Source organism: Haliotis rufescens, unplaced genomic scaffold, assembly GCF_023055435.1.
Source record: "Haliotis rufescens isolate VD_foot unplaced genomic scaffold, xgHalRufe1.0.p SCAF_68, whole genome shotgun sequence".
Lineage (NCBI taxonomy): Eukaryota > Metazoa > Mollusca > Gastropoda > Lepetellida > Haliotidae > Haliotis > Haliotis rufescens.
The window spans coordinates 982,590-1,126,768 of record NW_025964359.1 but is presented as its reverse complement, the minus strand read 5'-3'; the positions used below and the strand labels follow the sequence as shown (position 1 = coordinate 1,126,768).

The following is a 144,179-nucleotide window of genomic DNA, read 5'->3' as shown; positions in this document are numbered from 1 at the left end:
ATATAACTGTAATACATGTACTGTTAAAAGCGGCGTCAAACCAAACTCACTCACTCTTGTTCCGTCATGTCCACAGTCCACATGTTCCTTGACGTGTTGGTTCAGGCTTTTCTAACACAGAAAGCCAACACGTTGTGTAACAACTGAAATAAGTGCCATAAACCGCACGAACCCAATGTCCCTTAGTTAGAGACCGCCTCCGTGGTCTTGTGGTAGAGCGTCCGCCCGGAGAGCGGAAGGTCCAGGGTTCGATCCCGGGCCGCGTCATACAAAAAGACGTTAAAAGATTGTACTTGTTGTTACCCTGTCTGGCGCTCGGCATTAAGGGGCTAAAACAAGGACTGGTCGGCTCGGAGTCAGTATACTGTGTCTGAGTTGGGTATTCATGTTAAACTGCGGCATGGTATCTCAGTGAGCTAGCACTATAAATCGGCATCAGTCCGGACTAGTACAACCAGCCACACACACACACACACGTGCATACACGTCGCTATATAAGTGCAATAATCTTGGACGCGACGTTAAACCCAATTTCACCTCACCTCACCTCACCCTTAGTTAGATGAACGTGATTAAATAACCTTTCTCTCACTAGAAGAAATCCACCACATGTATATGTTATAATCAATATGTAAAACGAGATAATATGTAAAAACTGAGTCACTTAGGTAATTTACAAAATAGCTAAAAAAATGACAGAATGATAAAATCATAAAGAAGTTCAAGAGGGTTTAAAACAAGAGACTATTTGTGCTGGGATTAGAAACACTTGAAATAATACAATTAAAAAAACTCTGGCCACTACAAATGACCTGTAATATAGTTTGAAGCATACATGTATTCTCTTTTCTCAAATACTGTAATATTTTGTATTTTTTTACCATAGTTACAATCCTGAAACCATGAATCGAGAACATGCGAGTATAATAATTTCTTTATAACCCATTATTTCTTAATCCATTTTGTTATTCCTTTAGAAAAAATGCACTGATCACAAATGCAATTAGAAAACCACAATTGTCGAATAGCGTCAATAATCTTCAGCTGTGAGGTCGTGTCTTGTGTGACAATAAGAATCGAATGGTATCAACAATTTTGTCCGGAAGACGTAAACAATACACTGGTGATATTTGCATCAGTGCACATTCGACTTTTGTTAACTCGGTTATTTCTAACCTTTTGGGAAATAAAGTATATAATTTCAGAATGAAGAGGTTAATGTTAGTATCAGTTTGTCTTGCTATACATGTACTTGATCAAAACAATATTTACTACCTAGATGTATTACACAAGTAAGGAGTTCGGTTGACAACTTTCAATCTTAATTTCTATGTACATGTACAATCTTGATTCCACTCAAGAAACAATAGCAAAATCGGATCCACTAGAAGCGTACGTAAAATGTCCAAAGTGGTTAAAGCATTGAAAAGACAATGGTTTAACTTCACTTGATATGTTCGACGCATGTCGAGCACCGGTTATGAATTATGTGTTAAAATATTGGCCTGGCAAAAAGCAGAAAGTATAAAAAGAATTGAGAATTTGCAGGATATGTATAAGGTATCAGCTGAATCGAGAAGTCAATGAAAATGAAATTTGAAGTATATAAACATGGGTTTATATATGTATGATTAGCCCCACGAGAAGTTAGTATTCCATGTTTCCTCAATATGTTGAAAAAGCGTTTACAAGATCATTTTTCAATGATGTCCGACAATGTCCACCAATTCCATTATATAAAATATACAAACTAAATTTTAGACGAGAACTCAAAATTTACAATTGCGTTTTCAAAATTGAGACTATCCTCGCGCGTTTTACACAAAGAAACAGGCCCCCATGGAAGTAATAGATTAGAAAGATATTATCGTTAATCCAAATATTGTGTTAGAGGTGATATTGAGGAGGAATTTCATTTTTATTTTGTTCTAATATGACCTCTGTTTGAAAACATAAGATTTACTTATTTAAAAAAACACATTATCGAAGAAAACGATCTATCTAATAGTTAATACAACTCAATTTCAATTCTTTATTCATGTACATGTGTAGACCAGCGGCCCATGGTACAATATTTGGTCCATCATCAACATTTATAGGCTTTGTGTTTGGAGTCTAACATTCATAGCATGGTATATAAAAGTTGCAACATTTCTAATAACAGTTTCATTGTTTACCGCCATAAGCATATTGAATTTAGCAAGAGTAGGATGTACAAAATACTTCTGTGGTAAATACTGAAGACGACGTTCATCATAAGCGTTAAAAATTAATAAAAAATGATATTCATTCTCCACATATCTTTGATTGCAACTATTGCACAATCTCTGCTCTCGTGGAGTATTAACGTATCTACCAGTCTCCATGTGGAGAGTGTGGGAGCTACAGCGAAACTGGGCTAGTGCAACACGAAATTTGTTTATAGTGATAGCAGACAAATACAACTCTGGACTAAATGAATTTTTGAAAAGTGTATAATGGAACATTTTAGAACTATTTGCTAAAGACCAATGCCAATCCTGTTCGTAAGCAATTTTAACCGATCTTCACATTCGGACATAAATAAACAAACAAATAAAGCATATAGTTTACCTAGCTTCTTCCCCAGATAACGCTGTATAACTGACTGTAAACAAAACATATTATCAATTGTGGAATAGCCACAACGAAATCCTGCTTGCGACTCCACAACCTTATCATAGGCATCACACCAAAACTACAACCTTCTATTTAGAACAGAAATATATAACTTACTAAAAATACTTAATACTGTAATCCCTCGGTAGTTATCGGGTGTATTAGTATCCCCTTTCTTGTGTAATGGTACAATTTGGCCAGTCGACCAGGAAATCGGAAAATATGCGGAATCAAACATGACGGTAAACAGACAGGCAATATAGGGAACTAACACATCGTATGCGTATTTGAACATTTCAGCAATAAGCTTATCACTGCCGGCAGCTTTGCCTTTTTTCAATTTGTTAATTGCCTCAATTACCTCCTGCTGTTTAATTGGCGAGTCTAAGATAGATTTAGTTAAGTCATCAAAATTGTTATCTGGTACAGTGTTATCTTCATCCCCCATTTCTGAATCCAACAACCCCTTAAAATGTAAAAACCATCGCTCAATATTTACAGTTGGCTTAGGACGGACAGTGGTAGCAGACAAACGTTTCAAATTTGCCCAAAATATTTTACTGTTATCTAAGTTAGTCAAAACTCTGTACATTGTCTTGATATAACTCTCTCTTTTTCACGGATAACATGTGTATAAGTGTTTCTTGCCTTAATATAATTAAAAAGTGATGACGAATCTTTTAGTGATCGGAAAACCTTAAGAAGCCTATATCTTTCACAGCGGTGGTATTCACACTCCTTATCGAACCATGGCTGTTTACTTCTAGAAATATAAGAAGGGCGTTTCATACATTTCGCAGGGGTACATAAAACATCTGTAAATACCTCAACTGCTTTATCAATTTTACCTGAAGCGATAAAATCTGAACACTTGTCAAGCATTGAAATAGAATTTGTAGACAGTAACTGTCTCTAAAAGTTTTGTCCTCGTTCCACACAAAGCGGTAGCTGTCCCCTGGGTCTCGTGCAACACGCTCACGGTCTCTCGGTCCAGAATTGGCACGTGCGTGAAATGAAATGTACAACTCTATTTATGCGATAGATTAAGTGTAGAAAAGTCCCTCAGCAAGTATGCTTTGTGAAGCAGTTACCATAAGAAACCGGCTTAATGTTTAACTTAGTATGTATACTTATGTAACGACTGTTACTTATATTACCTTTCGTATGTATAGAATGTATCTTAAGTGTATATTATTACATTGACAGTAGCGGGTGGCCTCGCCTAAATGAACACTATGAAGCTAACCTTTCTTCATTTCCACATGAACGTCAGTACGTCGCGTGATTGCATTGTCAATCGAGCAGAGCGATACAAAACTACTTCAAACGTCAAATAGGGACGGTGTCATCATGCGATCAGGCTATGAATGATGCAGGCTTTTAAGCCAGACAGGTCATTGTTAAGTCACCGAAATTATTCATCCATTCGAAGTTAAAACAGAGAATGCTCTACTTATCAAAAGAAATCACCGAGCTCCACACTGTCGGTAGGCCAATATACGTCGGGAATTCAAACTGCGCCGCCTAAAGCGGTAATCCCTGTCATCAGCAGCTCATCTAGCTTTAGTATGACTGCCCACACACATCAAAATTCTCAGAATGGTTATAATTATCCATTTTCAGAATCAACGGCTCTGGATTTCTTTTCCAATTCTATCTTTACTGGGTGCAACTTCTTTTCAAAATAGCCGCCATTTTATGACTTTTGTAAAACCAAGGGACATAACTCCCATTGAATGTTTGGGATGGGTTACGTTACGATGAAAAGCAGCTTTCCGCGTTAAAATAGTTCGCTTTAAATCATTAAGGTTTGGTGTTTAAAGAGATGGTCAATAAAAGGACTGAAGTTGTATTTGCTGACGTTCATCAGCCGATGAAGACAGTGCCTCACGTGAGCAAATTGCATCCTCAAGAGCACTAAATGCACATCCATGTATTATATTTATATATAATTCAAACATCGCCGTCATTGGTGCATTAATTATTACAAACATGTATGACCAGAAGCCAATTTTGGCTTTTTGTGAATAAAGATTATCTGTCTATTATTTTGGGATCGATGAGAACAAGCCAAGACTGTCTCTTATAATTGTATTAATTCATCTTTGATGATATACAAAGGGAGTGCTGCATATAGAGTAGTAATACATTACACAGTATATTCAAAGTTACAAAGTGAAATCCTTTAGATAACGATATAAAGTAACAGTATAATAATAATAAATTATTTGTCTTTCAAAAGAAATCTTAGAAAATGTAGAAGCTAAACGATTTGGGAGTTTAATATCATTCAGGAGAAATACAAACTTATCTTAATCATATCTTAGAATTTTGTACAACGGCTGCATTAAAACGATGCAAGTCAGCATAAAAGTTTCATTGGGTTAAGAAGTGACATTCACAATAGTAATGTTCAGGGCAAGGCATCTTCTAAATGGGGGTTACAAGGCCACAAATTGATCACAAACTCAGAAATACAATTTCTGCTTTTAAAACTCTACAATCGAGTCTGAAGCTGCAGTGGATTATTTGACACCATTTAATACCAGAAAATAAGTCATAATTTGTAGCTTTTTCATTATCTGTGTAAAACGATTCTGACAGTATTTACACTGCCCGCGTAATTATTGTACGGCATTGTTATCTCTAACCTCGTCTTAATCATCAACCAAATTTGTCATATGAAGTTTATAGCTTTCAAGAGTTCTCTCTATGATCGGCATATTCTTACAATTTATTTTCACAAATGATTCTTGATGTTTTTTAACGTATGATGAATTTCTTATTTCATTCTGTTTCTTCAGTTTGAAATAATAAGGATGAAATAAGCGATATCTTGTGCATTGCAAGTTTTTACTTTCCCCCGTTTCTAGGACAAATAACGGGAAGGGATTATAATAGGAGAAAATGTATTATCGCTAAATGGTAGCCACTCAGATACCATCGCAATTAGATACCATTAAATTTGTAGGACTCTTCATTTCAAGTAAGCCGAGAGCCATACAAGTGTCAGACCCATTCTCTAATTGCCTTACGTTGTCATTATGCTATTGAGGCATAGAGCACCGGAATCATCTCATAACAAGAGACACAGATAACCCTGTGATAGATGCAGCAAGATCATGGTCGCGTTTGTGTTTCAGTCAGTCAGACAATGTGCCAGACAATGTAAATTACACCTACCAGCAGTGGAGATGCTGTTCCCAATCTGTTGTACAAACACGTGGACATGACGGGTCAGCATAGAGCAACTGGTGTAAATGAGACGGTCTTCTACCCGTTAATTACGAATCATTATACACCTCTAATTACGACGGAGCATGCAGGAAGGTCCAGGTACCGTTTGTGTTTCCGTCAGCCAGACAATGTAAAATACACCGACCCGCAGTGGAGATGCTGGCCCCAATCTGTTGTACAAACACGTGGAGATGACGGGTCAGCTTAGAGCATCTGGTGCCAATTAGGCTTCATTACACACCTCTAATTACATTGGAGAATAGAATAGGATGGTTTGAGGTGATCCTTTTACCGTGGGTTGTATATATATTCACAAAAGCATTGCCGAACATCCATTCTGCATTGAAATGATCATGGGAAAGTTGTCTGAATATGCGAAGGCGATTCTTACCTTTGGTCTGAAACTGATCTTGATGATGCTGAAGAAAAGAGGCAAAAACTCCAATTTACATGGTCAAGCACACATCACAGAAAATCGAATCTTCAGCAGATAAGAGTAGAACCAGCGACCACTCATTCTTCTCTGTGACCTCGGCGTCAAAACTCTCTCTGTCATCAGGAATCGGATCTTCCATCTGTTCGACTGGCTCAAGCGGCTCTTCAAGCCAGGAAGATGGAGAGTTTGACTTCGAGTCCCCTGAAGTCTGTTCATTTGGAGCTGAGATTGAGCGACTCCGTACTGAAAACAAGGCCCTCCGGGGAAAACTGTCACAGAAGCAAGTCGGGTCACGAAACTCGCACCAGTCACAACCTACCGAACCTACAGATTTGGCAGAAAGAAGCCTTGTGTCCAAGGGAAGGAGCTCGTCATTGTGCCAGGCGATGAACAGAACCCCACCGACAACGACATCAGAAGATGACATAGGCGACGACATGGACGACGTTGTACTGGAGAAACTGAAGCTGAAACACAAACTGGAAAAAGAAGAAAACAGGCGACTGCAGAACTACATCAACGACGTCATGTACCTGGTGCTCGAAACCAGACCGAACTTACTGGAAAAGTGACAACAGTGAACAAATGACGCTCCAGAGCCCTGTACCCCTCCCAACGCTTTGTAGCTAGTGCTAATTAATGTTGTACTTGATATTTCAACTTCAACGGGCATCACCCTTGCCTGATTCAGGCCAGAGTTCTCTTCTCTCATTGATAAGCAGGTTGAGTGAAACCCCGTTCGCTGGGAATCCTCTGGAATTTGGGACTAATACTACTGGTAACTTGTACATATGTACAAGGGGCATTACTGATATCTTCTATGGTCGTATTGTCGACCATGCAGTGATACCTCACTTCGTTTAATTGGTGTTAACATCATGTTGTATTGTCGTTTACATAGTGCTCGTTTTTCACATCACGTCGTCAGATGTTTGTGAAACAATTGTATGTATTGATGTGCGATCATCGTTTATCCGGAACTCTCACATTCTGAACAATCTTAAATTTATAGAAAACATGCTTCAAGAGTTCGTAAGTTAACATGGAAAGTTTGTATCCTATCTTTGGTGGGATATTGGCCGGATAAACGAGGCTTCGTAATATATTATTTACAATATTGATATATCCCCAACATGACCGAATATGTTTCAACACAATGTTATGACATCTCCAGTGGATGCACAATATTATTGAAAGGAACGCTTTCGTGTTGACCACATACTGCAGTACAAATACGCGGTCAGTGTTGAGCATTCATTTGATAATACTTCTTGTGTGTACAGTATACGCCTCATAAAACTTTATTTGATACAAATGTGTATTGTGTTTTTGTTGAGTTGTGATCACTCTTCGAGCTTCTTGGGACAACTTGCTTACAGTACATTTAGTTTTCACAATATTATACATCTGATAGTATGTGACACACTATCCAGATCATCCAGATTACTTTCAGACTGCTCTCATAATCAAACGATTTATTTACATCACACAACACTACTTATCCATTCCCGGTTAGAAATGATCCCAAGCAAACCATGCTCGTCAGGCGGTTGATTGCCTGTCACGGCACCATGACGACGGGGACCGTCGCATATCAACAACTTGTATTATATCATCTTGTATTATTCCTGAGTACTTTGATCACCCTGCCCAGTTTTTGTAGGCCCATAAATCTGGTAATATACTTCATGTTAGTACCTTCTCTAAACAAATTAAAAAGTTGGAAAAGTTTTGGCACGCGGATCCACCTATACTTGTGGTTGGAATGGACTGTCGGTTTGTGTGGATTTTGTTGATACACGTGACATGGGGTATGCAGGCTGAATGCGGATGTGAAATAATTGTGTTTTAAACATATTTATTTCAAAATGAAATGGATTTGCAAACAAGCATTAATGCCGCTCGAAAACAAAGACATGAAAACTTATTTCATGAAAAACCAAAAGTAGATATTTAGTTTCGTATAAAATATTTGCTAATATCAGATACAAATTATCACACTATCAGTTAATCAATAATATAAACATTAGATAAGGGAACTTAGCGCTAAGGTGATCGTAACTCCCATACCTTAACACCGACTTACGACAGTCGTAGCGCTAAGATTGTTTTGTACAACTGCACCCTTGTGGATTTAATTGCTATAACTGTTGACATGTAATTGTATCCAATCATTTACTTAATGCGGGATACATGTCGCGCGCCCGTGCCTCTTACACGTTTTACACCGTGTACTTTAAATGTATTTTTTTTGTAATATTTGTGTTTTTAGCACACTATGTGCTTTTCTGTGTACTTAGGGGATATTTGGTGTCCCATCGGCCATACAGGAAGGTAGGAACGATTTTACAAATGACGATTTCTTTGCTTTAATAGGTGGAATAATTGGCTTGTGTGTGCGTGCGGTGCGGTGCGGTGCGGTGCGGTGCGGTGCGGAGCGCATATGGGTCTCATTTTGAAGTGGGTGTGTCGCTTGTGCATGATTTTGTTGATATACAAACCACGCAACATCCAGTATATCATACTTGTAGTAAATGCTTCAAAACACTTCAAAAGGCTACATCGGCTACATGATCTGGCCAGAACTGCTGTTTCTCTGAAGCCAACTATTTGTATCAGGTATTTGCAAGTATGAAATCTACATGCACCAAACCTTTCTAAATAATTCTTATTTTATATTATTTTCTTTTGAACGTCACGGAAAACCTGCGTTACAACTCTAATTACACTTGTGCATTCAAATGATAATACAACGTTGTGAAGTATTTGCTGAGATAAATCTGATCCTGTTTGTTGCACTAATTGGAAAAGGCATCTTGCTGAATATCTGGTATTGTTCTCTTTTGTCCACAACTACCCTATATTTTTTTATTCTCAGCCAAATGTGAATGAAAGTATCAATGTGATAATTAAAGCATACGTTACGCATTTTTGACGATTGTTGTCCCCCTTCGGTTCCATTCTGGCTATTCTCCTCTAAATGTATCGATAGATTATCGAACTTTGTGTGTATTATCCCTTTGTGTGTGTCATCATCTAAACTTGATCCCTTGCTCCGATTGTGGTGAAACATGCGTGCACAGGGGTGGTTGTGACGAACCAAAGGAAGTATGGGCTTCAAACCCAGGATTATCCGACCCTGCCATGGCCAAAGAATGAACGGAAGGCGTATTAGACCACTGGACAACTCATTTTTTACTACGATGCGGTTTTTATGAAGATTTACGGCATGATTCATAATGTGCAGCTGAAGAATGTGATATGCGAAGAAGAGAAATTTATTTACTTAATGAATTCAAACGTTTTACAAAAATTGCTTCACGGAACTCTTTTTAAAATGTTTAAGAGACGACAGTCGTCGCCATGATTATTAAATTACCTCTCTCTATCTATCCTTTCTCCTTCTTTCGTTGTTGCATCGAGAAGTTTGTTATTGTTTCTTCTGATTTCGTAGCTAAATTTCCCACCCTTAACATTATATATATTGTGTATATATTTTGTTTATATTGTATAGAGTGTCTTATAAGCCAATGTCTGGCTGGAAGCACTCCATACACCTTTTTATGTCTTATGTGCATCGATTTTATATTGTACATGTTGTGCGTGTGACGCTTTAATAAACATTTTAATACTACTACTACTACTACTACTACTACTACTACTACTACTACTACTACTACGACTCATGAATTTGTATCATGAAATGGTGGTCGTGTATATCGAAGACTTCACTTTAAGGTTCAATATACACAACTAATTCCCTTGGTAAAGCTATGAAATGATACAGCTTCCAGTTAAAGTTGAACTTACTACTTAAATAAGAAATTAACGTGCGCTTTCTGAGATATGCGCATTTCGCGCACGGGCCCGCCAGGCCATTTGGTGTTTGGTCCAAAAGGGTATGTCCGAAAAGGCGAGACAACCCAGGTGGGGCTCTATAGGGTTGCTTACTTAATTTGGAGAACAATTTTGGAATTTTGAAATATGCCATAAAAGGCGGAGGGGGCGTGGGGGGAGGGGGGACTAAAAGGAGTTCGTGTGTTTTTATAGGTTTAGAATTTTAGGGTTTATTGGAAGCTTGTTTGTTGTACTTTTATTTTTAAATGCGGCCAAGTAGGCCTGTTTTGTTTAGATATATGCCTAGTGCTTTAAAGGTTTTTAAGTCATTTAGTGGGTTCAGTACAGTTGCTTGTGTCATTTGATTGTTGCAATTTAGTGTGGATTGGAGTGTTGTTCTGTGTTGCTGGTAATGTGTGCAATATAGTATTACGTGTTCGGGCGTTTCTTTTAGGTTGCAGTGGGGGCATTTACCGATTGGTGTTTTTTTTTAATTTGGTGCAGGTGGGAGTTTAACTTAGTGTGGCCTGTTTGTCGTTTAGTTATTACTCTGTCAATTGTTTTGGTTTTATGATGGATTTTTGTATTTTTGAGTGGCTTTTGTAGCAGGTGTTTTAGTTTGCAAACAGATTTCTGATAGTTATTTTGCCACTTTTGGAAGATTTTTTCCTTTGTGAAACATCTAACAATAAATTACTGGGCCTCAACCAAACAAAACCAACAAATCATACAGATCCTTAAAACTAAAGTTTAATTCTCTCCATTTTAATTTATATGTCCTGGCTGATGAATCTGTTAATTAGGAAACATGTGACATCTCATGAAATCGACACCTGCCAATCTAATTTGCTAAAACATCCAATCAGTAAGAGCCATGACATTTTCACGTAGTCACCAATGTTGCCTGGTAATCCTAATCCTTCCCCACGCTTGTATTTTGATAAGAGGGTATTCCTTATACCACGACGAATTGGCTTTTTGTCTATAGATTGCTTGTCATACAGCTAAACGTTAGTTCCCGCTGGAACGGGTATCGAGTAGTGTTAGTAGACAAGCTTAATCTATGAACTATTAAGAAAATCATTACATGAAATCATGGGCTGATCAATATGACACCCATCACAATGTTGTAACGTCAATCTTTGCTTAACTTCCACCACTATATAAGTAGGGTGGGATCTGTTATCGTCACAGCTCGCATGACTATTGAATCATACTATTGAAGATTCACTTACAATGGCCGGACTTGTGACTTACTGTGTTAAGATGATACTAAAAATCATCCTATACTTTCTTCGATCGAAAAACAGAAAAGCCAGCAGAACGGCGATCACAAAACAATCAGGATCACCGGATCGACGAAGAACATCGTCCCCAGTTGAAGAACATCCAAGAAGAGATGTCAATTTCAGTAATGAAGTTTCGTCTGTTCACTCTGAGATCTCGAACGGCACCAGCCTCGAAGATTATGAATGGGGGACATTTGCCGAATACGACGTTCCCGGAGAAGAACAAGAGTTGGATTTGGAGGAACAAAAACAGCTTCTTGAAAGACTGAGGGAGGAGAATCGACGTCTACACATGGAGGTGATGAAGAAGAACAGAGATGAATTTGCCCATATGTGTGGTGTTGTTTCAAGATCTATAAATGTTCAGCCATCGACGATGACGAGAAGAAGAACGTTTCTGAGTGTTGACGATGTCTTTACTGCTAGAGACACAGACGAGAGAGAAGTTGAAAAGGTTGATTTGGGAGCCCCATTATTACAATCAGCAGATATGTTGCCACTCAAACTGACGAGGAGACGAGGTATGTTCCTGAGTGTTGAAGATGTTTCCACAGTAAGTGACACAGATGTTGACGAAGTTTCCAAAATAACAAAATGGCCGTCAGTCGATGCCTTGTCGCACATGCACACCACGAGGACAAGATGGGTATCCCCGGGCGTGTCTGGTGTGTCCGCTGCCAGATACCAGGATGAAAGAAAGGATGAAGAAACCAAACAGATCTCCGACACTGATGCTAGAGGTCACCCAGAAGACGAGAGAGTGGGAGGGAGAATCCAACAGATCTCCGATACTGATGCTAGAGGTCACCCAGAAGACGAGAGAGTGGGAGGGATAATCCAACAGATCTCCGATACTGATGCTAGAGGTCACCCAGAAGACGAGAGAGTGGGAGGGAGAATCCAACAGATCTCCGATACTGATGCTAGAGGTCACCCAGAAGACGAGAGAGTGGGAGGGATAATCCAACAGATCACTGATGCTAGAGGTCACCCAGAAGACGAGAGAGTGGGAGGGACAATCCAACAGATCTCCCACACTGATGCTAGAGGTCACACGGGAGTTGACAGAAGGAATCAGACTGAGAGCAAGAACGTCGGAGATCTGATTCGAATCCTAAAACGGCAACAATATGAAAATTCTCATCTTAAGATGTACATTAACTCATTTATGGGTAAAATCCTTACTCAACAACCTTCATTGCTTGAGAGATAATTGTAGTCTTGTTTATAAATAAAATTGTATATATTTCAAACGATTTGTCAATAATTACTTTTTCGAAATAGTTATTTTGATGACATTAACATATTGACAAACTATGAATGTGTATACAATATACCTATATAGGTTTTCAGCTGACCACGTTAGCTTCGTAAAAGCATGTGTTTGCATTTTCGTTTAGAGTAAATGCAATATATATACTTACAAACCCTATGTTGCTCATACGTATGAATATACATATTTAATGATACTTATAGGATGATAGACTCCCTTATGCACATTAAGAAGGCAACCCGACATGGCGAAGACAATAGTTAAAGATCTCATGTCAAACCATGCACTCTTCAACCTACGACACCTACACCTACGCGTAAACATTTAAAACGATTTGGGTTGATTTTTGTTCACTTCTATTTTAGACGTATCACAGATTCGGATATAAATTCCAGGATAAATTAAACTTAGTGTTACTTCAAGGGACCCTCATTATCAATTTATCATATCTGTAGTTTGTTATTCCCGTGAAATACAATAGAACTAAGTTTGTTGTAGCTCGCCGACTTGGTTGAAGCATGTCATCGATCCTCATGATATCAATCACTGGGTTGTCTGATCCAGACTCGATTATTTACAGACCACCGTCATATAGCTGGAACATTGCTGAGTGCGGCGTAAAACAACAAACCAAACCCCAAAAAGGTTTGTTGTAGCTGACCATTGGTAATATCGACGATGCGCGGGTGCTCTTGTCCAGGTGTGTCATGATTGGTAAACCTCCCTGCGTACACCTGTCAGACCAGTGTATCAGCTGCATGGATTCCCTGTTTTCGTAGCTTCATGTACAAATCAAAGAGTCGTGGATAACCCGGCCAGTGGTTAACCGGATGGTGCCCTTTAGTCGCTGGCGTTGGTGCCTTGTTCTGTCAAGTCAACAAAGTACCCTTGTCCGTGTGTTACACAGAAGTGGTTGTGAGTGTTAGATCTGCGGTGTTCAGGCTCTGCTCCCATAGAGAGCTTACACGTCGTGTGACAACTGAAGTAAGTGCTATAAACAGTACGAACTCAATATCCCTTTGTTTTAAAATTGACTTGATAAAAAAAAACTCTTCGCTGGAACAAACCCACCATATGTGTATGTGTTGCGGTCAATGTGTAAAATCGGTCAGTTTGTAAAATGTGAGTCACTTCGACAATTGACAGAATATCTAAATATTTCAGGCACTTTAGTAACAATATGTCGATGCATTTGGCAGATTGATAAATATTAAGAATTTTAAAAAGGCTTCAAAATCGTCACAATAGTGAGTGAGTGAGCGTGTGAGCGAGTGAGTTGGGTTTAACGCCGCTTTTAACAGTATTCCAGTTATATCACGGCGTGCCAGCTTAATGAGGGAGGAAAGCCCGAAGTGATGCATAATCGGGGCGAACCGGGATTCGAACCAACAATCCAAACCAACAGGTTTCTGACGTGCCCAAGGGACGCAACTCTGCACAGTGAATCGCGGCGCCTTAGACGACTGGGCCACCCGTGCACCCTCGTCACAATAGAGTTATTATGCTAATATTAGAAACACAAACTACCTGTAACATAGTTTGAAGAATACATGCTGAGTTGTTTGGAATAGCACAACTGAATGTGACCACATGACATCTCGATCTGTTTCTGACCATCAAAGCGTCAGCCGATCTTGCAGGAAAATCACTAGACACTAGAGCTCTGCAAATATAAGCGACAAAACCCTTTACATAACCATAAGTAATCTAAAAGTAGAGCCCATTACATGATTCCGACTCGAGCATAAGCATGTATTTATGAATCAACATGAAATATAGTTATGACACAAAGTGTTCGCGTAAAGGTAAGCGTATCCTGCTCCACGGGTGGCATTCGTCACAAACACACGCAAAGGTGAGCCAAGTGTGCATCTGAACAAACACGGAACATGTGGTACCAGACAAAATAGGGAATTGCACGGAACATCAGTTTAGTCATTTGTGGTTATGTAATAAGTGAAATAATCCTGAAGGCGACGTTAAACTCCATGTCAAGTCACCTATAGGAAATAGACATGATAGATGTCATTCGTAGATGCTCTATCCCACTCATTCAGCATTAAGGGTAGTCCCCTTCTTGCAATTCTATAGTTCGTTTTGGTTTCGTTTGTTGTTTTACGCCGCACTCAAGCTATATGACGTTGGTCTGTAAATAATCGAGTCTGGACCAGACAATCCAGTGATTGATATCATGAGCATCGATCCACGCAATTGGGATCGATGACATGCATCAACCAACTCAGCGAGCCTGACCACCCGATCCCGTTTGTCGCCTTTTAGACAAGCATAGTCACCTTTTACGGCAAGTATGGGTTGCTGAAGACCTATTCTTCACGGGTCGCAAATTCTATGTGTGTGTGTCTGCTTGTCCTTGTTTCATTCTTTGATACTGAGTACCAGGCAGGGTAACAACAAGTATCTTCATTTAACGTCTTTTTGGAATGACGGAACCAGGGGGTCGAACCACCGACCCTTCGCTCTCCGGGCAGATGCCCCATCCACTAGGCTACGGAGATGGTCTGTATGTGTATGAAAACATGGTCAAAATATAATATGATAGTTTCTGCAGAGTACTGCGAGGTTAACTGCATGGGATATGAATACAAATACCCCGTGAAGATCTGGGGAAGAATAGGTGTTCAGCAACCCATGCTTGCCGTAAAGGCGACTATTGGTATCGGGTGGTCAGGCTCGCGGACTTGGTTGATGCATTTCATTGTATCCCAATTGGATGGATCGATGCTCATGGTGTCAATCACAGGATTGTCTTGTCCAGACTCGGTTATTTACAGACCGCCGTCATATAACTGGAATATTGCTTAGTGCGGCGTTTAACAACAAACAAAGAATACAAAAACGCAGTTATACCCTCAGAAGTGGTTCTGAAATGTAGACAATTTAATCAACTGTGTATGTTAATTTCCTAATCACTAAGAAATTGCTTTACCTACAAGGTATGCAGATTCTTGTATACTTCGTGATCTTGCAATAGATGTTTGATTAAAAGGTGTCACCTTTCATATTATTACAAATATTGGTAAATAGAATTTCAGTATTCAATGCAATGAGTCGATGTGTAGCAACCAGAAATAAATATGTAATTTTAATAGTTTTTTTCAAGGGATTTTCACAGGCAATATACCACCGTTGCATCGTGTATTATGCTATACAGAACATTTGTTTGAAATGTGCAATATCAAAAATATTATTTGTACTACTGCTGGAGCGATAATCACTTGTGAAAGGTTTCCTTGTTCGCCAATCTAGGTAGTTTCGACACAATACAAACATAAGTGTTGAGAGTTATCAGTCATTGATATTAACATGGATTTGTCTTATCGCTCACCATTGATAGGATGGTGAGGTTGTCTAGAGGTTGATGTGATCGTTCCTTAGAGGTACGACACAATCTTAGGCTGGTTCGATTATCCACGATGATTAAATATGTGGCACTCATTCTTGGTGTCAACCACTTTTATTGGAGTATTGCTAAATTCTTTTCTTTTGTTTCCAGTTGGTTGTTTTTTTATTGTTGTTCTTCAAGATATTTGGTCGGTGGCCATAGTAAACATATAAATAGACCCTTCAATTGTATTTGGGCAGGGGGGGGGGGGGGGTACCTGAGGAATATACGGTCGATGGGATGAGAAAGGTCTTTATTTTCGTGAAATCTTCCAAGAATGTAACATATGGTATGCGGTTAATATAAAACGCCAAGGCCAGATGATAACCAGTCTCGATTATCCGCCGAAGAGGAATCCACTGGGCATAAACGGCAAAATAACGGTGATAATTATACGAATGGTTCACTGATATCAGAAACAAAGCATCACACTATTTAAGTGGGTGAGTTGGGTTTAACGCCGCTTTTAACAATATTCCAGGTATATCTCGGCGTGTCAGCTTAGTGTGGGAGGAAAGCCCGAAGTGATGCACGTCTCAGGCGTTTACCACTTCGGTGAAACCCACGAGCACGGGTATGGTGCTGACAAACCTAGAAACATAATCGGGGCGAACCGGGATTCGAACCCACAATCATAGGTTTCTGGCGTGCCCAAAGGACGCAGCTCTGCACGGCGAATCTCGGCGCCTTAGACGACTGGGCCACCACGAGTAGTTCAATTCTTATATGAGATATACCATTACGTACAGCCTCTTTAATTATGACGATAAAATGTACATGCTATACAAATATTAACCCGTATTTAAATAATGACGACTCGCTGATTACAATCCGACCTCGGCAAGTCGAACAAGTCCATTTTATCAACATGGGGTAGTACGTTTGTTATTTCCCGGATATTCTCACAATATTCACGTCGATTATATCTACGTTGTCCAGCTACATATGAGGGCCACAACTCACTAGACACTTCCCTCTGAAAAATAACGTCGCCCAATTTAGGACGTCATCAGGTTGCGAGCGCATGTTCGAATATCCAGAAATGACGTCATGATAGAACAATGTTTTATCGTGAAATTTAAATAAACCACGCTTCGTTCTTCATTGGTCTTTGTGATTTGTGACGTTGCTATCGTATATTTCTTCCTGAATGTCAAGGCCTATAAAATACACGTGTTTTGTTTGACAGGCTTTGCTTAGAAGTTGACTGATGACAAGGTAAACACAAGTTATAGATAACAAGTTCTTTATTTTACTGTAATCGCCACGTTTCAGAATAGATATTATACTTTTGTCAAGCAAGAACTCTACTTTGTAAATATGTTATTGTTATTTTATTTTTTATTAGTATTTAATAGACTCCGCACTCCCCTATACATGTGCTTGTTGACAATGCACGTCTGGTATTTCCAATACAGGGCTGACGTGTGTGAGTGAGTGAATCAGGGTTAGAGCCGCTCGGAGCACTATTTCCGCTATACCACGCGCATCAAAAAGTGGAGCAGGTTCTAACCACCTCAGAATTTGCGAGTGTTTGGTGCAGGTAAAATAAGATTGATAGAGCCGTGCCCACGTTCATAGGATCCTGTCAAGGAAAAGGGACGCAACTCTGGAACTGGTGACCCCTATTAGAGTGACTGACATGTTCTTTGTCAGAGGCAGATCGACACTGTCACGTGGTCACATGTAGCTCATCATCTCCGTGCGTAGATCAGCCTGGGGGGTTATGAAAAGGTAAGAGAACTATCTTGTTATAATTTAATAGGAAATGAATATTGTTGCAGTGATTCGTGGATCGATTTACTTTATGATTATCCTCGATGTCCAAACAATGCCGTGGGAGACAATGGGAAGCACATTTAATTTCACATCATGCCAATTTGCAATGATACAAGTACAATGGGTACCGTATTCGACGTGATAAGCGCCCTGCTCTACTAAGCGCCCACGGCGATATTTGCTAATATATTGGCTAGTGAACAAAACCAATTAGCACCCCTTCCGATTGATCAATGTACACAACACTTATTTATTCGCGTATAATACGTACTAGTGTGTTATATGCACCCTTAATTAAGGGCATTTACATTCTGGAAAAATGTATCTCTCGTATATTAACATGTCAGGCTGTCAGCATAAACCACGAAATTTATCTTTCAATTCTGTCTTTTTCACCAAAATAATATTCTAATAAGAGCCCCCTATTTCTAATTTTGAGAGCGCCCTGGGCGCTTATTAAGTCGAATACGGTAGTTAAAAACAATAGTTTCATGCTCTACCCGTTTAGGATTATTGGAGACAATTTTTTTTGTAATCATGTTTTAACCATGAATATTCACCAATATACAAAACATATAACAAATTATATTTAATACAGCATCGGTAATGTACGGTGGCCCATAAGGGACATGGATGGATATGGAGTTTGTTTTCCCATATTTTGTGTTTTCCCATAAATATTATTACCACGGTGGAAAGAGTTTTCTGTGGTTTCATTTTAGTTTTTGACATTTTCGTTTTGGTATTTGACATTTCCAATTTCGTTTTTGACATTTTCGCTTCACATTTCAGCGACTCAATAGGTACTTGAAAGTACATTTTCCATGTTTTCGGTTGTTTTTATACATGATTTATTACATATTTGTATGACAAATTGTGTTAATTTGCTAAAGGTTACGATAAAAGTATGTGAAACATCAAAATATGGAAAAACAGACTCCATGTCCCTTATGGGCAACGGTAGTAATGTAACACAGATTATGACATCCCTTGCCCTTAAATATAGCGCGACATGTAGCCCTTTTATGACCAGGAAGTGACAATTAGAAAGGACGAGAGTCTGTCGACTTTCAAAGACCTCAAAACCAACCAAGCATGTCGTTTCAATCGTGTTCATTGAATGAATGGTTGCCGGTGGCGTGTTGCGCGAGTACCCTGCTGATTGCCTACATTCACCCTATACTTACATAACAAAGGTGACACAGATGGACACGATAATTAGCGAGTTAGCGTTAAGTTGTTAGAGCCGCCATTGACCTGGATAACGACCGAACATGTCTCAATTTCATGCATGGTGTAGACAGTATGGCTCAATTCTCGGACTTCTGTAGCAGTTCTGTAGTCTTATAGAATAAGTACATTGCATTTGTGTTAATTAACATTACATTAACACAAATCTGGAACCTTGTGGCTGCTTTTCTGTGGATATATCTTATATGGAAAGGTGATACCTATGGTAAGTGTTTAAAGTTATTTATACCAGTCACGTGGACGCCAGGTATAGTCAAGCATATTTTATTTAAAACCGATTGCGTTGCTCTACATTATATTGATTGATCATCCAAAACATACAGATCCAATTCAGCAACTTTGTATCATAAATGGTGAATGTTATTGTAACTTGTTTTAAAATTTTTATCACGATTTTGACAAGTACCTTATTTCCTCATATAGACGCCTAGTCGCAAATTGACACCGTGTAACGTGTACAAAAAAAGGTGCCAATTTAGTGGCATTGTAGTGAATCAACCCACACCTCCCTCGAGTAAAAGAGTCAGGTCACTTTCAGACGCGGTGTCCTGTGAAACACATGCCACTATTGTGAAAAAATACACTCCAAGGCGTCTATTGGAGGATAAAGAGTGAATATGGTATTTAATATTTTGTATTCATACCTTCGTTTCTTATATAAAAACACAGGTGTATTGCAGTTTTCACGGTTGGCCGTCGCTGCACATGTACAGTGTCCGGCAACACCCTATCCTCTGCGCTACTACTGTGAGTGAGGTGAGGTGAAATTGGGTTTAACGTCGCGTCAAAGATTATTGCACTTAAAAAAGCGACGTGCATCCACGTGTGTGTGGCTGCTTGTACTAGTCCGGACTGATACCGATTTATAGTGCTAGCTCACTGAGATACCATGCCGCAGTTTAACATGAATGCCCCACTTAGACACAGTATACTGACTCCGAGCCGACCAGTCCTTGTTTTAGCCCCTTAAAGCCTAGCGCCAGACAGGGTAACAACAAGTACCATCTTTTAACGTCTTTTGGTATGATGCGGCCGGGGATCGAACTCCGGGCGGACGCTCTACCACTAGACCACGGATGCGGTCCTTCTGTGAGTGAAGTTATTACGACTACCTATAAATAATCCAACCCTGAACAGGCAAGCCGGTGGTGGATGCCGTGAGAATCGCTGTCACACAACCAGCCTGAACATGTACACATGTGACCATCATCCGCATCTAAGTATAGTCAGCTATAGCGACACGCATGGGGTACTAGAGACCATTGTCCCGTGTTCCCACGAGGCTAGGTCTATCGGAGACTGTGATGCGGTAACATTGTGTCATGTCAACAACGGTTTACACTCAGCCAGCTCGAAATCACTGCACCTCAGAGTCCATACCAGACTACAGATCTGTGACTGCTGACGTATAGGAGTGATAGCTAGGTATAGGTAAAGAAAGCACACATAACATTGTGTATTGATATCAGGCATGAAGTAAGATGCGGCCATCTGTGGACAGAGATAGGTGAGGTGAGGTGAAATGGGGTTTAAAGTCGCGTCCAAGATTATTGCACTTATATAGCGACGTGCATGTACGTGTGTGTGTGTGTGGCTGCTTGTACTAGTCCGGAGTGATGCCGATTTATAGTGCTAGCTCACCATGCCGCAGTTTAACATAAATACCCCACTCAGACACAGTATACTGACTCCGAGCCGACCAGTCCTTGTTTTAGCCCCTTAATGCCGAGCGCCAGACAGGGTAACAAAAAGTACCATATTTTAACGTCTTTTGGTATGACGCGGTCCGGAAGGTCGAACCCCGGACCTTCCGCTCTCCGGGCGGAGGCTCTATCACTAGATCACTAGACCACGGAGGCAGGGATAGAAACTCGACACGAACATTACCAATATCTATACTGACAATGGCTGGAAACATTTGGTACTGTCCTATATAAACATGTTAGGGGGCGGTCGGGTAGCCTAGTGGTTAAAGCGTCCGCTCGTGATGCCGAAGACCCGGGTTCGATTCCCGACATGGGTACAATGTGTTAAGCCCATTTCTGGTGTCCCCCGCCGTGATATTGCTGGAATATTGCTAAAAGCGGCGTAAAACCATACTCACTTATAGACATATTAATTATTAGTGCGACCCGTGAAGATTCCTGGGTAGAAGAGGGCTTCAGCAACCCATGCTTATCGTCAAAGGCGACTAACGGGATCGGGTGGTCAGACTCGCTGACTTGGTTGATGCATGTCATCGATCCCAATTGCGTGGATCGATGCTCGTCATATTAATCACTGGATTGTCTGGTCCAGACTCGATTATTTACAGACCGCCGTCATAAAGCTGGAATCCTGCTGAGTGCGGCGTTAAACAACAAACCAACAACAATTATTAGTGCATCATGAATATGAAGTAACATTAAAACACAATCCTAAGATAGTAACAATTCATGTGTCATACCTGTGTCTCACAAACGTGCGTGGCATGGTGAACACATTTCAGAAACAAACGATACTTCTAATCCTCTAATGCCCCTGAAATTCAGTTTATTGTTGGCTGAGAACGCCCCGTTTACAACAACTCCTTTTCCTGTTTGAAACAAAAACAAATGACTACAATGTTATGTTATATATTATTAATGTTAATGCAAAGACAGGTAATAACTTTTTATAGTCTTTTTATAAAATAAAAAAACATGTTCACTTGGTAGCATCTGTATTAAAACTTTTGGTATCCATCAATATATCTCTTTTTAAAATTCTCCATAAACTGATATTTCAACTATTTTAGTGTTCTACAGGCTTAATTCAATATTTTGAATAACAAGTTTATGTGTGTGAACTTGTTGATTTCTTGCGAGAATCGTTTCATGTAGATTCTTTCATCTTATACACATAACTATATTGAAGTTTTACGTAACAATAGAGCTATCAACAAGGGCGCGGAGGAACAAAGGGTTGAAACGCCAGTGCATTAGTGTATTCATGCAAGGTGCTGGCGACAACCCACCTGTGGACAAAACACCAGGGAACAAAGAACGCTACGAAAACATGCCCTGAGGAAAAAATAGGTTGTAGACCAAGGACGAATATAGATCTATATAGGTCTTTGTGCTGACCAAAAGTCCCAAATTTCATGTAAATCCGAATATTCTAAAACAACACCATTTATGTACTTATTTACACATGAAGTAATTCAACATATATAATTATTTCACATCTCGGTTATGTGGAGAAGAACCAGTCGAAATTAAGTCGGGGCAACACACTGAACATGATTCGATTCTGGCATCATGTAATATTACAACGATGTGACAATGTGACCCTGGTCGGGCCAATCTGACCTGCCTTACGGGTGAAGCTTGAAGGTCAAGGTCATCTAGATAGCCTCCCTGTCGTACAACTGTGTCCTTGAGAGTTACTTGCGCGTCTTCTCTCCGAAGCCATTTGTTATTAACACTGAGCTCATAGCGAGCTGGGTTGGTCTGTGAGACATGTGAGTACTGCCTCTGTACTTAGGTAATATAGAATGTGAATAGAACCTTTGCAATCCTATAATTCATTATGATGTATTGTATTGTAAGTAAACGTTTTGGTTGTCCATTCCAGAACTCCTTATCGTGTAAATACTCGACCCTTAACCCCTTCACTGGAAACATCTGTGGACTTGGTGTTAAAGTAAAGTCATTATAGTACCTCATTCCTACGTTTCTAGGTGTGCTGCGTGAAACATCGGTGAACCCGAAGTCTCCAACATCGCCATTATTATCATCACATTAGTCCAAAAGAGTAATATTAGTATTTATCGTTCTACTTGCTTTCACATGCAGTATTGTTTTGAGGTGGTGTATAAACTCCTGAACAATTTGTCCTTTACGATCACATCAAAGTGCAGCAGAAAAAGATGTTGGAGATTTAACGAGCGCTTCTGGCTGGTCCTATTTAGGACATATATTTTATATTAAAAATTATTTTATATTATATATATTTAAAACTATTATGTATTAAAAATTATTTTATATTATTTATTTAAAACTATATTATATATTATATATATTATATATTATATTAGTCACAATGATAAAGGTTACTTGTTGTAGACGGACCGCCTCCGTGGTCTAGTGGTAGAGCGTCCGCCCGGAGAGCGGAAGGTCCGGGGTTCGATCCCCGACCGCGTCATACCAAAAGACATTAAAAGATGGTACTTGTTGTTACCCTGTCTGGCGCTCGGCATTAAGGGGCTAAAACAAGGAGTGGTCGGCCCGGAGTCAGTATACTGTGTCTGAGTGGGGTATTCATGTTAAACTGCGGCATGGTATCTCAGTGAGCTAGCACTATAAATCGGCATCAGTCCGGACTAGTACAAGCAGCCACACAAACACATACACGTACATGCACGTCGCTATATAAGTGCAATAATCTTGAACGCGACGTTAAACCCCATTTCACCTCACCTGTTGTAGACGTTCCCGTTTAACCCCAGGCTGTGAGTTCTGTTAGAAACCTAGTTGCGAAGCCAACAAGAATCGGGAGATGACTTCAAGTTGTTAACTTTTGTTGAAAATTAATCCCCAAACATACGGCTCATCAAGATAACACCGACATGGTGATAGGAACCTTTTGTCTTGAACAAGTCTACGCGGCCTTTTTCATCTAATATCTAGTGAATGAAAAGCAAATATTTTTTGCCAAAATACCACTGCAGGGTAACTTGTGTGAAAGCCAGAAGATCTTCACGGAAATTTTACATAAACTTTTTATCCACATGTTTACGAAACATTTTAATCTGCTTTGATCTATGTAACGTGTGATTACTTCTTTTCTTGCCTCCCTAAATTGGTGACACCTTTGTGAGAGCAGCATGCAGCATGTTTACAAAGCACCCTAATCTGGCTTCAATATGTTTAACAAAGCACCCTAATCTGTTTTAATCTCTTAATCCCAACTGTTGGTGTCTGCCACACTTCGTTATGACGTCTATAGCTACCACTCACTACAGTTGTGACACCCATGTACTTTTTTGTCAGTTGTTTCTTCGCTAATTGTAAGAATCTATACCAAAACGTCGCTCACTATAACCGTGGACCATCTACGTCCTAGCGTCTGTTCTCACTGGTACACTGGCTGTCCTGGAGTAAGAGATAGATAATCCTGTCTAATAGGATAACGATCATGTTTATGTTTCAGTCATGTAGCCACTATGTGAGGCTTTAGTAATCACACCTACTACAGAATGAAGACAGTGGCCCCAATCTGCTCTAAAAACACGAAGAGCTGGTAGGCGACGTGAGCACAGGTCGTAGAAATGAGACGGTCTACCTGCCGTTAATTACGGCTTACTGTGCAACTAATTCCCCCGAGTAAAGGAGCTACCGGTGACATGTAGTTCAGTTGTGACAGTCCTTTCACCAATTAGGGGTATATATGAAGACTTGTGGACAGATGGTGATTCTTCTGTGCATGGTTCATTATGGCGAAGCTACTCCGATTTGCTGTCGTTGCGTTGAGGTTAATCCTGACGTATCTGTCAGAAAAAGCTGAGGATCCGATTCGGGAGGTCAAGGATGAAGAGAAGGCATGTGTGCCCAAGCACAGCTATCGGAAAAGAGCATCTACGGGAATCTACGACGACATCGACGACGAATCCACAATCGCATCTTCATCCATGGCATCGACTTCCAAGCTCTCACTGTCCTCTGGTATTGGCTCTTCTATCTGCTCTATTGACGAACACTGCGGATCTTACAGCCATGGTAACGGAGATTTTCACTTTGAGTCCCAGGAATTGTGTCGGATGGGAGCTGAGATCGAGCGACTCCGTCTCGAAAACAGGACGCTCCGGGAGAATCTGACACATGACAGTAACGACACTGTCAGCATCAGCATACAACATCCTCGACGTCGTGAAACAACGGTGGTGTGGACGGAGGATTGGGAGGAGACATGTATCGTGCACTCCAGAAAAGTCAACTTGTGTGAGCTGTCTGGCGACAAGGACACTGGTAAAAGTACGTCATCGGCGTCGACATCCGACGTCAGCGCACTAGAGGTTGTCCACCAGAAGCTGAAGAGGAAACTCCGACAGGTGCAGGAAGAGAACTGCCGACTGACAAACTACATCAACGACGTCATGTACATCGTTCTCGACAACAAGCCTCACCTCCTGGAGAAGTAACTGTGGACGTTGATGAGTTCCCCTCGCTAGTGCTAATTGCATGGTACATGTGTTGCTTGGACATAGTTTCGTTAAACTATTTTTTCATATTTCGCCAAAACAGGATTGTTACAGTCGACCATTTTACTATGAATATATATATTTTATGTAAAACTGTAAAAACAGGAGGTTATTATTTTGGGCAACAGCGACATATGTAATTGTTAATTATTGTTCACATGAACACAAAGTTGTCTGGATAAACGAGCTGTATTGTGCAGTCTCTGTGTGGAACGTGTTAATTTGAAGGTGTTTTGAAGTGATAGTTTATATATGTACTTCAAGTATGCACATTATAAAGTATAATTCCTATGATGTATATATCAATTACTTAAGTCCTTAATTACCTTAAGTCAGATTTGGGGCACTATGGTTGCTGTGGTTTAAGGTGTCGCAATTCGCTGTGCAGAGTTGCGCCCCTTAGCTGTACAAGGACACACTGAGCGTGGGTTGGCATCTCAGGTACTCCCTGATTGTGATCCATGGTTTGTCAGCACCATACCCGTGCTCGTGGGTTTCACCGAAGTGGTAAACGTCTGAGACCTGCATCAATTCGGGCTTTCCTCCCACATTAAGCTGACACGGCGTGATACAACTTAACATAGTTTTCAAACTGGTGATAAACATTGCGACCTCACTCACCAAGTCAGATTTGAACCTACAAGAAACCTAAAGATTCATACACTGTTTTACATTAAATATCCACACCAAAGAGCACCATGCTACAAATGTGTATATGCTGTATTGTCCTCAATGCTATACGATTTACTGTTATACCGTGTATGTATTTGTGTAACCATGTTACTGTTATATGTTGTATTAAGTCATATCACCCTTTTATTGACGACATAATAAATGTTCGTAGTGTTTATTCAATGTGTTCTCGTGTCTCTGTGTAATGTGGTACCAGCCGTCCAAAAATGGCGCAGCTGCAGCCATTCGCTGTGCAGAGTTGCGTCCTTTGGACACGCCAAAAACCTATGTTAGGCTTCTGGGTTTGTGGCAACAACTTATTTATTCTGGGCAGCCAGATTACAGCCAGCTGGGACAGAATGGGTTTATTCCGATTCTTTTTCCTCTTTTTTCAGTTTGTGCATTCTACCAATGGCAACATCATGCACTGACTTAACCCACTCTGAAAGACAGTCAACAGGTTCACAACAAGACATACAATCAAGAAAGGACTTTCTTTGTATTCAAAGAGTATTTGAGACAAGTGGAAATAATACCATGCAACTCAGAAAAGAACCAAGTTCAATTATAACAAATAAATTGATTTTTCAATTTTGTACACCGCTATCCCACACGATAAACCTTCCTACCTTGACACGGGGCATTTGTAACTAAGTGTGGTCACGCACAGGTAACTGGGCATTCGGGTGTAACGAATGTCCAATTACGCATCCGTTATCTGACATAACATACAACAACAAAGTAATAAGCAGATTTAAAAAATTTTCAAAATCACTAAATAATTGAAAATATACACGAAACAAACATGCTGCACGGAAATCTCATGCAGTACCTTGTAACACATAATATTTAACTATATCGGTGCTGCATGTACACTCTCCCTGGGGGACCGACCACTTGATATTAATATCCTGAGGGAGGGCCTGGGATTTTGAATTGAGATTAGATATTTTACAGTAACAGCTACAGAGCCAGATATATTTTTTTTTATCGAAATCGTTTACTTAAATACTGAGGATCTAAAAAATACCTGTCAGTTGATTTCATAATATGTTAGCTTGTCAATGGCGCTTAGGCAGCACACAAAGAATACATGTTTTGTGTCTTTTTTAAAGAATTTGATTAAAATCTTAAAATAAAAACTACGCAAAATACATAATCTAAGACATCTAATCAAGGATACATAGTGAGTTTTATTGTTTCACGTTAAATGTACACATATGTACACATTTACACGTCTTCTAAGTAGTTTTAGTATAAACAAGGGATATGATTTATTGTTTTATCCAAATTTGACGCAATAGTGAAATAAATTATGTCCGATGCAATTCCCTATTTTAACTTGTATCATGGATGGATGGATGGACGGACGGACGGATGGATGGATGGATGGATGGACAGTCTTTGTTTCCTCCAGTACTGAATATGCATTATATAAGATAGATACATGAATATAGATTAACACTAAACAATCTAGTTACATGTCATAGTGAAGGGGGTATGAACAAGTGTTGCCACGTGTTAACTTAATGAGAGACGAGTAACATAGTTTCGCCCCATATCTCAAGCTCAAGGTTTTTCATGCAATCAGGCAGTCCGCCTAAGAGGAAAGACATGATAACATCATCATCATTCGACCAGAGGTCAACAAAGCAATACGCATCTGTGATATCAAAGATATTTTCGAACATTTCATTTCTCCCATGCATATTAAAAGTACGTGACATGAAAATGTGTTTGACTATGTCATGGGCTACAGTTCCGCAATGACATTCTCGCGATTCTAGCTCAGAGCATCCTGTTTTGACCATATTAGACAGAACATAAAACTTTGAAGGAAAGCGTTGAGGAAAGTTGTAAAATCCTGTGTTGACCTGATCTGATACTAATATATCTTAACAGGTCCAGTCGGTCGCACATTTGAATCACAAGCATTACAGAATCTACATTTCTTATCTTTTCATTCACAAGACTAGTTCATTTACATTTACTGGGAACAGTACAATTAGCTATGTAATAATTCAAGACATGGAAAAGATCGTATTATGAACAAGGCACGGCGTGTTGAAACAGGGAGATTTATAACATCTTTTGTCAAAATCTGGTTGACGCGAACACCTGGTATCATCACTATTTGATAGTAATTCATTAATACATACTCATTATTTAGAACTAAGAGACTCGTATAATCCACTCTGCTTTTGGCAGACATTTCTTATGAATATGGAAAGGGTTTTGTTGCTTTTATTTGAAACATTTCATGGATATATTAAAAAAAACATTCCATAAATATATATACAGACAGCGGACAAATGTGTAACTATTAAACATTGACGTAAATAACGCGCATATAAAGGAAATAGACCAGTTAATAATTAACAAAATTTCGTAAACTATTGCTGTTATGAAATATTGTATACCAGTCATCTGGCAAGAGGTTGTAAATGATAACACAACATATGTAAAACTAATTCTCAACTGTGAGAAGGCTTCGCATCGGAAGATGTAGTGCTATTCATCACCTTATTCATAAGTCCTTTCTTCTCTTGGCATATTATTCTTACACGTCTCAACCGAACAGTAAGGGATTGCAATCCTAAACTTTTATATTAGATGCCAGATCATTGAATATGATATTTCTTTATTTCCGTACTGAGGAGGCCACATGCCTGTTGTACATTTATAATAAGTACATTCAGGGCAGTGGAGTCTATAACATAATAATTTTCCAGTGTCTCATTGCATGATAAATTTACATAGATAAATTTTGTAAAAGTAAGTACTTCGAGTTGTTTAAGAGAGATGTGAATTTAAAGAAATTGGGATTGACATAGTAATACATGTATTCAGGTATATACTTAGCCCTTAATGTTGCAAATGGTCATATACAAACGAGTGATATTCATCTTCAATGTCATTCAGGGCGCACAATTGACAAATGCTTTCTTCTCTTTTAATACCCGTGTAATGTGAACAACGTCGAAATCTTACATTTATCATGACCCTGGCCCCATTCTTATCTGGTATGTCCCATGCCGGATGGATGGGAGTTGGATATGGTCAGTCGTCGTGATCCAGTTGTAGATCGTCGTTGATGTTCATCACCAGTGTCAACGTTCCTGTGTGGGTCACGAGTGTTTCGGTTGTGCTCTGTCTGTCTATTCTCCTCCTTAGCCATCTCAACAAGTTTATTTCCTTTATAATAATACCTGGTATTTGGATTCTCGGCTCTTAGTCTAAACAATTCCTGTCTCCTTACATGTGTGTTGGTCAGATCGTTGGCTATACCAACTCCTTTCTCTCTGAGAACTTTCCCCCATTTTCACAGACTAACATTTGTCCTCCAAGTTACACATTTTAGCAATAATTGGCCTTGTCTCATTGGGACTCTTAGTAGAGATGCGTTGTGCTCTTTCAATGTCTCTTGCATTTAGCGGTTGTAGACTTTTATGTCGTCTGGCACTGTTCAGGACTTCGAGTACCTTGTCTTTGCTTTCAGTGTAATTTTCGTCTTGTTTCTCCGGGAAACCTTATAATACAATGTTGCTTCGCCTACTTCTCCTTCATATATATAATATATAAACCACATATTCTGTGTTGTTTTCAGCCAACCCAACTGACGCCAATCAGTAGACGTCATGACAGGTGCACCTAATCACCAATCAAGACGCCTGTTAAATTCTTTAATCATTGCAACTCCTCATTGAACACATGTTTTGATAACATGGCAATCAATTAACACGATTGCAAAATATCAATGGCTAGCGTGCTTATGTCTTCTGTCTGATTATGCACTCAAGCAGGTCTTTCAAGAAATATTATGGACGGTTGTAACGGCAGCTATGTACACATTGTGTCATATCCTATCAAACACCCATTACACGAGCTTGTCGAGGGATGTTTGCCAACTAGTAGGTGGTTGATAATAGGAAATAGGAAATGAACTATTCTCGAGAACAATGTTCAAGGTGACATCAATCATTCGACTCTGACATTAAGCCACGATGAGTTTCGACCCTATAAAACATGGGATGGGAAGGTTTCATGATCACATTCAGTTTCACACCTGTATACGATTCTACAGACTTTATTACACATACACGGAAGTTTATCATACGTCATGCCTGGGATTGTGTTGAACTGTTTCAAGATGATTCTGAAGATAATTATAAAAATCATCTTCTACTTTCTCCGATCAGCATTCAAGAAAGATGGTGAAGCTACGAAAATGCCACGACCAGGAACCCCAGCTCGACAAAGAACATCGTCCCCAGTGGAAGAGCATCACAGAAAGGATGAAGGTTTCATTGATGACATCTCGTCCGTTCACTCCGAGATCTCGAACGTCACGGACGTCCAAGATGGCGACAGTGGCACATTTGCCGAATACGACATTCCCGGGCAAGAACGAGATTTGTATCAAGAGCAGATCCTGGAAAATCTATGGGAGGAAAATCGTCGTTTACACCTGCAAGTGATGAAGAAAAGCAAAACTGATTTTGATGTAATGTCATCTAGTGTATTTAGGTCCACGGATGTGCTGCTGAAAACAAGAACGAGTGTTGATGATGAACTCACTGCCTCAGACCCAGATGCCGTTTCACAAGGACCATCGGTTGAACATGTCAATGCTGGGTCCACATTATTGCAATCAGCGGATGTATTGCTCCTTACACAGTCGAGAAGGGGAGTCAAGAGAATAGCTAATGTCTTCACTGCTAGAGACACAAATAGCGATGATGTCGTTTCACAAGGGCCATCGGTTGAACATGTCAATGCTGGGTCCACATTATTGCAATCAGCGGATACATTGCTCCTTACACAGACGAGAAGCCGAGGTTTGCTCAGTAGTGTTGATGATGTCTCTACAGCTAAAGACACAGATGTCAGAGTTGATGAAGACGTCGTGTCCAACTTAGTAAAATGGCGACCATTGGGTGTCTTACAGCAAATGCTCACCACGAGGACAAGGAACATGTTCGTCAGTGTGCCTGGCGTCTCCGCTGCCACAGACACGGATCAGAGAGAGGATGAAAACGTCAAACAGATATCTGTAACCGAGGCTAGATCTCTTCCAGCGGATGAAAGAAAGGACGAGGACACCCAACAGATCACTGAAACCCAGACTAGAGATCACATGGGAGTTGGCAGCAAAACACAAGCAGAGAGCAAGAACATCAGAGACTTGATGCGAACAATAAGACATCAACAGAATGAAAATGCTCACCTGAAAATGTACATTAACACCTTTATGAGTAAAGTACTACATCAAAGGGTGTCTTTGCTTAGCAAATGATTTACTCTTGTACTATATGCGTTTGTAAATAAAACTAGTGTCTATATGAAATGCTGTCTACTTTTATATTTGGTGTGCACGTGAAGCTTTTTTATTATCATTATTACATAGGTAATTGTAATTTAAGAAATGTGTTTACCTCAGGCATGTGCAAATGAAACACCCTCAATAGATTTGGGGGCACGGGTGGCCCAGTCGTCGAAGTCGCCGCGATTCACTGTGCGAGGTTGCGTCCCTTGGGCACGACAGAAACCTATGATTGTGGGTTCGAATCCCGGTTCGCCCCGATTATGTTTCTAGCTCATAATCAGCACCAATTTGTTAGCACCATACCCGTGCTCGTGGGTTTCACCGATGTGGTAAACGTCTGAGACCTGCATCACTTGGGGCTTTCCTCCCACATTAAGCTGACACGCCGTGATATAACTGGAATACTCTTAAAAGCGGCATTAAACCCAACACACTCACTCACTCAATAGATTTACACTCAATTAAGAGTCTGGACAAATATTCAATGCATTTCGGATCTAGATCTTTTTCAATTGTACCCTTTCGCCTCAGGCTTGATTGCAGTGAGTCAATGTAACCCATACATGTAGTTTCATTCCACATAACGTCTTTGCTCAGCAGTAAATCATTATCCCTTTCTTTATCTTGTTCATTTTGCTTAACATCGGATACATAGCGAATCTCCCCCGTGACTTGTCGAAGTGGTTTAACTCCTATGCTTTAACATAGACTTAAGTACGGTCGCTTTCTGAAACGGGCCCGAGTGTCTTGTGTGTAAAAGGTACAGCTAAACTAGCTGAGGGATGAGTGACGTCATTTGATTGTGACGTCATGATCTAAATAAGCATTGTGATGCAATATCATTGTAGAGATATTTCCTGGGATAGTTCACCTAATACAAGTAATATCTCCTTTGGGGGCCTCGTCACGATATGGCTTAAATATTGCCGATGTGACGAAAATCATAAACTCGCTCACTCACTCCTTTGGGGGCCAGTTTTGGATGATAAAAGTATATCATCATTACAATGTAGGGCATACACTTCCCATAATTGTTTAAAATAATGAAATTTAATTGGTTTTCTTGTATTATCAAGGGACCTCTCTATGTGTATATGAATTAGTTTAAATATAGAAAACAAACATAGTTTATATGAAAAGTCAGTTTGACGCAACATGTGAAATCAATAGAAGCGTTCTTAAAATATCCCGTACAACTACGCTGTTCGACAAGTAGTTTGTATGATGTTTAGTTATGCTGTAAACATATTTTTTCAACAGACTTCTTGCATTAAAGAAATAATATTGTATTTGAACATTTCCTATTAATCCAAGCATTCTTAAAAAAGAAGCAATAAATCAGATATTTCTAGAAAACAGATGGGGCACATCCGATTACCTGGTGTATTTATCTCAAACAAACAGGAAACCAACCAACCAAACACCCTGATGAAGATATTTATTAGCTCTCAATCGCCACCTCCCCTTTTCAGAAGGATGCTATTTGTTTGGTATTTGTTATGTAAATCAAAACTTACGAAGTTCAGAAAATGTGAAAACTAGATCCTACCAGTTCTTTAAGTTCTCTTATTACCGAGTGTCTCTGCAGAGATGAAAATATTTTAACAGAGGCAAATTATTTTACGAAAGACAAAGCTACTGATAGTCGTGATACGAAATGTTGCCGTAGACGCACAGGAAAAAGATGATCACAATACGACTTGTCAATTTCGCCATGAATTTACGAGTCAGCCTGAAATTGACAGACGTTCGTGCTGCACGTGCAATGACGACAAACACGCAAGGTGTTGTTTGTGTTACCGTGGAGACCAGTGATCAGCAGTCTCTCTTGCGAAGTCTGAAGTAAAGACACACAGATGGGTTTTTTTATTCACGTTTCGCCCCAGGATATACATAACAAAAGCCACAAGCGATAAACTGTTAAACAGATGTACAGTTATACTGTGATTAGGATATCATTTATCACTCACATTCTAAATAACTTCTCAGCTCTTGGCCTAAGACCTCCGTGGTCTAGTGGTAGAACGTCCGCCCGAAGAGCGGAAGGTCCGGGATTCGATTCCCGGCTGCGTCATACCAAAAGACGTTAACAGACGGTATTTGTTGTTACCCTGTCTGGCACTCGGCATTAAGAGACAAAAAACAAGGACTGGTGGGGTATTCATGTTAAAGTGCGGCATGGTATCTCAGTAAGCTAGCACTATAAATCGGCATCAGTCCGGACTAGTACAAGCACGCACACACATGTGCATGCACGTCGCTATAATCTTGGACGCGACGTTAAATCCAATTTCGCATCGGCTCACCTTTGTTGTTCGGCGAACACAATAAATTGGCGTCATAAGGTGCTGGGATTTATTTGGTTACACGTTAACATCAGTGCACAATTTTACATCAAGCTTACACACCTTGATATAACTGGAGTGTTGTTCAAATGCGGCGTTACACTCAATTCACTCAGCTGATGTATGTTGGACCACTTTAAGCGTATACAGTGGAAGTTGTTACACAAATCACCCAAAGGCTGTAATGTACAGAAATGTACATGCCCCTTATTATCTAACATATCGTTAAAACGGTCCTTCTCAACCGGAGTGTAATGATGTGCAGTCCTAACTTTTAATATTGAATGTACAATTGTTTTCGTATGGCTGGGACCCGTGAAGATCCGGGGTAGAATAGGCCTTCAGCAACCCATGCTTGCCGTAAAAGGCGTCTATGCTTGTCGTTAGAGGCAACTGACGGGATCGGGTGGTCAGGCTCGCTGACTTGGTTGATGCGGCATCGTATTCCAATTGCGTGGATCGATGCTCATGATATCAATCACTGGATTGTCTGGTCTAGACTCGATTATTTACAGACCGCCGTCATATAGCTGGAATATTGCTGAGTGCGGCGTTACACAACAAACAAACAAATCGTGTGGCTGGATTTCTGGTCCAGGGCCGGCCTGGGATTTTGAATTGAGATTAGATATTTAACAGTAACAGCTACAAAGCCAGATATTTTTTATCGAGATCGTTTACTTGTAAATTACATACAAAACTGAGGATCTAAAAACATTATACCTCTCAGCTGATTTTATAATATGTTTGATTGTCAATGGAAAATATCATACACAGTGACTTTTATTGTTTCACGTTAAATGTACAAATATGTACACATTTACACGTCTTCTAAGTACTTTCAGTATAAACAAGGGATATGATTAACTGATTTTCCAAATTTGACGCAATAGTGAATAAATTATGTCTGATGCAATTCCCTATTTTGACTTGTATCATATGTTCCCGTGTTGTTTTTATCAGGTGATCAATTGACTTGACTTTGTATGTGTTTGTGACGGGTGCCACCGGTGGTGCAAGATGTGCTCACGTTCTCGCGAACACCTGGTATCATCACTATTTGATAGTAATTCATCAATAAATACTCATTATATAGTACAATAAGACTCGTACAATCCACTCTGCTTTTAGCAGAGATTTCTTATGAATATGGAAAGGGATTTGTTTCTATTATTTTAAACATTTCATTGACATAAAACGCCCTTCCCATAAATACATATACAGACAGCGGACAAATGTGTACCCTTTCAAACATTGAAATAAGTAACTCGCATATACAGGAAATAGACCAGTTAATAGTTAACAGAATATAAATATTGTAGACAGTCACCTGGTAAGATGTTGTAAATGATAACACAACATATGTAAAATTAATTCTCAACTGTGAGAAGGCCTCGCATCGGAAGATGTAGTGCTATTCATCACCTTATTCATAAGACCTTTCTTCTCTGAATTGGTATATTATTCTAACATGTCTCAACCGAACAGTTACGAATTCTAATCCTAAACTTTCATATTGGATGTTAGAGCATTGAATATATAAACCATATATTCTGCGTGGTTTTCAGCCAACCCAACCGACGCCAATCAGCAGACGCCATGAGAGGTGCACCTAATCACCAATCAAGACGCCTGTTAAATTCTTTAATCATTGCAACTCCTCATTGAACACATGTTTTGATAACATGGCAATCAATTAACACGATTGCCAAATATCAATGGCTAGCGTGCTTATGTCTGCTGTCTGATTATGCACTCAAGCAGGTCTTTCAAGAAATATTATGAACGGTTGTAACGACAGCTATGTACACATTGTGTCATATCCTATCAAATACGCGTTACACGAGCTTGTCGAGGGATGTTTGCCAACTAGTAGGTGGTTGATAATATGAAAGAGGAAATGAACCACTCTCGAGAACAATGTTCAAGATGACATTAATCATTCGACTCTGACATTAAGCCACGATGAGTTTCAACCCTATAAAACATGGGATGGGAAGGTTTCATGATCACATTCAGTTTCACACCAGTATACGATTCTACAGCCTTTATTACACATACACGGAAGTTTATCATACGTCATGCCTGGGATTGTGTTGAACTGTTTCAAGATGATTCTGAAGATAATTATAAAAATCATCTTCTACTTTCTCCGATCAGCATTCAAGAAAGATGGTGAAGCTACGAAAATGCCAAGACCAGGAACCCCAGTTCGACAAAGAACATCGTCCCCAGTGGAAGAGCATCACAGAACGGATGAAGGTTTCATTGATGGCATCTCGTCCGTTCACTCCGAGATCTCGAACGTCACGGACGTCCAAGATGGCGACTGTGGCACATTTGCCGAATACGACTTTCCTGGGCAAGAACGGGATTTGGATCAAAAGCAGATCCTGGAAAATCTATGGGAGGAAAATCGTCGTTTACACCTGCAAGTATTGAAGGAAAGCAAAATTGATTTTGACGTAATGGCATCTAGTGTATTTAGGTCCACGGATGTGCTACTAAAAACAAGAACGAGTGTTGATGATGAACTCACTGCTTCAGACACAGATGCCGTTTCACAAGGACCATCGGTTGAACATGTCAGTGCTGGGGCCACATTATTGCAATCAGCGGATGTATTTCTCCTTACACAGACGAGAAGGGGGTTCAAGAGAATAGTTGATGACTGCACTGCAATAGACACAAATAGCGATGATGTCGTTTCACAAGGACCATCGAATGAACATGTCAATGCTTGGTCCACATTATTGCAATCAGGGGATGCATTGCTCCATACACAGACGAGAAGGGGGTTCAAGAGAATAGCGGATGTCTGCACTGCAAGAGACACAAATAGCGATGATGTCGTTTCACAAGGACCATCGGTTGAACATGTCAATGCTGGGTCCACATTGTTGCAATCAGGGGATGCATTGCTCCTTACACAGACGAGAAGCCGAGGTTTACCAAGTAGTGTTGATGACGTCTCTACAGCTAAAGACACAGATGTCAGAGTTGATGAAGACGTCGTGTCCAACTTAGCAAAATGGCGACCAGTTGGTGTCTTACAGCAAATGCTCACCACGAGGACAGGAAACATGTTCGTCAGTGTGCCTGGCGTCGCCGCTGCCACAGACACGGATCAGAGAGAGGGTGAAAACATCAAACAGATATCTGTAACCGAGGCTAGATCTCTTCCAGCGGATGAAAGAAAGGACGAGGACACCCAACAGATCACAGAAACCCAGACTAGAGATCACATGGGAGTTGGCAGTAAAACACAAGCAGAGAGCAAGAACATCAGAGACCTGATGCGAACAATAAGACATCAACAGAATGAAAATGCTCACCTGAAAATGTACATCAACACCTTTATGAGAAAAGCACTACATCAAAGGGTTTCTTTGCTTAGTAGATGATTTACTCTTGTACTTTATGCTTTTGTAAATAAAACTAGTGTCTATATGAAATGCTCTCTACTTATAATGTGTTGTGCACATGAAGCTTTTTTTCATTATCATTATTACATAGGTAATTGTAATTATTTAAGAAATTTGTTTACCTTATGCATGTGCAAATCAAACACCCTCAATAGATTTGGGGGCACGGGTGGCCCAGTCGTCGAAGGCGCCGCGATTCGCCGTGCAGAGTTGCGTCCCTTGGGCACGCCCGAATTATATGATTGTGGGTACGAATCCCGGTTCACCCCGATTTTGTTTCTAGCACATAATCAGCACCAATTTGTCAGCACCATACCCCTGCTCGTGGGTTTCACCGAAGTGGTAAACGTCTGAAACCTGCATCACTTCGGGCATTCCTCCCACATTAAGCTGATACGCAATGATATAACTGGAATACTGTTAAAATCGGCGTTTAACCCAACTCACTCACTCAATAGATTTAAATACTCAAGTAAGAGTCTGGACAAGTATTTAATACATTTCGGATCTAGATTTTTTTCAATTGTACACTTTCGCTTCGGGTTTTAATGCAGTGAGTCAATGTTACCAATACAAACCAAACGTCTTTGCTCAGCGGTGAATCAGTATCCCTTTTCTTAATCTTGTTCATTTCGCTTAACATCAGATATATAGAGAATCTCCCCCGAGATTTGCCGAAGTGGTTTAATCTTTTATCGACAAGAGTTCATGCTTTTTATACCAAAAGACACAGGGGTGAGATTCTATTCATCATACAACACTATTCTTCCTACCGTTTTAGTTTGCATACATTTATAACTGGTCTATCATAACTCCTATACTTTAACATAGACTTAAGTACGGTCGCTTTCTGAAACGGGCCCGAGTGCCTTGTGTGTAAAAGATACACCTAAACAAGCAGAGGGATGAGTGATGTCATTTGATTGTGACGTCATGATCTAAAAAAACATTGTGATGCAATTTCATTGTAGAGATATCTCCTGGGATAGTTGACCCAATACAGCGATATCTCCTTTGAGGGCCTCGTCACGATATGGCTTAAATATTGCCGATGTGACGAAAAGCATAAACTCGCTCACTCACTCCTTTGAAGGCCAGTTTTGGATGATAAATGCATATAATGATATCAGGATAGTTCACCTAATACAATCAATTTCTCCTTTGAGGGCCTCGTCACGATATGCGGACGGTCGGGTAGCCTAGAGGTTAAAGCATTCTCTCGTCACGCCGAAGACCCGAGTTCGATTCCTGACATGGGTACAATGTGTGAAGCCCATTTCTGGTGTTCCCCGCCATGATATTGCTGGAATATTGCTAAAAGCGGCGTAAAACCATACTCACTCGTCATGATATGGCTGAAATATTGCCGATGTGACATAAAGCATAAACTCACTCACTCACCCCTTTGATGGCCAGTTTTGGATGATAAATGTATACCATCATTACAATTTAGGGCATACACTTCCAATAATTGTTTATAATAATGAAATTGAATGGGTTTTTGGGTTGTTGTTTTTTATTATTAGGAACCCTCTCTACGTATATGAACTAGTTGAAATTATATAGAAAACAAACATAGTTTATATGAAAAGTCAGTTTGACGCAACATGTGAAATCAATAGAAGCGTTCTTAAAATATCCCGTACAACCACGCGGTTCGACAAGTAATTTGTATAGTATTTAGTTATGCTGTTAACATATTTTAAACATGAAAGAAATAATATTGTGTTTGAACATTTCCTATTAAACCAAGCATTCTTAAAAAGAAGCAATAAATCAGATATTTCTTGAAAACAGATGGGGCACATCCAATTACCCGGTGTATGTATCTCAAACAAACCTGATGAAGATAGTAAACACTGAAGCCACAAAAAATTCTTTTTAGTTCTCAGTCGCCACCTCCCCTGTTCTGAAGGATGCAATTTGTTTGCTATTTGTTATGTAAATCAAAACTTACGAAATGAAGAAAATGTGAAAACTAGATCCTACCAGTTCTTTACGTTCTCTTTTTACCGTCTCTTATTATTTCGTCTCTGCAGAGATAAAACTATTTTAACAAAGGCAAATTATTTTACGAAAGACACTTTACGAAAAGCTACTGATAGTTGTGATAAGATATTTTGCCGTGGTTGCACAGGAGAAAGATGATCACAATACGACTTGTCAGTTTCGTCATGAGTTTACGAGACAGCCTGATATTGACAGGGGTCGACGTTAGTGCTGCACGTGCAATGACGACAAACACGCCAGTTGCTGTTTGTGTTACCGTGGAGACCAGTGACCAGCAGTCTCTCTTGCGAAGTCTGAAGTAAAGACACAAAGATGTTGTTTTTTTTATTCACGTTTCATCACAGGATATATATTACAAAACCCCAAAGCAATATACTATAAACAGATGTACAGAGATATATTGAGACAAGATTAGGATATCATTTATCACTCACATTCTAAATCCCTTCTCAGTTCTTGGACGAAGACCGTCTCCGTGGGCTAGTCGTAGAGTATCAGCTCGAAAACCGATATAACTGGAGTGTTGTTCAAATGCGGCGTTAAACTCAATTCACTCAGCTGATGTATGTTGGACCACTTTAAGCGTATACAGTGGAAGTTGTTACACAAATCACCCAAAGGCTGTAATGTACAGAAATGTACATGCCCCTTATTTTCTAACATATCGTTAAAACGGTCCTTCTCAACCGGAGTGTAATGATGTTTAGTCCTAACTTTTAATATTGAATGTACAATTGTTTTCGTATGGCTGGGACTTGTGAAGATCCGGGGTAGAATAGGCCTTCAGCAACCCATGCTTACCGTGAAAGGTGACTATGCTTGTCGTTAGAGGCAACTGACGGGATCGGGTGGTCAGGCTTGCTGACTTGGTTAATGCGGCATCGTATTCCAATTGCGAGGATCGATACTCATGTTTTCAATCACTGGATTGTCGGGTCTAGACTCGATTATTTACAGACCGCCGTCATATAGCTGGAATATTGCTGAGTGCGGCGTTAAACAACAAACAAACAAATCGTGTGGCTGGATTTCTGGTCCAGGGCCGGCCTGGGATTTTGAATTGAGATTAGATATTTTACAGTAACAGCTACAAAGCCAGATATTTTTATCGAGATCGTTTACTTGTAAATTACATAAAAAACTGAGGATCTAAAAACATTATACCTCTCAGCTGATTTTATAATATGTTTGATTGTCAATGGAAAATATCATACACAGTGACTTTTATTGTTTCACGTTAAATGTACAAATATGTATACATTTTCACGTTTTCTAAGTACTTTTAGTATAAATAAGGGATATGATTAATTGATTTTCCAAATTTGACGCAATAGTGAAATAAATTATGTCCGATGCAATTCCCTATTTTCACTTGTATCATATGTTCCCGTGTTGTTTTTATCAGGTGATCAATTGACTTGACTTTGTATGTGTTTGTGACGGGTGCCACCGGTGGGGCAAGATGTGCTCACGTTCTCGCGAACACCTGGTATCATCACTATTTGATAGTAATTCATCAATAAATACTCATTATATAGTACAATGAGACTCGTACAATCCACTCTGATTTTGGCAGACATTTCTTATGAATATGGAAAGGGTTTTGATGCTTTTATTATAAATATTTCATTGACATAAAACGCCCTTCCCATAAGTACATATACAGACAGCGGACAAATGTGTACCCTTTTAAACATTGAAATAAGTAACTCGCATATAAAGGAAATAGAACAGTTAATAATTAACAAAATTACGTAAACTGTTGCTGTAATGAAAAATTGTATACCAGTCATCTGGTAAGATGTTGTAAATGATAACACAACATATGTAAAACTAATTCTCAACTGTGAGAAGGCCTCGCATCGGAAGATGTAGTGCTATTGATCACCTTATTCATAAGTCCTTTCTTCTCTTGGTATATTATTCTTACATGTCTCAATCGAACAGTTACGAATTCTAATCCTAAACTTTCATATTTGAGGTGAGGTGAAATGGGGTTTAACGTCGCGTCCAAGATTATTGAACTCATATAGCGACGTGCATGCACGTGTATGTGTGTGTGGCTGCTTGTACTAGTCCGGACTGATGCCGATTTATAGTGCTAGCACACTGAGATACCATGCCGCAGTTTAACATGAATACCCCACTTAGACACAGTATACTGACTTCGAGCCGACCACTCCTTGTTTTAGCCCCTTAATGCCGAGCGCCAGACAGGGTAACAACAAGTACCATCTTTTAACGTTTTTTGGTATGACGCGGCTGGGGATCAAACCCCGGATCTTCTGCTCTCCGGGCGGACGCTCTACCATTAGACCACGGAGGCGGTCTTCATATTGGATGTTAGATCATTGAATATATGAACCATATATTCTGCGTGGTTTTCAGCCAACCCAACCGATGCCAATCAGCAGACGCCATGACAGGTGCACCTAATCACCAATCAAGACGCCTGTTAAATTCTTTAATCATGTCAACTCCTCAATGAACACATGTTTTGATAACATGGCAATCAATTAACACGATTGCAAAATATCAATGGCTAGCGTGTCTGCTGACTGATTATGCAATCAAGCAGGTCTTTCAAGAAATATTATGAACTGATGTAACGACAGCTATGTACACATTGTGTCATATCCAATGTAAAACCCATTACACGAGCTTGTCGAGGGATGTTTGCCAACTAGTAGATGGTTGATAATAAGAAATAGGAAATGAACTATTCTCGAGAACAATGTTCAAGGTGACATCAATCATTCGACTCTGACATTAAGCAACGATGAGTTTCGACCCTATAAAACATGGGATGGGAAGGTTTCGTGATCACATTCAGTTTCACACCTATATACGATTCTACAGCCTTTATTACACATACACGGAAGTTTATCATACGTCATGCCTGGGATTGTGTTGAACTGTTTCAAGATGATTCTGAAGATAATTATAAAAATCATCTTCTACTTTCTCCGATCAGCATTCAAGAAAGATGGTGAAGCTACGAAAATGCCACGACCAGGAACCCCAGTTCGACAAAGAACATCGTCCCCAGTGGAAGAGCATCACAGAAAGGATGAAGGTTTCATTGATGACATCTCGTCCGTTCACTCCGAGATCTCGAACGTCACGGACGAATATGACTTTCCTGGGCAAGAACGGGATTTGGATCAAAAGCAGATCCTGGAAAATCTATGGGAGGAAAATCGTCGTTTACACCTGCAAGTGATGAAGGAAAGCAAAATTGATTTTGACGTAATGGCATCTAGTGTATTTAGGTCCACGGATGTGCTACTAAAAACAAGAACGAGTGTTGATGATGAACTCACTGCCTCAGACCAAGATGTCGTTTCACAAGGACCATTAGTTGAACATGTCAGTGCTGGGTCCACATTATTGAAATCAGCGGATGTATTGCTCCTTACACAGACGAGAAGGGGGTTCAAGAGAATAGTTGATGTCTGCACTGCAATAGACACAAATAGCGATGATGTCGTTTCACAAGGACCATCGAATAAACATGTCAATGCTTGGTACACATTATTGCAATCAGGGGATGCATTGCTCCATACACAGACGAGAAGGGGGTTCAAGAAAATAGCTGATGTCTGCACTGCAAGAGACACAAATAGCGATGATGTCGTTTCACAAGGACCATCGGTTGAACATGTCAATGCTGGGTCCACATTGTTTCAATCAGGGGATGCATTGCTCCTTACACAGACGAGAAGCCGAGGTTTGCCAAGTAGTGTTGATGACGTCTCTACAGCTAAAGAGACAGATGTCAGAGTTGATGAAGACGTCGTGTCCAACTTAGCAAAATGGCACCCAGTGTGTGTCTTACAGCAAATGCTCACCACGAGGACAAGAAACATGTCCGTCAGTGTGCCTGGCGTCGCCGCTGCCACAGACACGGATCAGAGAGAGGATGAAAACATCAAACGGATATCTGTAACCGAGGCTAGATCTCTTCCAGCGGATGAAAGAAAGGACGAGGACACCCAACAGATCACAGAAACCCAGACTAGAGATCACATGGGAGTTGGCAGCAAGACACAAGCAGAGAGCAAGAACATCAGAGACCTGATGCGAACAATAAGACATCAACAGAATGAAAATGCTCACCTGAAAATGTACATCAACACCTTTATGAGAAAAGCACTACATCAAAGGGTTTCTTTGCTTAGTAGATGATTTACTCTTGTACTATATGCTTTTGTAAATAAAACTAGTGTCTATATGAAATGCTGTCTACTTATAATGTGTTGTGCACATGAAGCTTTTTTTATTATCATTATAACATAGGTAATTGTAATTTAAGAAATTTGTTTGCCTCACGCATGCGCAAATCAAACACCCTCAATAGATTTGCGGGCACGGGTGGCCCAGTCGTCTAAGGCGCGGCGATTCGCCGTGCAGAGTTGCGTCCCTTGAGCACGCCAGAAACCTATGATTGTGGGTACGAATCCCGGTTCGCCCCGATTATGTTTCTAGCAGATAATCAGCATCAATTTGTCAGCACCATACCCCTGCTCGTGGGTTTCACCGAAGTGGTAAACGTCTGAGACCTGTATCAGTTCGGGCTTTCCTTCCACATTAAGCTGATACGCCGTGATATAACTGGAATACTGTTAAACACGGCGTTTAACACAACTCACTCACTCAATAGATTTAAATACTCAAGTAAGAGTCTGGACAAGTATTTAATACATTTCGGATCTAGATTTTTTTCAATTGTACACTTTCGCCTCGGGCTTGAATGCAGTGAGTCAATGTAACCAATACAAACCAAACGTCTTTGCTCAGCGGTAAATCAGTATACCTTTTCTTTATCTTGTCTATTTCCCTTAACATCAGATACATATAGAATCTCCCCCGAGATTTGCCTAGAGGTTAAATCGTTCTCTCGTCACGCCGAAGACCCGGGTTCGATTACTGACATGGGTACAATGTGTGAAGCCCATTTCTGGTGTCCCCCGCCATGATATTGTTGGAATATTGCTTAAAGCGGCGTAAAACCATACTCACTCGTCACGATATGGCTGATATTGCCGATGTGACATAAAGCATAAACTCACTCACTCACTCCTTTGAGGGCCAGTTTTGGATGATAAATGTATACCATCATTACAATTTAGGGCATACACTTCCAATAATTGTTTAAAATAATGAAATTGAATGGGTTTTGGGGGTTTTTTTTGGTATTATCAGGAACCCTCTCTATGTATATGAACTAGTTGAAATTATATAGAAAACAAACATAGTTTATATGAAAAGTCAGTTTGACGCAACATGTGAAATTAATAGAAGCGTTCTTAAAATATCCCGTACAACCACGCGGTTCGACAAGTAATTTGTATAGTATTTAGTTATGCTGTTAACATATTTAAACATGAAAGAAATAATATTGTGTTTGAACATTTCCTATTAAACCAAGCATTCTAAAAAAAGAAGCAATAAATCAGATATTTATAGAAAACAGATGGGGGCACATCCAATTACCCGGTGTATGTATCTCAAACAAACCTGATGAAGATAGTAAACACTGAAGCCACAAAAAAATCTTTTTAGTTCTCAGTCGCCACCTCCCCTGTTCTGAAGGATGCTATTTGTTTGCTATTTGTTATGTAAACTTACGAAATGAAGAAAATGTGAAAACTAGATCCTACCAGTTCTTTAGGTTCTCTTATTACCGAGTGTCTCTGCAGAGACGAAAATATTTTAATGAAGGCAAATTATTTTACGAAAGACACTTTACGAAAAGCTTCTGACAGTCGTGATAAGAAATTTTGCCGTGGATGCACAGGAGAATGATAATCACAATACGACTTGTCAGTTTCGCCATCGGGTTTACGAGACAGCATGAAATTGACAGACGTTCGTGCTGCACGTGCAATGGAGAGAAACACGCCAGTTGTTGTTTGTGTTACCATGGTGACCAGTGACCAGCAGTCTTTCTTGCGAAGTCTGAAGTGAAGACACACATATCTTCTTTTTTTATGTTTTTTTATTCACGGATATACATTACAGAAGCCACAAGCAACATACTATGAACAGATGTACAGAGCCCTCCACGGATATTTATATTGAGACAAGATTAGGATATCATTTATCATTCACATTCTTATTCCCTTCTCAGTTCTTCGCCTTATACCGACTCCGTGGTCTAGCAGTAGAGCGTCTGCCCGGAGAGCGGAAGGTTCGGGGTTCCATCCCCGGCCAAAAGAAGTTAAAAGACGGTACTTATTGTTACCCTGTCTGGCACTCGGCATTAAGGGGCAAAAACAAGGCCTGGTCGGTTCGAAGTCAGTATACTGTGTCTAAGTGGGGATTCATGTTAAACTGTGGCATGGTATCTTAGTAGGCTAGCACTATAAATCGGCATCAGTCCGGACTAGTTCAAGCAGCCACACACACACGTGCATGCACGTCGCTATATAAGTGCAATAATCTTGGACCCGACGTTAAACCACATTTCATCTTACCTCACCTTTGTCGTTCGGCGAACACAATATATTGGCGTCATTAGGTGCCTACACTGGGATGGGGAATGCCGTGGCAAGTGCTGCAAGTCGTGCTCTTGGACTTCTCATATCAAAGAGCAAGATTTTAGGAGGGATGAAGTACAAAACATTTACCAAGCTATATGACTCCATGGTGTGGGCAAAATAGACTATGGAGCTGCGATATGGGGAGCTCATCACATTCCAGCCATCAGCACCGTACATAACAGGGCCATGAAGTATTCTATGGGAGTGAGGAAGTCAACCCCAAACAACGCTGTATCAGGGGACATGGGATGGGAGCCACCGGTTGTACATCTATGGACAAGTGTAGCAAGGTATTACAAGCGATCGTGCGACGTGAATCCTGACAGACTTGTATTTAAAGTGTTCAAGTGGGCAGACTCAGCGGCGTCATTAGGAACACGTAACTGGAATCTCCGTGTCCACAAGAAACTACGAAGTTTACAGTTTGACCATTTTATCCCTATTGGAAACACTTTTTATATACACTTTTTAACGAATACGGTTGGAGAGAATATAAAGCAGAACTTCATACAGGAATGGAGTAAGTCAGTCAGACAGGAGGAAAGTAGGCATGGAACAGGAAAGAACAAGCTCCGACTTTACCGACATTTTAAGACAAGTTTTGAAGTTGAACGGTATTTGCAGTTTCCCCTACCCCGGTCTCACCGCCGTGCTAGCCTATAGCTCTATTCCGCTGTGGTGTTGCCCCGCTCCGTGTTGAGACAGGTCGCTACAATAATATACCATTGAATGAACGGGTGTGTTTTAACTGTCATGAATGCGTGGAGGATGAAAGCCATGTTTTATTTCATTGTCCTTTAAATAAAAACATTACTGATAGCCTTTTAACTACATGTGCGAATCTCTGTGATACTTTTCAAGTTTTATCTGATGTTGATAATTTCTCTTTTATTATGTCCAATAATGATTTGTTGTTTCTAACGGCCAAAACCTGCAAACTTTTACTTGAAAAACGCAAGAATATTTTATATAATGCTTAGATTTACCTTCGTGATATATTTTACCCTTATAAATTCTACTTGTATTTATTTTTATTTGACCTCGTCTCTCATAACTCATATTGAGTGGTTCTGTACTTTTATCTATGTTCTATGTATATATGTATGTAGTATGTTGTACAGAAGTGAGACGTAAATAAACAATTGTCTGTCTGTCTGGGATTTATTTGGTTACACGTTAACATCAGTGCACAATTTTACATCAAGCTGACACGCCTTGATATAACTGGAATGTTGTTCAAAGCGGCGTTAAACTCAATTCACTCAGCTGATATATGTTGGACCACTTTAAGCGTATACAGTGGAAGTTGTAATACAAATCACCCAAAGGCTGTAATGTACAGAAATGTACATGCCCCTTATTATCTAACATATCGTTAAAACGGTCCTTCTCAACCGGAGTGTAATGATGTGTAGTCCTAACTTTTATTATTGAATGTACAATTGTTTTCGTATGGCTGGGACTCGTGAAGATCCGGGGTAGAATAGGTCTTCAGCAGTCCATGCTTACCATGAAAGGCAACTATGCTTGTCGTTAGAGGCAACTAACGGGATTGGGTGGTCAGGCTCGCTGTCTTAGTTGATGCAGGTCATCGTATCCCAATTGAGTGGATCGGTGCTCATGTTTCAATCACTGGATTGTCTGGTCCAGGCTCGATTATTTACAGACAGCCGTCATGTAGCTGGAATATTGCTGAGTGCGGCGTTACACAACAAACAAATCGTATGGCTAGATTTCTGGTCCATCACTTAATTGTCTGGTTTGTTTACATGTCACCGCCGCATGGCAGGAGTACCACTATGCAGAGCTAGGTTTAAAAAAAACAACACTTAGTTTTTATGCAAATTGTGTGAGTGGCGGGTGATACCGGGTCGCGAACAGCTGTTACCATCGCCGATTTTCAGTTCGCGATTTTTTTACAGTTTTTGCCGCTACTTTGCCCTTGGAGCGGCGTCAGGCAACAAACGCATCCGTTTGACGGTGCAACTGGTAAGGCAGGACATGCTTATCCTTTTTGATAGTTTCAGTGGTCCATTCGTATACATTTCACCGCTACTTTGCCTTTGGAGCGGCGTCAGACAACAAACGCATCCGTTTGACGGTGCAACCGGTAGGGCAGGACATGCTTATCCTTTTCGATAACACCTGGTGTCATCACTGAGTTTCAGTGGTCCATTCGTATACATTTCAAGTTCAAGTTCATTTATTCTCAGGGGCGGTCGGGTAGCCTAGTGGTTAAAGCGTTCGCTCGTCACGCTGAAGACCCGGGTTCGAATCCCGACATGGGTACAATGTCTGAAGCCCATTTCTGGTGTCCCCCGCCGTGATATTGCTGGAATATTGCTAAAAGCGGCGTAAAACCAAACTCACTCACTCACTCACTCATTTATTCTCAAAAACCACGTTTGGTGGTACAAGTGCATATACAGTATACAAAGACAAATGAAAATACACAATGATGAAATACAGAATAAATAAATAAATAAATAAATACAAGATATGATACAAGATGGCTGGAGTTAAAATTTTACTGTTCTTGTAAGAGATAATACCTTCGAGAGGTATTTTGACAGATTAATTATTTCTTTAGCGCCTTTGGTTGTAAACAATTTAACAAAGTTTGGTATACTTGGCTATTTTGTTATGAGAGATGGTAAGTACATTTTTCTTGCTTCACAGAGAGTTTTACAGTAAAATATGTAATGAAATTCATCAGCAATAGAAAATGATTTACAAAGATTGCAAGTTCTCTCACATCGTGGTAGGTTCTCCCAGCGGCCAGTTTCTATCGGTAGATTATGATTAGATGTAATAAATCTTAGTAATGGAATATAGAATCGCTTTGGAAAAGATAGATATGCGTCAAATAATGGATACGTTTTGAGATATTGATAATAAAGTCCTTTTGAGCTTTCACCGCTACTTTGCCTTCTCCCCAATGGAATCTGTTCCCTCAGATAATCGAGACTAATTACTCTATGGCGCTGACGCTTTATACATTTTAATGGGGAGTTTTGGAATGTTATCAATCGTTTGAAATAGGTAGACTTACGACACATTTAGCAGCATTCCAGAAATATGGTGTCCACGTTTTGAACCCATTAAGGGAATCGAACCCAGGCCTTTGACGTGACGAGCGAACGCTCTGGCTACTAGGCTACCTCATCGCCCCTGTTTGATATATAGATAATGAGAGAGTGAGTATGTTTTTACGTCGCTCTTATTTTCCAGAAATGTGACAGCGGGGATGGCCATAAGTGGGTTTCCCGTTTTGTCTATATAAATATAGATAATTTAAGCGTCAATTACTGTATTCATCCAATCTCCAGGGTAGTACACGGTATTGACATATGGCACCATAGATTTTCTTTAGAACATACACGTTCAGGAGACACTGACCTATCTCTCATTACATCGATACTCCCGTTTCAAAAGCATATATTCTCTTGTGATAACACCAAATGCCTTCAGCAGCCTAATCATTATTGGTATTTCGTGTATTTTAGAATAAAAATACATGCCTTGAAGTCATTGTATTCCATTTAGAAATGATATGTTTGTTTAATTGTATATATAAGAAAGACTCACAAGAGACGTTTCTAACGTGTATCGGTGTTCTCTCCATATAATTGATATATTCACAGACAGATCAGCAAGGACTTTCTGTATCTCTTGCGTAAAATTGATTTATCTAATTTGTTTTTTTGTTCGTTGTTTAACGCCGCGCTAAGAAGTATTCTAGCTTATACAACGGCGGTCTGTAAATAATCAAATCCGGACCAGAAATTCCAGTGATTGACTTCATGAGCTTTGATCTATGCAATTGGGATACGATGACATGCAACAACCAAGTCAGCGAGCCTGACCACCCTATCCCGTTAGTCGCCTCTTACAACAAGTATGGGTTGAGGAAGATCAGACTGTACTTTTGAAAAGGAGAGGATTAAGTGAGCTCTTGGAGCTTTATCCAATCCTTATGGTTGTCTTCAGTCAATAAAATATACTTTAATGAATTCTATAGGTTTGCACATCTGAAAACGACATAGCAATGACCGATTGCATTTTCGCAAAGCAGTATTGTGTGAAATCTGGAATCCAATACAGGAATTTGTTACATCTATACTGTTTTCAAGGTCTAATCAGCACTATTTCACAAATTCATCATTCATATACAGTAAACCCCTGGTAAACCGGACATTATCCTATTCAGTAGAATTGTCCGAATTAACCAGAGGAGCAGAGTTTCACCTGAAGGAAGCCTTTCTAAATATATCAGCTGATGCACAAGTCAACATTGGAAACAGTTTGTGGATTAAACATATGTATTTAACTATTCATGACCGGGTCGTCAATCAAGCCGTACTGGATTATTTCAATGTCTCTCCGTATATACAAACACATTCATGTCATTGCGTATATACATGTGATATAATGGGGCCTTTACACAGGATGGCGACCTTTGTGCCTCCCGTGTGCGACCATAGAATTTGCCAGGTCGTCGTTTGAGGCTCAAAGGAGGCAGAATGGTTGCCTAGGTTGTTCCAAGGTGGTACACATGAGGTTCAGACATCGCCATGGACGCCATGGTCGCCGTGAATTTTTGAACAAGTTCAAAACAGTCGCACAAAGGTCGCCGAGGAGGTTGGTTGCTCAAAGGAGGCAGAAGGGAGGCAAAAGCATTGCCGTTGTTGCAGAATGAAGGCACAGTGTTCGCCCAATGGTCGCCGGGTAATAGATGCATTCTGCTGAAATATTGTCCCGTAAATCTGGGCGATGCTTCTGCCTCTCCTGTGCCTTCTTTGGGCGACCAACAGCGTGCATTGAACGATGAGTATTGCGATCGCCGTGCCTCCATTCGGCGACCACGGCAACACTTGAGACACCATGGCAATGCTTCTGCCTCTTTTCTGTCTCCTTTGAGCTACCTGTAGTGCCTCCTCAGCCTGCCTATAAATAGAGGGTTTGTATCTGCAGTGTTTCATTGTGGTTGCAGACGCTGAACAACTCGAGCAGTTACTTCTGAACAACTGCTGAACAACTGCCGGAGCAGTTACATAGAAACATGATTTTCTGGGTTTAGGCGACCATTGAGCGTCCTGGCAAGTTTTTGATCGCTCGAAGGTGGCACTAAGATCGCAGCCCTGTGTAATGGGGGCTTAACGTAATGTTCTTCGCAATGCTATTACTATGATCAGGGTCGGTTGAGTAGCCTACTGGTTAAAGCGTTCTATCGTCACACCGAAGACCCAGGTTCGATTCCCTACATGTGTAACGTGTGAAGCCCATTTCTGGTGTCAGGTTTAGATGTAATAATTTCCGTTTAAATGTATAACTTGGAAGACACAGTTACGCTTTCCATCATAATCGATTCTGCGATTTCTGGTCGTCCAAAAAATGTAAATATACTGAAGATGAAAAGTGAAGTTTATATATGAACCATATACAGTAAACTACGGTTATAACGAACACGCTTTTAACGAACTGACGGATATAAAGAACTTACTTTTTGGTCCCGACTATTTGCTGTAGTTATGCTGTATATATGCTTATAACGAACTACGGTTATAACGAACTAAAATTAGTAGTCCCTTTGAGTTCGTTATAACCGTACTTTACTGTACCACTATAAGAAGACAGCATCTCTCGCCGTATTACACTGAATTTCCATATCTTATGAAATTCATGCAAACAGGTTATGGTAGGGTGAAATTAAATGGGGTTTAACCTCGTGTTCAAGATTATTGCGCTTATGTAGCGACGTGCATGCAGGTAGTATGTGTGTAGCTGCTTGTACTAGTCCGGACTGATGCCGATTTTATAGTGCTAGCCCACTGAGATGTTAATACCAGTTTAACAGGAATACCACTCAAAGTATACTGACTCCGAGCCGATCAGTTCTTGTTTTAGCCCCTTAATGCCGAGCGCCAGACAGGGTAACAACAAGTACCATACTGACTCAGAGCCGATCAGTTCTTGTTTTAGCCCCTTAATGCCGAGCGCCAGACAGGGTAACAACAAGTACCATCTCTTAACGTGTTTTGGTGTGATGCGGCCGGGGATCGAACCCTCGACCTATAACACTCTGCAGGCAAACGCTCTACCACTAGACCACGGAGGCGGTCCCAAACAGGTGATAATCTTGTCCTTCATAATGTGGGTGTGTTCTTAACAAATGCCCGCAAATTAAGAAGCACCTCTTACCTATTTTTCTTGAATGAAACAGTGATGACCTATCGTGCTATATTAACGTGGCCTGTTTCTATCTGTCTGGCTGTTGATGCATCATGAATCATTGAACTGTTTTAGTATGGGTATGGAGTAATACATTGGGAAGGGGGCGGTGGGGTAGCCTAGTGGGTAAAGCGTTCACTCGTCACACCAAAGACCAGGAGTTCACTTCCCCACATGTATACAATGTGAGAACCATGTTTTGTGTTTCGTGCCATGATATTGCTTGAATATTGCTAGCGGCGGCATAAAACCGTACTCACTCACTCACTCACTCACTCATACATTGTTTATAGCACATCGTTTATGTTCAGCAAGGGACATTATTAAACAAATAATCAATATGAAAAAATATTTATGCGTAATCGACAAATGAAATATTTTTGAGTGAACTATGAAATCAGAGCCGTTTAACAACCTGTCAAGGTTAAGGCCTAAGGTGAAGTAAAATGAAACGTTTCTAATGACCTTACATGTTGGTCACCTTATAAAGTTAGCAGTTTAGCGTCTTTAATGCGCTTAGTATTTTTAGAAATAACATAACCCCTGCAGTTTAATGAAAAATTCTAATAACCCGTATGTATGACGAATCGAATAGTATAAGCGACGTGTTAATATTCACGTGTAACTTGCCCTATGTAAATGACACGTCAACACGAGCTTTATTAATACAGATGAGTTCAGATCAGTATGCGTTGATACACACGGGTCACGTTGTCTTCAAATTCCCGGGGGTAATGTAAACTATATGTGTATATGGTGGCTATTTCTTTGATATATGAGGTTCATTTGGGTTATTGCTGTTTTTAAGTTTGATATTTTGTAAGACAGATTCACATTTATAATTATCTCCGAAAGCAAAAGACAGAATAGGTATTTAGCTTTTTTTTCTGAAAAATGTACAATGTACAGTGTACAATGAGGTGACTACTACATTGACATATTGTTGATTTCCACTTGAGTCAGATATCGACATGTATTTACATATTTTTTTATTCTAATTTCTGTAAATTTCCGTACAATAGAGGTTTCACTGAATTGCAGGGTTTTGATGCAATTGGTAATAAAAACATTGTATTAGTTATGAGTTTTGGATACTAATAATATCCTATGGCAAACAATAGTAAATAATATGGTTTGTTGGTTTGTTTATTTGTTGTTTAACGCCGCACTGAGCAATATTCCAGCATATCTCACTGTGGTCTGTAAATAATCGAGTTTTGACCCGACAATCCACTGATTGAGCATCGATCCACGCAATTGGATCCATGCATCAACCAAGTCAGCGACCCTGACCACCCGATCCCGTTAGTCGCATTTTACGACAAACACAGTTGCCATTTACGGCAAGCATCGGTTGCTGAAGAGCTATTCTACTCCGGCTCGCTGAATTGGTTGGTGCATGTCATCGTCTCCCAATTGCGTGGATCGATGCTCATGATGTCAATCACTGGATTACCTGGTCCAGACTCGATTATTTACAGACCGCAAGCATATAGCTGGAATAGTGCTGAGTGCGGCGTTAAACAACAAACAATCAAACATACAAACGTCAAGAATCACCAAAATCATTTTTACGAAACTGTCACATGTACAAATTACAAACATTTCCAAACATGTATGAAGTATAGAACACACTACCTGCACTTAACAGGGTATATAAAATGATAAAATATGACCTTCATTATAAGTGTATAGTAAACAAACATTAAGGCAGTATATGAAAAATGAAAAGAAATGTCTGCATTTAGTCCATTGAGGAGGTAATTCTAATGTGTCTTGAAAATTGATGTAGTCCAAATGTAGATAGGATCTTATTGCACTTTGGTACCGAGCCATTAAACTCAAGGTTTCAATGTATAAATAGGAGGCTTCTCCATTCTACCATGGCGACATGAGCGCTTTGAAATCGGTGCTCTCTGGACACGGCTACTTACACATGGGCAAAGAGGGCAAATCTTAGGAGACCAAAAGGGGTCACGGGTAGTGACTAACATAAAAATATATTACGAAAGTTTTAGATTAATGACTTATATTCTTTAAAATAATGGTTACAAAATACGCCCTTTTTCAAAATGAATTGATGAAATAACCCTCCATAGATGTATAATTGATGTCATCGCAACCTGTTGCTTATTTGCACTGGGTGAGTGAGTATGGTTTTACGCCGCTTTTAGCAATATTCCAGCAATATCACAGCGGGGGACACCAGAAATGGGCTTCACACATTGTACCCATGTCGGGAATCGAACCTGGGTCTTCGGCGTGACGAGCGAACGCTTTAACCACAGGGCTACCCGACCGCCCCTCTTATTTGCACTGATTGGACTTGACCAAGTAATGTCATGGAAATCAACACGGCAACATCCATTGTAGGGTGACTTGTATAGAAAAAACACTGAACTAATGTATTTTTTGAAATCACTAAACATTTTGAAGTTGTACTTATGTACCAGTTGGTTTAAAGTATTTTCCGAGTAACGGTATTTGTTTGTTTTGTTGTTTAACGCCGCACTCAACAATAAATGACTGCGGTCGAGTTACGGTAATGCATTTGTTAAAGTCATTTGTTCCTGATACTGAAAATGAATAGTTTTGCCTCAGGTTTTACATAACAAATAAAACTGACCGCTTGATAAGCTGGGTGTTCCACAAAATAATCTGTTACAGTCAAAGCAACTGTGCGGCTCCACCCTTCAGAGAAGAATTGTGTGTGTTGTGAAGCACTGACCGAACTATGCAAACGACCAGGCGAGTTGATGACGTTGCAACTGAAATGAAAAACTGGATCAAGACTATGAAGAATGGTCATTTTCTGAAGAATGTGAGTGAGTATGGTTTTACCCCGCTTTTAGCAATATTCCAGCAATATCACGGCGGGGGACACCAGAAATGGGCTTCACACATTGTACCCATGTCGGGAATCGAACCCGGGTCTTCAGCGTGACGAGCGAACGCTTTAACCACTAGGCTACCCGACCGCCCCCTGAAGAATATGAAGATAATGTGAGGCATTTATCATTTCAATTGCAATGCCATCAACTGTTCTTGTCATCTGCAGCGGTCATCAACTCATTGGTCAACTGCATAGTTCGGTCAATGCTTCAAAACGAATTAGAGATTTTGTCTGATATGATACTGCGATGTTGTTGTCCTGGATGTAAATAATAACGTAGCTGTAGTTACGAAAGATAATCCAGTAAAATAACACTTACAGAACAATACTTATCTTTAATGTCAATTATATAATGTATGATATTTCTTATGTCACTTTCAATACATTGTAATTTGTATGTGTGTCATGTTTGGGAGAGGCATTCAGATAAGCAAAATTTGCTTGTTTGCCAATCCCTCCACTTTATGGAAATACAGTTAACTACGGTTATAACGAACTCGAAGGGGCCACTTCTTTTAGTTTGTAATAACCGTAGTTCGTTAAGCATATACACAGCATTTATACAACAAATGGTCGGGACTAAAACATAAGTTCGTTATATCGGTCAGTTCGTTATAAGCGTGTTCGTTATAAACGTAGTTTACTGTAAATATGTTTATATCATATGTATACATGTATATATTTATATAATGTAAGGCATATTTTCATGCGAACATAATGTTGTTTTTCTCCAGCGAACGGTTTTTTAATTTGATTGCTAAATTAAAATATCAAAAAGCTAAAATATTTTGGTGCGTTTTCGCGAACGGGTTGATTTCATGTTGCATTTCACATTAATCAATTAATACATTGTAAATTGAGATTGGGATGCAGCGATCGTAATGTCAATAATTTGAATAGCTACATCGACGGTTGTTTCTATATAACTGTTATTGTAGTTGCGCAATGTTCCTTTTGATAGTTATTGTACAAACACAAACATGCTGAAATTTCATTTTAATAATATTCGTTGATTAAATTGTGTCGAGCATGTCTGTGAAACGGGACTTCTGATATCCGTTTTCACCGAAAAACAAATAATATACAGTTATTAAAACCAGGGTGTTTGTCGCCTTGCCAGGTGTTTGTAGTTAAAAACACTGGTTATCTTTTGAGGAAAAGCACGTAAATACATTATTTGATAGAAATGGCTTAATCTCAATTAATATTGTACGTGTGTTTGTGTGTTGGGGTGCAATCTTCATTATGCTAACAGGCGACACCCACAATCAAAACATCTGATCAGATTAGAAATATACTGCACTATTTTGTAAAGGAACCAGTGCATGGGCGTCAAAGGATTAACTGCCGTGACTTGGTGATAACATTTAACTGCCATGTCACCTACTGACACTGGTGATTGGTAGCAATAGCTGGGTCAACACCGATAGATGAGGAAGCTGGTGATTGGCTTGGCATAAAAACCAGTTCAAACTTTGCATTGCAGCGTCATGGTGAATAATAAACTAAAATTTATAATGAAAGACATCAGTGAAACATATGAATTTCAATAAGTATATATATCTCTATAATTTATCTGAACCAATTTCAAGCTAATACATACTTTTTTAACAACAGCTTTCTGAAGGTAATAATTTTACAAGCCAAAATATGATATTGCTTTTTATGCTTTTGTTCAGCTTTATCAATAAAGAATTATCTTATGATATAGTCTAATCATTTTATGATATAGACATTAATCAAAAGTCCCTTTTCGTGAACACCTGTCGTCATCACATTCGTGATATGATGCACGGACCTATATAACAAGTCCGTGACTGATGTAGAAATATTTATGCAACGACACGAGGGCCTGTGGGCGTCATCACTGATTTTCAGTGATCCATTCATATTCTTTCACCGCTATTTTGCCTTTTACGCTCAATGGAATCTGATTCGTCGGATAATCGAGACTGGTTATTCTCTGGCATTTTATATTTGCAGCAGAAACTGCAAAGTGTGGATTCTGTTCTTCTGAGAACCTCTCAATACAATATGTTGTGAAGATCTGTGTAATGCAGAGTGAAAAATAGCCTACAACTTACCATCATTCAGGAGGTAAAGCTGAGTTTTCTGTGTATTAATGTAATGTTACTTTTTCATTCGATTATCCTTTTAAGAATCTTACTAGCCATGGCCTTGCAGACCAGGATTATGATTAACTTCATCAGAGTGGTAAACATCTGAGACCCGCATCACTTCGGGTTTTCCCACATTAAGCTGACACGCTGTGATATAACTGAAATACTGTTTAAAGCGGCGTTTAACCCAAACTCACTCATCTGCGTCCCGATGAAAGTCGTATTTTAAACACGTGTAAAAAAAATTGCCAATGCAAGAGAATAACCTGTCTAGATAAAAGATATATAAAAAGGCGTGAAGATAAAAATTGCTGTAAAAAATATATACATGGATCTCTGAAAATCGTTGATGACACCAGGTGCTCGCGAAAAATAAGCAAATGTACATACACATCTGTGATTTTTTATGACATTACTGAACAAACACGAGTTAAGATATATACACTTTTATTTACATGTCATCACGGTAATCACTTCTCAAGCAAAGAAGGTTCTCGAGACATAATTGTGTCCATAAAATCGCTAATGTACATCTTCAGACGAGCATTTTCATACTGTTGGCGTTTTATAATTCGAATCATGTCTCTGATGTTCCTACTCCCCGCTTGCTTCCTGCTGCCAACACCTCTGTGACCTCCAGTCTGGGTTTCAGAGGTCTGTTGAAAGTCCTCATCCGCTCTCTCGTCTGTTGGGTCACCTCTAGCCTCGATCTGAGAGATCTGTTGGACGTTCTCATTTTCTGCTTGATCCTGGTCTTTGGCAGCAGAGACATCAGACACACTCATAAACACACTTCTTGTCGTGGTGGTGAACATATGCGGTAAGGCATCTACTGATCGCCATTTTGATAAATTAGAAACGTCTTCATTAACTTTGACATCTGTGTCACTAACTGTTGAAACATCGTCAACACTCAGGAACATACGACTTCTTCTCGTCATCTTACGAGGCAGTGCATCCCTCGACGGCAAGTTTGGAGCACCAAACGAAACGTCGGATGTCATTCGTTCAAAAGTGGTTTGGTTATTCTTCATCACCTCCATTTGTAGACGCTGATTCTCCCCCGCGAGTCTTTCAATAATGATTCTCTGTTCCTGAAAGTCCAAATCTCGCTCTTCGCCGGGGACGTCGTATTCAGCGAATGTTCCCCATGCGCCCTCTTGGACGTCTGTGCCGTTCGCGATATCAGAGTGAACGGACGAGACTTCATCACTAAAATTGATGCTTCTTCTTGGATGATCTTCAACTGGGGACGATGTTCTTCGTCGATCCGGAGATCCTGATCGTTTTCTTGATGTCGTTTTATCAACTTTCCTGCATTCTGGTCTAATAAAGTATAAAATAATTTTTAGAATTATAATGAAAACCATTTTTACACTGTTAGACACAACTCCGGCCATACTGTTTTAAAGTTCGTATATCAGACTTGGAAATATAGGTGTTGAAAAGCTGATATTTAGATATGTGAGGCAACTGCAGACCAACTTCATGTTTTATATCCGTTAATGAATAAATTTTCTAAAGAGATGGCACGATGAAGTTAACCGTGTCATATGAATTCACTGTCTACCCAAGGTCACTGTGCATCATTAATTAACCAGCTGATCGCCTTAAACCTTTTCGCTTGTCTTCTGATACCCAAAAGTAAAGAATAGAAAAGGACGCGTATATTGTCATCACAACCGTTAGCAGTATTTATTTTAATGGCATGTTTGGTTTATCAAGGATTTCTCTTAACGATCTCGCTTATCCTGTACAGTCAACAAAAACAGAACCGAAATCACCAGCGTCCAATTTGATGGATACGGCTTAATCTCAATCAGCTCTGGTACGGAGATAATCTAATCGGGATTCGCGTGTTACACCTGTAATCAAAACATCTACATGTGTGTAATCAGGTGAAATAAACGTTCGGGAAAGGGTTAAGGGATTAACAAGCATATGGATCTGTTGATTACATGAAACTGTCATGGCGTCTGCTGATTGAGTGTGTTCACAAGGGTGATTGGTGGCAATAGTTGAGTCTACTCTGGACGGTGTCATCTGCTAACCGCTGATTGGTTGAGCGTTGTCGTCTGCCATATATACCCCTACGTCTGACTGAAAAGTCAGTATTCAACTTTTATTTCGACATTTACATCGACTATCGGCCTTCGCTCGAGGAACCCGAGACTTTCAGATACAACTGAGTGTAAGTGGATCAGCTTCTTGGTAAATTAATTAGGATAGATACGTTAAAAAATTGCCCCTGAAGATATGCTTTAAGAATAACACATACTTTTCAGTAACGAATTAATTGAAGTTATATGGAAGTGTGGGGAACTGCCTATAACAGTGTATTAAAATAGAAGTTGGTTGAAGTTAGTAATATATCAATGACGACAATTCTGAATATTTTACCTTGAAAATTGTCTTAGATGTAACAATAATTCTAAATAATAGCGTGTAAATTCATTCAGTAATGAAGACAGGATTAGGTTGTGGATTTCAACTTTTTAATTTGTTTTAGTAGAACATTTTTTAAAAGTCGCTAAGTGTGTTCTGTATTCAGTTGATACCACAGCTAAATTCTGTTTACAGATTACTGTTTACGTATGTATTTTCACGTTTCCTTCACTCTGACACGTCTTGAATAACTCATCATCGTGTAAATCACCAGTTCAATGTCTGCAGAAAAAGGCGCAATTCGACCATATTATGACTTAACTCAAGTTAAATTTCATTTGTAGGTTGCTCCACCGTCAGAAATGAATGGGGACAGTCTGATAACCGGAATCACACCAAAACGGACTTCTGCTATTGTCCAGCCCATGCCACGACGCCTTGTCCCCATGAACCCACGACCTCCCACAGCAGACGACAGCGGTGGCTCAGATTCCACCCTCCCCTCCCCCGAGTCGTCCCCCGAGCAAGGTCACCTGCAAAGGTCACCTACCCGCATTGACCTACCACCCCGACGGAACACGGCCTTCAGTGTTAATGATCTCCTGGGCAGAACCGGGCCAATGAAACCGGAAGTCTACCCCTCCACTCCAGTGTTTCCTGGGCCCGCCTGTATGCCCCGGATGCACCCCTACCCGACATACCCGGCTGCTCACGTGTTTCCAAATAGGATTACCGATGCGAGAAAAAATCAAGGTAAGAATTTATTCGATTGAATTGGACCTACATATATTCATGACACTCGCTCGACAGTCCCAAGTAAGTCAGCGAGTATGGTATTGCCGCAATATCCCAGTAATATCATAGCGTGGGACATCAGAAATGGGCTTCACATATTGTACCTTTGTGAGGAATCGACCCCGGTCCTTCGGCGTGACGAATGAACTTTTTAATCTTGAGGCTACCCCACCACCCTTTGTCCCAAGTAAATAAGGATAATTTCTATGTTTTAAAAATAATTTTAAGGCATTTGTTGAAGCACGATGTAAAAATCCAACGCTTTGTTGGATGAAGGAAAATAATATCTATTTATGAAAAGGTTACATATTGTACACACTAAGTACACATTGCCAATCTTCTAAGAAGATCCAATTCTTACGATGGAAGAGAAAATCCTGGAGATGGTTCTAATGTGGAGTCAATAATTGAATGTATTTGTACATATACCTATTTATGTTTACACAATTTAAATCTTAATGTCAAAATGTTTTCTGTTTTGTAAGGTAAGGTGAAATTGGGTTTAACGTCGCGTTCTAGAATATTGCACTTACATATAGCGACGTGCACGCACATGTGTGTCGCAGTTTAACATGAATACCCCCTTCATGCCGAGCGCCTGACAGGGTAGCAACAAGTACCATCTTTTAACGTCTTTTGGTATTACGCGGCAGGGGATCGAACCCTGGATGTTTTCTTTGTTTTAAAAATAATCACAAGGCATTTTTTGACGCACGATGTAAAAATCCAAAGCTTTGTTGGATGAAGGAAAATAATATATATTCATGAAAAGGTTGCATATTGTACACATTGTCTCTTCTAAGAACATCCAGTATTTCCCCTGAAACAATTCTACTCGTCACTGTGTAGATAGCTGGTGCGTTGTATCTGTTAACAAATGATGGAAAGAGTGTAGTAATATAGCAGTTACCGGCTGTATTTATTTTTAATATTCTCAGTGCTTATGAATCATAGATAATACATGGTAATTTCACTTCCAGACATATCCACGTTGTGTGACAAGGAAGCAGCTTCCCCCCGAGACGACCCACCAAAGAGGATCCCGTCTCCAACACGTCCAAGACGTAGCCTCACGTCCTCCCCGGAGTCTCCCATTTCTGACAGTTCCATCTCGGACCCGAACAGTTCCACGGATCGCGACTCCAGTCCCCACCCATACAAGACCATCACGGACAAGAAGAGCAACCGCACCAATTACACACCCATGCAGGTCCGGCAGCTGGAGAAGATCTTCCTGGAGACTCCGTATCCAGAACATGAGGTCTATGAACAGTTATCCAAGGATCTATCCATCCCGGAACCTAGACTCAAGGTAAGAATCTTACCCAGGCCTTCTCATTGGGAGCATCCATATGTTTATACAGAATAGTTCTTTTGTATTGGATTGGAATCGTGTCGTAGCTTTTACTTTACAGTTTTGTTACATTTAACCCTTGCATACGAATTTTGTCACACATACTGTATAGATGTTTAAATTTAAAATATATACACGTTAAAAAAACAACTGTATCTACTATGCCTATATCAAACGCTGTTCGTAGTGTAACGAAGTGTGCGAGATCTTGTCACCTACCTTCCAGCATGGACATTGTCTTGTCAGACACTTGTTGTATTTTGTATATGTGTAATACTTTCATATACAATGAGTGAATGTTTATTTCAGACATGGTATCAATTCAACTGTGTATTTCTTCCAGGTCTGGTTCCAGAACAAACGCGCTCGATGCAAGCGCCGGGCAGAGGATAAGATAGCCTACCCTACACCCTACCCCTTCCCCATGATGCCGATGGCTTTCCCGTACGGAATGATGACGGGGGCATTGGGATCCCCGCCTGAATCTACCCCTCAGTCCATACCCAAGTCGATGTTTCCCTACGCCGCGTCCCCCTCCCCGCTGATGATGTACCCCGGGGCCGGGTACCCAAGTCACCTCTACCCATACCTCCACCCTCAGATGTACGTTCAGCAGTGAACGGGGTCAAATGTCATCTTAAAGTGCTTACATCATTGACACTGAACAATAGTCTTGTGAATAGTGATGTTGTCAATATACTAGAGAATTATGTTCACATGAATGTGCCAAGACACCAGAAAATATAGAACTTGTAGTGTCAGCCAATACGGTCTGAACCGCCATTGGAAGAGGGAATCTTACGATGGAAGAAAAAATTCCTGGAGATGATTCTGATGTCGAGTCAATAATTGTATGTATTTGTACATATACCTATTTATGTTTACACAATTAAAATCTCAATGTCAAAATGTTTTCTGTTTTGTAAGGTAAGGTGAAATTGGGTTTGACGTCGCGTCAAAGGTTATTGCACTTATATAGGGACGTGCATTCATGTGTGTGTGTGGCTGCTTGCACTAGTCCGGACTGATGCCGATTTATAGCGCTAGCCCACTGAGATACCATGTCGCAGTTTAACATGAATACCCCACTCAGACACAGTATACTGACTCCGAGCCGACTATTCCTTGTTTTAACCCCTTAGTGCCGAGCGCCAGACAGGGTAACAACAAGTACCATTTCGTGACGTCTTTTGGTATGACGCGGACCTCTCGGGCGGACGCTCTACCATTAGACCACGGAGGCGGTCTTCATATTTGACTCAGACACAGTATAGCCGACCAGTCCTTGTTTATGTCCCTTAATGCCGAGTGACCGACAGGATAGCGATGTGCACGCACATGTTTCGCAGTTTAACATGAATACCCCACTCAGCCCTTAATGACGAGCGCCAGGTAGGGTAACAACAAGTACCATCTTTTAACGTCTTTTGGTATGACGCGGCTGGGGATGGAACCCCGGAGCTTCCGCTGTACGGGTGGACGCTCTACCACTACGAAGTCGATCTGGATGTTCTGGCCGTGTGTACCCTTCAGATCTATTATTAATAAATATGTCTAAATAATTCTAAGGTTATATTTCGACGGAATATGTCGTCATATTTTCGACTTTTCTGGCGGGTTAACTGTAGCGACAGACGGTAAAGCTTTCTGTCCGTTTAAGGGCTAGGAACTGGACAGCCATCAGAAGGAGCGTCACACGACTCTATTTCCAAAGTTTTGATCAGGATGAGAACATGCACTTCCTTAGTAAGTTTTCTAAACGTTTTATGGTTTCCGCGCATCAGTGACCAATATAATATCCGAAGCAAATTTGAAATGTACCAACTTGACTTCCCTTTGCGTGCGTTTGTGACGGGGTGTCACCTTTTCGCGAACACCTAGTATAGCCTGTTATTACTATTTGGTAGTGATTCGTGAACACATGATATATTCGGAATCGTACAATGGACCTTTTGTCGCTTATATGTATTTGTTTGTTTTGTTTGTGTTGTTGTATGAAGCCGCACTCGGCAATATCCTAGCTATATGACGGTATCCTGTAAACTATCGAGTCTGGAACAGACAATGCAGTGATTAACGTCTTGAGCTTCACAATTGAGATACAGTATTAAGCTTTCTGGTCGCCGATGCTGCTGCGAGAAGGGTGGCTGTTTTTTCTGTCAGTTATTTGCTTCAATATACAGTAAAGTACGTTTATAACGAACACGCTTATAACGAACTGACGGGTATAACGAACGGATTTTTTTGTCCCGACTATTTGCTATTGTTAATGTATATATATGCTTATAACGAACTACGGTTATCACAAACTAAAGTTAGTGGTCCCTTTGAGTTCGTTATAACCGTAGTTTACTGTATTTGATCATTTCCTTTCAGGCCAACATTTTCCACAGTTAACGAAAAGGAAACAGATGTAGAATAATATCTGCTGTGAAACAATTTAATTTTGTTAAAGGGAAAATAATGTCAAGAATATTTCAGACGAGTTGCTTTTATCAAACGGGAATCTGGTGTGAACAATTTAAAACACGGTAGCCGAACCACTATGCATACTGACCATGGTTAACTTAAATACATGGAATATAGGAGACATGAAATGTATCATTCGGTACTGAAGAGACCACAGGCCTATAGTACACACACGGTATAAAGTGCAGAGTAGTGGAGTAAGGCTATTTCTTTGAGAGAATGCTTCTTCTGAACATCAATGTATGATAACTGAACATCGTCATGTCTGTAACAGTATATAACTAGCACTTTTTAACAACTTAAGAATGCATATTTGATACACTTAGGTTCAGCAGAATAGTAATCGGGTAGTCTGTCTTAATGGTGCATCTATCTGGTAATAGTACTCATCTTCAATATTATTTAGATTCCATATTTAGTGAAATCGGTTTAAGCGTGGAATACCTAAATATCTTCTCGTTTCAATACATGAATTGTGAACATCGATGTCGGTGGTGCTTTAAGTGTTTAGGTGAGTGAGTTGGGTTTAACGCCGCTTTTAGCAGTATTCCAGTTATATCATGCCGTGTCAGCTTAATGTGGGAGGAAAGCCCGAAGTGATGCAGGTTTCAGACGTTTACCACTTCGGTGAAACCCACGAGCACGGGTATGGTGCTGACAAACCTAGAAACATAATCGGGGCGAGCCGGGATTCGAACCCACAATCATAGGTTTCTGGCGTGCCAAAAGGGACGCAACTCTGCACAGCGCATCGCGGCGCCTAGACGACTGGGCCACCCGTGTCCCCTTAAGAGGTCGCCAGTCTCAGCTGTTCGTCTTTGGGACTCATGTGTGTGAGTAGGGTAAACATATCTATTGCGAGATTGGTGTTCGCAGAATTTCTGTTTTTGATATGATTTCTATTTTCGTATATTAATTGATATAATTTCATTTTTATCTTTGGCTGCTCTGTTTATATACGTTCGAGAAGCTGTACATCTCTTAGAAATAGTTAGTTTGGCCTTCGCTATTGCGTCTCTTGCCTTTAACACCGGAGTCGTGAATTGTTTATGTACGTACACTGCGACGATTGGGAGTTGTTTATCGTGCAATAAAACACGCAGGAAGAATAAAGCATGAGAGGCGCAACCCCGAGTGGTTTATTCTCCCTGCAGTGTTTTATTGTACTGAAAACATCGACCACGAGTCGTTTATTTCTATATATTGTTTTAATTTTCAGTTTACGCGATATACGGGTTTGCCATTGGACGAAAGGTCGGTCACATGACCGCAAAATTGACGTTCATTTAAGAAGCTCGGGGGTTCACACAGTTAAACCAGCGCGTTTAAATCGTTCACACTTCAATGACGTAACATAAGTTTGTAAGAGGTGCATTTCGAGTCGAACGGGAGCACGAGGATGAAATTTATACTTACTGCTGTTGAAAATGACGTTTATGGAGCAGTTATGGAAAACACCCCGACGCGTGAACCCTCTCATGGCACTAGCAAATTGGGAATATCACCGAAGTATGAATGTGTTACTTGTGTTTGGATAATCGCAAACCAATTCGGACGATGCGGAATGGACTGGTGGGGTTTGAACCGAGTGATCTGAGTCGTGTGTGTTTTATTTTCAACGTCAGGGCGTGTTATATTTGGAGTTTGGGATTTGTCGCGTGTGCTGTTACAGGTTACACACAACCAAATGTTTTCCCATAGACTTCTATAGTAACGTTATATCTTTTTAAAAAATAACTAGGCATTCAACAGCCATTACATTTACATATATGCACAGTCTGGCCTTAAAGCTGCAATAAAAACACAAATTTTGGCTAGGTTAGTCAGCTCCTTTTCCGAGTACAGGAAGCTGAACACACCAACCCCAGTTCCGCACCAAATGTCGCCTACTTGAAAATATCTGTGCTCACATAAAGCACAAGTCATCTTGTTAAAAAAGTCAGCACCAAATATTGAAAAATATGGGCAGTTTTAATTGCTGGATGGATGTACATTTAAAAGACATAAAAATCTTACACAATATCATCCAATCACAGCCTGCAGATGTCTCTTGATCTGCACTGAAGGCTCCCTACGAAAACCGCACTGTCACAACCAGTTCTGATTTGGTGTAGTAGAACCTATACTTTGCTTAGCTGGTGTTTCTTGTCACCTGAGGTGGGCCTACTGTATGACCTGATGCCAGCTTCATTACTGTGCCCCGTCACTCCTGATGTGCCGCCGCTTCTCGGCCTAGAATGCACGGAGAAGGTCGGCCAACTCAGTAACCGGAATAGTAGATTTCTAGTCTCCGATGATCAATCGATAAAACAGGTAGGTAAGTTTGGTTTTTGGTTTTTTTTATAAGTTTCTTTCCTTACCATTTTATGTTTTATGGTTTCTCAAAATCTCAGATTTGTTTCCCGATACGATAGTTTTAGTTTGGGATTGACCAGGAGCAGTCGCGTTTGATCTGTGTCAGCGGCCACATCTGAGCAGGGTACGACATTGTTTTCATTGGTGCTAGATTCCTGTCATTTCCGAAAACAAGGCATCAAAATAAATATCGCTCAATAAATCAATTTCGTTCACCTCAGTAATTTTACATAAGTAGTTTTCTTCACTTGCGTTATTAGTATTGAAAGATAGCCATTCCATATCCAAATCACCACAAGGACAATCCATTTTGTTTCATGTCGCAGCTAGACGACATCAATCACCAGAACCAAAGCATTTATTTATTCATAAGTCAGATGAAATGTTACAAGACCAGGCAAAAATACTAAATTAATTATATTGCTGATAAATGCAGGGATTAAATAGAAAATAGAAAACCGAGTTGATCGTAAACAGCGATCGAGAATTCGAGGAAACCCCGGAAAGTAGTTCCGGCAAAAGTTCACACGATCAATTTGACCAAAAAAAATTCACATCGTGTGAACTTTTTTTGTTCGTTCAAATATCCAAATATCAGATCACGTGACTATCCATTCAGCCAATCAGCATGAAGAATTGAGAAAAGTCAGAGAGCTTGACTGCATGATTGTTCACGAATATCCTCGCTACGGCCCTCCTAATGAGCAAACGAAGAAATGCACATCCAAAATATCGCATAGTATCGACTCGATGCGTGTCTAGGCTGACAGTGACCGTCTCCAGCAATCTATGAATTTACTCTAGTGTCTTAGTGCGATTTATCGTGTAGCTATCTTATATTGGTATAACATCGTAAAATAACGCGCCGCTATACAAAGTTTACAAAGACTTTCAAATACCCCAGCGTTGTCCCCCTAATGTTGTACATTGTTGAGGAAAACGATCAGACATGGAAAAACACATTCAGAGCTAGGTAAAAACATAAATCGACAAAACCCTTTCCATGACCAATAGAAATCTCTGCATAAAGCAGAATCGATTGTAAGATCCCGACTACATCATGAACATGTGTTTATGAACCGCTATCAAATATTGATGATACCAGGTGTTCGCGAAAAGGTGAGCGTATCCTGCCCCACCGGCGGCACCCGTCACTAACACACGCAAAGGCAAGTCAATTGTATACCTTAAAAAAACAATTGTACAAGTCAAAATAGGGAATTCCATAGGAACTCATTTTTGTCACTGATGCGTCAAATTTGGAAATATCTCTTTCTCTCTCTCTCTCTCTCTCTCTCTCTCTCTCTCTCTCTCTCTCTCTCTCTCTCTCTCTCTCTCTCTCTGAAATCTTGGTAGAAAGGGCATGCTCGATTGTATCTAAAAAGTTGTGAAATGTAAACAGTAAAGGCTGGAGCTGCTGGAATATTGTTCGACATGACGGGAATGTTGACTATTGGAAAGTTGAAGATTTGGTGCCCATGGGGATGCCTACTTCTTGCTGTAAAGTCTTACCCCAAATTTGACGTAGATGTTATCAATGAGGAAGTCCCGCGTTTCACAAACTGTTTTCTCAGTTAACTTCAGTTGGTTGGTTTGTTGTTTAACGCCGCACTCAGCAATATTCCATCTATATGACGGCGTTCTGTAAATAATCGAGTCTGGACCAGACAATCCAGTGATTAATGTCATGAGCATCGATCCACGCAATTGGGATCGATGACATGCATCAACCAAGTCAGCGAGCCTGACCACCCGATCCCGTTAGTCGCCTTTTACGACAAGCATAGCTAGTCTTCTTTTACGGCAAGCATGGGTTGCTGAAGACCTATTCTACCCCGGAATCTTCACAGGTCAGTTAACTTCAGATGACATTTGCTTTCATTTTTTCACAATTTATCCTGAGCCTCTGAATATGGATACGTAACTGTATCTGAGTTCACCACGTTTTGTGACAAAGGTGAAAAATGAAATGTTTTCACAGAATGGAACACGGCTTATTTCTGAGATTGCAAAAAGTCAAGCAATTCCTTTGAGGTTTTGAGAATCCACATTGTATTAATTCCGCTTGTTTCAAATACTTTCTGTGAACATAAAGAAAGCCCTTCCTTGATTGTATTAAGGATTATGGTTAGTCTTTGATACAGGGTATTTAATGGTACATTTGCTGGACCCAGCAATATACCTCTCTTTGTACTTTGAATCCAGTGCAAAAGAGGAATGGACACGTGTCTTCAGGTTTTAGAGTCAAGTCAAATGTTGACAGTACTGATTTATGGTTTTGGCAGACTTCTTCCCCAGTTGACCTACTGGCCTTATATGTTGCATTATTTAATATGTCATTTATACCAATAACACTTACTTTTTCACACTCCGTCGCAGTGGTGACTCAGCATAACACCACTGCCACAGGCTAATTTGCATATCACGTGACCGGACTTTTCTCTTGTTTGTAAACAAACGCGCATTTTCAGAAATCAGTATAGAACGGACTAATGCAAGTATTTGGGGGCGCTTTACAAATTGTTTTGCATAACTATATAGATATGCTACTACAACAGCGACAGTGAGTTGCATGACAATATATATTTATGCATCAAAGTGACCGTGTCGCTAGCTCTCCGTTGGGCTTCGATGACAGCACGTGGAGCCGTACAACCAATGTAAACATAGGATAACTACGCAAAAACAAGTAGATTTTTACGTATTTGCATACTTTCTCAATGAAAGTTAACCATTCGTTGACATTTGTTTATGAAAATGTGTAGACTTGTCAAACATGAAACGGATGAAAAGCATATGCAATATCTTGAATGGACTGTGAAAGATGTGACGAATCGTCACATGGCGCTGGCCTGTGGCAGAGGTACTATGCTAGCTGGCTGCCGGCCGCATGGAACTCTGGGTAGGAGAGTGTTACTTTTTATGCAAATTGTGTGAGTGGAGGGTGCTACCAGATCGCGAACAGCTGTTATCATCACCAATTCCCCAGTTAGCGATTCAAATAGTTTTTGCCCCTACTATATGCCTTTTGAGCGCAATGGAATTTGTTTCGTCGGATAATTCAGAATGGCTTCCGTTTACGTTTTATATTATCATGTCAATCTTACGCAGAACGCTACTCCCACAATGCCCTTTACTTGTCTGCGTTTCATATATACTTGAGTTTACAATTTATTTCCACGATCAATTCCTCGCCACTGACACATTTGATCATACACAGCCGACTGCATTACCAGTGAAAACGAGAAAAAATGTATCTTAAAGTGATGGAATACACTCCGGTCAAACTGTCAAACAATCCGGTCAAACTGTCAAACAATGATGTTTAACTGTCATACATGATTGTATTTCAACAAGATCGGATGACACTAGCTGGTATCAAGATGAGTGATTTGTGTTCTACCCCAAGGAAACTTTTCAAATTAATTTTTCCAACAATTAATTTGCATTCTACATCATATGCAATCGGATACAAATTTTTCCCAAACAAAATTTCTTTTAACCATTCTCTAATGTATAATGTCTTTTTACGAAATTGTGTATGAGCCTGTTTTAATATGTGCTGTACAGAGCTGTGCAAGTAAGAGAAGATGCTATGTTTTTACCAGTATACTGGTGACTTGTGACCACTCGTGTCTTACCGGGACAAGGCGAACGGCATTTACGGAAAGGGGCGACTGGTGACGAATGCCTCCTGGGAAAATACCAAATGACTACTCTGTTTGTTTATTTGTTTTTAAGCCGCACTCAGTAATATTCCAGCTATACTCAGCAATATTCCAGCTGTATGACGGCGGTCTGTTAATAATCGAGTCTAGACAAGACAATCCAGTATCATCATCACTTACGCAATTGGGATACGATGACATACATCAACCAAGTCAGTGAGCCTGACCACCCGATCCCGTTAGCAGCCTCTTAGACAAGCATAGTCGCCTTTTGCGACAAGCATGAGTTGCTGAAGACCTATTCTACCCCGGATCTTCATAGGTAAGGATCTTCACGGATCAGCTGAATACTGATTTGCTTAGTACATGCATCATCTAATCCAGGGATTGTTATTCTAAACAACGTCCAACGCCCCGCACAATAACCATAGGTTGTTGTTCTAAACCGGAATACCCTCGGGATTAAACGTCGTTTAACAATATAGTCCAGTTAAATATCACTGCTTATACGATTTCCGAAAGTAGAAGTCGTGAAAGAAAGCTTGTGGACGTTTACCATGTTGGTGCAACCCACCAGTACGAGTATGGGGCTGACAAGCTAAGAATCAGATTTAGGGAGCTCCCGGGTTCGAATCTACAACCAGCGCTGCTTGGCACGGCCAAGGGAGACAACTCTTCACAGATCATGCACCAGTGTCCCTACCAGTTTTGTGCAAATTGTGCATTTTGTGACAAAAGCATGAAACTTGACACAGTTGCAGGTAATGGCATCCAAATATTTTAAGATATGGGGCAACCCCAAAATGTCAGTTATGGCCGCCATGGAGGAGATAAACATACTGTGTTTTCAATGAAGAGCTAGATTACCTGTAGATTTAACCGCGCTAAATTTAACATTTGAAACCGCAAGCGCAGTTACCCAACACTACATCTGTAAAGTAAATAACTATATTTTAGTTAACTATTTGTTTTGACTTAGGTGGCATTAAGTGTGAAAGATGCATTTCTTTCTTCTTATGCATACCTTTAAGACCTACATCATTAAAGCCATTTGACTATACCAATAGTATTTACTAATATGGTAAATAATATAAAAACAAACAATTGCATTTATTTAAATATGCTTGTACATGGATAATGGTTTGGTTGTCTAGGAACAATTAAATGTGATCAAATTCGCAAAGTTGTGTACTTGTTAAATCTGGCACAACACAGTCACACCTTGCTCTACACTCCCTGTCAGACTTACACCTACACCTCAGAAGCTTTTGGCTTAACTTATAAGCTTGTGGTAGTGTAGACAACTAAGGATTATAGCCATGTGCTACTGATATTACCCATCCTCTCTCAGTTGGTGTGCGCTTGACCTTATGATATTACGCATGCGCACGGACAGCGTCAAAAACGAGAGAACACGAGAACGCGAGATCGCGAGAAATGAAATCTCGCATTCTCGCGTTCTCGCGATTTTGTGTTTTTGTGGCCTTATTTGACAAGTCGAGATTGCGAGTTTGCGAGATTTTGCATCATGTCCAAATGTCGCATTCTCGCGTTGTCGACTTTTGAGAAAAAGTGCTACGTACCAAAAACACGAGAATGCGAGATCGCGAGAACGCGAGATTTTGGCCAAATCTCGCGTTCTCGCATTCTCGTGTTTTGGGCATATTTAGCTCGTTTCCAAAGGTCGAGATCGCGAGAATGCGAGATCGCGAGAATGTCCCTTACAGTATTCCATAGTTACGGCCTCCAGACTTCGTCTCCAACAGTGCCCAGATTGAAATGAAGGTCGTTTGAGCTGGTACAAAACAGCTGACGTAGGAGGGATGGAATCACTTCCTCCACCCTTCTTAGTGAATAATTATTTGCGTGCCTCATAGCCTCTTGTGCGGATCCTGGCCACGGTTATACATTAAGACCACTCAACGCGGAATGACTGGCATCATGTTTTTTCACATCGTGTTCTGTTGGTTGAGGCGATTGTGATCACATTTAATTGTCCCTAGCCAACCAAACCATTAGCCATTTACAGCATATTTCAATAAACATAAATTTTGTTCTTTAAATATTCCGTTGCAGTCATTGTATTCACCATATGAGTATACAATATTGGTATACTTAATTGGCCTTAATGAAGTATGTTTTAATCATAACTCTCAGAAGAAAGGAATGCAGATTTCTTTTCATTTTTTTCACATTTTGACTACATAAATCATGATAAGAAAAACAGTCTAGAATGATAATTTTACTTACTTTACAGATGTAGTGTTGGGTGAATACATTCCAAAATGTTCATCTTTCATAATATATACTGAACAACAAAGGTTCCTGTGACATTGAATAAGATTTAATGCAAAGTTATGTTTTTTACGAATCTGAAACAATTTCGGTTTGCATCAGATACAAGACTCCTGTAAGTGTTCAAATGGTTTTATTTGCCATACTGACTTCAGAAAATGCGTGATTTATACAAAAAACCAACACATGAACATGCCAAAATGTCAATTTGCAAATCAATAGCGTGTGTCCACCTCTGGTTGCGATACAAGCAACACATCTTCGTCTCATGGAATGGACAAGGCGTCGCACAAAGTCCTGTGGGATATCTGTCCATATCTGCTGGAGCATGTTTCGAAGTTCCTGGAGTGTCTGTGGAATACGTGGTTGACGTCGAAGGCGCCGATCCATCTCATTCCACATGTGCTCGATTGGTGAGAGATCAGGGGAGCGAGCCGGCCAGGGGATGACATTCACGATGTTTTGTTGAAGAGAATCCTGAACAAGTCGAGCAATATGAAGCCGGGCGTTGTCATGTTGAAAGGTAATGCCTGGGCCATGACGACGCAAAAACGGTAGAACAACAGGGCCGATAATCTCGTCGCGGTAGCGCTGTCCATTGAGATTTCCCTCTACCACTATCAAACGGGTCCTCTGTCTTGCTGTAATCCCACCCCATACCATAACGCTGCCGACCCCGAACCGATCTTCTTCCATGAAACAATGATTGACGTAACGTTCACCTCAACGTCGGTACACACGAATCCGTCCATCGCTGTGGCTGAGGTGAAAACGAGATTCGTTAGTGAATAGAACTTGTCCCAACTGCTTGGCCGTCCGGCGTGGACGCTGTCTGCACCACTGTAGACGTGCTTGATGGTGGTTTCCTGTCAAAATGGGACGTCTTCTGGCGACAATCCCTGCACATCTGAAGCGACGACGTACGGTTTGTGAAGATATTCGTCGAAGACCAGGGATGCTTCTTGCAGTCACTGTTGCTGGCTGGAATCGATTCCGTAGGTGTGTTGTTCGAATCCAGTTGTCTTGTCGATTATTGGTTACGCGTGGCCTGCCACTCCGAGGATGGTCTCTCGTCTGTTGCCAACGTTGCCATAAACACCATATGGTGTTTCTGTGGACGTTAAATTATCTTGCAACATCACGTTGACTCGATCCTGCTTCAAGCGTACCAATAGCTCGCAGACGCTCATTTTCGGACAGGCGTGGCATTTCGTAATGTTGAATAATTGCGTAATTTTGTTTTTCTGAGTGGTTGTTGTCAGCACGATGCTAAACAATGCATATGGAATCCCGTTAACGCATATATATGTCACAAAAGGGATGGTAGGGTGCTTGTATGTATGAGAACACAATTACCATAAGGTAAACCATGAGATGTTTAACACAATCATACCCCTATAATGGTATGGCGCGTTGTCCGTTGTCCGTCCGTTAACTTTCGATTTCTTATCAATCCGATCTCGCTGAAAGGTTGTACCTGCGAAACTTTCTTTCGGAGGATTTGTTCATAGCATTCAAATTATTGTTTTGTAATGTTAAGAAAAATCAAATCAAAGAATAAGAATGTTTGAGAATCTTCTCAGAAACACACAAAAAGAAAGTTCACATTTTGGAATGGAAATTTGTTCACGACAGAATTATCAAAATAAACATTATATACACTCTCCAAGAAAGAAAGGTAGATTTTTAGTAAATTTATTGTACCTAATAAAGTCGATACATTTAATTTAATATCACAGATACAAATATGAAATTTTGAAGCTCGATAGTCACATCGATTGTCGTTGTACAAAGGCATTGAAAACGGTTCATTGTCATGTCACATAAGGCCACAAGGTGGCGCTGAACTCAGTATCTCGTGTGACCGCCCCGGGCAGCAATCACGGCTCTGCATCTCCTTGGCACTGACTGGATAAGTGTACGAATTCTGTCCTGCGGAATTCTGCACCATTCTGCTTGTAACGCGTTGGCCAGTTGTGGGAGTGTCTGCGGCGTTTTCTGACGTTGACGTACACGTCGATCGAGTTCATCCCAGAAGTGTTCGATTGGGTTAAGATCAGGAGAACTCGACGGCCAGGGCAATAGTTGATGTTGGCATTATGAAGGTAGTCTACCGTGACACGAGCTGTGGAGCCTTGTCCTGTTGAAAAAGCTCCCTCTGGCGGTCAATGATTGGAAGAAGGTGAAGTTGAAGAAGTTGATTCATGTAGCGATTTGCTGTCAAATTTCCCTGAACCACAACCAAGTCAGATCTCGAGGTGTAGTATATGGCCCCTCACACCATGACACTCCCGCCACCGAAATTGTCGAATTCACGTACACAGCATGTGGGGCAAAACGCTCATTTCGACGACAATTTACACGTTGTCTTCCATCTCGGCGGTGAAGAAGAAATCGTGATTCATCGCTAAACCACACTCGTCTCCAGTTTCTCAAATTCCAAGGCTGTAAGGTATGGCACCAACGCAAGCGTCGCTGTCGGTGAATCTGTTGCAAAACAGAGACGATAACTGGTCTTCTGGGCCTCGCGAATATGGTTCCTGACAGTCTGGTCCGATATCCTTCTCAAACTAGGGATGCGTCCTGCTGTCTCCGTAGCTGTGGCATTGCGATGACGTAGGTGGAACAGTCGAATGTAGCGATCATGTGCAGGGGTGGTAACTCTTGGTCGGCCGGTGTTCGGACGGTCTGTAGTGGAATTGAACTGTGCATGTGTATCGGTTCCAAATGCGTCAAATGGTGCTGTGGTGGACGTTGAAGTGGCGTGCAACAGAAGACTGCGATTCCCCTCTTTAGATACGTCCTATGGGAATGTTCTGATCGGCAGCTCTGAGTCTCGGCATTTTCGAACTTGAAAAATGTTGACAATTGAATGACAAATCATTGGCTTATGCTTGCTTTTTTTTATAGCCACTACCACGAGTTACGAATGCCATAACTTGCACGTGCATTTTACTGTTTTCCTCCATGTCATTTTTGAACAAGTGTGAAAACAATGCCGTTTAAGACAAATGCTGCGTTTTGACGCACCGTTTGTCGAATATCAGGCCACCCACATTTTCCAATAACATATATCCGATTTATATACCCTTTTTTTTGTGTAATCGGGTTCAATAAACCTGACTACAGCATGTGTGTTTCTTTTTTTGGAAGAGTGTAAGGTAACAGCTTCTAAATGCCACTTAAAGGTAGTTTCAACTCGAATGCAACATTATAATCACGTGACAACTAATAACAAACGTCTCAAATTGCGTCTACTGAATAGGATGACCAAACAATTTTTAATTGCGAAAGTGTCTTTTGGGCAAAGTATAGTTTTCGTTATATTCTCATTTCTAAAAATGCCAATGCATTTATATGATCCCTTGGACCCCGCGAGGGTCGAGTCATGTTCATCACAGGACTAATTGTACACAGATCTGCCAGCAGCGGCAGCAAGCAATAACGACAGCAATCATTGCAGTGGCGTGGTGGCGGGCTCACCATTAGCACTACGCCATGCAATAGTGAATTGCTTGCTACAAGGGGCGGTCGGGTAGCCTAGTGGTTAAAGCGTTCGCTCGTCACGCCGAAGACACGGGTTCGATTCCCGACATGGGTACAATGTGTGAAGCCCATTTCTGGTGTCCCCCGCCGTGATATTGCTGGAATATTGCTAAAAGCGGCGTAAAACCATACTCACTCACTCACTCACTTGCTACAAAACTAGAACGTTGTATATCATGGCGATTTGGAAGGCGGTAGAGTTTTCCGCATTCCGTCACAAAAATACACAATAATACAATCCTTGAGTGTGGAACAGAGAAGGTATCTGACAGAAGTCATCAAGTTATAGCCGTGGGCTAGTGGTAGAGCGGAAGGTCCGGGGTTCGATTGACTCCCAGCCGCGTCGTGCCAAAAGAAGTTTAAAGATGGTACTTGTTGTTACCCTGTCTGGTGCTCGGCATTAAGGAGCTAAAACAAGGACAGGTCGGCTCGGAGTCAGTATACTGTGTCTGAGTGGGGTATTCATGTTAAACTGAACACGCACGCACGCACGCACGCACGCACGCACGCACGCACGCACACGTGCATGCACGTCACTATACATATAAGTGCAATAATCCTGGACGCGACGTTCAACCTAATTTCACCTCACCTCATCTCTCGTTGCCGCGCTTAAAATAATAACCAAGAAAGATATAAAAATTAAACAAAGCGCGACATCGCGGCAATGCGGCAATGTCCCCTCTACGATTCCATATTAATTCGCTATGCAGAGTTGCGTCCCTTGGGCACGCCAGAACCCACCTATGATTGAAGGTTCAAATCATGGTTCGTCTCGATCATGTTTCTAGGTTTGTCAGCATTATACCCGTGCTCGTCATTTTATCAAAGTGGTAAACGTCTGAGACCTGCATCACTTCGGGCGTTAAGGTCAACTGTGTCCCTCACCCAATATCCGACACCATATGGGCGTGTCATCACCCACCCACTTAAGCCAGAGCTACATCAGTTGCGAGAGAAGGCAGAGAAAGAAGAAGGCAGCCAACAAGTAAGAAATTACCAACACATCCAGTGAAGAACGTACATGAAAAGCGGATTTATTTATACTCATTTACAATAGGGTAAAACGTACATTGGACATGCATGAGAGGCCAATCTCATTAAAATCAGATCTAAGTTCTAGCTTTGTTTACCGGTAGCGAGAACTAAGATCTGATTTTAATGAGATTGCAGGAGAGGCCATCACGAGCGAGATCCTACACGTGGAACAGAAGCCATTAGGGAACGATTGTGTTTGTTTGTTGTTTAACGCCGCACTCAGCAATAGTCCAGCTATATGACGACGGTCTGTCAAAAAGTAGAGTCTGGACCAGACAATCCAGTGTTTGGCATCATGAGCTTCGACTACATCAATTTTTTAAGACACAGTAGGATGATCTCCTAAATGGACTAAATGCAGACATTTCTTTTCATCCTTAATGTTTGTTTACTATACACTGATAATCAAGGTCATATTTTAACATAAGATATACCCTGTTAAGTGCAGGTAGTGTGTTCTATACTTCATACCTGTGTCGGATATGTCTGCAATTTGTACGTGTGAAAGTTTCGTAAAAAAATATTTTGGTAATTCTTGACGTTTGTTTGTTTGATTGTTTGTTTGTTGTTTAACGCCGCACTCGGCAATATTCCCGCTATATAACGACGGTCTGTAAATAATCGAGTCTGGACTAGCCAATCAAGTGATTGATATCAGGAGCATCGATCCACACAATTGGGATACGATGACATGCATCAAAAAAGTCAGCGAGCCTGACTACCTGATCCCGCTATTCGCCTCTTACAACAAGCATAGTCGCCTTTTACGGCAAGCATGGGTTGCTGAAGACCTGTTCTCTTTCCGGACATTAGAGGATGAATATACACTTGACTGAATGATAAAATTTAACGAAGAACCTACACACGGAACAGAATATTAGGAAGAAGAGGCTGTACGAAACAGGAGATGACATCGATTGAGAGGAAGAGCCCTACAGAAGAAGAAAAAATCACGAGTGTGTGTGTGTGCGTATATGCATGTGCGTGCGTGCGTGTCTCCTGGTGTTGCGTGTGCATTATCAGGTACGGTATAACATGTAGTTGGGAGAACATGTGAATCGCACATAAAATATACCATTGTACATAGAATTTGCTACAACATTTATTTACTTGTTTGTTGTTTAACGCCGCACTCTGCAATATTCAAGCTACATGACAGTGGTCCAGTGATTGACATCATGAGCATCGATCTACGTATGGGATATGTTGACATGCATGAACCAAGTCAGCGAGCCTGACCACCCGATCCCGTTAGTAGCCCTTTACGACAAGCATAGTGGCCTTTTACGGCAAGCATGGGTTGCCGAAGACCTATTCTACTCCGGGTGTTCCTACAAGAGGCCCGGCTCATGCACAAGGAATCGGGAATTAACCGAAGCTGATGTGAGCAAATTTACAGGAAATAACCATTCACGTGTTAACATGTTACTGATTATTATCATGATTGTTATATTACTGTTGCCCATCAATGTGTGACGGATGCTCTTAAGGGGTCAGGGGGGCACGGGTGGCCCAGTCGTCTAAGGCGCCGCGATTCGCTGTGCAGAGTTGCGTCCCTTGGGCACGCCAGAAACCTATGATTGTGGGTTCGAATCCCGATTCGCCCCGATTATGTTTCTAGGTTTGTCAGCACCATACCCGTGCTCGTGGGTTTCACCGAAGTGGTAAACGTCTGAGACCTGCATCACTTCGGGCTTTCCTCCCACATTAAGCTGACACGCCGCGATATAACTGGAATACTGTTAAAAGCGGCGTTAAACCCAACTCACTCACTCACTTAGGGGGTCAGTGGCGTGCATGAAAGTATTCACCGCGGGAAGCGCTACTGACCATGTCATGAATTGATTAATTAAGAGACACTGTGTGCAAGCGGACTTACCCGTATTTACAAACCACTTCATTGTTTATTGATAGAAAGTGATTAGCAAACACACTATCCGTATCGCTAGAGACAATCGCTTATGTGAGAGCGTACACTCCTTCAATAATTCATACCCACATCACGCAAGGAAGATCGGGTGTCTTCACCTTGCATGCATAGTGTTACAACAGTTGATAGTCTTCGCGTAAGTCTTGAATTTAAACACAATGAGAATAAAATATTAAAATATTTATTTTTTTTAAAATAACTATTTCATTATATATATGCGCCTCATTCCGTTGAATTAATAACGAATGCTGCATGGACATAAGCTTTATTTTAAACTGGGGGGGGGGGGGGGGGGGATATCATATTTTGCTCTTGTTATAAATATTAATCTTATTGTTATTTTCTCATTGTAATTAAACATGGCTAAAGCTAATTCGACTAGAAAGTCCATCCGGATAGCGCTATTTTAAAACTGTTTTGTACACTAAAGTTACCTGCGTATCCTTTTCATAGGGTCTATCTGTGGTGTTAGCTTGGACAAATTTGATTTGACAAATGAACGCTCGTTAGACTGGATATATTCATTTTTATATGTTGTCTGGTTGGTGAGAGGAAGGTCAGGGGTTCGATCCCCGGCCGCGTCATACCAAAAGACGTAAAAAGATGGTTCTTGTTGTTACCCTGTCTGGCGCTCGGTGTTAGAGACTAAAACAAGGACTGGTCGGCTCGGAGTCTGTATAATGTGTCTGAGTGGGGTATTCGTGTTAAACTGCGGCATGGTATCTCAGTGGGCTAGCACTATAAAATCGGCATTAGTCGGGACTAGTACAAGCAGACACACGCGCGCGCGCATGCACGTCGCAATATAAGTGTAGATAATAATAGTCTTAGACACTACGTTAAACCCCATTCCACCTGATCATCATTATTAATAATATTTATTTTCTGTCCCTTTTGACACTAATGTGATTGACAAGATTCAGGAGAATCATGGCTAATATGCGGACCTCGCTTACGAAATGTCACGCTTGCATCACAAGTACGAAGTTGTCCGACTCACTATTGTTCTCGGTGCCTTAAAAAAATAATTAGGTTTGGTACCTCCCAATCTGTTTACTGACATTGGGAGGGTACTCGGGTTTGCTGCAAGGTTTACAGCGCTTCTGACAAAACTGGGTAATGCAGAAGGCTGCAGTGTTGGGGAGTCTTCACATGCATTCTCCGAACGTTCTCGGGGGATTCGACTTGGCAGTGCTTCCTGAAAGAAGCCCCATTCACTGTCTGGGCTGCGTGTAGAGGGGGCAAGGGCCCTGAGCTGATGATGAGCCTAACCAGCCTAATCGTTCCAGGATCACTTAAACCCTCTTTGTTGCATTAATTCATTTTAATCTTAATAATGATAGATCTACTACTACTACTACTATACTACTATTACTAATATACTAAACTACTCAACTTCGGTGAATGCATGACCAGATCGTTTATTACATGCATCTAAATACGTTTTGCAAATGCTGTGGTAAAAAATATCCCAACCGGACATTTTGTATCTCTTGAGATCTACAGAGGGTACCCGGGTAGGGTCGGGTAATAGGGAGGTGGGTATACCCGGGTAGTAAATTTGGATTCGTCCCAGACCTATACTACTACTACTACTAATACTACTACTAATAATAATAATAACTCCTGTTTCAAACTTTGTCCTCAATATCCATCAATAATAGCTTGGCTTTGTTCCGTGTTTAGCCAATATATGAACCAGCGTCGACTAGAAGTGTTCGATCGGCGCTGATCGTTTATTTGTGTAGATCTAGACACTCTGATTCTTCTTAGCCTAGATATTTCTTACATAAATTCGTCTTCACTTGTTTAACAAATAGTAACGTTAAGTAAACATCCTGTACGCATGACCTTCACCAACAAATCGAAATTAGCATCAGTATTATCTTTGTTTGGAGCCCATTGTCTTACACTAGATCCATACTGTATCAAACAATTTACAGCAACACGGGAATTCGTATCTAAGCATACACCACGCGATTATACATCAGCAATAGCTCCGTCAATAGCTTGCAAATGTTATTCTTCCCCAACAATAGCAATATCGCGGGACCCTTTATCTTAGATGTTATTGATTTGTGACTCTAGACTGTCAAACAACAACATTAGCAGCATGCTAGTTCTCGCACTACTTGCGCCTGTTGTAGCAACGGGACCAATCACTTCCGCGGTATCGCTCCGCTGCTTGACTCTGGCTAACGGTATCTTAATTTCGTTTTATTGTCGCTGAAGAAGGTATCTACAATATTCCACATACCACATATGGCTTTAAATAACACTTTATGTCATGTTACAGGGTAAAAATAATATTAGCTAAAGAAATAGTTGAGAACTTAATTACGTGGCCCTAGGTTTCAACTTATGATTTGTGAACGCAAGGTGTCATGGAAGTTTAGTGTCCCAAGAGAGAAACCAGGGAGGACGATCGAGACGTTATTATATTGTAAGTGTTTTACGTATGATTACAGCGTATTATAACAATGTAAAACTTAATGTCACTGATTATTCTGCATCCTCGAAACGATTTGAAACTGAAACTAGTACAGTAACTTTTCTTCAAGTGTAGCAAAAAGGCCTAGCTGGTATGGTCTGTTTGTTAGTCTATTGAATTTAAATAGATGTTTAGACATATCCGTATTATATATATGTGTGTGTGTGTGTGTGTGTGTGTGTGTGTTATCTGCATACAACCTGCTTACTTTCTGTTATGGCAATACATGCTTGTTGTCTCTCTTACTAGTATATTTGTGAAGGCAGTATTGAGAAAAGGTTCTGCTTGATAATAATTCATCCTAATCAGTTGCCTAATGTTTTGAATTCAGTTGACCTGGATGTTAGCTGGATCATTCATGTTTAAACATACAAACTCCACAAAGAATTGGTACTAAAATCTTTTTAAGTATATGTATCTAATATATTAATTTTATTTGCATCAGTGCAGGGGCATTTTCCCAGTTACTTCTTGAAGTATTTTTATGTATGTATCAGGGATGTCATGTTGTGTTGAAGGAAGACTAGTCTGTCTTACAGACCCTGATACAAATATATATCAAATACAGCCCATGCAAGTCTATAATGTTTGGCAAGTCTAGTTCACTGCAGTATCTGAAAATGAAGAGAGTCACTGGGCTCCTTTTTATTATATTTTTATTAAGATAACTGAACAACTGTTTTTTTATGTACGATATGTTCATTTCAGAGACTAGATTTTAGTCTAAAGGAAGACATTCATGAAATACAGTCAAACATTGTTGTGTCTACTTACGGTTGTCTTGAAGTAAAAGCTTGGTTCTGTGTATTCCTTCTTTATTGATTATTTTCGGTTGTTACGAACCTCGGATATCTCAAAATGTTCATGTAGGTCCCTTCAACTTTGAGACAACAGTGTTTGACTGTACCATCCATTGCTTGAAAGTAACTCATGAAATGCTAAATGACAGTCGGCAAGGGCATTTCATTTGCTGTTCATATTTGACATGTGATATGCCAGATATAGAAATATATAATTTTTTCAAGTGTGCCACAGGGCTCTCAAAAAAGTTCAGGTATGCCCTTTGGAATTTAGTTGTACCAATTAAAAGAATGCATTTGATACCTCATCGAACCATGGTGGCTTATTGAATGTCACTTCACATGGGTAGAATATATGCAGTTGTAATTTGGACAATTTACCCCATTCCTTTTCATTGCAATTGATAATCCAATTTTTCATTTCCAAACAACCAAGTTTGTTTTGTGAATCACACCATACGTTAAGCAAGTTCAAATGTTTTCCATGTGTTTATTACATTTATTAAAATGGTTTTATATAATATACATTGTCAGGGGGTATTGTTAAAAAATATGATTTCTAAGGGTGCCCTTTAGGCACCTGGGGCTCGTTTCACAAAGCGATCGTAGCGCTACGACAACCTAACTCCTATACTTTAACATAGACTTACGACCGTCTTAGCGCTACCTAATTTAACCTTGCCATTACAATTTTAACCGTGTCATCGAACTAAAGTACAAAGACTTTCGAACCTGGTACCCCAATGTGTCTAATCATGCATATACAGACCTGTGTTTAGAGAGCTGGCGCCAGGCTAGCCTGATGCATGTATTTCTTGTGCCTGCTTATCACTGAAAGAGCAGAGCATGGATTTCAAGTTTATATATTTATTACTTCTTTGCATATCCTGATAAGGACATAAACAATAAAATCTCTTCGAATTTGCTACCAACACTTTCAGCTTGATTGTAGATAGAAAATCAGCATGAAATATAATTTGACAAACATATTGAACACTCGGTTAGCCATAATAGCTGAAAAAGCATGTATGGGAATGAATCAAGATATCACCCATTGACTTGTTTAAACGTTTTAAAAGCTTTGGTGACACCGGATTACAAATTTTGACAAGCGGAAGCCCGTTTATTAACAAGAGGATTTGGTGGCTTAGAATCAGTTGAAGAACCATTGTTTTTTTAACTCTCACTCCTAGTGTACAGTTACCATGGTTACAGATGGCTACTGTCATGCTCATAGTCACAGTGGAATATAAGGTGTCACAAAATACACTGTCACGGTACATCAGTACCTCATTAGATTTTTTCATGGACTTTTAAATACTGTGTTCATCCTGTTTAGTCCACTAATAACCTCCCTCAGTTGCCATGTCCACATAACTTATGCTTACTTTTTTATGTCTAAAGGTCTGGGGGCACGGTTAGCCTAGTCGTCTAAGGTGTGGCGATTCGCTGTGCAGAGTTGTGTCCCTTGGGCACGCCAGAAACCTATGATTGTGGGTTCGAATCCCGATTCGCCCTGATATGTTTCTGGGTTTGTCAGCACCAAGGGTTTCAGCGAAGTGGTAAACGTCTGAGACCTGCATCACTTCGGGCTTTCCCCCCACATTAAGCTGACATGCCGTGATATAACTGTAATACTGTTAAAATCAGCGTTAAACCCAACTCATTCACTCTAAAGGTCTAATGGTGTATGCACCACTTTCACATGCAGATGTAGGTGTAATTTATTTTTTTATTGACAGAATCTTTTCCAAGAATCCCTATTTAAATATAAATGTCTAACAATTGACAACATCAGATTTGTGCCATTTGCACTATGTAGGCATCCAATCAGAAAGCTTGTTTCATGTGACAGTCAAACATTGAATACTTACTTTCGTATTGTAACAAACATTTTGTTGTGATAATGTTTTATAAACTGTGAAGTTTTTCTTCTGGTGCAGTTGTACACAGGATGTAAAGCTAATCTTAACTTAACAATTTAACAATTTGAAAAGATCAAGCAAAAATATTTTTCGGCTTAATCAGTTATGAATAATTGTTACATTTTGATAATTTCAAATTATTTTTGTAACATATTGATCATTTCAGTTTTAAATCATCATTTATCATGTATTCTCTTTGATTAGGCAACCCTGGCATGAAGTAGCTGGTCATTGTTTGACGGTCAGTTCCAACTAACCATGGAGACGGTGGAGAAGACCAGTACAGATGCCAACAGCAGGGAGGGTGAAGACAAACAGCCTGACCAGTCAGCTGGACGACCACTGACCACACCACCATGCAAGGAGAGTACAGAGTCCGACAGTCACACCAAAGAAAAAGATGAACTTGTTAAAACCGAAACTGTTGGCATGGAACCAAAGGTTACTTATAGTAACATGACTGCTTGCAGTCTTTTGGACCCCGAGTCCTTGGAAGAGTTCATTTTGCAGCCGGCGCCAGGAACTGGCCGCACTAAAACTCCCGACTCAAGTCGGCCTAAGAGCAGCAGTAGTGGAGAGATTATGTTTGAGGCAAAGCGAAGACGGCGGAAAGTTGCATCGGGACCAAATGCTCATACAGTGACATTTACTGTTAATATTGCCATGGCGATACCAACAGGTCAGTGCCTCGTAAAGAAACTTGTCATTCACAATTTTGAATATGTTACATTTCAGGTTATGGGTCGGTGTGATAATTGTATATATATTTCAACCCAGGAAAAAGATTAGTGTTCCTCAACACTTGTCAGAATAACGATAGCATATACAATATGGGCACATTTTTTATCTGGGACATTTTTTAGCCTCCTGTAGGATGCCCAGGGCAGGTTGCCTTGGTCAGTCAGCGAATCTTAGTTCCTTCTGCAAAAACTTGAATCATGTCCCTTTCGAAGCAGAAAACTAACTGTGCAGTTTTATTTTTACTTCAAATGTTGTATTTTTGTAGATATTTAATTAGATCCGGGGTAGAATAGGTCTTCAGCAACCCATGCTTGCCGTAAATGGCGACTATGCTTGTCGTAAGAGGCGACTAACGGGATCAGGTGGTCAAGCACGATGACTTGGTTGATGCCAGTCATCGTATCTCAATTGCGTGGAGCGATGCATATGATGTCAATCACTGGATTGTCTGGTCCAGGTTCGATTATTTACAGACCCCTATCATATACCTGGAATATTGCTGAGTGCCGCGTTAAACAACAAACAAACAAAACAAACAAAGATATTGCATTAGTAGCCTGTACAGTGATTAAGGTTAGAAGTTAGTTCATTGTAGCAGGGTTGTGACATTTGGATATTGTGGTATTGTGAAGCACTGCTGCAAACAGTATTCAGATACTGTTACAGTAGTTTTGTGGTACTATCTGTGATAGAGATAATACCTCAACCCTCCCCTTTCTGTCATCTTCAAAATAATTTTTTTTCCTATTTACTGGTTGTCCAACTTGATACAGTGACAAAAGTTTGACATGATCATAGTAATACTGTATTCAACGAAATAAGTGCCCCGCTCTAATAAGCACCCACGGCGATATTTGCTAACATATTGGCTAGAGAACAATCCCAATTAGCACCCCTTCAGATTTATCAATGTACACAAGATTTATTTATTCGTGTATGATACGTGTGTAATATGCATCCTTAAATATGGGAAAATTAAATTAAATATATTTGTCGTATATAAACATTTCAGGCTGTCAGCATAAACCATGAAATTTGCGATCCTTCAACTCTGTTGTTTTTCACCAAAATAATATTCTAATAAAAGACCCCTATTTCTAATTTTGAGAGCTCCCAGGGGGCTTATTATGTCAAATACGGTAATGCTTTTTCCTAATTATGATAATTATTATCATTTATGTCTTAACTATGATAAAATGGTCCTTTTGTCTTATTATATAACTATGATAAAATGGTCTTTTTGTCCTACTTATGATATTGTTTGTCCTGTTATGATCATAATGATCATGATGAGTAAAATCAACAATTAGGAACAAGGACAGTTCATTAATGTCACTGCTTGAAGAATGACTTTGAAAATTATGCATTGAATGCATGATAACCTTCAGACAGGTGTATATGTTATATTACAAGAAAAACAAAAAAATGATAATATTTCACATCAGTTACTATGGCAGCGATAGAAACTAACAGTTTTTGTCCTATAGTCCTTACAATGATAACATATAGCAAAACCATTAAAAAGGGTAAATTCTACTAGTCCTTATGATACATTAACTATTGGGCAGTTTGGCAAGGACTACAGGACTAGTGCCAGTTTCTAACACTGTATGCACGGTCCACTCTAGTAATTTTCTGACTTGGGCCCTTTATGTTAAAATTTCAAATATTCCAGAGGAACACCCACACTTGCCCATACAGCACAATGTTAAAATGCCCCATTGTATTTGAAAATGTGGGCCTTTTTTTCAAACTAAGAGGCTAAAAGCTCAAGGCCCCATCCTAGTATTATCCCTGTGTATGATCTATCAAGATCTATAGATACGAAACTGTCATGTAATTTGCTCCTTGAAAGCTGCTTTCATTTAATCTAAATTTATATTTATTAAACAATAAAATATAATAATAATAAAATGCTACAAGCTTTGTTAAATGGGGTACAGGGATTTTTCTTGATCTGCTCCAAGGCTGATATTCAACCAGAATTTTCCATTAAAAAACCCAAACTGGAATTATACATTTACCAATTCAGGCTTAGAAACTAACAGTTTTTGTCCACTAGTCCTTACAATGATAACATATAGCAAAACCCTTAAAATGGGCCAATATCTACTAGTCCTTAGGATACCTTTACTATTGGGCAGTTTGGTAAGGACTACAGGACCAGTGCCAATTTCTAACGCTGCAATTCATGTTGTTATAGAATTAATTTGTATTTCACTGATAACAGGAACAATTAAGTAGAATAGGTTTTAATACTTAGCTTCTTATTATCATAATTATTGCATAGAATGCAGTATTAAAGTTCAATGTTAAAATACCTTTGAATTTAAGAAAATACATTTTGAAGAAACATATAAATTCCAGTAGCCAGCCAGTTAGTTTGGAATCCTGGCTAAATTCCTGTCGTTGCTAAGTTACTATGCAACATGTGTACAATGAAGTCATAACCTTTGTCTTTTTTATTACAAAAATATTCATGTTCGAGTAAATAAACTTTTTAAGAAACCAAATCATGATCTGTCATTGAAGAGCAACAGATCACAAAATAAGCCAAAGTGTCATCGTTTTTCAACATGGGGGATTTCATTGCCAGGGAGGGTCTGTTTCTTTAATTGCTATCTCCTGTAATATGCAGTAAAAGACAAGTCTGGACGATCTCATCGACAGGGGACGCCTGTCCAACCTCGGGGTAACCAGACAATATTTAACTATTTAAGTCGCTGCACCCCACTCTCTGCAGTTTGCCATTCTATCTCATTTATACCACTTCCTCTTTCAATTACCCTGCAAACATCCTCACGCAAAGCTTGCATGTTGATATCTGTCAATTCCGCCTAAAGGGACTTCGCTTTTCAGAGCCGTTTTCCTTCCGTTAAGCTGGGGGAATTCCTTGCATGACTGCCGGCCGTTGCCAGTTATTTCCATTCAACTTGTCCGTGGGTGATTTCTCGGCGGTTGATGTTAACGCTTGAATTACAGTCCCGTGGAATTATCGTTTACACTTGATACTGATAAAATCAAGGGCTTAATTTTGATTGATGGCAATCACACTTGCTTGTATTGTGTGAGGAGATCTATATGTGATAAAGTTGCAGACCTGAGTCAAATCATGAGGGTCTATTGTGAAGTGGGTTTTGGAATATTGATTAAAAGTTGTTGTAAAATGAGTATTTTTTTATGTGTCAGTCATGCACGCATCAAAGATATGTTATATGATATATTTGCTGTTATGAATAGTCATTTAAAGGGTTTTATAACAGACAGACAGACAGTACACACCGGGTATTATTGATTCTAATGACCGGTGAAGTAATGAATATTTTCTCCTAGAAAAAATATGCTGGTTTTTTTTCTGTTTAGGTAACTGTGGTAATGTGGTAATACAAATGTAGATTAAAACATAAGAAATCATTATTTAGAATGATCATATTAATATGGTTAAGAAAACATTGTTCCCGAAAATATATATTCCATATCAAGTTTTAACAGTTTTGAACATATTGAACAAAAACAAAGTAATTCTTCTGATTTCAATCTGGCTTTAGTTTAATCATTTAGCCACTTTGCACTAGTTTGGGGTTGTTCTACGATGCACAAATATAGAACAGAAACTGTTATTCCAAGTTTTCTGTGATATAGTTTAGATATACATTTTGTATTTTAGTACTTGCATTCACGTCTGCTGTCTTCAAGGCTTCCTTGCTATACACAGTGCATGGCGCATTCTTTACTATTATTTCTTTTGTACTGAAAGTAGTACTATAAAGCTTTATCATAATTGAATAGTGTTAAAAAAGAACAAATTTTACAATTAGAAAATAATACTCTATTTCCAATGCTTTATCTCTATAATATATAAACAAATGGTGCACAAGTGATTACATTACAAAATTGATGTGGGTGGCCTATATTTTTAAATAAAAAAACATGTTACGAGGAGCTGAATTTTATAAATTCATATGTTTATATATTCTGCTTTTGCAGGAAATGTGTAATAACCAAAAATATTACTTCAAGCATGTATTTAGTAATATCACTTTGCAAGCGAATTTTATGAATATTAAATTTGTACCATTCATGTCGTTACAACAATTATTTTAGGATCTTGTCCCATTTGAAAGCGACAGAAAGTAAAACAGAAATTCCTTTCAAAATATTGACAGCATATTTTGGTCTTAAGTAAATTTGGCACCGGAATCATGCCTATCATGCTTAAGGACATGTTGTCATAGCGAGGATGCCAAGTGTCACCTCTACTCTTTACAACAGATTGAATTTATGAATAATTAAACACTCTCTGTCAGTTTATATGTAGCTTTTTCCTCTCTCATTTCCTGCAACACCCCCGCCCTTCTGCCTGTATAATGGGCCTCTCTCTCACTGTAGTGTGTTGATGGCTGACAAACGCAGGTGATGTTGTAGTGTTTGTATTGTTAATGTCTGTTCTATTGGAAGGAATCTTTTTTTGTTGACGCTAAAGAAAGGTAAGTGGAAATGTTTTAGTTTTTTTCTATTTAAAGTTGATAAGCCTATGCTTCAAGCCGATTTCAAAACTGAAAACTGTTGAATAATCTTCAAGACTATTCATTTGTCAACCTTATTTTAAGACACTATTGACGTTACATGATTTTGATGACAGGTATTTCTTGTAATAAGCTTTCCTCCCTCAGAAGGCATGTTGTTATGTATCCCAAGTACTTTCATTGGATTTTGTTTCATTAAATACCCTAATTGATTACACTGATAACAGTATTTTGTGATGCAACTTTTATACCAGATTACTGGCCTATTTTTTTTTTTAAAAATTTCCAGACAAACCTTAAATTAACCATTACAACATTTGTTGTTTATTTTGTCGCTGCCTTTTGGCTTAGTGAGTTAGAGAGTCTGTAAAAGAAGAAGAAAATGATCTTACCTTTCTATATTTATAAAAATAATTATGATAATAATAAGACCATTTACAATGCGCCAAATTCCACTCTAGTCAATGATCATGGCGCCACATTATTATTGATAATTTGTTACCCCGATTTTCGATACATGCACTTGCTGCAATTTTGCAGGAATTTTGTATTAACTCTTTCTCACTGCGAATAGCTGTAAAGCTGCTGATATCGATGTGACAAACAGCAATATCTATTAATTCCTTTATTCTTTTATGTTTTGAAAATACAATAATATTTAACTCGAAGGTGAACGAATATGAAATCCATTTCCATTACATTTCATTGATGACTTTTATATGTAACACTGGCCTCCTTGCAACTATGCTTGTCGTAAGCGGCGACTAACGGGATCGGGTGGTCAGGCTTGCTGACTTGGTTGATGCATGTCATCGATCCCAATTGCGTGGATCGATGCTCATGATGTCATTCACTGGATTGTCTTGTCCAGACTTGATTATTTACAGACCGCTGTCATAAAGCTGGAATATTGCTGAGTGTGGCGTTAAACAAACAAACAAAAAAACAAATCATCAGTCCCATTTAGTTACAACAGCCACTGTTTTATGTCAATCTGTTGATGTCCTTCATAAGTACAGAAATATCTTTGAAAAATCAAAGAAAACAACATGTGTCAATCCTTAATTATTCTGCTAATATGTACCTCCATTCTGTTTGAGAAATCCACTGGACCCAATTGCTACCATAGCTGTTTGAGATGGCAAAAACATTGCGAGTCAAATTATGGTTGTAACGCTGCTTGTTTTAATCAAGAAAGAACCATGTAATTTGATTTGACATCTATTTTTAGCGTTGTCTTTTGAACTGAATTCAAACCATGGCTATGGTCCCGATCCTGGTTAGATAACACCCGTGAAGATCCGGGGTAGAAGAGGTCTTCAGCATCCCATTCTTGCCATAAGAGACAACTATGCTTGTCATAAGAGTTGACTAACGAGATCGGGTGGTCAGACTCGCTGACTTGGTTGATACATGTTATCGTATCCCAATTGTGTAGAACGATATAGCTGGGATATTGCTGAGTGTGGCGTTAAACAACAAATAAACAAACTGTGGTTGCCAATGGGTCCGGGGTATGTGATAACAGAATGGAGAATATTATGATACACTAGATAATCGAGGATGATAATTGTGACTTGCAGTGGAGGATGATTGTCAGCCTGACATCAAGGAGATGCTGAAGAAGAAGAAGCGAGTGTTTGAGGCGCCACGGGCCCAGAACTACTACCACATAGAGTACTACCTGCTTCCAGATGAAGAGGAACTCACCAAAACCGATATCGTCACGTACGGCATGGCAGCCAAGATCTACATGGAGAGACATGACCCTAGGGTCATCAAGACGTGGCATGATGGAGACGTCACGTGGGTGGCCTGGGCCAACACGTAAGTAGTCTCTCACAGCTCTGTTTGTTATTTAACGCGGCACACTCCACATTATTATGCCTCAAAGTGAGATTGACCAATCAGAGAGCAGAACTACTGACCCCACGTGAGCCCGTATACCGTCAGTAAAAATCCAAGATGGTTGATACTGACCTAATATGAGACCGTATACAACCGTCAGTAACAGCCATCTTGGATTTTTCAACACCCACCTCACATATTTCACATGGAATTCTGGTACAGAAATTCGTTATTTGACACAGTTTTGTGTTTTGATATAATTAATTTTCATGTGCAAGGACGTTCATGTTTTTTGGATCAGGTTCATGACTTTAATAAGATAATATAAAGTTAAAATTATCAACACAGTTTGGCCTCTGAGGTTTGAAGATTAGTCTCCCTTTGACCCTTACGTCTTGTAAGTGTTAAGTTTTCAGTTTTAAGTTTTGACATGACGTGTGACAAAGATACCAAATAGTGTAAATTTTTCGGCATAATAAATTTGTTATGGGGTCTTTAGTTGCCGTATACAGTGTCATAATAGGTTAGCAGAAAACTATTGGGCACTAACCTAATATGACACCATATATGGCAACTAAAGACACCATTCATATAGCCACCTCTTACAAACATAGGATGCTTGGGACCAATGTTAACCAGGAATCCCTGTCAGTCCAGGGACTGAAACATTTTGTTGAATCAGTCTTTCCTTTTTCAAAACATATTGTTTACCTAAGTAATTCAACTTATTCCTCATTCTTAAGATATCATTTACTAAAGTAATTCCTTATTCAAAAGACATTGTTTATTCAAATAACTTCTTATCACAATCATGATAATAATATTGTTTGCTCAACATCCTCAAATATATATATATATTCTTTTTCACAACATTATTTACCCAAAATATATTGTTTACTCAAATAAGTCTTTATTTTAAATATGTTGTTTACTCAAATAATTCCTTATTCTCAACATGCTAAATATGTTGTTTATGCAGGCTAAAAAAAATAATAGTCTTGGCATCATCATAGAGTCTGCCGCACGTTTTTCATCCTTGTGTTCTGGGAACCACCAGCGGTTGTTACAGACAAATAGAATAGATAGAACATTTATTTAGCACTAATATAATCTATCTATATGTAAAATAATCTTTGATATTTTCTTCAGAACATATATACACATTTAACATATTGTTTTCTCAAAGTATTCCTCCTTCTTCCACCTCGATACTCAAGTCTGATATGAAATGTGTGACATCCCAAGAAGGAACCAATAAAAACTATGATGAGGATGTTATCCTAATTACAAGCGTCTTAAGAAAAATATGACCAATCCCACCCGCCCCACACCCCAGTGATAAATGACCAGTCCCTTCCTACTGCAATAAATCACTTTCCTATATGGGCAATCATTCACTGTGTTAAGTTTTGATGAAAAAATAATTTATAGTATTTAACTTTCTAAAATATTATTAGGGGCGGTCGGGTAGCCTAGTGGTTAAAGCGTTCGCTCGTCACGCCGAAGACCCGGGTTCGAATCCCGACATGGGTACAATGTGTGAAGCCCATTTCTGGTGTCCCCCGCCGTGATATTGCTGGAATATTGCTAAAAGCGGCGTAAAACCATACTCACTCACTCACTAAAATATTATTGACCACATATGGATAAGAATCGTTTTATGATAAGAAAACAACATAATATCTATATTCAAAAATCAGTAAAAACAAGTTGCACAGTGATTATAAAAAATCATACCAGCAGACCCCCTTATTCCCAACCGAGAAATTCCACAACCAACTTAAAGCTCTTGATACTACTGTCGTACCCATTCAAAAGAGTTTGTCGCTTGTCGTGCATCTGCAGGCAAACCTATTTAACAGAATATATCAATAGCACAAGAAGAGACCCAAATAAAACTTGCAGTAACTGTTTACCAAGTAGCCTTTGTGTCATTTTTTCCCGGGCATTGGGGTAGCCTATTGGTTTAAGCGTTGGCTCGTCCGGCTGAAAACCCGGGTTCGATTCCCATGGGTACAAGGTGTGAAGCTGATTTCTGGTGTCCCACTGCCGTGATATTGCTGGAATATTGCTAAAAGCAGTATAAAACCTCTCATTCACTCACTCACCCACCCACCCACCCCCACTCACTCACTCACTCACTCACTCACTCACTCACTCACTCACTCACTCACTCACTCACTCACTCACTCACTCACTCACTCACTCACTCACTGTACTGTACTGTTTTGTCCCTGTCTCATTTCAATACAAATGTTTAATACCAGTGAATGTAATCACAGTAATGTACCCTCAAACATAACAACACTCATTAAGTGTTCTTGTGTAGTATGAATGGAATTAATGTGCGTTTTAGTAGCTGAAAGTTCTTTGATGTTCCACAGTGCATGAATGGCATGGGTAATTGAGTAACTCTACACGCTGCAGTGACTGCTTGGCATGTTGTATGACAAAGATAATGGAGTTAATACCATGAACCTACTTTCAGAAGTTGCACCTTTTAACTTCCTGTTATGACTCAATTGTACTTGCTCAGTGGAATTCCCAAGCATTAATGTTTGGTTGGTATCTTTTTCCAGTTGTTTATAGTGGCTGGGGGGTAGTCGAGTGGTTAAAGTGTTCGCTTGTCACACTGATGCCTGGGTTCAAATGCCCACATGGGTACAATTTGGGAACCCGTTTTTGGTGTCCCAGACATTATATTGCTGCAATGTTGCTAACGGTGGCATAAAACTTTATTCTCTCACTAACTGTATATTGCCATCTATAAAGTGACCCAACATATAAGGTGACCCCCTCTGTACAAGCCTTCAAAATCAATGCTAATCTATATACCCTAAAAATGTGATTGTCTTCAACAGAAAAAAATTACATCGTATCCCTTCAGTGAATTCAGGGAAACAAACAGGGGATTCAGGGAAACAAACAGGGGATTCAGGGAAACAGATAGGGCATTCGGGAAATAAATGGGATTCAAGGAAACAAATAAGGCATTCGAGGAAACAATAGGGATTCAGGGAAACAAATAGGGCATTTGGGGAAACAAATGGGATTCAGGGAAACAAATAAGGCATTCGGGGAAACAAATGGGATTCAGGGAAACAAATAGGGCATTTGGGGAAACAAATGGGATTCAGGGAAACAAATAGGGCTTTCGGGGAAACAAATGGGATTCAGCAGCGTTAGAAATTGGCACTAGTCCTGTAGTCCTTACCAAACAGCCCAATAGTAAAGGTATCCTAAGGACTAGTAGAAATTGGCCCATTTTAAGGGTTTGGCTATATGTTATCATTATAAGGACTAGTGGACAAAAACTGTTAGTTTCTAACCCTGATTCAGGGAAACAAATAGGGGGTCCAGGGAAACAAACATGGGATTCAGGTACAATTCTCTCTTGATTACCCATGATGATAATTTTAGGTGTGATTCAAAGTGAGAAAACCCTTCCTCATGCAGGGCGTGATAATGAAGACCGAATCCTATCATGCTCACCATCATATTGTGGTAGGTCCGAATCCAATTTACGTGATGATTCACTTAGGCAATCTCAAGACAGTAAACTCTGCTAGCTATGACACTTAGTGTGGGTTTCAAATGGGCTTATCTTGAGTCCACCAGTACCAAATGTCCAAGAGAGTTTGTGGCATGTTGTGGGTCAATCATGTTAGCTGTCCTTGAAACAACTAAAGGGTAAACATGTCAGCACTATTATCATAACAAGTTTTAGTTGGGGGAAAAACGCTTTCTTATTAAAGTACAGATTCAAGTACGTTTCTGGGTTGAGTCCCACCTGGGATTTGAACCCACACTGCCAGAGTGAGGCACCTAATCACAATCACACGAAGTCAGCGATCTAACCAGCTTCCACAAGAAGTGAAGTCTGACAACTGATAGTCTAGATCGCTGACTTTGTGTGCTGGCGATTAGGTGCCTCACTCTGGCAGTGTGGGTTTGAATCCCAGATTGGACTCAACCCCAAAAAGTACGAGAATCTGTACTTTACCAAGAAAGTGTTATCCTAAATACAACACTTGTTACATTTGACCACTTTCTAAAAGGCATTGTGTTTTCACTATAATCAAAATGATAGGACTCAAATTTGTCAAACAAAAATCATAAATATGAAACCAATCTCATTAAAATCAGATCTTAGTTCTCGCTACCGCTAAACAAAGATCTGAGGACATCCCATTATGGGTCACATCAGACCGACCTTGCGCAAACTTTGACTGAGCAATGGAATGACCAATCAGAAGGCAGCTTTCTCGTGCTTTACGGCACTAATTTCAAATTGGTCACTACTCTTCGAAACATATTTTGACAAATTCTCGATTACAGATTTGAAACCTGAACAAAAGAACATTCTGGAATGGCAAATAGATGGTCTAGATTGTATGGATTCAGTCATTAAACCTGTAACTATCGTTCGGAGTTAAAGTTTTCAAGGTTGCATGATTAGAAATCACATTCCGACTGTCACTTTCATAATCTGGTAAATGATGCTCCGATTGGTCAGATGAAAGGTCGTTCTGACGTGACCCCTAATGGGATGTCCTCAGATCTTTGTTTAGCGGTAGCGAAAACTGAGGTCTGATTTGAATGAGATTGATATGAAACGTGTTTAAAATCATTTTCTCAGAACAACAAGCCAAAGGGAGTTCAAACATGTAGGATACGCAGGAACACAGATGTCCCAGGGCTTATTCATGGACAGTGAATTGTAATTCTTTCATCTCAGTCATCTGCTAGGTCTTAGGCACTTCAATTCGCTGTGCCAGAATCTGATGATTATGAGTTTGAATCCCACATTTGATGTTTCAAGGTTTGTCAGCACCCATGCTTACGCGTTTCCCCAATGTGGTGCCGTCATATAGCTGGAATATTGCTGAGTGCGGCGTAAAACAACCAACCAACCAACCAACCCACCCACTGTGGTAAATGTCATTGCTTCACTTGGTGCTTCACTTCCACAGTAAGCTGACACACTGTGATATACCGTATTCGACATAATAAGCGCCCAGGGCGCTCTCAAAATTAGAAATAGGGAGCTCTTATTAGAAAATTATTTTGGTGGAAAAAACAGAGTTGAAAGATAACATTCGTGGTTAATGCTGACAGCCTGAAATGTTTATATACGACATATATATTTTTCCAGAATTTAATTGCCCATAATTCAGGATGCATATAACACACAAATGCGTATTATACACGAATATATAAATCTTTTGTACATCGATCAATCGGAAGGGGTGCTGATTATATTAAGAAATATCGCTGTGGGCGCTTATTAGAGCCGAATATTACCGAATATGGTAACTGGAATACTGTTCAAAGCTTTTGTGAAAGAAAACAAGGTGGGTTTTAGACTACTGACAGACTCGCATGTTCTTTGCAATCTTGTTGTTAATCATGATTTCCTGATGAGTGATCACATTTGAGCTGTTTTCCTCTCAAGAAATCTGTAAATGGACACAGTTATGTCTGGTAACCTTATATCTCAAACTTGACAGTTATAATGACATTTTGACTATGCTTGCTTTCTGCACTCCTTCCACAATACATTACTAAACTTAACCATCCAGTTTTTGTGTTATTTGAAATAACAAACAATGAACATGATATTAACTGATATTTAATCAGTGATATTGCCAAAGACAAATGGTAATAGGACATTTTCATTTTGATAGGTTGATTGGATGACATCTAGTCAGTGTCCTAGGAAATGAATCGATCTGAAAGCCTGTTGGCTATTCCTGTTGGTAAATAATATAAAAGTGAAATGTGTTAAATAACTGATACCGTTTCTTACCAGCTGACACTCGCACCCTCATTTGTGACAAATAGATCAGATAGGACCCATGTATAGCATGACTGTATTATCACGGGCATCAGTAAATCTCGTAATCTACATCCCCTGTCCACTGTTTAATGTTTTTGAAGTGCCCCTACCTCCATTCGAAATTGGTTAGAAAAGAATCCACTTGTTTGGACAATGTCCTTTGACCCAACCTAGGTCGCATGAATACTGATTATATATGCAGAATCCAAAACAGGAAGTGATGTAAACCACATAATCCAACGTATCACAAACAAAATGGTGATAGCACGATAATATAGAGTTGCCCGCCCTTGGGTCGCCAATGACAGGTACTTTGTTTAACGAACTTGGTAAATAAAATAAGCATCGATCAATCCTAACTGATGTGTCATAAGCGGCTTTAAACCCAACTCACTCACTCACCCTATGTGAGGCTTAGAACTTATCAATCAACCCTTGTATTTCCTGGTAAAAAGTGTGATGACATCTGAAACTCCTATGAGTGAGTGAGTGAGTGAGTGAGTGAGTAGGCTTTTAGGCCGCTTTTAGCAATATTCCAGCAATATCACGGCGGGGGACACCAGAAATAGGCTTCACACATTGTACCCATGGAAACTCCTATGACAGTTTAACTGCATCTGATAATAATGAAGTAGTCAGTTGAAGATGTTTTTCACGATATTTGATTCCAAATGAGATGAAATATAAAAAATATGAAAATAGGACTTTTTAGACAGATGTACAGTACTTTATTAAAACCGATCTATAAATGTTTGATGACACAAGGGCAAAAAGAAACATGAACCTGCTTAGAAAACAGTTTTAGTCAATTTAAATAATCAAAATGAAAGCCATGTTATTGCCACCACTAGGGAGGTGTCGGTACATGCACTGGGACTGAACAGAACTGAAACGGAATGAAATGATTCCCAATACATCAAAATAAGTGTCTATGAAAAGTCTGATGTGAAGATTATTAATCCATGTGGAGTGGGAAAAAATAAAAAATATATGGATATCAATTTCCTATCTGAATCAGTCATGTCTCAGCCTGTGTGGGGCCTATCAGTCATCACGGAACATGACTACGTTAGTCTCTGTAACCGAGATGTTTGATACAAGTAAACATTTCATCCAATTTATGACTCTATTGCAGTCACTCGGGGAGTTCTTGACAATAATCAATACTATTGTACACCATCAGATAAAAGCAAAATTGGACTATGTTCAACTTTTATCTGATTGCATTTTTTCGGGATCCATTGTACGATCTGTTCCTACACTGGCCTTCATTTACCTTTGACATTATTGGATGGTGGTCGTAAGGCTTATCTAACTGGGATTTTCTTTTACAGTTTTGTGGTAAATTCGTAGATAATGGAATTTTAGGTACAGTTTTCTTTTGGAAAATGCTGACAGTTAAACAGTGCAGAAGGCCGCCCTGTCTAGATGCAAACTAGATGGAATTAGACCGTAGGAGTAACATAATTAGCCACAGTCGGCGAAATTGAGATGAGGAAAGCTATTGGAGTTTTATATTAGATTTAAGTTGTTAATAACCTACATGGTGGGGAGAGACAGTAGCTGTTGGCTTTAATCACCGTCCGTCTTAATGGAATCTATAAATACCGTCAAATTTATTGCAAAAATTAAATTACTATCGGTGAAATTATACAAGCTGTGATAAGGGATTTGTATTCTCCCAAACCGACGTCCATTCTGCATTGTCTGATTTTGCTGAGCTGATCCATCGTCCCGTGGGATGGACTTCCTTAAAAGCCGAGACTTTGGAAGTGACTTTCTGCCTATCCTATTGCAGTAGAGATGGCTATTCCCTTCTTCTGACTGATATTGTGTCATATCGGAGAGGCAGGCTTCACACAACAACTATGAATACCGACAGCTATTGATTTTGCGGGTGTAATTGCTATGATAAACATTCATTTCTCCTGGCCTTTCGTGCCTCCGTGAGCAATTATTTTCAATTATTTCATCACAGTGTATGACTTTCCCCATCGATCATGCTAGTTGTTTGTAAACGAGCCTTAAGAACAATGAGGTAAAATTACCATGTTTACTTCCACAGACACATTGTGACAGTGACAACGGATGTGCTTCTCAAGATGTTTAACCACAAGCTTGAACTCCGTGTATGGGACACAAAGGATAAAGTCTCCACCAGAGCTAGATTTGATCGGCCGAAGGCTTTCCGACTCCCACAAGCAAAAGCAGGTAGGAGATTAAACAGTTCCTCTGTTTGCTCTCATAGTTAGTTGGCAAGGGGGACAGGCATGAATTCTTTCCTGAAAGGATTTCTATAATGTTCCTTGAAAGTGTTTCGGAATCTGCTGCAGCTTTTAAGGAGCGAACAAGGCTGGCGGTTTCCCCACACAGTTTGAGCGCATAGAAACATAAGGGTTTAATTTTTAAGTTTACCAGCTAATCCATGTCCTAAACATCTAGCTGGGTATTGGTTAATCATTTAGCAGATGAAAGACTGAGGCAGTGTGGACCCCTGTAAGTAAACAGCAGATTGTTTCTGCATTTGCATAATTTGAAATTCACGCTAGTCTGTTAGATCAAGACCACTAAATTTGGCTGAGGGCAAATGAAAATCCAATGATGGTGGTCCTCACTGACTTGTAGCATTTGAGGGCTATAATTCTTTTTCTACAAACTGATAGGAAATCTAAATGTTTTTGTCTCATTCAAGAGGACTAGCTACAAACTCTGAGGACTAGTGACATCAGGTTTTCACTAGTGTTCGGAGTAGTACAACAAAATAGGATGAATAACTCAGTAACTATTTTATTATTTCTTGCAACTTTGGTCTTCATCCCTTGATACAGTTCAAGTGTTTATTCTGTTCTTCTGACAACCTAGGGCGGTCGGGTAGCCTAGTGGTTAAAGCGTTCGCTCGTCACGCTGAAGACCCAGGTTCGATTCCCGACATGGGTACAATGTGTGAAGCCCATTTCTGGTGTCCCCCGCCGTGATATTGCTGGAATATTGCTAAAAGCGGCGTAAAACCATACTCACTCACTCTGACAACCTCTCAATACAATATGTTGTGAAGATCTGTGTAAATTAGAATAAAAAATAGCCTACATCTTACCATCATTCAGGAGGTAAAGCTTAGTTTTCAGCTTAATGTGGGAGGAAAGCCCGAAGTGATGCAGGTCTCAGACGTTTACCACTTCGGTGAAACCCACAGGCACGGGTATGGTGCTGACAAACCTAGAAACATAATCGGGGCGAACCGGGATTCGAACCCACAATCATAGGTTTCTGGCGTGCCCAAGGGACGACTGGGCCACCCGTGCCCCCCCTGTGTATTTATAAACAATTATTCCTTTTCATTCCATTATCCTTTTGAGAATCTCACTAGCCTTGGCCCTGCTGACCAGCATTATGATTACCTTCACCAGAGTGGTAAATGTCAAGACTTTTGGCCCTCCCATATGACTAAGCTGACATACTCTGATATAATTAAAATCGTGTTCAAACAGCGATGAACCCATCTGAATGAAATGTTGACAATGAAATTTGGATGTTCTCCTTTTACCTATTACTTTAGAGGACACAAATATATTGTCAAGTACCGTATTCGACGTAATAAGCACCCACGGCGATATTTGCTAATATATTGGCTAGTGAACAATCTCAGTTAGAACCCTTTCCTATTGATCAATGTACACAAGACCTATTTATTCGTGTATAATACGCCCTCGTGTGTAATAAGCACCCTCAATTATGGGCAATTAAATTCTGGAAAAATATATCTGTCGAATATGAACATTTCAGGCTGTCAGCATAAACCACAAAATTTATCTTTCAACTCTGTTTTTTCACCAAAATAATATTCTAATAAGAGCTCCCTATTTCTAATTTTGAGAGCGCCCTGGGCGCTTATTACGTCGAATACGGTATTACACAGATTTTTAAAATATTAAAGAAGTTGACATCCATAAATTCTGCTTATGTGTATCACTTCTAAATGCCTTTTTAAGATGTATTTAGTGTGTTGAAATAGTTTCAACAGTATCTTGTTTTGGGGACATTGCAGCTGACATATATATATAATAACAGTTAATGATTATTAATATTTCCCAGTTGTTATAACAATAAATACTTTACGTAATAATGTTTTATATAAATTTGTATATCAATCTTAATAGGTGAAGTAAATTGGGGATTAACGTCACATTCTAGATTATTTCACTTAGCAGAGTACATTCATGTCTGCTCATACTTTTTTTGGCTTAAGCCGGTTTTATAGTGCTAACCCACTGAGATACCATGCCCAGTTTAACATGAATACACCACGACAGACACAGTATACTGACTCCAAGCCGACCGGTCCTTGTTTTAGCCCCCCTGGGTGCCAGGCTGGGTAACAACAAGTACCATCGTCTTTTGGTATGACGCGGCAAGGGGTCAATCTTAATTACCCAACAGAACCCAAACATATTCTTCGGTGAAATAAGGAAACAATTATTGGATCCATGTTTTAGAAGCATGGTAAGGATTGTGGGTGGCATTAGAATTCTAACTATTTACAGTAGATCTTGTGTTTCACTCTGCTTGGGGGGGGGCATGGGTGGCACAGTCATCTAAGGCGCCGCGATTCGCTGTGCAGAGTTGCGTCCCTTGGGCACGCCAGAAACCTATGATTGTGGGTTCGAATCCCGGTTCACCCCGATTATGTTTCTAGGTTTGTCAGCACCATACCCGTGCTCGTGGGTTTCACCAAAGTGGTGAATGTCTGAGACCTGCATCACTTCGGGCTTTCCTCCCAGATTAAGCTGACACGCCGTGATATAACTGGAATACTGTTAAAAGCAGCGTTAAACCCAACTCACTCACTCACTCACTCTGCTTGGGTGGACAAGGAGGTGCCATCTCATTAAAATCACATGTTAGCACTCACTACTGCTACACAAAGATTTGAGGATATCCCATTACAGGTCACGCCACAACAACCTTTCATCAGACCAATCAGAGCATTGATTATGGGATCGCGAAAGTGAAAGTCTGAGAAAACGTTAACACAGGGCATTCTAAAAAACAGCTACGGGCTGTACGACTCAACGTACTAGATATTAGGAATATCACAATATGACTATTACCTAATACAATACGTATCGCAATACATGAATTTTAATTAATATGTAGGTAGGCAGAGCTCCAGATAAGCTGCGTATCTGCGTAAAATACGCATCAGAAATGCAGAAATACGCAGTAAAATAAAATCCAAGCGTATCAAATACGCAACGAACATTACAGATACGCTACAAAAATAAAACTTGTGCATATCATCAAAATATTGTGAAGTAACCCTGCGTATTCGATTGGCAAATCAGCAACTTATTTTGAAATTATAAACGGGCATTCTGTCAACCTTGCCAAACTCCACAATGACAGTTACATCATGATCATTTGCCATCACACTTTCTTGTGGAAGTATTGTGGTATTTTTGAGTCCTTTGAAGCTCTCGAACCCACACGACACCAGTTTGCAGGAACTAGATGAATAGTGTTTTTAAATATTTAACTTAAATACCCACATGTGTAAAAACTAGTGGGTAACCGAAATTTGAATACCCAGATAGAATTACTGATACCCAATGATTTTAAAATGCATGGGTAAAATACCCTCAACACCAAAAGCTTATCTGGAGCTCTGAAGTAGGACAACAAAGTCATTCCATTGCTGTTTTAAATGTTCCATGTGTGAAACAATACAGGATTAAAATATGAATCAAAACAAATAAGTGTGTATCGTGTATCGAATTGTCCGAGAATATTATGTCCATGCATCGATACGTTGGCGAATCGTCACATCCCTACTCGGCATGGAAATGACAGGCTTAGTAAGACATTTAAAACGAAAGAGTCTTTCCATGTCCTGTGGTAAGTACTGCCATATATTCTCAGCCATCTATTGGACATTCCAGAATGTTCTTTTGTTCAGTTTCTCAAACTATTTTTCAAAGCGTACTCCTGAAAGCTAGTACAGTAAAGCTCAAGAGTGGATAATGTTGAATTCCTGTTCGTCATTTCATTGGTCGGTCAAACTTTGCAAAAGGTCGTACTGACATGACCTGTAATTGGCTATCCTCAGATCTTTGTTTAGCGGCAGTGAGCTCTAAGATATGATTTCAATGAGATTGAAGAAGGTCTGGCTACAGGGATCCATGAGAGCCATGTGTTACTGATATTGAAATGGCTGTCATGTTCAGATATACTTTTTGTGCTGTTTTGTCACTCTTTTCCACTTTGTGTATTATTTGGATGTGCTTTTCATTCTGAAGGCAAACAACCACCCTGTGGTAAGTGTTGGAGCTGAAGTAGTAGAACTGGAACATGGTAGAAATAGACTTGACACAAATACATTTTTTCTAATGTACTTTTATAGCATGATGTCTTCTTGTCTGCAGTTTAAATGACTGTGTAGGTAGACTCATAAACCTTTAATACAGTGGGACAGGAGTAGTCGAAAATAACATAGTATTGATAGTGATAGGCATAGTAGTGAGACTCGTGAAGATCCAGGGAAGAATATGTCTTCAGCAACCCATTCTTGCAGTAAAAGACAACTGTGCTTGTCGCAAGAGGCGACCCCCGGGATTGGGTGGTCAGGCTCACTGACTTGGTTGATGCATGTCATCGAATCCCAATTGCGTAGATCGGTGATCATGATGTCAATCACTGGATTGTCTGATCCAGACTCGATTATTTACAGACCGCCATCATATAGCTGAAATATTCCTGAGTGCAGCGTTAAACAAGATAGCATTGTCGATTTAACTGCTGGCCTATTGGCCTGTGGCCAGTTAAAATTATGAAGGGCTTGCTGAAATGTCAAGTAGAATGGCCTGCCCGGTTTCACCCCTTCTCCGTGTATGTTCAATTTTTTTAATTGGACACTGCTTGATGAAAAGTTTTAGTGGACATGAGGTTGTGTGAATGGTTAACTCAAAGAAAGATATACGTCGATCATCTCGATTGTATGACAACTGACTGCCATTTTGTAAAGTTTGTCCCATAAGTCACCACCCAATGAGGCTAATAGAAGCCAAGATTTAACCTCCGAGGGCGGGAAAAGGCGTTTTAAGGAGGAGTTATAAAATTTTTTGATCCATGCAAGGTGGTTTACACAACCTCAGGTTGTGACCAGTCGTAGGCCAGTTGTAGGCCAGTTGTAGGCCAGTTAGTTTGGAAAAGGGCCAGTAACTTTTAAAAGGAGCAAGCCCTATTGTTAAATCAACACTGTGATAGTGAAAGGCATATGACATGTATGACCCTGCCTGTGTGAAGATAACAGACTCAGAACGGAAATGAAATCCCAAGATGACGAATTCAAAGGGACCACTTATTTTAGTTTGTTATAACCGTAGTTCTGCAGGAGCATATATACAGCATATATAAAGCATATATACAGCATATATAAAGCCAATGGCCGGGACCTAGTCCTGCACCATGACCGTGGAATATATTTATTTTATCAAAAAAAATAATCTAGTAATGCATACAAAAGCAAGTCTAGCCAGCTCAAGCTAGCTCTATTCCACAAATCAACATAGGGAATTTTTTTTAATTTTTAGAGTCAAGAAGGATATTGTGTAATATAAAATTTCAGAGACTAAATGTTAGTCTAGCCGGGACCCAAAACAGATTGTTATATCTGTCAGTTATTTTTAAGCATGTTCGTTATAAACACAGTTTACTGTACTTTACCTACGATAGCCTTAACACTAAAATCACTTTGTGTAAGTGGGCCCTGGCTGGTGTAGCGTGTGTTCATACCCTGACATCTGATGCTGTGTGGAGATGATGCAGACCGCGGTGTCAAACTCCCTCCCCACATTGCTCCCATGCGTTGTACCTAGCAAATATGTCTGAGCCCACTCTTATCATGATGATCTGATGTCAGACAAACAAAAAAACACCTTGCGTGATTTCCCAGAAGGGCATTAACATTACACAATGTGGCAATTTGCAGACTGAACATAGATTTATTTGGACATTTTTTAATAAACTGGCCACAGGAAATTACGACAAAAAATCAGGGTTGGAATTAAATCTAAAAAAATGTTCAAAAAGTGCCCAGGTTTATATGAAGAATCCTGTTTATATCCCGGAGTATTGATTCCAACTTCATGACCAAGCCTTGCCTCCAGTTTGTAGGACGACTGTTACTTGCCCCACAATCTATGATATTTATCTAAATCACTTGCTTCTTGGAGAACACTTTATTATTGGCCATGAGAGAGTGTACAACTAGACAAGCCCTACAGGCTATGAGGGGCATCGCTTGACGGCAGGCTCGGAAGATGAACGGCGACGTAGAATCAATATGTGCAACAAGTTTGGATTTTGATTTGTTGAAGTGAAGGATATTGGGATGGGTGTGAAATTGTTGTGTTAGACATTTTGTAGTTTGGATTGATTTGATTTGGGGTGGAAATGTGCTGCTTTGTGTGAGGTAAGTTTTATTTTGAGATGTAGACTGCTTTCTTTGTCTTTGCATTTTCTTATTAATATGTAGATATGTAGAAATGGACACTAAATGTTCTTTGACGTGTGTTAAAATCAGCTCTTGTTTCCAGTAATTCTTTATTAGTTTTAGTCATACATGTCTTAAAGTGTGGCCCAAGACATGCCAATTAATAATAATTCAGCTTAAATAACAAGAGCATATGTTGCAGTTATAAATAAGATAACAAAGATTTTAACAACAGAATGTACTATTTATTGCCGCTGCTTACTGCTTACTGTTCCAGAGTAGAATAGGTCTTTACCAACCTTGCTTGCCGTTAAAGGCGACTAGGCGACTAATGGTATCAGGTGGTCAGGCTCGCTGACTTGGTTTGATGCCTGTCATCATATCCCAATTGAGATCGATGCTCATGATATCAATCACTGGATTATCTGGTCCAGACTCGATTATTTACAGACCGCCCTCATATAGCTGGAATATTGCTGAGTGCGTCGTTAAACAACAATAGGTCAAATCTTACTCACATATTACCTTTGTTGCAGTAAATAATTCATTCCTTGTGTCATGTCTTTGTACAGCTTATACTACTCATGCACACATATTGTGATGGTCATGCAGCTCATATACTACAGCCCATGCATGTTTTAGGCTACTAACGGGATCAGGTGGTCAGGCTCACTGACTTGGTTGATGCATGACATCATATCCCAATTGCATAGATCGATGCTCATGATGTCAATCACTGGGTTGTCTGGTCCAGACTTGATTATTTGCAGACCGCCGTTGTATAGCTGGAACATTGCTGAGTGCAGCGTTAAACAACAAACAAACAAAACAAAGCTACAGTCCTTGCATACAGATTGTGCAGCTCATTCAAGCTATGTGCACACCATACAGTTAAAACCCATTAAACAAAGGACATACAGTTCCTACAGCACATACAGATCATTCAATCTGCATAACAGAATCAGCTCATGCAAATCACCTAGCTCATACTTCTATGATTCATACACCCTACATAGCAACCATACCACACATACATACAGCCATTAATTAATATTTTCACTTATCTGCATAAACAATGGCAAATTATTTGTTTCAGATTTGCCATATTCAAATTTAGAGTGGTAGTACACAAGGCAGTGTTACTAGTCCCTGACAGCTCATTGTGCTCCTACAGCTCTAGGATTCATACCACCCATACAGCAGCCATACCATCCATACAGCAGCCATTCCACCAATACATACAGCTCATTGTGCTCTCACAGCTCTAGGATTCATACCACACATACAGCAGCCATACCATCCATACAGCAGCCATACCACACATACAGCAGCCATACCACACATACAGCAGCCATACCACACATACAGCAGCCATACCATCCATACAGCAGCCATACCACACATACAGCAGCCATACCACACATACAGCAGCCATACCACACATACAGCAGCCATACCACCCATAGAGAAGCCATACCACACATACAGCAGCCATACCACACATACAGCAGCCATACCATCCATAGAGAAGCCATACCATCCATAGAGAAGCCATACCACCCATACAGCAGCCATACCACCAATACAGCAGCCATTCCACCCATACAGCAGCCATACCACACATACAGCAGCCATACCACACATACAGCAGCCATACCACACATACAGCAGCCATACCATCCATAGAGAAGCCATACCACACATACAGCAGCCATACCACACATACAGCAGCCATACCACACATACAGCAGCCATACCACACATACAGCAGCCATTCCACCCATACAGCGGCCATTCCACCCATACAGCGGCCATACCACACATACAGCAGCCATACCACACATACAGCAGCCATACCACCCATACAGCAACCATACCACACATACAGCAGCTATACCACACATACAGCAGCCATACCACACATACAGCAGCCATTCCACCCATACAGTGGCCATTCCACCCATACAGCAGCCATTCCACCCATACAGCAGCCATTCCACCCATACAGCGGCCATTCCACCCATACAGCAGCCATTCCACCCATACAGCGGCCATTCCACCAATACAGCAGCCATACCACACATACAGCAGCCATTCCACCCATACAGCGGCCATTCCACCCATACAGCGGCCATACCACACATACAGCAGCCATACCACACATACAGCAGCCATACCACACATACAGCAGCCATACCACACATACAGCAGCCATACCACACATACAGCAGCCATTCCACCCATACAGCGGCCATTCCACCCATACAGCGGCCATACCACACATACAGCAGTCATACCACACATACAGCAGCCATACCACCCATACAGCAACCATACCACACATACAGCAGCCATACCACCCATACATACAGCTCATTGTGCTCCTACAGCTCTAGGATTCATACCACCCATACAGCAACCATACCACCCATACATACAGGTCATTGTGTTCATACAGCTCTAGGATTCATACCACCCATACAGCAGCCATACCACCCATACAGCAGCCATACCACCCATACAGCAACCATATCACACATACAGCAGCCATACCACCCATAGATACAGCTCATTGTGCTCCTACAGCTCTAGGATTCATACCACCCATACAGCAGCCACACCACTCATACAGCAACCATACCACCAATACATACAGGTCATCATGATGTACAGTTGCTGTAATTCAGAAACTACATGTGTGTTTTGTTGTCTACCTACAGGCGAGGACCTTGATGAGATCGGTGGGGTGAAGGCTAGCGTGTTGAAGCAGAGCGGCAGTTTCGCATGCCTGCAGCCCAAGAAAGGGGGTGCAGTCCGTCCACTGCCGGTCACCATCACCTTCCCAAAGTTAGACAGAGGAGCCAAGAGGAAAGGTAACCTCCCATTAGTCAGACACCCATTAGCTTGACAGCTTAAAACAGCGCAATTTATTGTTGAGTGAACCGCAAATTGGTTCACGCACACAAAGTCGACTTTTGGATAATGTCAGGATCTATGCAGCAGAAGAAGAGGTTGTCATGCTGTGCATTTTCTTTTCACCACTTAACCACTGCTTCGGATTAACAATAGGATTTCTGGTTATGTTTACAAGACCCTAATCTGACTTATGTGGAAGAGTGCAACGGAATTCAAGACTACAGAAACCATATATACTGTTTTATTAGTCTGGTGGTACAACAATATCACAATATTGGGAAACATTTATCCAAGGCTCTTTTGTCATCTCCAGGCACCATCTCTCACCTTAGATCCCCCTATTTCTAACAAGGAAGTGGGCGGTCGGGTAGCCTAGTGGTTAAAGCGTTCACTCGTCACACCGAAGACCCGGGTTTGATTCCCGACGTGGGTACAATGTGTGAAGCCCATTTCTGGTGTCCCCCGCCGTGATATTGCTGGAATATTGCTAAAAGTGGCGTAAAACCATACTCACTCCCTCTAACAAGGAAGGCATGGTAGCTCTCTCCATTCCATCAAGTGTCTCCTTCACCTATGGACAAAAATTCCATGTTTTAAAAAAATTGTATACTGTATTCGACGTAATAAGCGCCCAAGGCGCATTCAAAATTAGAAATAGGGGGCTCTGATTAGAATATTATTTTGGTGAAAAAAACAGAGTTGAAAGATACATTTTGTGGTTTATGCTGACAGCCTGAAATGTTTATATACGAGAGATACATTTTCCAAAATTTAATTACCCATAATTAGGGGGGCATGCAGTTGACATACAATCATTTTTCATTTGAACGCCTTGTTGTCTCATTTTCTCTTGTTCACCCTGTACATATCGCCACCGACGCTAAGATGTCTGCCTCCACGGGACGTGGGGAGATGTTTCTGATCAAATTGTGCATTTGCCATGTTGTTTATGTCTGCTATATCTGCTTTAATTCACTTATATACCATACTTGCAGTGTCCAACCCAGGCCGCGCGATTGCGCGATTCACGCAAAAAAAGCTGTTTATCCCTCCCTTTAGATTCAATACTCACTAAATCTTTAATCAATTAACGAAAAAAGACAGTTCACAGCAAACATTGTAAACAACTGTAAACAACTGTCGAAGACCGATCGATAACAACCGGAAGTTCGAACACGAGTGACGTCCCTTGGGTTGCTGAATAAATTATCGATAGGATTGGCATAGGAAACGAAATTTGATTTACTTTAGTAGAAAACGTATCAAAACTTTGATCAAAATTATGTTGTATTTTGTTGTTTAGTAATCAAAAACCTTTGACAAGATGTTTTAAAAATATATATTCTATCTTAAATAGTTCTGAAAATATTTTTGAGCATTTTAGTTCGTTTTAGTTTCGTTTCTGAAATCACACAATATGAATCGCCGACTGTCATAGCAGACGATCTTTTGAATAGTGAATGACCATGTCGCGCAAAAACAAAAGAATTACAGACTTTTTTAATCAAAATAGAAAAAAGCACAAAGCATTGTTATTCATTTCAGTTCTTTATTCTGATCTGTTGCACTTTTATATGATGATGTTCCAGTACATAATACAAAATAAGACATTTTTGAAGAAAGCAATTATCCCCCCTCCTTTTTCAAAATCCCTCCTATTTTCTACATGATGGGGGGACAAGTCCCCCCTTGATTTTCAATTCTGGGTTGGACACTGTACTCGTAAGTGAGTTCCATTAGATGATAAGTAAGATGGTACCATGGAGTTGTACTGGATGATTGGCTACACTTATTGGTGATATGACAGGTGATTGTATACTTATTAATCAAAGTCTATTGTTTGTATTTTAATGACTAATTAGATCTATATCTAAAATGGATAGAATTAGGAGATAAACATACTGTGTTTTCAATGTAGAGCTAGGTTACCTGTAGATTTAACCCCGCTAAATTGAATTTGGAACCAAACGCGTAGCGTGAGGTTTCAAATGTTAAATTAAGCATGGTTAAATCTACAGGTAACCTAGCTCTACATTGAAAACACAGTATGTTTATCTCCATTCTACCATGACTAAATAAAACGCGAACTCTTTGGTGTTAGCTAATAAACTGAGTGAAGCGGCATGGGTTGAGTTCAGTGTTTTGAGTGGGTTATCGATCTGAATTACGGAATCGCCGAACAAAATATGGCGCTGTATATACTCAAGCAGTTTGTTTACACCATAATACTTCACTCGAACATATGACAGGCATTGAAAGTATATAAGCACGGCAACTTGGTAAGCTAACATGAGGTGGGCATCTCTAAAGAAAACAAAGCAAGCTTTGCAAGGCTTTCGCTCTACATCGCACGTCACCAATAGGACGTCATATCGCTCATTGTGACGCAAAAGATATGACGTCACAGTCGTATACAGAAAAGCGCCCAAATTCCAAGCTCTCTGTTGTCTCCAAAACGTAAATACATTCCCTTTGTAGATTTCTATCGTGTTTTCTGCACGAAATGTACTGCCACACATCCTTTGAATATTGTAGTAACCGCATCTGTGCATTTTGTAACCTGTAATTGTAGATATAATTATTTATATATGCCTACCGACAATGACTGAAAATCGTACTATTCTATGAATATTAGCTTCCGCGGTGATTCGGCTGTCAAACCAGCTGTTTCAATCAGAGGGGGTTTATTGTGATTTAATAGCCTCTGATTGACCAATCAGAATCAAGTAAATTCCAAATTCATGGTAGAATTATCATTAAACCGCCCGCATGTTATCAGAAGTGAGCGGGCCACTGTAACATGATAATGCCCTCATATTGCCTGACGACGGGCCATTATCATGATTATCATGCCCGTTGTTAGGTGATGTCATAAGATAGGTGATGTCACGTTCAATAATGACATCATCTGGTTTGTTCTATGACGTTTTCATATTTGTAAAAGTGGGTCAGTGACATTCGTGTTGATTGCAGTTTCAAAACCGATATTGTTGTTTCTTTTTATTTGACAACAAATTCCATTCATTTTTGTTATAATATTGGTAACGCTATTTTTCAGGGCGTTATCATTTGCAGAAGCCTTCGGTCTTCTCAACTGCCCTCCTTCGTTCGACAGTAACTGGAAGACTTCGGGCTTCTGCAAATGATAATGCCCTGAAAAATAGCGTTACCCATATTTGAGTCTAAATGAAAGTGAAAGTTATATGTAATAATATTACCTATTAATCAAACGTTAAAGTTACAAGTTATAAAATTACATATCGATGCAGATAGTTCAAACATATATTAAATTAACTAAATAATTAAAAAAAATAGGTAAACTATCACAGATTTTTTTATATTAATTAATGAAACTTATTAACTAGAGCAAAATTTTAAAGTAGAATAGTACAGGGGGTATTTTAATATTTGGTAGGATAAACTTTTGAATCCTCTGTGACACAACATTAAAAATCAAAGCCCTCGCAGGTCGACCTCTGTGCAGGTTGGGAATTCAAAAGGTCGACTTCCTGCGCAGACACCAGCAAATGAACTGTTTGTTTGTTTGTTTAACCCTGCGCTCAGCAATATTCCAGACATGTGACAGTAGTCTGTAAATAATCAAGTCTGGACCGGACAATCCAGTGATTGACATCATGAGCATCGTTCCACGCAGTTGGTATAAGATGACATGCATCAACCAAGTCAGCAAGCCTGACCACCCGATCCCGTTAGTCGCCTCTTATGACGAGCATAGTCGCCTTTTACGGCAAGCATGGGTTGTTGAAGACCTATTCTAACCCGGATCTGCACGGGTCAGCAAATAAACTGACTGTTACCTCGGGACGATAATGGGATAATCCAAGACTGTGTTGAAGATTAAACTTATTCATTTTGATCATACCAATGGCCTGTTCTGTGAAGGAATCTATTACCATGTTGCGTTATGTATATTTATAACAAGCCATTAATACATACAGCTGTCATACCCTCCCTGAATAGATCGCTCTAATTAAGATAGTTCCAATACAGCTGTGGATATTGTCTGGTGTACAGTAAATTACGGTTATAACGAACTCAAAGGGATTTCTAATTTTAGTTTGTTACAACCGTAATTTGTTATAAGCATATATACAGCATAACTACAGCATATACTCGGGACTAAAAAGTTAGTTCGTTATATCCGTTAGTTCATTATAAGCGTGTTCATTATACAATGTTATAACTGTAGTCGACTGTATTTGAATTTACAACCAGGCCCTTAATGAGACTTATAACTATCTATTTAAGTACCACAGAAAATTCAGAAGGGCTCATACAAGGCACTGTATTTTATAAAGTTGATATTTATGTTAATTTTATTTCCTATGCGAGTATTGGTTTTGTTACCGGTAAGATGTGGCAGATGTCATTGAAAATATTTCAAACAGAAAATTATTTGTTCATATTGCAGTTGTATTGTTTGGTTTTTTTAATTGGAATGTTTGATTGGGATTATCACTTCAATAAGACTTTTTTTTCATGAAAGATAAAACACACACTAATTTGCCTCTGTTTCAAAAGGGTGCTCAGACAGTTTGAACTCTGTGAAAAGATATCTTTCATTCAAAATGGATCATTGACAAATGGGACTGAGTTTGTTTGAGCGATCCTCAATGACCCGTACTTGAGAGAAGCTTGAGACGGAACAGCTAGTTTGACCCAAAAAGCTGAGGTCATCATCTAAAACCAACATCACTTGCAACAATGATCCACAAGAGACACTGCCACGTTAATTAAATTTTACTAATGAAAAAGTCTCTGCTTTCTTTGTAGGCCGCTTCAGAGGTGGGGACTCGGATGACTTTGATGATGACAAGATGATGTCCGACACAGGTCAACGTGACCTTGACAACAAAGGGGAATCCCCGCGCTGCCCGCCTCAGCCTGAAGAGGCTGCCCCCAACCCCAGCCCAAACACCCTTATAGCCGTAGCTAACCGGGACCACGGAGGACAGGACGTCAGGTACTGACACATTCAATTATCGCACAGCATCCAGAACGATTTTGATTTAATTAGCAAAGACGTTCCCCAAAGAAAAAGAACATTTGCCTTTTTTTATAGGAGAATGTTAGTTTGAATTTGGTTAATTGAATAAATATCATTTGATCAGATTTTGTTTTATGACTCATAGATTATATTTTATGGGTTCTGGTGATTTATCAAATTGATTTGAAATGTCAGTTTCCTGTGAGCAAAGGATATTCCCAGAAGAGAAATAAACGTTTGCATTTTATTGTGTGTTAAGGTTTGTTTAATTGAATAAATATTATTTGATTAGATTTTGTTTTAGGATGCGTTAAGATCGACTTTTTTGGTGCAGTAAAATTGATATGGAGGTTTGAAATATATTGATTTAAAATAGCTTAGATGTAAGGACCCCGTAGGGAGTCCTCATCCCGAGCAACCGATGCTGGTCGTAAGAGGTGACTTAATGGATTGGGTGATCAGACTCTGCGACCGGGTTGATGGTGTGTCATCGTACCCTGATGGTGTGGATCATTGCATATCAATTGTCAGGTCCAGATTCGATTATTTACAGGCCGCCATCATGGAGCTGAAATATTGCTGAGTGTGGCGTTGAACAAACAATATGTACGGCTTCATAAACCAAGACTGCATTTGTATAGCCATGTGGTGATTTAGTTGTAGTGCACAATCACTGAATCCTGAAGAGCATCATACACCCATGTCAGCTTCCTATGTACAGAGAATCTCTCCGCTTGCAGGACATTCAGTCGGCTGGGCAAGCTGGCCGGAGCGGAGAGTCCCACCCAGTCCCCCAACAAGGAGCTCCGGATCAGTCAGCAGAGTGCGGAGAAGCTTCCTACGGGGAAGTCCAGGAGTCCGACCCATTCCTCCAAGTCCAAGAAGAACCAAGGACAACACAGCCCACAGGCGAGGGCACAGTCCGCCCCCCGTTGTGGAGAGATGGACGGCAAGTCTACAGGTATAATATGTGTCATATTCAAATTGTTTTAGTGACCTAGTTGACAATCTCAGAGTTGATATCTACATGCTACTGTATTTCTGTCTTTGAAAAAAATAAATAAGTGTGAATATGAGATGAAATGAATGCTGATATTTTTAGCTTCTCTGTTGATGTCAGTTACCTATGTAACTTTGTGCCTTTGCTTCATGCAGAGAGTAGTCCTGAAAAACATGTAAGATAGAGACAGCAGTGTGTTTGCATTACTTATGCTAATTATCATTGCAACATTTGTGTTATTGTTTTCATGGGGGGTCACGGGTGGCCCAGTCGTCGAAGGCGCCGTGATTCGCTGTGCAGAGTTGCATCCCTTGGGCACGCCAGAAACCTTATGATTGTGGGTTCGAATCCTTGTTCGCCCTGATTATGTTTCTATGTTTGTCAGCACCATACCAGTGCTCGTGGGTTTCACCGAAGTGGTAAACGTCTGAGACCTGTATCACTTCGGGCTTTCCTCCCACATTAAGCTGACACGCCATGATATAAAAGGAATACTGTTAAAAGCGGCGTTAAACCCAACTCGCTCACTCACTTACAATTGTTTTCATGTTAATTGACTTCCAGATAAAGGATCACTTTTTTAGCTCTTGAAACTTTGCATATTGGTCGTCGAAAATCCACAATACAGGAAGCCTAGTCTAAATATTGGTGTCATTCATAAAAAGTAAAATATTTCCTCAAGTTGCTGAACCCATTTTTATGTATAGTGAGTATGCTTTTATGCTGCTTTTAGCAAAAATCCAGCAATAGCATGGTCAGAAACTCCAGAAATTGGCTTCACAACTTGTGCCTTTGTGGGGAATCGAACCCGGGCCTTCGTGACGCGCAAACACTTTAACCACTAGGTGTCACTACCCATCTATAGTCTATATTTTTGTAGCATGTTATTAGGCTCTAAGAACACTTACAACTGCTTGTGCAACCAGGGAGCCCCCAACATCCCAGGGATCGGGAGAGCACCGTGAAGAAACGCAGCAAGAAAGCCGAAGCTGCTGTTGCAGAAGCTGCGGAGAACATCAAGAAGTTCGGCATCTGTGTCGTCCCAATCAGGATGTCGCTGTTGTTTGCAGGTGCGTGTTGAATCCCAGTGTCCCTAGAATGTTGAGACTGTCAGTGTGTGGGTAACAGACGGACCAGTCCACAAACAACATGATACCCAGCTTGAGCAGAGCTCAGTCAGCATCAGCCATACATCATGAAAACAATAGTCATGTCAACATTGTTTAGTCTGGAAGTTAATTTAAGGTACTGACGTTTACTTCAATCTCTTAAAAACTATTGGACCTACTCCAGTCAAAGTTGGTATGAGATTATTAAACAGTCATACATAACTGGATATTACATTTAAAGAAAAATGAAAGATGCTTGCGCTGAGACATCATGAAATCTAATGCTAACACCGTATTCGTGCATGCGTGATTCCCGTGCAACCTTTCGAGTTGAGTTGATTGGTTCAACTGTGTCATTAGCATTATGCAGATGGCTGTTACAATGAATGCTCGTTCCACCCGTGATGAACAGGGCCCGCTTGCACAAAGCGATCTTAGCGCTAAGACTATTGTAAGCCTATGTTAAAGTATGGGAGTTACGATCATCTTAGCGCTAAGATCGCTTTGTGCAAGTGGGCCCAGGTCTGGTTGTTGATGGAATATAGTGATAGCTAAATAGACAGATTTTTTATTCATGCACCGAATGTAATATCCAGTTATGTATGACTGTTTAATAATCTCATTCCAACTTTGACTGGAGTAGGTCCAATAGTTTTTCAGATATTGTAGTAAACGTCAGTACCTTAAATTAACTTCCAGACTATAATCCTAAATGTCCTACCTATCATATGTCTCCCTGTGCTGTTTGCAGGCATGAAGAGTTTGACTGGGCGGCTGCAGAAAGCTGTACCTGGCATAGAGGATGTGTTCATCTCGGTGGCACTGGACAGTGCACTCATGACTGACAAGCAGAAGGCAGACCTCAACCCCATGATCATCAAGATCCAGTCTGCCACAAACCTTCCAGAAACACCCATGTCCTACCAGGAACTGCAGACAAGGTGGGTGGTAGCCAGCTCAGATAGGCTTGTTGGAACGCTATCTTTCTTTCGTTCTTGGTGGTTTAATGCCCCACTCAGCAATATTCCAGCTATGTGATGGTAGTCTGTAAATGAGCAAATCTGGACCACACAATCCAGTGATTGACATCTTCAATCTTTGCAGCTTCAAGCTTGAATGAGCTGCACAATCTGTATGCAAGGATTGTAGCTTTGTTTTGTTTGTTTGTGTGTTGTTTAACGCTGCACTCGGCAATATTCCAGCTATACAATGGCGGTCTGCGAATAATCAAGTCTGGACCAGACAACCCAGTGATTGAGCATCGATCTATGCAATTGGGATATGATGTCATGTATCAACCAAGTCAGCAAGGCTGACCACCTGATCACATTAGTCGCCTCTTACAACAAGCAGTCGCGTTTTACGGCAAGCTTAGTCGCCTCTTACAACAAGCATAGGCTGCTGAAGATCAATTCATCTTCACAGGGGCCAGATTGTTATCACATTCATCATTCACAGGATGAAGAGGCAAGGAGTGGCATGAAACATCATTACACGTGGTCAGGACGTTTTTGTCCGCAACAGTGAGTGAGTGAGTGTGTTGGGTTAAACACCGCTTTTAACAATGGTCCAGTTATATCGCGGCGTGACAGCTTAATGTGAGAGGAAAGCCCGAAGTGATGCAGGTCTCAGACGTTTACCACTTCGGTGAAACCCACGAGCACGGGTATGGTGCTGACAAACCTAGAAACATAATCGGGGCGAACCGGGTTTCGAACCCACAATCATAGGTTTCTGGCATGCCTAAGGGACGCAACTCTGCACAGCAAATCGCGGCGCCTTAGACGACTGGGCCACCCGTGCCCCCTTGTCCGCAACAGGTTTCCTGTTGTGTTGTTTTGACATGGCACAATGGATAACATTTCTGCTGCAAAGATTTCCACAACTGCTAATGCCAACATTTTCAAATACTGTATTCGACGTAATAAGCGCCCAGGGAGCACTCAAAATTAGTAATAGGGGGCTCTTATTAGAATATTACTTTGGTGAAAAAAAACTGATTTGAAAGACAAATTTCGTGGTTTATGCTGACAGCCTGAAATGTTTATGTACGACAGACATATTTTTCCACAATGAAATTGCCCATAATTAAGGGTGCATATAACACACGAGTGCATATACGCGAATAAATAAGTCTTATGTACATTGATCAATCGGAAGGGGTGCTAAATGAGATTGGTCACTAGCCAATATATAAGCAAATATTTTAAAATATATACAGATTATTAGCCAAGTATCATGAATATATGTTGGGAATACAAATTGAATTATTGAACTTTAGGATACCCTCTCCTAGTGATTGATTGAACAATTACCTGTTTAGTATATTGCTACTCTTGATGTACATATAATTTTGTTAAAAAAAAAATACAGTCTTAGCTTTTTTTATGTAATATGTATTTGAAATTTCCATCTGGTAGGGTTTGAGAAAGAAGGGGTTAAAAATGAATATCTTCATTGACTGTGATGTGTTCATCAGCAGATTCCTGGCCAAATCAATTCTAAAATGTCATGGTAGAATAAGACTTTCTCAAATGTTTCGTTTGCATGTCATAAAAGTAATGTTTGCCAAATAAGTGTCTTGCTGTATCCTACAATACACCATGAAATAAATTCATGTTATTTTACCTTTGAAAGTTTTTAAACACTAATCATTTATCAGCACATGGGTTTGGGGTTCAATCCCTGGTCATGTCATACCAAAAGATGTTAAAAGATGGTACTTGTTGTTACCCTGCCTTGTGCTCCCCATTAAGGGGCTAAAACAAGGACTGGTCAGCTAGTAGTCAGTATACTGTGTCTGAGTGGGGTATTCATGTTAAACTGCGGCATGGTATCTCAGTGAGCTAGCACTATACAATTGGCACTAGTCCGGACTAGTACAAGCAGCCACACACACACACACACACATGCACGTCGCTATATAAGTGCAATAACCTTGGATGCGATGTTAAACACCATTTCACCTCACCTCACCTTCACTTTGAATACAATGATATAGTATGGGGTATTAGCAGTTTGATAAAATAATGGCAATTTCTTTGCACATGCTTGACATGTATTCTAACCACCCTGAAATCAATAGCAGGAAATGCCAAATATGGCATTTTCAGTTGTGATAGGTCACGTCAACCATCAAACATTGTAAAGATTTGAAGTGTTATTACCCAGGCTAGCTTGTCAATCTTTGAACATAAACAAGCAATATTCATTAAACATCACTTTTCGCATGCCTTTCATCTTAATCTTTTTTGACAATTTTGCCAAGAACAAAGACCTGGGCAGATGGCAACTGTCATGTCTTCAACATGTGTAACGAGGTCCAGATGTGACACAGATCTCTTAGTTTAACCATTATGATGAACATGCAACGTGTCTTCAAATAAAACTGACGATTCCAGCTCTTCTCCGACTTAACCATAATTCTCTATACTTTTGCAATAATGACCTATAGTTGCTTCAGTTTTACTGGGGCGGTTGGGTAGCCTAGTGGTTAAAGCGTTCGCTCATCATCCCGAAGACCTGGGTTCAATTCCTGACATGGGTACAATGTGTGAAGCCCATTTCTGGTGTTCCCCGCCTTGATATTGCTGGAATATTGCTAAAAGCGGCGTAAAACCATACTCACTCACTCACTTGTTTAAATATTGCATGTTCAGAATTCCTGTCCCAAATTCAACTGTGACATCATCAATGTCATGTAGATCTTTTTGAAGTTTCGAGAAGGTGATGAATATTAAACAGTAATAAAGGAGTTCTTACTTGATAGGAGAGAAAGGTTCAGTTAACTAAGGTGTCTAAGGTGTGCTGTGAAATATGAAACCCAGAAGTACATACGCGTGTTGAAGCAGATATTTCTGTTTTCAGATGCAAGCCAGTGTACTGTAAATACCAGTTCTTCAAACAGCCCGTTCACGTCACCTTGGGAAAAGAACATGCTCGCAACATCTACTGGGACGACATCAGCGTAGCCCTGCTAGGTATGGAAACCTTATAATGTCGTATGTCATCCATGCAAAGTAATTGGCATTGAAGTAAATCCAATGACACAGGTGGCTTTTTCAATAGTACCATTGACATCTCCCCTTAGCGTGTCTTGTCATGTGTTAAAATGTTGAATTTACCAAGTTTAAAGATTTAATCAAGTCTTGTCCTTTTCAGATTGTGTTTATATTAAAATCTACTCCGACTAGGTGAATATGCAGAATAGCTGATACCCTAGGCTGTGTTCTTAACTATGTTGTAGTTATATGTCACGGGCCCTTGTCATAATGCTGGTAGTAGAAAAAAGCGTGAACTGAAACGTTCATAGAAAATAACAAACCTATAGCCAGAAACCTCCAGGACTGAGGACCCCTTAGTGATCTCAATGCTACGAGTGTGTAGCCATGGCAGCTGTGCATCTGCGAACCCATCCAACAGGTGAACAGCATAAGGTCACCCCCAAATAAGACTTGCAATAACTGGTATGTCAGTAGCTGATACATGGATGTCCCAAGTCCAGCTGAATAAGAATAAGTAGATGTTTCTCATGCATGTCTTGTTTCAAACTGATAAGGGGGGACTTTTTAACAATTTTCACGAGAACAAAAACAAACGAGGAAGGTCAGCATCTTATATTTTTTTTCTCAAGTGAAGTTGAACAAGTCATGTATATGTCAACTTTTTGAACATTTTGAGCTTTGGTAATGATTAAACCCCAAAGCATATGTAGCGGCCATAAATTTCCAATCCTGTGATGGGATTCGAACCCAAACCTTCTAATCCGAGGTCAGACGCCTTGTCCACATAACCAAAGAGGTAAACGCCGTCAGCAAGCTGACAAGGTAAGGATGTCATCTGTGGGATGACTCCACGCCCTGCTACACATATGACAGAAAAGTATCTGATGGGGAAAATGAGATATTTTGTTTTGTTTTTAGGATCGTCATAAAAATGTGCAGGTTTTTAAAGAAATCCTGATTCCCCAGAATAAAAAAATGTGCAGGGTTTTTTTTGTCCTTAATGAACTAGTTCGGATACTTTTGAATATCTAGCCTTGAAACGCTACAATAAACATGATGAGATGAGTAAAGACATATTTAAACACATTCAGGCACCATGGAGCAGTCCGAGCTAAGGGAGTACCTGAACGGTCCGGCGCTGGAGATCCAGGTGCATGATCGTGACCGAAAGGAGGAGAATGTCAAGTTGAAGCCCACATTGTTCGGGGATGACCTTGAAGATGAAAAGATCAGCAGTGTTGGCACAGTCACCAGTAAGTTACCGATGTTCTAGTGATCGTTACCAGAGATTAGGTTTCCATGGTAACCATTAGTTTGTTAGTCAGGTATTGCCCTTTGCTTGTCATCAGTACAGTCTCAACATCATGTTACGAGGGGCGTTCAATAAGTTTTGCAACTTCAATATAAGACCAAGTCGCAGAATATCTTTTGCACTTTTTTTTTTCAAAATAATATCCATTCACCTCAGTACACTTATTCCATTTGTCCTTCAAGCTTTTAATACCACTTCTATAGAAATCCGCAGATTGGCCCTCTAACCATGCCTCTGTGGCAGCCTTTATGTCCTTGTCATCCTGGAAGCGTCTTCCATGTAGGGCAGCTTTCCTTTGCCGGAACAGGAAATAGTCACTGTGGGCTAAGTCTGGGCTGTAGGGTAGGTGATTTAACTGTACAGCCAAGACTTTTTCCTTCACGCTTCATGTGAGGAATCTTGATCTGATTAGGTCTCAAGTGTCCCATGTAGCTCACACGAGGCAACTAAACTTTAGATCAGGTATGTATGTCATTATATTCTGTTTTCTTTGACCTTTCCTCATGCAATGAAACAGGGGTTTATCTGGTTCAAATAGGCTTCCACGATATCGGTTTCATAACGCTGACTGTGGCATGCGACATCACTCACTTGTATTCGCACACGGATGGCCCAGTCGTCTAAAGCGAGCGATTCGCTGTACAGAGTTGTGTCCCTTGGCACACCAGAAACCTATGATTGTTGGTTTGAATTGTGGGCCCCTATTATGTTTCTAGGTTTGTCGGCACCATACCCGTGCTCGTGGGTTTTACCGAAGTGGTAAACGTCTGAGACCTGCATCACTTCGGGCTTTCCTCCCACATTAAGCTGACACGCCGCGATATAAATGGAATACTGTTAAAATCTGCGTTAAACCCAACTCACTCACTCACTCATTCTGTTCCACCTTCACAGGTCGCAGAACTCTGCACAACCCATTCCAGGGCCGCAACAAGCCCTGGGACCCATCTGGCTTGGCCCAGGTGGACCTGTCCGAACTCCTGCTGGGCCACCGCTACCTGCACCTGAAGCTGCCCATCCAGAACGCAGCCATTCCGGACATGCTGGGCAGTGAGACGAGGCCAGACGGGCGGGTCATCGGCATCGCTGGAGCTGTGGACGGGCCAGGTAGACATCTTGTACCTCTGGCTCATATGTAGACTTGGTTGGCTTGTTGAGAAGTTATAAATTTTTATCAAAAGTCAATCTTGCAACTTTTTCAGTTTGTAAACAGTATTAACCAGCAACTTGAGTGAAAAATGGACAGTAGCAGAGTAGGGGGCACGGGTGGCCCAGTCATCTAAGTCGCCGCGATTCGCTGTGCAGAGTTGCGTCCCTTGGGCACGCCAGAAACCTATGATTGTGGGTTCGAATCCCGGTTCGCCCCGATTATGTTTCTAGGTTTGTTAGCACCATACCCGTGCTCGTGGGTTTCACCAAAGTGGTAAACGTCCTTGAGACCTGCATCACTTCGGGCTTTCCTCCCACATTAAGCTGACACGCCATGATATAAATGGAATACTGTTAAAAGCAGTGTTACACCCAACTCACTCAATCTGTAGCAGAGTAATGTAATTTGATTGTGATGTCATGGTAACCGATGGCGTCACAATGGTCTGCAAAGCATTGCAATGCAATTTCATTTTAGCGACATCTACAAGGAAATCTGGCTTGATCTAACCCAAGCAATATCTCCTGTGAATGCCAGTTTTGTATGATCAATATAAGTATCCCTCTACTAGTTTATGCCTTGGAACGAATATTCATTTAATCCTTACAGTACCTTGTGTTAGGTTCAAAATAAGGAACAATAATTCCCTTTCTTTTGGTCTAGCAGATTCATGTGTACCCAACCAAAGGGAGACAACTCTGTGATTTTTGTGTTTTACTTTTGCCATACTAATCATGATTATTTTCTGACCTATCAGTTGACCGCCCACTGTCCACGGGTCACTACCAGAATGCCAGCGCCACTTTGAAAGTGAAGATTGAACTTGCTTTTCCCCTCACAACACCATCTCGTGTCTCTGCCAAAGAACCCTTACTCAGCACTAATGAGGTGGGTAGTTGAGTTTCAATTCAGTTTCTATTTTTTTTTTTTTTTAAAGTTATAAATTTGAACATTATTTGGAGACTGATCATATATTATAGGGAGGGTGGTGTCAGTAATTTCCCTGGGTAAAGCTATGCCTCCAGCGGTTTGGGTTTCCAGGGAACACCTGCCCTCCTTTCAAGCAAAACTCAATCTCATTAAAATCAGATCTCAGTTCTCGCTATCACTAAACAAAGATCTAAGGACATCCCATTACGGGTCACGTCAGAACAACCTTTCATCCAACCAATCAGAGCGTCGCTTACCAGATCATAAAAGTGACGGACGGAGTGTGTTTTCTAATCATGCAACATCGAAAGAAATAACAGAGTAGTATTCCGAACGACAGTTACGGGTTTTATAATTATATCCTTACAATCTAGGCCATCTATAAACCATTCCAGAATGTTATTTTTATCAGTTTTAATTTTCTTAATCGAGAATACATCAAAATATGTTTCGAAGGGTAGTCGCCAGTTTGAAACTTGTGTTGTAAAGCCTGAGAAAGCTGCCTTCTGATCATCTTCTCGAGGCAAGAGAGTTCGTTAACTGACTATAAAAGTCCAGTTTGCACCCTTGCCAAACTAGGCTGATATTATGGAGTTACATTTTGGCTGGACTAACGAGTCTATGCATAGTCCAATCAAAATCGCGCACCAAAATCGAAATCCGGTTCGTAAACTGTCATGCAGATTTCGGTCGATTGCAGGATTTGCAAAGCATGTGCACCGCCAATTGTTGTAAGCAGATATTTTCCAAATCTTTTCATGTTTTTAATCAAGGTGCTCACATGATTTGATGCATTTCGCGATGTAAGACCCGTTTTATCACAATATAGATCTTGATTATCGATCAGATCGTCCTGACTGGGCGCCACCATTTTGTGTGAACCAAACGCAAGTGATATAAGAGGTGGAATCTGATTGGTCCATAGGAGAGGCTTAGAAGGGACATAACTGGTAATAGCCACTGGTGGCGCAACGATCGAGCCCAGTAGTTCCAGCCTAGTTCGGCAAGGATGGAAACTGGACTTTTAAAGTCAGTTAACTCTCTTGCCTCGGGAAGATGCCTTCTGATTGGCCAATATCGATTTCTTGTCAGTCATTTTATTGGTCGGTCAAAGTTCGTGAAAGGTCGTTCTGGCGTGACCCATTATGGGATGTCCTCAGATCATTGTTTAGTGGTAGCGAAAACTAAGCTCTGATTTTAATGAGATTGAGCAACACTATAATGGATCAATTTTTATGTCATCGTGGGTATTCCGGGTTAGAATTGGTCCCCAGCATCCTACGCTGGTCATAAGAGATGGATCAGGTGGTCAGACTCGGATGACTTGGTTGGTAACTTGTCAACATACCCTGACAGTATCAGTGCTCATTGTATCAATCACGGGATTGTCTGGTCCAGACTCAATTGTTTACAGTCCATCGTCATATGGCTGAAATGTTGCTGAGTGGCATTAAACAACAAATACACACACACGCAGTTGTTACATCAGTCATTGAATTCAGGTTCAATATAACCTATTGCTTTGCCCAGGGAAAGACTGCCCCTACTTTCAAGGGACACCATTAAACTTCAGTGTTTTTGTCATTCACCAGTGTTCCCGTTTACCGGTAATTACCAGTGGTGAAATTAGGCTTGGACCGGTAATTCTTGTGACCGCCAGGCCCTGTGGACCGGCAAATAAAGTACCTTAAAAATCTTTGTTGTTCAACAAAACATTGACCATAGTAAATAAATATTTTTTTGTCGAACAAAGTCAGCTTGTCTGTTATCATCAGGGTTTCCCGTTGTCTATTATTAGTGTATTATTTTAAGGAAATAATATGTCACTTTGTTTCAAGGTTAAATATGTATTTGTAGTGACTTAGCCTTGAACCAAAGTGAAATACCAATATTCAGGAAAAAAGAGAAAATTGTGATTGAACTTCATGTGAATGATGTCTAGTATTTAAATAAGTTAATTCACAAATTATGTCAATGAATTTGTCAGCAATTTTCATATAATTTTTATTTGTTCAAAGTTGGGACTGACAAAAATTGGGTGGGACTGATAATTTTTACTGTTGTCTGTCCGCTGGGACTGGCAGTTTCAAAAGTCAGCAGGAACACTGTTCATTAAAATCGTTGTCATGTTAATGTAGGCAAAGAATGGCCTCCCACACAGGATTGCTCACACCAATACAAATTGTGATACCAACTTGCTCTATCCCTATTAATAATTTGTCTGTATTATTTATTTTGTTGACACCAAGCCTCTCTGGTCCATGTTTCTTTCGATTTAATATGAACCAGGCAAGTTTGGAAAGTGAAAACCTTCTGTTTCGAAACTGACAAGATTTGCACAAAAATAGAAAGTTTTGAGAACAAATGGGCTCATATTGTTTCAGTGTCCATTTGGCCGCATTGTTTTCCTGTTTGACTACAAGAATGTGATGATGCTGCACAAGCTCCAGAGCCTCATCACCAGCATCAACGCCCATGCCCTGGAGCTGGACGACATGCCGCAACACGTCATCAACGCCGCGCTCTCCACCTACAAGCTCTCAGCGTCAGTAAACATACTCTCCTACATCATGTCTAGAAGCAATAGCAGGACCAGCCCACTTGCTCAGATTGATCATAGAGCTATACTGTCTGTCTGTGTTAGACCAGCCCACTTGCTCAGATTTATCATAGAGCTGTACTGTCTGGCTGTGTTAGACCAGCCCACTTGCAAAGATTGATCATAGAGCTATGCTCTCTGTCTGTGTTAGACCAGCCCACTTCCACAGATTGATCATAGATCTATACTGTCTGTCTGTGTTAGACCAGCCCACTTGCACAGATTGATCATAGAGCTATGCTCTCTGTCTGTGTTAGACCAGCCCACTTGCACAGATTGATCATAGATCTATACTGTCTGTCTGTGTTAGACCAGCCCACTTGCACAGATTGATCATAGAGCTATGCTCTCTGTCTGTGTTAGACCAGCCCACTTGCACAGATTGATCATAGATCTATACTGTCTGGCTGTGTTAGACCAGCCCACTTGCACAGATTGATCATAGAGCTATGCTCTCTGTCTGTGTTAGACCAGCCCACTTGCACAGATTGATCATAGATCTATACTGTGTGTCTGTGTTAGACCAGCCCACTTGCAAAGATTGATCATAGAGCTATGCTCTCTGTCTGTGTTAGACCAGCCCACTTGCACAGATTGATCATAGATCTATACTGTCTGTCTGTGTTAGACCAGCCCACTTGCACAGATTGATCATAGAGCTATGCTCTCTGTCTGTGTTAGACCAGCCCACTTGCACAGATTGATCATAGATCTATACTGTGTGTCTGTGTTAGACCAGCCCACTTGCACAGATTGATCATAGAGCTATACTGTGTGTCTGTGTTAGACCAGCCCACTTGCTCAGATTGATCATAGAGCTATACTGTGTGTCTGTGTTAGACCAGCCCACTTGCACAGATTGATCATAATGCTGTACAGTGTGTCTGTGTTAGACCAGCCCACTTGCACAGATTGATCATAGAGCTATACTGTGTGTCTGTGTTAGACCAGCCCACTTGCACAGATTGATCATAGAGCTATACTGTCTGTCTGTGTTAGACCAGCCCACTTGCACAGATTGATCATAGAGCTATACTGTCTGTCTGTGTTCATCTTCCCGAGGCAAGAGAGTTAACTGACTATAAAAGTTCAGTTTCCACCCTTGCCGAACTAGTCTGGTATTATGGAGTTACATTTTGGCTGGACTAACGAGTCGATGCATAGTCTAATCAAAATCGCGCACCGAAATCGAAATCCGGTTCGTAAACTGTCGTGCAGATTTCGGTCGATTGCAGGATTTTCAAAGCATGTGCACCGCCAACTTGTTGTAAGCAGATATTTTCCAAATCTTATATTGTTTTTAAGCAGGGTGCTCACGTGATTTGATGCATTTCACGATGTAAGACCCGTTTTATCACAATATAGATCTTGATTATTGATCAGATCGTCCTGACTGGGCGCCACCATTTTGTGTGAAGCAAACGTAAGTGATACAAGAGGTAGAATCTGATTGGTCCATAGGAGAGGCTTAGAAAGGACATAACTGGTAATAGCCACTGGTGGCGCTACGATCGAGCCCAGTATTTCCAGCCAAGTTCGGCAAGGATGGAAACTGGACTTTTATAGTCAGTTAACTCTCTTGCCTCGGGAAGATGGTCTGTGTTAGAGCAAAGGAGTTGCAACAGGCATTGCTCTAGTAACACTGTGTGTGGGGGGGCCTTGTTGAATGATAGGTGCACACTTTTTTTCTCTTAAATAATCCAGATTTTAAAAACATTTTTTCAGTTCTTTGGTCCTGCTGCATCAGTAAAAAAGTATACAATGTATTTTTTTTCAGGTAATTTTTCACCACTCATCTGGAAAATATAAAAAAATGTGAGCAAGTCATCTCAAATAGGAATAAGATTGCTTCTGGCAAGTGTGTTATATTCATATTGTCAACACCAACAATAAAAATGTACTGTGCACCTGTATGTAGTATTGTTTTTGAGGTGATATTGGTTTAGGTAGTTTTTGAGATTTTGACCTCATATACCACAAGTATTATGTCAATCAATATTGGATTTCTCAGGCTATGGTTTTGTGTTGACAGAGAGCAGCAGGAGAGCCGTGAGCTGGACATCATCACCGGCTTCCAGGTGCTGGACGGGAACATGCATCTTTTTGTGTTGGAGGGACTCCGGGACAAGGCCGTGCATGTACTGTGGGAGGCCCTGCCCCAGCCACACGACTCAGGTCAGTACTGTGACAGGCCCTGCCTCAACCACACCTCTCAGGTCAGTACTGTGACAGGCCCTGCCCCAGCCACACCACTCAGGTCGGTACAGTGGGAGGCCCTGCCCAAACCACACCTCTCAGGTCAGTACTGTGACAGGCCCTGCCCCAGCTACACCACTCAGGTCAGTACAGTAGGAGGCCCTGCCCCAACCACACCTCTCAGGTCAGTACTGTGACAGGCCCTGCCCAAGCCACACCACTCAGGTCAGTACAGTAGGAGGCCCTGCCCCAACCACACCTCTCAGGTCAGTACTGTGACAGGCCCTTCCCCAGCCACACCACTCAGGTCAGTACAGTGGGAGGCCCTGCCCCAACCACACCTCTCAGGTCAGTACTGTGACAGGCCCTGCCCCAGCCACACCACTCAGGTCAGTACAGTGGGAGGCCCTGCCCCAACCACACCTCTCAGGTCAGTACTGTGACAGGCCCTTACCCAGCCCCAACACTCAGGTCAGTACTGTGACAGGCCCTGCCCCAGCCACACGACTAAGGTCAGTACTGGGACAGGCCCTGCCCCAGCCATACTACTCAGGTCAGTTCTGTGACAGGCCCTGCACCAGCCACACGACTCAGGTCAGTACTGTGCAGGGCCCTTCCCCAGCCACACCACTCAGGTAAGTACTGTGACAGGCCCTTCCCCAGCCTCACCACTCAGGTCAGTACTGTGACAGGCCCTGCCCCAGCCACAGGACTCAGGTCAGTACTGTGCAGGGCCCTTCCCCAGCCACACCACTCAGGTCAGTACTGTAAGAGGCCCTGCCTCAACCACACGACTCAGGTCAGTACTATGGGAGGCCCTGCCCCAGCCACACCACTCAGGTCAGTACCATGGGAGGCCCTGCCTCAACCACACCACTCAGGTCAGTACTGTGGGAGGCCCTGCCACAGCCACACGACTCAGGTCAGTACTGTGCAAGGCCCTTCCCCAGCCCGACCACTCAGGTCAGTACTGTGACAGGCCCTTCCCCAGCCACACCACTCAGGTCAATACAGTGGGAGGCCCTGCCCCAACCACATGACTCAGGTCAGTACAGTGGGAGGCCCTGCCCCAACCACACCTCTAAGGTCAGTACTTTGCAAGGCCCTTCCCCAGCCCCACCACTCAAGTCAGTACTGTGACAGGCCCTGCCCCAGCCACACGACTCAGGTCAGTACTGTGACAGGCCCTGCCCCAGCCAACCCACTCAGGTCAGTACTGTGACAGGCCCTGCCCCAGCCACACGACTCAGGTCAATACTGTGACAGGCCCTGCCCCAGCCACAGGACTCAGGTCAGTACTGTGGGAGGCCTTGCCCCAGCCACACAACTCTGTCAGATGTTATGCCATGATGGCATACCTCTTACACAGACAATAATATCATACACACTCACTTACTCATTGTACACTATTTAACATTTCATTTCTGAAACGTGTTCCGTTCATTCCTGTTGTGTTTTCTTCACAGATGTGACAGTGCTGTTCAACTCGGACATGTTGTTCAGCAGCCGCCTGTATGGCCCCCTGGACGTTGACCTGTGTCGTGTGAAGCTCCATGAGCCGCTCTCCATCATCACCCAGCAGTCCTTGCTGTACGTCAGGGACATGGTCCCTAAACCATGCTTCCAGGCCCTGGTCAAACTAGAGCAGGTCAGTGCTACAGGTGGAACTGTTCACTATTGGTTACATTGGGCAAACTAGAGGTCAGTGGTAGAGGTGGAACTGCTCACTGTTGGTTACCTTGGTCAAACTAGAGGTCAGTAGTAAAGGTGGAACTGTTCACTATTGGTTACCTTGGTCAAACTAGAGGTCAGCGGTAGAGGTGGAACTGTTCACTGTTGGTTACCTTGGTCAAACTAGAGGTCAGTAGTACAGGTGGAACTGTTCACTGTTGGTTACCTTGGTCAAACTAGAGGTCAGTGGTAGAGGTGGAACTGTTCACTGTTGGTTACCTTGGGCAAACTAGAGGTCAGTGGTAGAGGTGGAACTGTTCACTGTTGGTTACCTTGGGCAAACTAGAGGTCAGTAGTAAAGGTGGAACTGTTCACTGTTGGTTACCTTGGTCAAACTAGAGGTCAGTGTTAGAGGTGGAACTGTTCACTGTTGGTTACCTTGGTCAAACTAGAGGTCAGTGGTAGGAGTGGAACTGTTCACTGTTGGTTACCTTGGTCAAACTAGAGGTCAGTGTTAGAGGTGGAACTGTTCACTGTTGGTTACCTTGGTCAAACTAGAGGTCAGCGGTAGAGGTGGAACTGTTCACTGTTGGTTACCTTGGTCAAACTAGAGGTCAGTAGTACAGGTGGAACTGTTCACTGTTGGTTACCTTGGGCAAACTAGAGGTCAGTGGTAGAGGTGGAACTGTTCACTGTTGGTTACCTTGGGCAAACTAGAGGTCAGTAGTAAAGGTGGAACTGTTCACTGTTGGTTACCTTGGTCAAACTAGAGGTCAGTGTTAGAGGTGGAACTGTTCACTGTTGGTTACCTTGGTCAAACTAGAGGTCAGTGGTAGGAGTGGAACTGTTCACTGTTGGTTACCTTGGTCAAACTAGAGGTCAGTGTTAGAGGTGGAACTGTTCACTGTTGGTTACCTTGGTCAAACTAGAGGTCAGTGGTAGAGGTGGAACTGTTCACTGTTGGTTACCTTGGTCAAACTAGAGGTCAGTGGTAGAGGTGGAACTGTTCACTGTTGGTTACCTTGGTCAAACTAGAGGTCAGTGGTAGAGGTGCAACTGCTCACTGTTGGTTACCTTGGTCAAACTAGAGGTCAGTGTTAGAGGTGCAACTGCTCACTGTTGGTTACCTTGGTCAAACTAGAGGTCAGTGTTAGAGGTGCAACTGTTCACTGTTGGTTACCTTGGTCAAACTAGAGGTCAGTGGTAGAGGTGGAACTGTTCACTGTTGGTTACCTTGGTCAAACTAGAGGTCAGTAGTACAGGTGGAACTGTTCACTATTGGTTACCTTGGTCAAACTAGAGGTCAGTGGTAGAGGTGGAACTGTCACTGTTGGTTACCTTGGGCAAACTAGAGGTCAGTGGTAGAGGTGGAACTGTTCACTGTTGGTTACCTTGGGCAAACTAGAGGTCAGTGGTAGAGGTGGAACTGCTCACTGTTGGTTACCTTGGTCAAACTAGAGGTCAGTGGTAGAGGTGGAACTGTTCACTGTTGGTTACCTTGGGCAAACTAGAGGTCAGTGGTAGAGGTGGAACTGCTCACTGTTGGTTACCTTGGTCAAACTAGAGCAGGTCAGTGTTAGAGGTGGAACTGTTCACTGTTGGTTGCCTTGGGCAAACTAGAGGTCAGTAGTACAGGTGGAACTGTTCACTGTTGGTTACCTTGGTCAAACTAGAGCAGGTCAGTGGTACATGTGGAACTGTTCACCATTGGTTACCTCAGTCAAACTGGTGTAATAGAGGTACTATTCCTAGAATTATACACAAAGATAACAATTGTTTGGTAACTTCACATTTTCTCACTTGAGAAAACCTTTGAAATGTTTATTAGTAAAACTTATCAAGTTACTTTGGAAAATATCAGGTCACTTATGTGACATTCCCTCCTGACTTAGATGTCACTTCTGGTGTAATTGTTAGAAAATGCTTGTAACATTATGTGTCTCTCACAGCTGTGCAGACTGAAGAAGTTCCGCGATGCCATCAGAAACAGCTTGTTCCCCACGGCCGACATGGTCATCTCCATGAGCAGGGAGTTTGGTGTGCCATTCACGTCCGAGGACTTCCAAGGTAAACACCAACAGTACACCTGTCCTGTGTGTAGGGTGTGTGTATGGCACTCAGCTATATTCCAGCTGTATGACAGTGCCCTGTAAATATTCAAGTCTGGACCACACAATCCAGTGATCAATATTGTGAGTGAAGGGTGATCCAGGATTATTAAAATGGAGAGGTCCAAATTATCAAAATCCTCTCAAATAGAAAATTATACTGCCTACAACAGGGGTGGGGGGGACCCTACCTCCGGATCCGCCTATGTGATGAATGGTCCATGTCATCAGGGTGTATGTCATCCAAACAATCAAGTCACCAAGCCTGACAACCTGATCCACCAGTGACCTATTCCAAGAACATAGGCCGCCTCCGTGGTCTTGTGGTAGAGCGTCCACCCGGAGAGCGGAAGGTCCGGGGTTCGATCCCCGGCCGCGTCATACCAAAAGACGTTAAAAGATGGTACTTGTTGTTACCCTGTCTGGCGTTCGACATTAAGGGGCTAAAACAAGGACTGGTCGGCTCGGAGTCAGTATACTGTGTCTGAGTGGGGTATTCATGTTAAACTGCGGCATGGTATCTCAGTGAGCTAGCACTATAAATCGGCATCAGTCCGGACTAGTACAAGCAGCCACACATACACACGTGCATGCACGTCGCTATATAAGTGCGATAATCTTGGACGCGACGTTAAACCCAATTTCACCTCACCTCACCTCACCTCACCTCACCTCACCAAGAACATAGCTGAGGACCTATTTCAACACAGAATCTGAACAGGGTCTTTCTGAGAGACGTTGTATTAACTCAAGTGTGTCGCTGATGTAAAAGTTATTCCGACTTGCACCAGACCAGGGGGATATGTCATCTCCTGATGTCTCTTGTTTGAAATTATTTTATAAGTTGGGAAAACATCCTGATGCTCTGTATAGCCGAGATCCTATCATTTAGTTGAGATGTTTCATAAGGAAGGACATGAGTATTCAGCATATGCCCTTCTAATCATTCAGGCCTTCATTGTGAGTAGATCTGTAGGGTAGCCTTGTGGTCAGAGTGTTTTTTCGTCACACTGAAGACCTAGGTTTCATTCCCACATGTTATGACATGTGAAGCCCATCCACATTTCCTGCCATGATATTCATGGGCTTTTACAAGACAAGATGTACAATTTTGTTTGTTTGTTTGTTGTTTAACGCCACACTCAGCAATATTCCAGCTATATGACGGCGGTCTGTAAATAATTGAGTCTTGACCAGACAATCCAGTGATTGATATCATGAGCATCAGTCTACGCAATTGGAATACGATAACATGCATCAACCAAGTCAGCGAGCCTGATGACTCGATTTGGTTAGTTGCCTCTTATGACAAGCATAGTCTCCTCTTATGGCAAGCATGGGTTGCTGAAGATCTATTCTCTACCTGGATCTTTACAAGTCCAAAACTCTTTCTTCATGGACATAAGGGGATCGGATGGTCAGACTCTCTGACTTGGTTGATGCATGTCATCGATCCCAATTGCGTGGATCAATGCTCTTTATATTAATCACTGGATTGTCTGGTCTAGATTCGATTATTTACAGACCGCCGTCATATAGCTGGAATATTGCTGAGTGCGGCGTTAAACAACAAACCAACCAACTTTCTTCCTGGATGGTGATACAAGGGACTATTTGTGTTACAGAGCTGCAGCCAGAGGTTGAGAAGGAGGCTGTTACCATAGAGGAGAGGCCGTCTGCACCCCGCCCCTTCACCAGTCGGGAATGGACCCCCATCGACAACTTCAACCTGGAGTACGTGGCAGGTATCGCTGACAGGGATGGCCAGAGACAGCACCACAACTACCTCAAGGAGAACATGGTCAGTAGCCATACCAGTGACTCAGGTTATTGTGTATTCTACCATCAATTTGGACATTACTTGATTCTGATTGGTGAGTCAAAGGTGGTTAAATCACAATAAACCCCTCTGATTGAAACAGCCGATTTGGCAGCCGCAGCACCGCATAAGCTAATATTTATAGAATTCTGTTCCAAATTCAATTTAGCGCGGTTAAATCTACAGGTAAGCTCTGCATTGAAAACACAGCATGTTTATCTCCTAACTAAACTATATGGGGATGTGTAAACACATGTTATTTATTTTCAGACTCTTGAAATAATCTTTCGAATTTAAAAGACGTAAATCATGATGCTGGGCAGTAATTGCAGGCATTCAGACCAATGTTTGAAGACCTTTATTCGAATCTGTTTTGAGATGGTTTGTTTTGTTAATATTTCCTATCCACCCTATTCCCCAAATACAGTAAACTGCGGTTAAAACGAACTCAAAGGGACCACTATTTTTAGTTTGTAATAATCGTAGTTCGTTATAAGCATGTTCGTTATAAACGTAGTTTACTGTATTTGGGGAATAGGGTGCTTAGGACATATTTTATTTATCACTTTGTATAATATATTTAAAGATTTGCTTAAAACGTCTTTATTTTGCTCTTTGACATGTTCGATGTGTGTCCGAAATGTGTGTCCGAGAATTTTATTTTCAATAACATCGCGGGAAATAGTGAATAATTTTTTAATTTATCGATAAAAGATGATAAATTGAAATGGAATACGTATTTCAGACATTGTGAAATGTGACAGATTTAATAAATGAATGATATTACAGGTAGATCTAGGTCCATAAAAATATATACTATTTTGACGTGACGTGAGATAAACACATATTGATGATTTGAGATTTGCCGAGCACGCTCCCCTGCCTCGGCCTCGGTTAAACGGCTCATCGTCTATAACGCCCACCAATTATTTGGACCCCATTGGTAGCGTTGTAGCGAGGGACCACTGTATATGTCTTTATAAGTGTAGATTAAGTCTGCATATACTATTTGATAAACTATTAGTGGTTCAGTTTCTTAGGTACATATCCTTTTCAGGAGCAACCCTTCTCGTCAGTCTTGTTCCATACACTTAATTCAGTTAAGAGCACAAGAGACACTTCATAAGGATTATGTACATTACTTTGTGACATCATGACTGTAAACTGCATGTGCCCAGACAAACTGTATTCAGTTTAATGTTTTGATTTTTATCATTGTATTTGACACCTAGATGTTGGTTCAGTTCCATTTGTAATTTAAAAGCATGCTGATTCTGGAATGGATTGGTTGGTTGGTTGGTTTGTTGTTTAACGCCGTACTCAGCTATATTCCAGCTATATGACGGCGGTCTGTAAATAATCGTCTGGACCAGACAATCCAGTGATTAATATCATGAGCATCAATCAACGCAATTGGGATCGATGACATGCATCAACCAAGTCAGCGAGCCTGACCACCCGATCCCGACACCTTTTACGACAAGCTTAGTCACCTTTTACAGCAAGCATAGTCACCTTTTACGACAAGCATGGTCACCTTTTACGGCAAGCATGGGTTGCTGAAGACCTATTCTACCCCTGAATCTTCACAGAAACAAGAATGTAGGATATAAAGAAATGAACAAAATGTGAAAAATACCTTATATCGCTGTGTATAAGGCGACCCCACGTATAAGACGACCCCCTGTACACGCCTTAAAAATCAACCCAAAATCCTATACTCCGTGTATAAGGCGACCTGGAATGAAACACATCACAAGTCTGACTGATATACCGGTAGAAGATTTAACGTGCTCTGTAGCGTATTTCGCACACGGACATCACAAATCAGTTAGTTAGTTACTTTGGAGATTTAATGTGCGCTTTCCGACTGATGCGAATTTCGCACACATCACAAGTGCGCACACAAACCTTATATATGCAATAAAAATATGTTTATCTTGCATTGTTTTTTTTCTACAATGATAGGTCGCGTGTGTAACTCCGGCACACGTCGCCATTTTGTGTTTACACGGTACGACACCAAATTGGTGCCCGTAAAATAAAATTCATATATGAAGTAATAACATATAAGAGACAATGGTGAGTAATTTAATCGCCAATTAACTATGTTGTAACTAACTAGGCTTATGTTTGCTTCACATTCAGCGTGTTTATTCCACAATCACTTGTACACACCGTCTCCAACACTTGTTAATACAACTGTAAAAACAGCGGGAATTGATTTCAGCTTCACCGGTTATCACATGTTAGGTCACATGTGCAATATGCAAATGATTACCGGTACTTCCGGCTCTCTACTCACGGATGTTGATTGTTTTACCGTGTCAGCTGGTTTGACAATCTGCATCGAGGAGAGGGTCATTTCAACTTTATTTGCAGAAATTATTAAACTTTATTCAAGGAAAAGAGATACAAATCATGTTTATGTATGGAAATAGTTATTGGAACAGTTATTTAGGACGAAATGCGAAGTTTTATTGTCAAATGCTGGGCTGGCTATCGGACGCCGGTTGACATCGCCAGTGGAAAAAAATGTGAGATCTTCGACTCCGTGTATAAGACGACCCCCCTTCTTAGCCCCCTCATTTTAGGTACGAAAAACTCGCCTTATACACAGCGATATACGGTACTCTGTTACTATAGTTTTGCAGATTTACTGCAGTCAGCGCAGACAGCATGTTTAATACCAGACATTATCTGTGGTCCTGACTATCACAAATACATTGAATTCTTCCCACGAGGCTGATTTGCTTTACTATTTGACTTTTGGCTGATGTACCTGTTGCTCCCCATAGGACGATGTGCAGGAGCAGAGCATCAAGAACAAGCTGGAGCGTGACCGGAACAGGCCTCAGACCATCAAGGCCGACGTCACCACGGCCCACAACTACAGCTCTCAGACTCTCAACTCCACAGAGCTCGGTCGGGAGAAGCTACGCAAGAGTCTGGCCTCGGTGAGTCCTTCGGAGAAGGAGTGCAGTGTGTGGATGTGTGTGTGGGTGTGGGGGTGTGGGTGGGTGTGGGTGTGGGTGTAGGTGGGTGGCTGTATGCGTGTGTAGTGGGAGGGTTGGAGTCGTGGGAGTTTGCAGCGGGGGTGTGGGGGTGTTAGGGTGTAGTAGATGCTAAAATATGGTATAATGTAACAAATGTTATATTTGGGATAACACTTTCCTAGTAAAGTACACATTCTCGTTCTCGTAAAATATGGTAGTTGTGACCCTGCTAGGCACTCAGCATTGATGGGATAAAACAAGGGCTGGTCAGATCAGGGTCAGAATAATGTGTCCATATTAAACTGCAGCATGGTATCTCTGTGGATTAGCACAATATATAAGATAGCTACGCAAAAAATTGCAAAGAACAATGAAGCCTGGTTTATTTCATTGATAAAACATTGATCTATCATGACACATTTCTGGTAATTTGAATTTGCGTTCATAACTTTATGTCAAATATTGGACGACGTTAATTTTGAGAGGGAAGTGTCTAGTTAGTTGTTCCCCATGGATGTAGATGAGCTCGCTCCTGGTATTGTACGATAAATACGCCCCTCATGGTTTATTCTCCCTGCAGTGTTATATTGTATGATAAATACGCCACTCATGGTTTATTCTCCCTGCAGTGTTTTATTGTATGATAAATACACCCCTCATAGTTTATTCTCCCTGCAGTGTTATATTGTACGATAAATAAGCCCCTCATGGTTTACTCTCCCTGCAGTGTTTTATTGTGTGATAAATGCACCTCTCACGGTTTATTCTCCCTGTAGTGGTTTATTGTATGATAAATACGCCCCTCATGGTTTACTCTCCCTGTAGTGTTTTATTGTATGATAAATATGCCCCTCATGGTTTCTCCTCCCTGCAGTGTTTTATTGTATGATAAATTCACCCCTCATGGTTTCTCCTCCCTGCAGTGTTTTATTGTATGATAAATACACCCCTCATGGTTTCTCCTCCCTGCAGTGTTTTATTGTATGATAAATACACCCCTCATGGTTTCTCCTCCCTGCAGTGTTTTATTGTATGATAAATACACCCCTCATGGTTTCTCCTCCCTGTAGTGTTTTATTGTATGATAAATACGCCCCTCATGGTTTATTCTCCCTGCAGTGTTTTATTGTATGATAAATACGCCCCTCATGGTTTACTCTCACTGTAGTGTTTTATTGTATGATAAATACGCCCCTCATGGTTTCTCCTCCCTGCAGTGTTTTATTGTATGATAAATACGCCCCTCATGGTTTCTCCTCCCTGCAGTGTTTTATTGTATGATAAATACGCCCCTCATGGTTTCTCCTCCCTGCAGTGTTTTATTGTATGATAAATACACCCCTCATGGTTTATTCTCCCTGTAGTGTTTTATTGTATGATAAATACACCCCTCATGGTTTATTCTCCCTGCAGTGTTTTATTGTATGATAAATGTGCCTCTCATGGTTTATTCTCCCTGCAGTGTTTTATTGTATGATAAATACGCCCCTCATGGTTTATTCTCCCTGCAGGGTACGATAAACAACTCCCACTCATCATTTATTTCTTACATAAGTGCAATAACCACGAACCAGACTTTAAACCCATTTCACCTCCCGAACTCACCCCTACCTCGTATATGGAAACACAACTGATGTCCTGATGCTTGCCCTCCAGAACCCGGACACCAGACACACCTACTGCCAGGACTACCACCACTCCATGACTGTCGTCCCCGTCAACACCGAGGCTCTCCAGAAGGAGGCTGAAGATAAGGCCAAGGCTCAGTGGAGGACCGAGTCCGGCTTCGTGTACCCAGGGATGAAGAGCATGCAGGATAGCAACATTCACCCTAAACGCCCTGACGAGGCTCGGTCTCAGGAACTTCATGGGGTAATGATGACATACTCTTTGGTACTTTATTTCCCCATTAGAATTATTTTAATTTACAGGTGTAGACAGGTTTTCAAGAGACTAGGCACCTTAAAACTGGCTTATTTTCTGTCCCAAACTGGGCTGTATCACAATACAAACTGAATATACCATCACTTAGCCCATGCCAATTTACGCATTATTTACACTAACACCAAAGAGTTTACATTCAATTTTCATGGTCCAATCAATAGGTAACATAGATCTACATGAAAAACACTTTGTCCTTAATGATTAAATGCTGATGTATTATGTGACATTCCATCACATTTCTGTATTAAACAAGGATATATAAGCCATGACAAAATGGTCATTTGGTTTAATTCAATCAAACAAATATGCATTAAGCTTATGTTCTTGTGTGATGCTGTGAAAGCTGCAAAACTGCTGATGTGGCATAAAGCAATACGTTAACAAGCAATCACTCACTCCATTTTGGAAAAAGAGAAGCCTCTACCACTGTACTTTCAGTTTTCTGTTATATTTTTTACAGGATACACTCATCATTCATCAAATGTTTGAAATATTTTGGACTGATCTAAAATTGTTTATTTTTACAGCCCTGGCGGGAGAATCTGCTTCATGTCAACATCCTACAACCTCCGTTATCTCGAGATAACTATCCATGGGACTACAGGCGAGTCGACCTTGAACTCTACCGCCGTCCACCACCACGTTTTGGTAACGAGCCAGTCACCATTCATCTTGCCGGAGAGAAGCTTCGTCAGGAGAAACTGGCAGCTAAGAACCAGGATCTTTCTTCATGGAGATCCAAGATCGTTGTGGATGACATACGTCACTATGCACATAGATGCCTGCCAGAAACAGAGATGAAAGGTCTTGGGTTCTACTCCAGTAACCAGGTGGACAGACTCCGAGGTCTTCTCAAAGATTCCCCAGCCAAGTTTACTCTGAGGCGTCCTGGCCTCGCCTTGAATGAGATCCCACCTCTCAGCGTTGTGCTCAACCCGAGCGTGGACACAGATGCTCGGGCGGCAGGGCTTCCCATCTACCCAGCAGTCAGAGGGGAAGGGATGGAGAGTACCAGGGGATTCAAACCCGGACCGTTCGAGGGAAGACGATGGCAGCTTGAGAAGAATAAGATTCCTGTGTTTGACTATGAGCATCAGAGGATTGCCAGACTCAAGGGCCAGGATTTCAAGTGAGTAACACGTTGGGTACTATTGATAATGAATTTTATTTTTATGTGGAAAGATTGTTAACAGCTTTGAAAAGATTTGTTTCCATAAAGCGACCATTGCTTTTCACCTGCCCAGGATGATGATTCGGAAGCAGAATAGGAATAAGACGCTACTGAAATCTGGTAGTCACATATCTAGCAAGGCTGTTTTGTGCCATCATACTTCAATAGCATATATCATTGCCCAATGCGATCAACCACTGGTTTGTGGGACCAACACTTGATTTTCCCCTGGCCACTGCATTAAGCCCTATAAACCCTTTGGACACTTCATCAACATGCCGTCTGCTTATTGTACAATGCAACAAACATGTTGATTGCTTGGCTGCAATAATTTCAACTATGGATAGTTACATTTCTCATCTGGTAGTGACTGAGTAGTAATATTGTAATTTGGATGAACTCTCCCTCGTTCAGGGGTTCAAGGGCCCAGTAGTTGAAGGTGTAACAATTTGCATTGTAGAGTTGTGTCCCTTAGCTGTGCCAGTATATGCTGAAGATATATGTGAATCCCAGACTCTCCCAGTGATCCATTGTATATTTCTCCATACGGTTACGTGTGTGTTCCAGCAAAATGATAAATGTCTTGTCCTGTTGGCTGGCACATTAAGTTGGCATGCAGTGTAAATACTGTTAAATGCAATGTCCTAAGTTTAAGGCGAATGCTATATCTTGTTTCTTTGCAGTGTCTACCACACAAACAGGAACAATCTGTGGAAGAGGGAAATCAATCCTCTCTCAGCAGATGACAGAGACAACCATCTCTTCCGCATTCCAGACGACCCAGACGTCTGGGGGCCAGTAGACAACACAGGATTTGACCTTCAAAGGTCATACACTCAGCCAATCATCAGCCACACTGCAGGGATGACCTTGAGCTCCCAGTCACCTGATCTCATCCACCATACAAAGGTCAAGAAACAAATGGAAGTCATTGCCAGTTGAGGATTTTAAACTCAGTTAGCGATATATATCTCTATATATTTTATATGTGTTTTTAGATTTTGACTGCTGCAAATGAGATTTTGTACTTATGAAGTGCTTTAAATTTTACTCCAAAGATTTGCTGTAATTGTTCAATGTAGTTTTAGTTTTTTTGCTCAATTTCTGTACATTTGTATGGACGTTGAAGTATTTACTGCGACAAGTGTACTTAAAAGCTGTTTTGATCAATCCTGAAGTTGAGTGTGATCTTGTGCAATGTGCAGAGCATTTCTGTGATTATCTTAGTGTGATATTTGATCAATCTGTTCTGATCTTATGTGATACCTGACGAAAGTAAATAGAAAAATGCAATATTCTATTTCTTCCTGGCCTGCTGCCATTTTTTATGCCAATAATTGTTTCATTAAACCATTTAACAAAATCCAGCTATGTCGATTTATCAAAGTAATTTTATTGTTCACTGAAATTCAAGTACAATTTATTGTTAGTTTGAGAAGTCATTTCTGATCAGAACTCAAATTTTTTTAACTTCAAATTCACTTAATGTTTTACCTAACTAAACAAATTAGTTATCTTTGAATCATGGACAATTTTATTATAACTAATGTTAACATAATCATTGTATTTAACAATTTGTTTTCTTCAAGCGGCACATAATGTTTGTTGTTTGAAGTCATGTATATACTGCTGGACTGTCCTAATATGCAGAGTGATATTTATTGTGATCTCAAAGAGTATATTTTTTGGATTGTGTACATTGTGTATATAACTACCCTGAGATAGGGTCTCCACCCTTGATACCAAATCTGTGGTACCATACTGCTGAAGTGTATAGTATTGTGTCATGTAGACTGTGTTGTAAATACCAATACTTATACCACTCAGTGATTGCTAAGGATATGGCAGCTAGAACCAACTTTACTTTGATAATCTGGGTGGTGGGGTAGCCGAGTGGTTAAAGTGTTTGCTCGTCACGCCGAAGATCCGGTTTGAATCCCCACATGGTACAATGTGTGAAGCCGTTTTGTGGTGCCCCTGCCGATATGTGGCTGGAATATTACTAAAAGCGGCATTAAACCATACTCACTCACTCACTCACTCATTCACTCACTCACTCACTCACTCACTCACTCACTCACTCACTCACTCACTCACTCACTCACTTTGTGATAAACACCTACAAAATGAGTGAGTTAAAATTATAATATTGCATCAACAGTGGTTCAACCATGAACTGACGACAGTGAATTAGTCACGTACATGGAATGTGTCAGACTTCATTTTAATGTTGAGGTGGCTCCAATGGTTTTTTTCTAATCAAGGGAGCCCTTCTTTCTCTCACATTCAACATTAGGGTCACGAAACGGCCACCTTGCGTTATTGTTCACTGCTTGGAGAATGGGGTACAAACACGCACCTGATGAGAGATTATGTTCCTGCATGACACCCTTCCTCAAGCAATTTAGTGCACTTTATTACATGCATATCCTTATCAATGTTTGAGTGGTATGTGATATGTACTCCTATATAGTTAGTTTGTATGTATAGAGTCTTAAACGTGGTGTATCTGTATGCTAGAACCTTGCTGTTACCACAACCGTACAGCCCCAACTCCACTGTGTATGTTTTGAATTTTGCACAAGTAACTGGACTTTCGTTGCATATATAAACAAGCTGGTGAAGCCGACTAACATCCTTATTTGTAACAGATGTTAAGTTAAGTATGCGTTAACTGACGCAACAAAATACTGCATAATCAGATAAACTATACAGCCTGAAAATTCAAATAAGTCAATAAATAACCAGGAATAAATACAACACAAATGTAATGCATGGAAATTTTATGCGGCACATTTGTAAAACATGCGAATCCTCAATTTCTTGTTTCAATGACCATGCTGCATTTGTACTGGCCCATATATTTGTACTGCACATGCATTTTGTGTGATATGATCGTTGTAGCCACGACAGCCATAATGCACATGCTATGAATTAATGCAGAGCTTACAATTTGTAATACAGAAAGTAGGTCAGTAAGCTGTCAGTTTATTACAGATAATCTACAGTTACAGCTAATACAATGGCTGTATTTTGTATAATAGTCTCTAACACAGGATAAAGCACGTCCGAGGGTTTTTATGATATTTAAACGCTTTTCCATGGTATAAAAGCAATCAGTTTTGTTCCAAAGATAAGGGTTTAAATGTCATAAAACCCCGAGACGAAGTGTTTTATGTAACTTACAAATCAAAAAAGAACATTAAAACAACATTTATCAACATTTTTATGTTTCAAACATATTTTCCAGGAACCTTAGGAAACAGGCGTAAATATCTGTTGCTGGCGTACGGTACTTCAAAAAGACGTTCTTAAAACCATTTATCAGCGCCTCTGTAGACTTGTGGCACACTGACTGGGGTACAGATACAAAGGTTGCGTGTTCCATCCACGGGAATATAAAGAAAAAATTTAAAGAAAATCTAAACGGAAGTTATATCAATAAAATCCCTGAGACATTGTTTAAAATCCTCGGGATATTATATGAAATCCTGAGGATATTATAGAATCCCTCTTTATGAGATAAACCCACTGGAGAACAATAGGATGACGCCACTGGAGGTTTAAAGGTCCGGGGGTTGTATGGTTGTGCCGACAGCGGCCTGCATCAGATCAGGGCCCACTTGCACAAAGAGATCTTAGCGCTAAGATGATCGTAACTCCAATACTTTAACATAGGCTTACAATAGTCTTAGCGCTAAGATCGCTTTGTGCAAGTGGACCCAGGACATTACTCCAGTCTTTGTATATTTGTTTATCTGTCTCACTATTGTATATACACAGCGTAACTCACAACACCTGAGGCCCTGCTGTTGTGATACAAACAATATAGCTGTTCTATACAGTAAATGAAGTAATATTATGTGTATATTCTGACAGTAGTGAAAGACATGGGACTGAATTCACTGACACTCACATTCTATTTGGTTTTTTTCTCATTTCTGTAGTTCCTTGCAGGTTCATTTCATGATCATGTTTAATATCAACCTATTTATGCTTGAGTGTAATAGATTTTTGTGAGCTTGATAACAGTTGCTGATAAGAAAAAATAAATGGTATGGAATTTTAACTTACTTACATCAGGAACCCATTCCTCACAGCGATCATGAGTGCTGTAAGTCTGTGTTAAAGTGTCAGAGTTAAGATCGTCTTAACGCTACAATCGCTTTGCGGAACATGGCCCATGACGTTAGAATGAGTTAAAATACAGTGGGGTACCGAAACTCATTTCAGTCACAATTCCTTATGTCAATTCATGTTCGAAAAACTGCCAAATTTTAGTAATCGTGACTTGTCCAATAGATACTTCCTTGCGGTTCATGAATTGTGGGGGGGCACGGGTGGCCCAGTCGTCTAAGGCGCCGCGATTCGCTGTGCAGAGTTGCGTCCCTTGGGCACACCAGAAACCTATGATTGTGGGTTCGAATCCCGGTTCGCCCCGATTATGTTTCAAGGTTTGTCAGCACCATACCCGTGCTCGTGGGTTTCACCGAAGTGATAAACGTCAGAGACCTGCATCACTTCGGGCTTTCCTCCCACATTAAGCTGACAAGCCGCGATATAACTGGAATACTGTTAAAAGCGGCGTTAAACCCAACTCACTCACTCACTCATGAATTGTGGTTTGGAGTTTTGGACTAGTGCTAGCAAGCATTGCGTTCCACAAAGCAATCTTAGCACTAAAGTGATCATAACTCGCATATTTTAACGTGAGCTTACAGTCATCGTAGCTCTAAGATCGCTGTGTGGAATATATGTATTTGTCGGACATGTTTTGTTTTGATCACAACAGTGGCTTGCTGGGTCTGTTACAAGTCAGTATTG

General features: G+C 40.6%; 3 protein-coding genes across 7 annotated transcripts; all 3 read left to right on the top strand.

The window, feature by feature from the left end:
* Positions 1-19,097: 19,097 nt before the first annotated feature.
* On the top strand, positions 19,098-26,212 carry LOC124146104. 3 transcript variants are annotated; one of them, XM_046516189.2, is made up of 3 exons: positions 19,098-19,347; positions 19,812-19,898; positions 24,315-26,212. In XM_046516189.2, exon 3 carries the CDS (start codon positions 24,598-24,600, stop codon positions 25,300-25,302), a length of 705 nt encoding a protein of 234 aa, XP_046372145.2. In that variant the 5' UTR covers positions 19,098-19,347; positions 19,812-19,898; positions 24,315-24,597; the 3' UTR covers positions 25,303-26,212. The 3 variants fall into 3 exon arrangements, with proteins under 3 accessions (XP_046372145.2, XP_046372147.2, XP_046372148.2); XM_046516191.2 differs by lacking the exon at positions 19,812-19,898; XM_046516192.2 differs by lacking the exons at positions 19,098-19,347; positions 19,812-19,898 and adding an exon at positions 22,425-22,623.
* Positions 26,213-59,676: 33,464 nt separating this feature from the next.
* Positions 59,677-62,185, top strand: LOC124146096 (intestine-specific homeobox-like). Its single transcript, XM_046516180.2, has 3 exons — positions 59,677-60,067; positions 61,090-61,421; positions 61,807-62,185. The coding sequence occupies exons 1-3, from the start codon at positions 59,677-59,679 to the stop codon at positions 62,080-62,082; spliced, it is 999 nt and encodes a 332-aa protein (XP_046372136.2). The 3' UTR covers positions 62,083-62,185.
* Positions 62,186-80,985: 18,800 nt separating this feature from the next.
* On the top strand, positions 80,986-143,796 carry LOC124146111. Of its 3 annotated transcripts, XM_048387180.1 has the most exons (24): positions 80,986-81,207; positions 84,185-84,659; positions 87,360-87,413; positions 90,831-91,074; positions 99,000-99,145; positions 103,228-103,245; positions 108,143-108,295; positions 113,133-113,322; positions 114,087-114,307; positions 115,273-115,416; positions 116,207-116,396; positions 119,323-119,435; positions 120,551-120,712; positions 121,666-121,878; positions 122,679-122,809; positions 125,236-125,396; positions 127,483-127,625; positions 129,113-129,294; positions 131,267-131,384; positions 133,051-133,226; positions 136,043-136,201; positions 137,897-138,112; positions 138,712-139,313; positions 140,039-143,796. In XM_048387180.1, the coding sequence occupies exons 2-24, from the start codon at positions 84,239-84,241 to the stop codon at positions 140,295-140,297; spliced, it is 4,416 nt and encodes a 1,471-aa protein (XP_048243137.1). In that variant the 5' UTR covers positions 80,986-81,207; positions 84,185-84,238; the 3' UTR covers positions 140,298-143,796. The 3 variants fall into 3 exon arrangements, with proteins under 3 accessions (XP_048243137.1, XP_048243139.1, XP_048243138.1); XM_048387182.1 differs by lacking the exon at positions 87,360-87,413; XM_048387181.1 differs by lacking the exon at positions 103,228-103,245.
* The last annotated feature ends 383 nt before the right edge of the window (positions 143,797-144,179 follow it).

Coding starts and splice junctions, on each gene's coding strand:
- LOC124146104 (XM_046516191.2), top strand. CDS start 24,598: ATGGCGAAGCTACTCCGATTTGCTGTCGTTGCGTTGAGGTTAATCCTG.
- LOC124146096 (XM_046516180.2), top strand. CDS start 59,677: ATGAATGGGGACAGTCTGATAACCGGAATCACACCAAAACGGACTTCT. Junction 60,068..61,089: donor CGATGCGAGAAAAAATCAAG/GTAAGAATTTAT, acceptor TTTCACTTCCAG/ACATATCCACGTTGTGTGAC. Junction 61,422..61,806: donor TCCCGGAACCTAGACTCAAG/GTAAGAATCTTA, acceptor TATTTCTTCCAG/GTCTGGTTCCAGAACAAACG.
- LOC124146111 (XM_048387180.1), top strand. CDS start 84,239: ATGGAGACGGTGGAGAAGACCAGTACAGATGCCAACAGCAGGGAGGGT. Junction 129,295..131,266: donor CCCTGGTCAAACTAGAGCAG/GTCAGTGCTACA, acceptor TGTCTCTCACAG/CTGTGCAGACTGAAGAAGTT. Junction 139,314..140,038: donor CTCAAGGGCCAGGATTTCAA/GTGAGTAACACG, acceptor GTTTCTTTGCAG/TGTCTACCACACAAACAGGA.